We start from the raw sequence: 137899 nt of genomic DNA on the forward strand, positions 1-137899 counted from the left end.
ATTCATGACCCCCCACTCAAAAATTAAGTAAAAAAATTACAAGGCTTGGATTCCCGGAAGAATTTTTAAGATCACACAAACTCAACAGAACCGCAAGTTTCACATGTAGCAAACTGAATAAAGCTTATGAAGAAGACAAGATGTTGATCCTATTCTTACAGCACAACAAGAAGTTGTCGACTTACAGAAAGTTTACAAGTACTTGTCTAAAAGCAGAGAAGGAAGCCTCACCTATGTCTTTGGGTTTGTATGGTCGGAATTTTTCAGCTTTCAAAGATTCTTCAGTTTCACCTGTCTGAAAATCTTCACATGGTGTTTCTGATTCAAGATTTGATCTGATCTGATGATATATCTAGGGCGGTCCTTTTTTCCTTTTTAATTTTTATTATTTAAATGGGGTCATAACAGGTTATGGCGTGCTCATGTTACCCGGGGGTCACTTTTCCTTTTATTTTTTGCCACATCCGAGGCACGCTGTTAGGGTTAATCCGCCCATCCGACTGCTGGTCTTTTTCTTCTTGAGCACAGGGAAGGGCCCAAAGCCATTTCATGATGGAGTCTGTCAAAGAAACCCAGAGCCAATCTCTAGACTAGCCCAGTGCAGAAAAAGCTCAGCCCTTTTTTTATCACTGGGCATCAGTTCCTGCCTTCCTGGTATTATCATCTTTAGTAGCGTTTGGAAAAGCGGTTAAAATCATGTTTTTAAAAAATTAATTTTTTTTATTAAAATTTAATATGGTTTGTATTTTTTGGATCGTTTTGATATGCTGATGTCAAAAATAATTTTTAAAAAAATAAAAAAAAATCATTACATGTATTTCGGCACAAAAAATTATTCGAAAAGCAATCGCTACTACACTGCCAAACATACTCTTAATCTAGTTGATCTCAAGATAATCACAACGGGAAGGAAGAGAAGAGGTTGGAGACTAACTTCAACTGCATATATAATGTATCCATCATATATGCCTTTATCTCCACATGATCGCACCATATTGTTTCATTTTTCTCAAGGTTCGTCCCTGCATTGATGCTTTTGTTGGGTTCTTGTTCACATATCCAGGCCTTGTTGGTTTATGCTTTTTGGGGAGGGCTGCCATAGGTTATCTCCCATTATATTACTGTTTTTCACCGATCTTTTCGCTTGGTGCTTGTGAATTAATTATCTTGGTTTAAAATAAAACAGCCACTCTTCAAAAGATATGGCAACCAGACAGATTATGAGGCAACCTTCAGATTTGACAGATCCAGTGCCTCTTGGCAACCTTCAGCGGCCATCACAAAGTTTTATAATGGATGAGTCAATGTGTTCTTCTGAATTATAACAGCATAAATGAGCAGAATTCCATTTTATTATATCAATAATTCTTCAAAAAAAAAAAATCTTCCTTCCACTTAAACTAATAGTATTCTATTGGTTACTTTTTAAGTTCACCTCGAAAAAAATTTATAAAAAAAAAAAAAAAAAAACGCAACAAAATTTATGATACCAGAAAAGGATAAGAAAAACATTTGCAACATTTATTTATTTGGTTTTCCGTGAACAGTTGCCAATATCTTAAAGGTTGGATTTGGTATTTTATACTATTTGCAGGTTTAACTTTCTATTTGACCAGATGCTTTTGCAGTTGAGATCTTAACAAGTGCTTTGACGCGAAGTAAAAAATAAATAATAGCTATATATTTAGATTCTTTTTGAACAAGCACTTTCAGCAGCATCCGCAAAAAATAAACCACAAATCAAAATCCCAGGCATTTCTGCATGCCTTCCAAGGCAACTGGAGCTCTTATCTTTTGTGGGAAATTTCAGTGATGATCTTATTAGAATTACGTAAAAAGTTGGCTCTCTTATGTGATATTGATGCAAGCGGAAGTTATGTAGGTCAGTAACAACATGAAAATCGCAAGAAAAAAACATATAAAATTTAATGAGAAAAAAAAAGTTATAGATATAAACTTTGAATTTATAATTTTTTCTTTTGAAAAATAAAATTTATGGTGGATGACTTTTTAATTTATGACGGATAACTTTGTAAAAAATTTACAAATTTTTTAATAAATCAGAAAACTCTATTTATACTAGAAAACAACTAGGAATAAAAAAAAAAAAAAAAAAAAAAAATCTGAATTAAAACATAAAATCTAAAAAACTTGAAAAAATAACAAAAACTACCATAGCAGGAACATCAGTTCTCAAAACAAGAATTTGAAAAATCTTGCAATTCATTCAGTGATATAATGGCTATCATAGAAAAAATTACTTGTAAAATTTAAGTTTGATTTAATAATCGGATTTTTTATTATAATAGTTTTTAAAAAACTAACTTATCTTAATCATTTCCTTGAATCTAAATTTTTTTTATTAATTCATTAAAATATCTACTAAATTATTTACATAGTTTGTGTAGCTTGTCTAAACCAAATCTGGATCTAATAATATTAGACGATTAATCAAAAGCTTAGATCCGATCGTGTCGGCTACACCATATTCCAGAGGGGCCTGGCTTCCAAAAGAAGTAGTAATTCCATTTGATAATATAGGAGGAGACCATTATTTTTTATCCTGAAATGAGTAGCATAACCGAGTCTATCTGATCAGATCTGTAGGGGAGTCCATGGAGCTTAATTACAAAGACATAGTGATCCTCATAGGTTCTTCTGTTGGAAAATGAGATCATAGACCAAAGAATCCATCAATCAGCTTCCTTTGACGGCATTGCCACCGATCACCAGACCATGTCTATTATTGAGCTGTTATGCATCAGAATATTCCTTGTTGTCAATTTGATTCGACTCTCAAGATACTTTCTATCTCACCAAAAAAGATCTCTACTTTAGGAGGGACAATTCCAAAGCATCATCAAAATCCAAAAGATTTCCCAAATCTCCCAAAATCATACCCATTTTGTCAATTGGGATCCTCTGTGGCCAATCTTTGCCAATAAAAACCGAGACATCCAATGGACATCAGATCTTATCCAAAACTCCCCCACCGCCACTGTTGTTCTCCACCGTTTCTTGGATGATAGCCGTGTCCATATAGGAAACCCAGCAAATGTCCAACATATACTTAAAACTCAGTTTCACAACTATGCGAAAGGCGGCATAGCTCGGTGAATTCTCTTCGATTTTCTCGGAAACGGTATCTTTAACATTGATGGCGATTCTTGGAAGTTTCAAAGGAAACTTTCCAGCAATGAATTCAACACCAAATCACTGCGTAAATTCGTCGAGACCGTTGTCGATGCTGAACTCTCTCAACGCTTGATCCCGATTCTCTCCGCCGCTGCTGCTCACAATAGCAGTTCTTGATTTGCAAGACATACTTCAAAGATTCGCTTTTGACAACATATGCAATATCGCTTTCGGATTCGACCCTGCATACTTGCTGCCTGATCTCCCTGAAGCAGAATTTGCAAAAACTTTCGATGACGCTGCCAATATAAGCAGCCAGAGGTTCGATTCAGTGTTCCCCTATCTTTGGAAGATTAAAAGGTTCCTGAATATTGGATCAGAGAAACGCCTCAAAGAAGCATCCTCTCAACTACGTGAGTTCGCCAAAAACATCATCAAAGAAAAGAAGCAAGAACTCAGCAAAAAATCATCACTCGAATCAGTCGATCTATTATCCCGGTTCTTGAGCTCTGGTCATTCTGATGAAGACTTTGTCACTGATATAGTCATCAGTTTTATACTAGCTGGCCGGGACACGACTTCTGCTGCCTTAACATGGTATTTCTGGCTACTCTCTCAGAACCAAGAAGTGGAGAAGGAAGTGCTTAGGGAAATAAAAGAGAAATCGGAGAGTCCAGTTTATGAAGAAGTTAAGGACATGGTTTACACACATGCTTCTTTATGTGAGAGCATGAGGCTGTACCCTCCTGTCCCAATAGATGGCAAGGTTGCAAAGCACGACGATGTTTTGCCTGATGGGACTGTGGTTAAGAAGGGTATGAGAGTGTGTTACCATCCCTATGCAATGGGGAGGCTCGAGGTGTTGTGGGGTTCAGATTGGGAAAAGTTCAAGCCAGAGAGGTGGCTGGAGGGTGCTGCCGATGGAGCTAATTATAGGAATGGGAAGTGGAGTTTTGTGGGGAGGGACCCGTATACCTACCCTGTTTTTCAGGCTGGGCCAAGGATTTGTTTGGGTAAGGACATGGCTTTCTTGCAAATGAAGAGGGTGGTGGCCGGGATATTACGGAGGTTTAAGGTTGTACCAGTGGCAGAGGATGGTTTTGAGCCCGAGTTTGTTGCTTATTTGACGGGCAAGATGAAGGGTGGTTTTCCTGTGAGGTTCGAAGAGAGAGCTGATTAAAGGGTAAGAATTCCCTTGATTTTCAGCACCTTTGAAGGGATAAATTGGTAGCTTGTTCCTCTCTGTGTTAATCTGCTTATTTTGATTAATTTTATGAGTTTTAAAATTAATAATTATATAAATTTTTAGTAATTTTAAGAGTTAACTCCAACATGAACCCAAAATGTAATTAATTGAGCTATTCAGAGGATTCTTGTGCCTCTATAATTAATTATTGAAATGTTGGATATATGCATAATGCATGGATGTTTAGCTGTTTGATATAAATAATTAGCATAATTCTATCATATATGTATTTTAAGTGAATTTGTTGGATTTGTTTTATTCAATTGTTGGTATTAATGATAAATAAATAAATATAACATATAGTTTGTTAATATATACACACGCACATTGAATAATACCCCACGACAATATTAAAATTTTGTACCTAATAAATATGTATGATTGTTGATTTTGATTTTGGTTATCATCCCACACGCAGTGCACATAACTTTCGCCATCCTTAAAATGTCCTTTTAGCTCAAATCAAATTATTCTGGCTAGATACAGGTCAGATTAGATTTTTTTATAAACATAAAATAAAAAATATTCAAGTATTTTTCCCAACAAAAAAATTTTTAGATTATGTATTGGTTAACCTGACGTTACTCCATCAACTTTATAAATCTAAAAATAATTTGAATAACTAATAAAAACATAATTTAACTAAAATATTAAATTTAAAATAATATATTTTTTTAATATTAAAACAACAACATAATGAGTCAACTCGAGTTAACCTTTTAAATTTATAATTTTTCTTATAAGACTATGACAACTTCTAGAAAGCAAATCGGAAAAAAAAAAAAATAATGATCTTAGTTTTTAATTAGGTCAATGATAAAAGATAAAATAAAAAAAATCAATTAAAAAAAGTTAAAAAACAACTAAAATTAACTCGAGTTAACTTGTCAAATTCACAACTCAAATCTAATAAAAAAAAAATAAACATGGTTTATTCCACTAATTTCAAAGAGGTCGTGCTTCATGAGTTTAAGAAACGGAGGACCTTCAATGGAGACCAAAGGAGAGTTAAGGATGGTGGAACTTAATATCTCTGCTACTGTTCACGGTGGGGTCCTTCAATACTGAGGTTCGTGGCCTGTCGGTCCTGGCAAGAAATTCTCTTTTTTGCATTCTAGGTTTGAATTTTAGTATATATATTTGTTACTCTCACGGTATCATAGTGATACACGTAAACTCTGAACATCTCGGATTATCAATAAAAAAAGAAAAAGGACCTTCAATGGAGACCAAAGGAGAGTTAAGGATGTCGGGACTTAATATCTCTGCTACTGTTCACGGTGGGGTCAAAGCGCTGCTGCTCATGGTTTGAACTAAACGGCCACCCATGGGTGAAGATAAAACTGTTTTTCACGGCTGAAAACTTCAGCTGCTGCTCACAACCGACATCGGTGCTGTGGCTGTTCTTCAATGGAGAAAACTAGAGAAACGAGGCTGTTGAATCTTGGACTGCTGCTGCTGGCAGAAGGCTGCTGCACAGATTTGTTGCCAAACAAAGCTAGGTCATGTCCTAAACTGGCAATCAAAAATCCTCTCCAGGGAAATATATATCTTGCTCCGAGGATCTTACTCACTAAATATTTATTTATTCGACTGTTAATTTCCATCCTAGCTTGCCAATAAGTGCCATATTGAAGCAATGTAAGTTACGAAGACCCATACCACCGTTGTCTTTTCTTCGACAAGGTCTATCCTATCCTTGTCACATGATGCCTTGTCCATTTTTTCCATTATTGCCCCACCAATAATTGTTCATCATTCTTTGCACCTCCTCGCATAAAGTAAAGGGCAGTAGAAAAACACCCATACTACAAGGTAGAAAGAGCTCGAGCGAAAGATATAATCATCTTTGTTTTCCCTGCTTTTGATAGCATGCGATTTCTCCATATCCTATCTCGAATGGAAGCAAACACTCTTTTTTTATTATTAATATTAATATGAGTATTTATATCAATTTGTATGCATCTTAACTAATCCTCACGAACTCTAAAATTAATAATCATATAAGCTTCTAGTAGTTTTAAGATTTATAAGACTTGAACTGATGACCTCTAAAAAATAAACTTAAAATTTAATCAGTTAAGCTATTCCTCTTCAAATTAAACACTGCACTTTTATTCCTATACCTGTAAGTGACAGGAAGCCTTTGATATCTTTCCCAGAGATGCAACAGGGAGAGGACTTCTATAATATCCAAAGTATAAAATCTACATTAGGCTTGACATTATTACTAAAGAAAATACAAAATTTATGAAAATTAAAGACATGACGGGAAGCAACTCATATTAAAAACTTGTTCGAAAATTGTGGTTGTTATTGTTTTTTAAAGTATATTTTTATTTAAAAATATATCAAAATAATATTTTTATTATTTTTTAAAAATTATTTTTAATATCAGCACATTAAAATAATCTAAAAACACTAAAATATATCTAAAAAAATAAAATAAAAAATTAAATTTTTTTAAATACATTTTCAAGATATAAAAACATACAACAACTAAGACGCAGAAACTACTATCGTGAGCATTCGCTCTGGAAAAAGAAATGTTAGTCAGCAACCAGTTAATTATAAAATAATATAAAATTTCTCGAAGTGGCATAGTGGATTTAAAAGCTGCGTACATCCATGACGGCTACAGCAAGAAGAAGAGAACACATTTGCAACGTTTATTTTTCTTTTCGGTGCAGCAGTTGCCACTATCTTGAAGAGTCGATTTGTGTATCTGTAATGTTTCCATTCCTACATGTGCTTTTGAAGTACCTGTCAGTGGGGTCCACACCTTTATTAATTTAATGATTCCAAGCTCACACATGTCACATGAAAAACGTGGCGCAGAAAAAAAGCTTCTTTCCATGAAGTGGTAGTGCACTAGTCACGTAGCTCCTGGGGTTTTAAATTAATTTATAATATCATAGAAAAAACCGCTAGAATGATGGATTTGTTCTTCGATATTATGACTTTTTTTAATTCAAAAATCAGAAGATATTATGTACACTGAAAAAGGTTGGAAAGAATGGTAAAAATTATTTTTTAAAATATATTAAAATAATATATATTTTTTTAAAAAAAAATTATTTTTTACATCAGCACATTAAAATAATTTAAAAACATTAAAAATATATTAATTTAAAGTAAAAAAAATTAATTTTTTTCAATAGTGCTTTCCGATCGCAGTGCTAAACACTGCATTAATAAAATAAATTAAAAAATATATGAACTGATAAAATAAAATAAAAAGCTAATTAAATACTAGAATGAAAAACTTCTATTAAAATATAAATATACATGCAAATATTTCACTATGGCTATCCTTTTTATTTCATATATTTTATTTTAGAGGTTAGCTATGGTAGCCAAGAACAAAAAAAAAATTATTTTTACAAATACATGATGAAAATATAATTTATTTATATAAAATATATATATAAAAAAATTAAAAATAGGTTACAAGTGTTATAAAATTAAAAAAATAAAAAGGTGAACAGAAAATTTAAAAAATTAGAGAGTATTAGTTAAAATTTCAATAAAAAATAATCAAAGGTAAAAAATAAATAAAAAGGAGGGAGGTTATTAATTAATTTTTTTTTTTTATCAAAAGTTGAAAGAAAGAGGTTGGGTTTTGTTGGGCTAGGCTTGTTTTGTTTTTTAGAGAGAGGACCACACGTCAAGCATCTTGTCGCTTGTTGACCTATTTTACAATCATTTCTAGTGATTAAAAAATTAGGGTATGAGTTTTTAGATTTTAAAATTTATTTTTTAACTTGTTTTTATATGAAAATACCTAAAAAAACATCATAAAAATCTTGATAAACTCATTATTAATCACAAAACAACCTCTAATCACTCCAAAACAAATACAAAAAAAGATAAATGGATCATGCTCTATTTTTGCTGGCATGGTTATTGAGAAGAAAAACACCTTTATTAAACTTCTATAAAAAAGATGAAGCTATTGACGAATCAATCTTTTTTATAGTTGGAATGTAATTACCGATATTTTTAAATAACTTCTTATTTTATCATTTCTCAACATCCAATAATCAAAACTTGAAGAAGTAAAGTTTGATGTGTATATAAAACATGAATTGCTAGAACAACATGGATAAAACCAAAACTTGAAGAAAGTAAAGTTTGATATTATATAAAACATGAATTTCTAGAACATCATGGATCAGGTGTTACAAAATTCAAAATCCCAAAATCAAATTAAATTTTTTCATGTCGAATCTAATGGAGCATGTTTTGTTGAACGAGGACCAATTTTAATAAAGAATAAAAACTTTAAATAAAGCTTGTTATTTATTAAAGTTGATTCTCATAGTTTTTTTTTTATTTTTAACCCCAATTAAATTATGATTTCTCATAATCAAAACCCGAATCATTTTTAAAAACCTTGATGAAATTGTAAGGAATAAAAATTCAATCATCGACAAAAAATGACAAAAAAAACAGAGAGCATGTTTCGTATGAATAATAAAAGCGTTTGTGAGGTGTGTTCCATTGACTTCCCCCACATCTTTTAGATATTTCTGTAATAATTTCTTCATAAAAAGCTTTTATAAATAATTTAACAATAACACTACTAAGAAGAAGAAGAAGAATTATTATTAAAGTCAACCGCACATCCTTTTACCTAGAGTAGGCGAAGCAAGATTCAAAACTGCCCGCAGGCGTATATAAAATAAAAAAGCTGCCGGTCCCATGTATATGTGAGGATAAGGCTTCGTTGTTTGTGCGGTGCACCGGGCACCAAAAAAAAAAAAAAAAGAGTAAAAAGTAAAAAGTAAAGTTGAGTTTTGAGTATGGAATTTTTTTTAAAAAAAAATTAATAAAAATAATTTTTAATTTTGTGTATAATTGAATTATACGTAACCATAACCTCAGCCACAAAAAAAAATTAAAAGGAATATCCTTGCCAGCTTGATGACATAAGTAATGACATCATTATTATTTTTTCTTTCGCAAGTCCATCGAGCTTATAAATAGCAGCTCAAATTTCACGTAGATGTATCGACACACACACACATTCCTAGGGTACCAGAAGACACCACTCGTTAGTACCATTTACCAGACCAAAGCATGTCTTTTACCGAGCTCTTAGCATCGATTTCCCTTTTACTGCTCCCAATCTTCTTCTATCTCACCAAAAGTTCCAAGTCCAAAGCATCATCAATATCAAATCCCAATGCCCCGAAATCATACCCGCTAGTTGGATCCTCTTTAGCCATCTTTGCCAATAGAAACCGACGCATCCAATGGATATCAGATCTTATCCAAAACTCCCCCTCCGCCACTGTTGTTCTCCACCGTTTCTTCTTGGACGATAGCCATATTCTTACAGGAAACCCAGCAAATGTCCAGCATATGCTTAAGACCCAGTTTCACAACTATGAGAAAGGTAGCAAAACTCGTCGGATTCTCTTCGATTTTCTTGGAAACGGTATCTTTAACATTAATGGCGATTCTTGGAAGTTTCAAAGGAAACTTTCCAGCAATGAATTCAACACCAAATCACTGCGTAAATTCGTCGAGACCGTTGTCGATGCTGAACTCTCTCAACGCTTGATCCCGATTCTCTCCGCCGCTGCTGCTGATAATGCAGTTCTTGATTTGCAAGACATACTTCAAAGATTCGCTTTTGACAACATATGCCAGATCGCTTTCGGATACGACCCTGCATACTTGCTGCCTGATCTCCCTGAAGCAGAATTTGCAAAAACTTTCGATGACGCTGTCAACATAAGCAGCCAGAGGTTCAATTCTGTGTTCCCCTATCTTTGGAAGATTAAAAAGTTCTTGAATATTGGATCAGAGAAACGCCTCAAAGAAGCATCCTCTCAAATACGTGAGTTCGCCAAAAACATCATCAAAGAAAAGAAGCAAGAACTCAGCAAAAAATCATCACTCGAATCAGTCGATCTCTTATCCCGGTTCTTGAGCTCTGGCCATTCTGATGAAGACTTTGTCACTGATATTATCATCAGTTTTATACTAGCAGGCCGGGACACGACTTCTGCTGCCTTAACATGGTATTTCTGGCTACTCTCTCAGAACCAAGAAGTGGAGAAGGAAGTGCTTAGGGAAATAAAAGAGAAATCGGAGAGTCCAGTTTATGAAGAAGTTAAGGACATGGTTTACACACATGCTTCTTTGTGTGAGAGCATGAGGCTGTACCCTCCTGTCCCAATAGATAGCAAGGTTGCAAAGCACGACGATGTTTTGCCTGATGGGACTGTGGTTAAGAAAGGTTCGAGAGTGTGTTACCATCCCTACGCAATGGGGAGGCTCGAGGTGTTGTGGGGTTCAGATTGGGAAATGTTCAAGCCAGAGAGATGGCTGGAGAGTGCTGCCGATGGAGCTAATAAGAATGGGAAGTGGAGTTTTGTCGGTAGGGACCCGTTTACCTACCCTGTTTTTCAGGCTGGGCCAAGGATTTGTTTGGGTAAGGACATGGCTTTCTTGCAAATGAAGAGGGTGGTGGCCGGGATCTTACGGAGGTTTAAGGTCGTACCAGTGGCAGAGGATGGTTCTGAGCCCGTGTTTATTGCTGATTTGACGAGCAAGATGAAGGGTGGTTTTCCCGTGAGGTTCAAAGAGAGAGCTGATTAAAGAGCAAGAATTCCCTTGATTTTCATCACCTTTGTAGGGATAAATTGATAGCTTGTGCCTCTATAATTTATTGTTGATATAATGGATTTTATGCATGTATGCATGGATTTATAGATGTTTAGCCGTTTGATTATTGATATAATTAAAAGGTATGATTATTGATTTCGATTTTGGGACATCATCAATCCCACACAAAACGCATAAAATCACAGAGCATGCTACAAACAACCTGCATACCATGCCAGGAGGACCTCTCCCTCTTCCCAAGATGGACCCCATGCCTGCCCCCATATAACCAGACAGAGGTATAGTGCTCGGATTCCATCAACGCACGATCACTATTACGCCAGGCAATTGTCATTTTATTTATTCATGGCCAAGTGGTCATCTCCACGATGCGGTGGTGTCGCTGTCGAATATTTGCTAGATTCGATTTGAAAATTGCTTCGATTATTAAATAAGTCATAGTCAATCATTAATCATTAGATTAACTTTTTTTACTAAAATAAGTAAGGTTTAGTTTCTTTAACAAGATTTAAGTTACGATGTCAGAGATTTATGCCTTTCTATCCGCTCAAGTCAAGATAATCAGGGCAACTTCTCTTCTGATAATTATATGATTGAAGAGACCGAGACTTCCCTTTTTTTAGCTGGTGAAAAGTGTTTTCTTGAAAATTAATTTTTTTAACTTCTATTGTTTAACTATCTTATGAAAACGATTCAACGAGAATTCTTTTTTTATTTGTTAATCAACTCCTAGTAAGTTTCAAATTTTTCCGTCTTGTTTTTCTTATTCATATGACAAGCCACCAATAAATATACTTTTTTTTTTTTTTTTGTAAAATTAAAATTTTCATCACCATTCCTGCTAAAATAGATTTGTTCATACCAGTGACATTCAAATTTGCAATGTACATGCCACTGACTCTTGAAACACTTAATCTTAGATTTGTTCACTGACTTTGACTTGTAAGAAGTTGAAGATCATTGCCATATTCTTTTCCTCTTTTTTGATATTAAAAAAGTGATTTATCTTTAAATTTCTAACATGGTAAAAATCTACTGTTATTGTTATAGGTGCTGCTTTCTCCTCCTTGTCCATCTCTTTATGAGGTAGAAAGGTAATTATTAAATAAAACCCGTAAAGCTTGCTCCTCATTGTCTTGTTGATTCAACTTTTACTTATTAATTATCAAGGAACTTTGTGATTCATCAATGGAAAGTTTATCAATATCCTTAGCTTCCTCTATTGAACATGCAATAAAATTGAGTTTTGTGTTAATGATCGAAAAATTCTCTCAATGATGGTTATATCCACCGTTTTAGCATCATGAATTTGCATCTTACTAATGATTGTCATCATTCATTAAAAATAGTACATGACTAACTCTTTCATATTCATTACAAGCAATTAAAATTTTATTCTAAGTGTTTGAAGTTGCTACTTCTTTGCTTTAGTTGTTCTTTGGTACTTATTTCTCTTTGAATCCCAAATATCTTTGGAGATTTCCTTACAAAGAATGGTTTCTAAGATTAATCGGTCAATTTATTGGAAAAGATAATTCTTTGCGTTGAATTCTTTCAATCATTGCGTTTTTATCTCTATTCTTTTCACATTCGATTTTGTTGACCTGTATGGTATTTCAATTCAATTATTCATTGAGAAACGATTTATCAATACTTTTTTTATCTTAAAAAATTCTTCATTGACATGATTCAGTTATCACAATGACCATCAAAGCAAGGAATGGGCAGTTGAACAAAATTATCAGAAGCCAAGAAAAAAATAATTTTTTAAATTCTAGTTGCTTGAAACGTTGTGAGGCTGCTACTAGGAGGACTGTTGAACATTACTGTTGTGAGTGCTGTTGCACGTCTCGATGCTATGTGAAGGATAAACATTGATGGTTTAAATAACAAATCAAAGCTGCTACTTTGGAGGTTTTGTTGCTGCTGCAACTTTGTCTTCAAGGGAGAAAAGGGCTTCTAGTTCGTTTACGATTGCCAAAAACATTGTTGTGTTTTTTTTATTATCAAAGGGAGATAAAGGCTGTTGCGTTAACCTAAGCTCTGACACCAATTATTAAAAGTATAACACACATGTATTTGGATAAACCTCCCAAGCTTTATCGATAAATCACTCTTATCAACACACTCTTCCACATGAGTATTATTATGAGTACATAGCGGAGATTATTAATCCTCTAACTATCATAATCTAATAAAGATTTTAACTAACCAATTAAACAAGAATTTTAATAAACTAGTCTAACACAAATCCTTTTTCATAAAGATGCCTACATTAACTAGGATTTTTTATCTAACAAAAAAGTAAGACAATAAAATAAAAATAATTATGTTAAAAAATAATAAAGATAGTGTCCCAATATGTCAATCTCAAAGTAGAAAACTCTCCCTGCCTCTCGCCTATATATACAGTTCCATTTCCTCCCCTTCCCATCGCACCGGAAGAGAAAGGAAAGATGGCAGATGACTTTTGCACCGGTAAGCCACATAAAGCAGTACTCGGGAAACTTTCTGTTTAGAAATAAATTCGAGACAATTTATATTCCTCATCATTTACCATTTAGCTATGCAAATTTAATTTGGTGTGTTTATGTACACTAGAGCGCGAAAACTTTGCCAATATAATATACATGATCATATAAATATGCAGTTCTTTCTCCATGATAATTAATTGAGTATGTTTGGAAGTCTTTGCATAGTAGTTTTGCGTGATTAAAGCATCGAAAACTATTTTAAAATCTCTATTTAGCAACTTGAACTTTTACTGATAACTTTTTAAAGCCTACGTCTTCTATTCTTTGAATGATTAACCTTTTATATATTTTATCAATATCACTTGACCTTTCTTCTTACACTTGCCAAGGGTTGGGGCCATCCCATGCTGCCACACATTCAGCGTCGTCGCTTATAATTAATGGAGGAATAGCTTGAAGACAAAATGCCATGCAAGTAGCATAACACCTGTAGAGATTATGGGCGTAGCAAGATTGCAAAGGAGGACACCTCCGCCTGTAACGGTGTCTCAATTTAAACACTACGTACAAAATTGAACACGTCTGCAACGAGCAAAAATGCAAAAAAAAAAAAAAAAATAGAAAAAATCTTATTAAAAATAAATGCATCAAAGTCAAACAAAAACTGTATACAGAGGCCCTTTTTTAAGAACAAAAGCCAATGCATTAAATATTGGAGCATAAATAGGGCAAAGTCAATATATATGTTAACATTCAAAGATACCGGCTCAGATCTTGCTTTGAAAAGCAACCTAGCTAGCTATTGTATGTGTATATAATCTTCATCAAGGGGGCAACAACTCACTCAATTCTCAACACAATCAGCAGCCGGGCGAAGGGTGAGCAATGGCGTCTCGGTGTCCAGGTAAGGCTAAGGAAATTATGCACGCCCTTTTGTTTTCCTCTATGAGTTTGAAGTGTTATACATTGTGATAGCAAATATCATTATGATGGAAACTTTCAGGTAAGAGTTCGTGGCCAAAGCTGGTTAGGGCATATGGGGAGGCCGCGGCGGCTACCATTGAGAGAGAGAACAGAAATGTTGATGCAATTGTCTTGCGAGAAGGAACTCCAGTGACCAAGGATTTTAGGTGCAACAGGGTTTGGGTTTGGGTCAATGAACAAGGGGTTGTGACTCGAGTTCCTCAGATTGGCTAGGATATAGCACACTTATTAGTAGTCCACCGTTTTGGAGGGACATCACGAAAATTATCAAACAAAATCGGTAGCCATAATCATGAATAAATCGAGTTTTCATTTTCCTCTCTAAGCACATGTACATGTATTATGCTGTAATAAAGTTGATATCTTGGCCTGTTTGAATAAAACGTGTTCATTACTTTTTTGGTTAATGCTTTATATCATTCTTGAATTATAAATGTTGGAAACTTTGGGTTAAATTTAATTCACCTAACTGCTTCCCCTCCAAGGGGTGACTTTGCACTGCTTGCTATGTATGCTAATCTACTTTTCTCAAAACAAGAATGAAGGAGTCCGAATGTTGAAACTGGAATTTGATTCCCAGCTGGTGTATCAGTTTATATCGAGTAGCTAAAGGGACGAGGAGGTTGTCTGGTATAATCGTTGGGCAAAAACTAGAAATTTGCTCGGCAAAAACTGGGCGGTTAAACTTCTCATGTGGGCGGCGACTCGGTGTCGATGAGGCGAACTTTTAGGTGGATGGCTCCCGAATTTTGCAGTGGGCGCCCTTGATCATGACACTATGTTTTCCTAGAGGTCTCTCCTTTTCTTTTTAAATGATCATCGATCTATTTAGGGATTGGAGAGGAACACGAAAGAGACTGCTTATGTGTCTGGCCACTTTGGCCCTCCTGCAAACAAAAAGGTCATTCGTGTGTGGGGGGAGCTAGCTAGTTAGAACACCCGCTTGATGAATGAGGAGAAGCAACGGCTTGAAGAAGAAAGTAAACTAAAGGCAGATTGATATGATGCAATACAATCTGCGTGTATAGTTGAACAATTATATAAGGAGGTGACCATGAAAATGTAAAGTCTTCAATTTTTCGGATCCATTCTATTTGTTTCTCAAAATAAATATTAAAATTTTATTTTATATGATAACTTTTTAAAATATTATTGTATTATATAAAAATATTTAACTAGTAACAATTTCCTTTTGTTTTGGCATGATACAATATCATTAAAGCTTTTTATTAAAAATCCACATATAACTTGGAGAACCATCAAAAAAGGATGCAGTAGCTTGTAGATATTTGAGCTTAGAAGTTTATGGTAAGTTAAAATCTCAATGTTTTTAAGTTATTATTATTATTATATATATATATATATAATTTTTTTTTTGATTTATTTTCTTATTTTCTTAGAAAATATATAATACTTCATGTATAAAAGATATAGAGACAATTCTTTAACCCATCCAGAACTTAATTTATATTTATTGTTGGAGGCTGGATCCATTGGATCCGATAAAAATTAGATTTTTAATATCTTCAACACTTAACTGAGAATTATAAATGAGCTATAATGTCTTGACTGTTAAGACCTTACAATTGAGATCGAGCTAATAATCATCAGTTATTAAGATGATTTTACGAGAACATGTTCAAATTAAAAGGAACTAATTTAGTGCCAAGATGGCCCAACTAAAAGGTAAATTGTATCTATGCCGCCCTCGTCGTTCTCATGGTTTCCGCAAAAATCTATCTGTGTCTTCTCCTCCTGCTTCTATTTACTATTTAATTGTATTTAATAATATCTTTTAAATTATTAATTAAAATTTTCTTTGTTTCGTCCAGCTTTGTTTCATGGCATGGCCAGGCCGTTCGAATATTGATTAGCGTAATCGCTTATGAAAATCACATGGGACCCGCCCCTTATTACTGCAAAAGAAATCATGATCATTTTCTTAATTAATTATGCCTTAAGCACGCCATTCCCAATAAATGGGACTTAATTTTGAGCAGTTTCGAGGCATGATCAGACAGAGACTATATATATTGCAAATTGCAAAAGAACTTTCCACGTGAAGTTAGTAGTGGCCCAGACATATGATTTCCAGACATATTCCCTTTTTTTCTCTTTTTTAGTTTTTTTTTTCTCTAAAACTTTTTTTTTTTGTTATTTTAATTCTTATTATTTATTGTCCCTCATCAAAAACTCTCCCATTGCATGCCCGTAAAGATGTGGACTGTAGCGTTACTAATTTCTGAATAAGCACTTCAGGGTTGTCCTGAAGCAATTCATGGATTCTCGCCTTGTTAATCAAGACACGGAACAGTATCATACGTGTGCAGAATGTTTACAAGAACCGTTAAGCTTACCATTCCAGTTCATCTTCTGTGCGTAGAAAAAAGGCTTTATTAATGTTAATTAGTTCTCATCAGTCATCTTGATCTACTGAAGAATCGAAATTGCGTCCATGAGGGGGCTTGATGTGAGATCAAAAGCACAAGAAAGTGTTCTCCCTCTCACTGAATGTGTGTGAGGGAGTGCATGCATGCATGCTCGCAAATATATGGATGTTTCTATTTGGAACAGGCTTTTCTAGGTTATCATGTTTCAGCTAGCAATTGTAGGAGCAGTTAGAACAATAACATGCACACATGGAAGCAAAAGGAAATGTTACAATGAATATACTAACCTCATAACGAAGAATAGAAACTCAAGGAACAGATTGGTCACTATTTCTCATCCCCATTTCCCGCTATTTTTGCAGATGATGAGCTATTTCTTGAACAAACTGCAGTCCCTCTTTTCCAGATTGAAGAGAATTGAAAGCATGCTCCAGAAGATTCCTGTCAAATTCAAGTGCTTCCAATCTTCCATTAAGGTCTGGGATTCCCTTTTCAAGAACAACCAAATCAATCTCGTTATGTTGCTCGGAGGATTTCTGTCCATTGAAAACTGGATGATCACTTTCGTTACAAACATCTTTATCTTTGGCAATTAAAGCGCTGGACGTTTCCTGGGCAGGGAGGCTTCCATTAGATACAGGTGAATCCTTTTGCATTGACAAAGTATCCTCCTTTGTCTGATTATTTGATCGACTCCCCTCATAGTCAAGAGATTCTCCCTCATTGAGAGCTCCATGAGCTTCCTCGGAATAATCACCATTAGACACGAATTGTGAAGCCCCATGAGATGCAAATTGGTGAAGTTTCCTCTCCAAACCCTTCAAACGTTGTGAAATGAGCAACTGTTCATCGTCATATTCTGACAACAAAGATTTGACAGTAGCAGGTTTTTCACTGTCATTCAAGACCTCCGTAAACGATGAGCTACAAGGAACATTGGTATTATCATCGCCTTTGGAAGTTGACGTAGCGTAAGCTTTGAAGAAAACAGATCACCGTCTGTTTTGAAAGAAAGTAATCGTTCGAGTCCACGAACACTAGTAATGCTCGATTCCACGAGCCAGAGAATGGAATTCTCTAAGAGAAAATTTATTAATTCTGAATTAAAAGTTGTCTTACAATGAAACTAAGCAGCCCTTATATAAGCTGCACATCCTAATTCAACTAGGACTAAACTACTAGGAAAGAAATAACTGAAGTGGAAAAAACATACTAGAGTTCTGACGTTAATTAACTTCTAATATTAAAGCATAAAATGAGAGTCCTAAGATAGATTGGAAAAGCCAGCTGCTGCTCCTGATTTCTCTCTGCCACGAGCTGTTTGTTGCTGGTTCAACTATAGCTAGCTTTCTCTTTGGCAATCAGTGATGCAGGCTGCAACGTGTTCTACATCAGAAGTATACTCTAAAATCATATTTTTCTCCTTCAGGTCGTAACTTTTCACATGTATTGTCTCCGCCATTGGTTCATCGGGGGTGTTTAATTGCAAAAAATCTATCTCTGCTTCCAAGTCCTGTATTTGTTTCTCCCTCTCAGCCAGAAGATCATTAGCTTTCTCAAGAGCCTCTACGTCATGCTCTGCTTGCTCCTCCATCATTCTTACGTACTGCAGGGCCTCCATATGAAGTGCTGCCTTCTCCTCTTGCAGCCTATTGATCATGGCCATTGCCTGATTTGCAGCAATCGCAGAAGCACTTCTTTCTTCTTCTAATTCCTCATACAAGGCGCTTATGCGTCTTTTATCATGCTCCACCTGTCGCTTTAACCGATCAACAATACTTTCACCTTCAATGTCACTAGCAAAGCTTCCATCGAGAGATTCAAGACCAGATGATTCAGCTCTTTCAGTCTGGAGCGTCTGAACTCCATTAGGCCCCAAAGCATCATTCATCTCCAATTCATCCCCACTACCTTCCACCCCATTGATTTTATTATTCAGTGATAAATCAGGCACTTCGGCGAAAACATTTTCTGTTGGCAACTCCAAATTTTCATCAACTCTTTCATGTTCATTCGCAGTCCCTTTTTCTGCCATAAAAGTGTGTGCTTCTCCTTCCTCGCTATTCGCAGTGGGCTTCCACACATCAATCAGATCCACATTACATGAATTTATGGAAGGTACTTCAGTAGCAACCTGATCACCTCCTCTGATTGACGTAGTTAATTTGGAAATTTCCTTGTGCTTGTTGATGGATATATATCGCCCGTCACCTGTTCCAGTGTAGTCTGCTGCTAGAAACAATTCCAGGATGGAAATAAGTTGCTTATAAAACAGTTATCCTCACACAAGCACACAGAAAAGACAAGTAGAAAGATATGGAGAACTTACAATTCCTTTCTGATGCTTCCAGAGGACCTTCAACAGCACTAAATGATGAGGGAACTACGAGTGACATGAGGTCAGAGAGTGCAGAAAGACTGTAGTTCTGAAAGAAAGGAAATTTGAGCTCACTTCTCACTGATGACACTCCAGGAGGAGCCTCCATTACAATGGATGAAGGACAATCATCTAAAGAAATAAGCTCAGGTAGTGCAGAAGGATAGTTTTCATGATCAGCTTGCTGCCCGTTCAGATCAACATCAGAACCCAAGCTTCTCAAGGAATGATGCGTCATCTTCTCTGAGCTTATACCATCAGTCAGTGTTTTGGGTGGAACTGTGGACTCTTCCTTCAGCTCTTTCATTTTGTTACCAATACTACTGCCTTCATCATCATCAAAAAATGGAAATTCAGAACCAGAATCAAAAGTGAACTTGAGCTCAGCGTATCCTACATGAGAGCGGGGATTGTAATCACACCTTACAAGACGGTGAGATGTTACACACCCAGGAAATTTCTCTCTCTTTTTCCTCATATTTTCACGGCGGGTCAGATGACGGGGCAAAGGAATATTGAGCTTAGTCATCCCACTCCTTGGTGATTTCAGTTGGGCTTTTCTGTTTGAAGTTTGTCTTGATCTCTTGCAACATGAGCACATCCTCGTAACAACAGAACCAGAAACAAGCTCCATGTTCTGCAATGAGTTCTGGAAACCAGGAGCACCAATATCAAACCCAAACTTACCCATCAACAGCCTGTTTATGTCTGGGCTTGGTACACTCTTCATAGTGGATGACAATAGGCATTCCTCACACATACCGTAGCCATCAGCAAGCTTCCCATGAATGTGACAAGAAATCCAGGTTGATATTTCAGATCTATGGTTGCTGCAAATTAAATTTTTATAAAATCCAGGTTTTTCATTTCCCAGAAAATGATCGAGCCTGGAACAAAACATGCAAGGTATTTGCAATCCGCAATGACTTGCAAATTTTGTTAGCAGATACGACAGTATAGCATCAATAAGCAGCCAACAGAGCAAAAACCATTCACAAGCTGCAGATTGTAGAACTGTTGTGAACCTCTGCAGATTCCTCTGTACTTTAATAAATGAAGTGCCAGTTGCAGCCATTCCCACCAGAAACACACTAACACTTCATGAATTTCTGAATTCACTGAATAGAAAAAAAGGCTATTATTCACCAAAATACTGAATTCACCAATCATCCAAATGCATATTGTCTAAATTCAAAGCAGCAAGTTGCCACAACCCCCAGAAACCAGAAACAATTAAGTCTCAGAAATACCTAAATTACAAATAAATCTGCAGCGATGCTTTTGAAAAATTAATAAAGTAGAAATATCTTAGAAATAAAAGGATACTCAACTCTACTGTCCACTCTTACACATGTTTTAATGATAAATAAGGCACAAATAAAAGGATCGTGAACTGGGAAAAACCCTCATAAGAATGGACAGTTGGAACAAATTCTTCAATAACCTTCAAAGAGATGGAAACCTGGCTCTGAATTCAAAAGAAAAACAGTACAGATTTAGCCCTAGCCAGTTGCACAATGCAGTAATGAAATCAACCGGCAACCAACAAGAAGAATACTAATCACCATAAAGAAAAAGATCCTCCACCGAACCCAACTGCACAACATAATACTAGAATCAGCTAACAACCACCATAATGATGACAAACATCAAATTAAATGTGCAAACCAAACCGATTAATGCTAAGAGGCCAAAACCAGATTCACTTTTGAGATTGCCTTCATACTTAGTCCCTCCCAAAAATTAAAAACAAAAAACAACAGATTATTACTTCTGAATTTCTCATAATCATGAATTAACTAACATTTCTGCATGCATGATCTGCACCTTTTCAACGTTAACAACACAAATGCCGACGGGTTAAGAACGGGCTAAACCAAACATTATACATGCAAAGCAAGAGGGTCAATGAGAAATACACTGTACAAGGCAACTACAACACAGAATATTTTTTTTTTTAAAATTGCACTTTAGAACAAGCGTTTCGATGACAGGCAACAAAATGAAAACCTGAGAAGGAATAAAATGTACCTGGGACACGATGGAATTTATAGAGGAAGAGAATAGAAGAACACAGGCTACACAGCCATATTAAAAGATTACAAATTTGAGAACAAAATTAGAAAAGAGAGAAAAGAAAGTACTGATAAGAGGGAGATTTATAAGGTGGTTGATTATTACTGAGAAAAATGAGTGACCGTGTCTTTGGTACTTATATGGTTCCCAAATAAAGGGAAAGCTTTAGAATTTAAGTAATGGTTTGGTGATTGCCAAAATAGAAATACAAATGCCATCTGCCAACTCTCTGGACAGGTGTTTAACCTTAATTGTTGCATTCTTTTTCCAGGCTTAGAGATATCATTAGATTTAACATATTTAGTGTAATCAAAGACATTCTTAAACATAAATTACTTATAAATTACATACATTTTAATGTTAAGTTCTGAATTCAATAGGATAAAAGGAAAGATCTAAACTTTCTAACCGAAATGTTCATGAAGTTATACTTATAACTTGTTTTTATTACCATCTTGTTCAAGGAAGGCCCTCGGCTTGGAATCGAGCTTATATCGAAGGATAAATTACTTGTTATAGATAAAAATAATCATGATTAATATCTTATGCTTCAATGCCTAAAATCATCATGCAAAGCAAAGAAAGAAAATGGACCTCAACTACTAACGCACAGCTTTCTTTTTTGTTCAGAAAATGGATCCCCGCGACTTACATCTAGCCATCTTCATAGTGGATAGTTGAAAGCAGCAATGGAACATTTCAAAGAGTTCTAATTAGCTCTGTTTCTTTTCCGGCTTGAAGAATCTTTCAGATTTCAATAATCGATTCTGACAAATCATTTGGGTTTAAAAAATGGGTCGGAAGATCAGCATAATCTTCGAACATTGCAAACCTATCATTAGAGGTTGCTACAAATGCCGATTTGTTCAAATTCAATGGTGTTCATCACATTAATACTACCATCATAGACATTTAATACTTCAATCATGATTTTTTTTGGATATATATAAATTTAGTATTTTTTTTTCAAAGTTATCAAACTAGTAGCTGATTAAAGGATTGAATTACACTGCTCACAAGTTAAGTGGATTAACCAAGTTAATCCAAATTAATTTTAAAATAATATTGCTTTTAAAAATTTTAAAAATAAAAAAGTAAATCAGATTGAGATTTTTAATTTATGAAACCGTTAATTTAAAATGATATTTTATGGGAAAAAAAGAGTTAAATTAAGATTTTTATTTGGTATTGTAAATTAATTAATTAACTTACAAAGTTAACTGAGTTAATTTTATTCTAGTTTAATATAAAACCTAATTTAAACTAAATTCTAGAATTAATAATCACCAAGTTAATTTTTCGAGTCCAACCAAGTTTGCTTTTTTATATTTGTAACGGAGGTTTTTACAAGAAACTTTCGATGTCACTGTCACCCCTCTCTAAAAAACCCAAACCAATTAACAGAATAATATCACGTTCAAGGCCCATCATTTTCAAAAATTAGTATTAATTGGACAAGGGCTGGGCGAACACAGGCCTAGGCCTGAGCGAACCGCCAACCTACTACACGGGCCTTTTATAGCACAATGACCCAGTCCAGGTAAGTAAATCCCTTGGCCCAGCTTTATATTCCCTCCTTCATCTCCACTCTTGAGCAAGGTTGGATTGATGAAGGGATTCTTGGGACCTTTACGTGTAAGTTTAAGTCTTGTGTTTTGTATTTGATTTCTTACTTTTTTGGTTTTCATAATTTGATGGAGATGATGATGATGAGGTGGGTTTGTATTGCAGAGGCTTGGAGGTATTAGAGGCTACTCAGGGACGTTTAAGAGATCACAGTTGCGGCTTGAAGGGGTTAAGGATGTTATTGCTGTTGCTTCTGGTAAAGGTGGCGTTGGAAAATCCACCACTGCTGGTATTTGTTTTTGGTTTCCATCTCTTTTTTTCATGTTTTTCCTACTTTCTAGGCTCGGGGGACTTGAGTTGAAAGGGTTTGTTTCATTTGGAGCTTTTAAGCAAGCTTTTTTTTCATGATTCTTGTTAAAAAGAAGAGTCTTTTTTAGTGTTATCAGACTAATATGGAGAAGATACGTGTTGGGATTTGGGGCAGGTGATAGATGTTAGCATGAAGGAGAATTTTCCTTTCTTTTTGTCAGTTTTGCTGAGCTGATGAGGCAATTAGGTGGTTGCATAATTTTCCAACTTCTGGGTCAATGATCGTGCTAATTTTTGTGAAATGACTACTTCATTAGTTTTCATTTTGAAATATTTGTTTTTTATGTGATGTTGTAAAAAGTAGTGGAAGGTGGAAACTAACTTCAAATTGTAAGTTATGCGACTAGAGATCGGTTTCTTTGAATTTAAATGCGATTACCGTGTTATGTGCCTTGTCTTTATACATATGGTTAAATGCTGATTGATTGGATTCATTTAAGCATACTGTTGGATCTGCAGTTAATTTGGCTGTTGCACTTGCAAAGAATTGCCAACTAAAGGTGGGCCTGCTTGATGCTGATGTTTATGGACCATCTGTTCCTATGATGATGAAGATTGACAGGAAGCCAGATATTACTGAAGGTAATGCTTTAATTTTCTAATATTTTCAAGAAGGTACGTTGTCAATTTATGGTAGCAGTTTAAATGGATATCAATAAGTTGATCTTGTAAGTGTAATAGCAAGGGGTTTGAGATAGTAAGAAGTTGTTCCTGAGCTATTTTAAGGTTGTTTCCTAACTTTAGTCGATTTCATACTTCAGCGTTCTCATTTCTCATTTTCACTATTGAATTATGTATTGTGTTTTGTACCTTGCTTAATGTGTATTTTGAAAACATACTGAAATACACGAGCAAGTGAATTTATCCTGTAAGTCATCTTTGATCCTCCCCCCTCTCACCCTCGTTCTTCATGCATGGCAGATGCAAATGCCAGAGAATGAGTTCTTGTTCTTTTAATTTCTTTTACATCAGTATTCTTCAACATGGCTAGAAGTTGTGTGAATTTAATATCTAGTGGGAACTTGAGGTCATACAAGATCACACCCAAACACATGTAAGAGAGGAACATAACTTCCCTCTCGCTCACTCTTGCAGATAAAAAGATGATTCCAATTGAGAACTATGGAGTTAAGTGCATGTCAATGGGATTTCTTGTTGAGAAGGATGCCCCTATTGTATGGAGAGGTCCCATGGTACGTTAGTCTGTTATATATTTCCTTCATTAGGTTAATTCATCTTTCAGATGGGATGCGATCTACATTAAGTGGTCTTTTATGAGCAACTTAAACAAAATTTCAACAATTTGTTGTTAATTAATGTAAAGATGATATTTTCCCTTTTCTTTTAGTGCAGGTGATGAGTGCTCTTGCCAAAATGACTAGGGGAGTTGATTGGGGAAATCTTGACATTCTTGTGGTGGATATGCCCCCTGGCACTGGCGATGCACAACTAACCATGACTCAAAATCTGCAGCTCTCTGGTGAGCAAAGCTTTTTTCAATTAGCCAAGGGAAAAAAGAAGCAATGCTCTCCATTTCCAGTTTAGGTTTCTTTGAAGTTTTGCTGATTTAATTATCTAATTGATGACTGCCATTATGCTGACACTGTGACCATTATATTGAAAATGATTTAGCTGAATATTTCATTTGGCTTTTTTTCTCATTATATTGTTGTGGATATATATTGGTTTCTTTCCAACCATTCCATAAGCAGTAAAACCTTTGCCTTGATAATTAAGTGGAAAAATTGTGATGATCTCCAGGTGCTTTTGTTGATTCATTCAGCCTGTTTTCCACATGTTATATAACACCCTATATCCAAGTAGGGGCCAAAAAAGAAAGCTTTTCTTATTTTATTGTCAACAAGTGACTCTGATTCGGTAACATATATTCTGCTTGTACAGGTGCATTGATTGTTTCAACTCCACAAGATATTGCTTTGATGGATGCTCGTCGAGGAGCTAATATGTTCTCTAAAGTTGATGTTCCTGTATGATCATTTCTTTTGCTAAAATCTGAAGATGTCATTTCATTCAGTAACTAGTGAAAAAAATCAGTAATTTGGCTTAGATAATGGAGAATTATTGGATCTTGCATAAAAGCTTATTATGATCGGTGCCATGAGATTTTTGGTTATAAGTCACAATGGTTACAACAGACAATGCATTTATAAGTTTTGGGGCTCAATATGCATGTGAAACATGCTAGCATCCGTTGGTGGATGGATATGTTTCTCTTGCATGCATGTGCTGTCCCTAAACTGAAATCAAGTGCATCTGCTACTTGCCATGGAGGGATATGGGATTTATATTCTATTGTTTGTCATCTTCTATAGTAAAGGAAATAAAACCTGCTTTAAATAATCTATTTATAAGTATTCTAATGACGTTTACAGATTTTGGGATTTGTAGAGAACATGAGTTTCTTCAAATGCCCACATTGTGGTGAGCCTTCATTCATTTTTGGGAAAGAAGGAACTAGAAATGCAGCTGCTTCAATGGGTTACAAATTAATCGGTGAGGTATGCCAATTTTTTTTTTTTTTTTAAAAAAAAAACAGCTTAAAGTGTCCTTGAGGTGCTGGACCTTGGTTCGGTATTTTTGGAAAACGAGGAATTCTGATATTCTTCTTGTCTTAGTCTTCTTGTTGCATCTTCGGCACATTCCAAGCTGTCTTATGTTTTGATTTACGTTGGACATGATGAACGCTTCCTTTTGATGAATCTACTTGATTTGTAACTAGCAATTAACTTTCATTGACATTATGATTTTTCAGATACCATTGGAAGTAGACATTAGAAAAGGTTCCGATGAAGGTGTCCCTGTTGTAATTTCAGCACCTGATTCTGTGATCTCCAAAGCATATGGTGATACAGCACAGAATGTTGTCAGCAAACTTGAGGAATTGGCAAAGGAACAATCTCTCCACCCAGAGATTAATCTGTAAAAACTTTGCTAGACGAACAGTTTTCCTCCCCTCCCTTGACCAAGATCTTGTACCCATCGACTACTTGTTCACGATTTTCCAATTTCCTTAGCTGCTATAGCATGCCAATTTTAACATCTCTTGTCCTTTTCGTTGTTTGAATATGTTAATGTATTTTAGGATTAGGGCATATGAAAAGTTGAGAGCAATTTGCTCCAGCTGATCTCAGCCAGTGATTCTGTTCTCTCTCGAGATTATTTGACTAAACTGCAAGTGTGTGGAACAATGGGGGTATGTATGTGTTGGTCTTTCCTGACATCATATCCAGTCTAGCCACCATATGGACATTGATTTTAATTTTTCTTGAAGTTATAGCACTAATATAAGATTTCATTTATTCTTGAATTGTCTCAAAAAGGGAATCCTGCTGTTACAGTGACTTACTGGTGACTTCATTTTTAGGTTACAGATAAGTATTTGAAACACTTTTGTTCACATAACTCAATTAATTCTTACCGAAGTCATCATAGGAGGAAAAACCTTTTAAAAATTGCAAAAGCCCACATAGGTTTTGAAGGAAAAACTTGTAGGTCAAGGCATCATACTGGTAGCCTGGTAGTCTTTCTGCAATTAGGATGAGCATATCATGTGTGTCCTTTCCGTGTTTGTACCTTTGCTTACAAGAGATTGATTCGTGGTGCTGAGCTTGTTGCAACTCAGGATTGTTTTGGAATATCTCTTGGGGATTTGCAACTTGGTCTTTGCTACTTTAGAATCACCTTTTAACAGCATGTATTCTCATCCACAGAGAGGAAACTAGAATGTGAATCCAGCGTGTCAGCTTCAAAGTGGATGTATTCTTCTTCTCCTCTCTTTTTTTATCCAGAGATTCGGAGGGTTCTTTCCTGTGAGGCAAGTGTATCTCATTTAATTACAAATTACAATTTACAATATAATATAGTGAGTAAGATAGGTTTAAAAATGAAAATTCGCCCACAATAATTAAATCATGAGATTCCAATGCAATTACTATACAAGACTTTTTGACTGTCAATATGACCTAATTCACCTATTGGAATTCATTGGATATATTTTGTTATTTGGGATCCAGTAATCGATCGCATCCACACTTCTACTTTGTTCTTTTCGTTTCTTCACAATCTTCTTGGCCAGGCTACTAGCAAATCATCCATGACCATGGCATTCACAGAATTTTCTTTTTCTTACAGCCTCTTTTTTATTCAGATACGAGATGATATATAGTATGAAAATTATAAATCTAAGTTAACAAGGAAAAACCCCGAAATATGAAGAGTTTTATCCCAATTTTGAGTGTTGGGATATTCAAAAGGAATAAAAAAATATATTTTTATTCGTGTTTACAATATTAAAATATATTATTAAAAACAATAAAGCTTCTATCATGCATGCACATGAAGGATCAATAGAGCTATCTTTTCTCTAATTTCTCCTTATTAATGAATTCGAAATATTAAAAATGGAACCTTGCAAGAGAAAGGAAATTAAGGAAAGAAAACCAAAGAACGAAAAGCTGATCGTCAAAGATTCCTAGACAACAACAAGAGGAGATCAAAAAAACAAACAACATCGTTAAATATTAACACATTCCTCTCAATTTCCTTCCATTCTTCTTCTTTCCTCTCAATCTCCCACCCCTGAATGCATCACTGCACTGTAACCCTCGAATCTCCACTCCCTTATCATGCACCCTCTTCTCACCCGATCTTCTCTCCCCCTCTTCACCCTAGACATTTTATCCTCCCGTTTTCCCCTCCAAAAACTGGAGGACTCCATCGCCGCCACCACTCCGTTTTCACCTGCAAAGGAATCCAACTTTCCGTCCCCAGTCATGGCTCGGCCTCGCTTGTCCCTTCAAACGGTAACGGTGCTGCTATTCATGACTGGAAATTAAGGAGTGTTGGTCTAAAAAGTATTGATGTTGCCACTCTGGGAAATCTGTGTGTTGATATTGTTCTTAATGTTCCAAAATTGCCCCCTCGTTCTCGTGAGGCTCGTTTTGCTTATACGCAAGAGCTGTCCAAGTCTCCACCTGATAGGGTACCGTTTGCTCTTCTTTTAGCTAATTTTAATTACTTAATTTTTGGATTCAGTCAGTGCCCAGTATATATTCCATTGGAAAACATAAAGTTTGAGTATCGTATTAGTAGCTTTTAATTTGTTACCTTGTTGATTAATATGGTTTTTGCAGAATATATTTTGATTATTATATGCTGAAAGGAATGAGGTTTAGTTCCTTTTATCTATATTAGCTTTTCATTTGTTTTTTGATTGATTCTTATGTGATTTTTGCAAGTTGAGGTAATGATGTTAGTATTTAATATGAGGAAATGATTTGCATCCAAATAATAACAACAAGGAAAAGAAATAAAGTTTGAGTCTTTCATTAAGTAACCCATTTGTTTATGTTTGCTGTTGATTTGGTTTAGGGTTGATTAATGTTATTTTTGGAAAAATAAATTAGCATTTAACTCGTTATCTTAAGAATGACATGGGAAAGCAATTGCATTAGTGACCCATTTGTCTATATTGGTTGTAGTTTGTTCCTAAAAGTGATTTCTTTCGCAAGTAGAAATACTGGGAAGCTGGCGGTAACTGCAATATGGCTATAGCAGCTGCAAGATTGGGACTTCATTGCTCCACGATTGGTCATGTGGGTGATGAAATATATGGGCAGTTTTTGCTAGATGTGCTTCACGAGGAGAGGATTAGCATGGTTGGGATGAGTGAAGATGATGATATTGTTGATAGTTCTAGTGCCTCTTATGAGACCCTTTTGTGCTGGGTTCTTGTTGACCCTTTGCAAAGACATGGATTTTGTAGGTAAAAGCTTTCCTGGCTGTGCATAATTAGATTGCTATTTTCATTCAAAAAAAGAATAGATTGCTATCATCCTTTTGTGCTCAAAAGGATATCTTTGTGTCGCTTTTGTTGTTTTCAGTCGAGCAGATTTCTCTAAGGAGCCTGCTTTTAGCTGGATGAGTAAATTATCAGGAGAAGTAAAGGTGGCTATTAAACAGTCAAAGATCCTGTTCTGCAATGGTTTTGGCTTTGATGAGCTCTCCCCAGGTCTGATAATGTTAGCTCTAGATTATGCCGTTGACGTTGGGACATCTATTTTCTTTGATCCCGGACCCCGTGGAAAGAGTCTTGTGACTGGTTCACCTGAAGAACGACAAGCACTTCGCCATATCTTGAAGATGAGCGATGTTCTTCTTCTAACATCCGATGAGGTTTGACCAAGAATCTTCTTAATTTGAATGTCTCAATATTAGTTTCAGTTCTCAGCAAAACACAATCACTTTAATCTTCTATCGCAAGGTCAAAACTAATCCAATATTGAAAACAATTCCAAAATTCAGATTATCCAAAGTAAAAATATTAATAATAATAATAATAACAATAACATAAGATCAGATTTGCTTGTGAGGTTGTTTATGTCCCATATATTGGCACATGTGTATACCTAGAGTCTTACAAAATAATAGAAAAGTTTGAGCATGCATGGAATGGTTGGTAAAACAAATTTTTAGAATCCTCTATTTGATGTAAAACATATAACTAAATTTGAAAAGTTGTATGGAGAGTTGTGGATGAGCTAGTCTGGATCATGCAATGAAACTAACGTCAATATGTAAATTATTATTTCTCAAAAAATAAGAATTTTCATAGTGCAAACTGATTGTTAAATGAACTAGTTCTATTAAGCACTTTCCAATAAGAATCTTCCCTAGAAGTGTTTGAACGTCTATATATATATATATGCTAACATAGAACCTTACTGCAAGATTTTCATCTATAACTGTTGCCTTGTTCTTTGGATATGATGTCGACTGCAGATTGTTGCATACTTCTATGGAATCAATAAGTACTGAAATCGTACATGGCTCAGGAATGCTTGTTCATGGATACACAGCATGACTAAAATGCTCAAAACTCATCCAACCTAAGAGCATCCTTTGTGTGTTTTAGCCACGAATTATTAGAATATCAGTTTTAGATTTCTCCTTAACCATTATACGCTTGAGTTCTTTCCTTTTTGGTTAATCTTGGAGCTTTTTATGACTGTTGCAGGTAGTTTTGTACGCCTTTGCCTTTAGACCATTTAACTCCTCTTCCATTTGTGCTTTGAGCTTGCATTCTTTAAGCAGTGTATATACTTGCTGCAGTTCTGATTTAGTTCAGTTACATTAATTATATGCCAGGCTGAGTCATTGACTGGCATAGGAAACCCAATACTAGCAGGGAAAGAATTGCTTAAAAACGGGATACGCACGAAATGGGTGATTGTTAAGATGGGTTCAAGGGGCTCAATTCTAGTCACCACGTCCAGTATATCCTGTGCACCTGCATTCAAGGTATGATATTTCTTTGATTTTCAGAGTCGTTTGACGCTGCAATCTTATTGTATATCCTTGAAACCTTGCATCTTATTCTCCCACAGAATGCCTTAGTTTTAGGATGTTTTTATTACATCTTGTTTGAATGTGTTCATCGTTAATTTAAGCCATGCACTGCCTCATTAACTGGACATTGCTGAATCCTTATAGCTGTCAAAACCTGAGAGGATGCAAAAACCAAGAGCATGCCATGTAGTGAACATTCTTTTATACTAATCATCTTTAACCATGTGAGTTTTTCTTTTCTACACCCATATAGCTTGAAAAGTGGAAAGTAAAATCTTGATCTATATCTTGAGTGGATAGTCCAATATTTCATGTTAGTGTAACTCTTATTTCCATTGCATGTCCTGAAAAATGGAAAGTAAGATTTTGATTAGTTTTCTAAATGTGATCAGGTGAATGTCATTGACACTGTTGGATGTGGAGATAGTTTTGTAGCTGCTATTGCATTTGGTTATATCCATAATATGCCCTTGGTACATACATTGGCGATCGCAAACGCGGTAGGTGCTGCAACTGCCATGGGCTGTGGTGCTGGTCGTAATGTGGCTACCTTGGATAAAGTAACTGAACTCATGAGAGCATCAGACATGAAAGAGGATGATGAATTCTGGAGTGAACTGGTAAAAGATTTGGACACTGAGGAAATCACGTTTCTGTCAAAAATGGTCATAAATGGAAGGAACATTCAAGTAAACCACATCGCTCTACAAAAAGTGGTTTCTGAACTGCTGCCTAAGCTTGAAAATAGGTGGCTAGAGGGAAAAGTGGTTTCTTGATGGATGCAATAGAACGCATGCAGCTGCTTAGAATCAATTTGGTTTTTGAGGAACTAATTCATCCCCTCGATTTCATTGGGAGTTCTCCTTGCCATGAAATTGATTGCAATAAGTAATGCAGCAGACTTCATATTTTCTGTTCATAACTTTTCTTGCATCCCTATGCGCAAGTGTAGATGCTTCAATTCTTTGCTAATTTGCAACATGGTTAAATTGGGTTTTGATTTGATACCGGGTTGTCTCATCATGTCATACTGGATCAATTCGTGAGTCACCTAGTTAACGGATTTCTGCAACCGTTTTGGATTGACTACCGTACTAGTCAAAAAGAATATTTATTATTATTGAATCAAGAAAGAAGGAGAAAAAAACCCCTAAGTGGGACCGGCCGACCGACCGACCAACATTAGTTACATGATTTGTGTCCGGCACTAACGGATGCAGACACTCTCGCACAACTGTTACCAGACGAGTGACTGTACTGTAAACAGTACACGTACTTTTTCTATCAAAAGGAGCAAGAAGCGAAGAAGAGTCGTCTAAGAGAGGAGAATGACCTAATACCCTCAAGATAGGATAGCCTAACGAGTCCACTGCACAGAACTGCTCCTTTGTACACCCTCTAATAGTCTAATCTATTAATGATTCCCTGTCTTCTCCTTCACTACCCTTCCCCTTTGCGCGAATTCCTTCTCGCCTACCCGCCTAAAAAAATATATTTTCCGTTTCATTCAACTCTTAAATTACTCTTAATCACCTACTAATCCCATTACCCCCCCACTTAATTAGTGCCTCGTCTGCTTTAAAGCTTTGATTTTGCTGCTTCTGCCAGACCTTGCATACTGCAGAACACTACAGGGTTTTTTACGTGAGTTTTTTTTTTTCCTAATCTCTGTTTGGTTGCTGAAAAGAATTTGAGGAAAGTTGGGGTTGGGCATGTTTCGTGTTGTTCTGGGTTTAAAAGTTCCAGAAAAGAAAAGGGATTATTTATTTGCTTTGAAAAACATGTTTTTTTTTTATGCTGTACCCTGTTTGGCTGCTGAGAATGTGTAAGCTGAGGTAAAGATTATTTCTCTCCACAAGGTTATGTTTTTAACTCTGTTAAACAAGCCAAGTGTTTAATGTGGCTTTTTTGCGGCCAATTCTCTCTGTTCTTGTTTTTCTTGATGGGAAACCAAACTTCGTATTTGAGTTAATTTGAACTTTTTTTTAGTTTCGACAAAGTTCATATGGTTAGTTTTATGTCGTGTAATTGTTGTTTGGTTGATTCAGATGGGGTGTTTTAGATGATATAGAGGGGTTTCAATTCCAGCTGTCTCCTGGGAGTCAGCAAATTCTAGATAAAATTATTGCAGACTTTAGGTAAGCATTTGTTCTTACGAATTTCTGATGAATTTGGTATCGTTTAGCTCTAAAAAGTAACATAAAAGAATGCTGATTTGCAAATGGATTTTGGGCTCAGGTACTTCTTTTATAGGAGCTTTCTTTAGGTATATATTTGAGTCATGGAGAGCAATGATTTGATGATTGAGCATAATCGGGATTTAATGCTGAGGCCCAATGAGTATTTGAAACCGGGGAGTAGTGTCGATTCAGTTTTGGATCAATGTTTGGGAGACATTGATGATTATAGTTTGAATGTTCAGGACTTGGGTTCGAGTCATATTGATGATCACAGACTAGCTGTTAATCAGAGCAATCAATACAACATGTTTCTGCGTCATGGAGATGTTCAGAATTATGAAGAGAATGGGTTGGATTTTGATAGTGATGTGAAGCTGGATGCTGATCAAGGACATAACGATGTTGATGACCAAGAAAATCAGTTGACCCCTATCTCTCAGGGAAGAAGGTTAGGTTTAATGGAAAAACATGAATTGGCTATTCAAAAACACTCTGTTTCTCACGAAAATTCAAGTTCAGATGTGAAACAAAATCAGGATACGACCCTTGTAATTGATACTCCTGTTATTCAGTCTCGTGTCCATGATCCTGTTCCCAATCATCAGCTGACTGTTGGCCAGCAGTTCCCTGATGTGCACAGCTGTCGGAGAGCACTCAGAGATGCAGCCATTGCTAATCACTTTGAGATGAAGACAATTAAATCTGACAAGACTCGTTTCGTGGCTAAATGTGCTAGTGAGGGATGCCCTTGGCGAATTCATGCTGCAAAGCTTCCAGATGTTCCTACATTCACAATTAGGACCTTGCCTAATGAACATACTTGTGATGGAATTACACATCTTGGTCACCAACAAGCCTCGGTCCAGTGGATTGCAGACTCCATTGAAAGGAGCCTCAGGGAAAACCCTCATTACAAACCGAAGGAGATACTGGAAGAAATTCATCAGGTTCATGGCATCTCATTATCATACAAGCAAGCCTGGAGAGCAAAGGAGCGGATCATGGCTGCTGTTAACGAGTCATTTGAGGAAGAATTCCATCTCCTTCCATGGTATTGTCACCAGATTGGAAGGACAAACCCAGGAAGTATAGCTGTGGTTTATGGGAATTCTGTTGATAGAAGTTTTGAACGCCTATTTGTTTCATTCAAAGCTTCAATTTATGGATTTTTGAATGCTTGTTGTCCTCTTATCGCTCTTGATGAAATGCTTTTGAAAGGCAAGTACCATGGAACCTTGCTTTTGGCCACTGGTTTTGATGGAGAGGGTGCTGTATTTCCTTTGGCATTTGCAGTGGTTGATGATGAAAGCAAAGGTGAGTGGATGTGGTTCCTCTCAGAGCTGCATAACTTGCTTGAAGCTAACATAGTAAACATGCCAAAGCTTACAATTCTATCAAATAGACAGAAAAGCATCATAGATGGAATAGAAGTACACTTCCCAAGTGCTTTTCATGGATTATGCGTTCATCATCTCATCGACAATTTCAGCAAGGAGTTCAACAATACCATACTAGCCAACCTTCTCTGGGAAGCTGCTTTTGCTCTCACTGCAATTGAATTTGAACAGAAAATCACACTGATTGAAGAACTGTCAGAGGATGCAGCTCATTGGATTAGAAGAATTGACCCTCACCAGTGGGCGTCAGCATATTTTGAGGGAAAAAGACTTGGACACCTGACAGCTGACATAGTTGAATCATTAGGTTCTTTGATACTGGAAGCATCTGGACTTCCAATAATTCAAATGATGGAGTGTATCCGTAGACAGCTGATGATGTGGTTCAATGAGCGTCGTGAAACTAGTTCGCAGTGGACAAGCATACTTGTTCCTCCTGCTGAGAGGCAAGTGTCTGTGGCCATTGAGCACGCACACACTCATCAGGTTCTCAAAGTAGATGATGCTGAATTTGAAGTTATTTCTGCTGAAGGTTCTCATATAGTAAATATCTGTAGCCGCAACTGTTCGTGCCGCAGATGGCAGCTATGTGGGCTGCCCTGTGCTCATGCTGTGGCAGCTCTTCTCTCTTGCAGGCAGAATGTTTCTCGGTTTGCTGAAAGCTGTTTCACTGTGGCAAATTATCGCAAGGCATATTCACAAACCATACACCCAATACCAGATAAAGCCCTCTGGAGGGAACTATCAGTAGGATTAGACGATGCAGGCTACAGTTCTGTCGAACTCGTTATAAAACCTCCGAAGTCTCTTCAACCACCAGCAGCTAAACCAAGAAAAAAGCGAGTTTGTACAGAAGTTTCGGGGCACATGAAACAGACTGTGCATTGCAGCCGCTGCCATCAGACTGGACATTTTAGAACAACATGTACTGTCCCTCTATAGATGCTGGAATCAATTCCGCTGAAAAGTTTGTGAATATTTTTGCTAGATTACATAGAGCTTTGACAACGAATTTGCTTCCAGTGCCCAGATTTATTCCTTTTGTTTATAATGTTGGGCAAAAATTATGGGCAATATTTTGGAATACTCACAATTGTTCTCAGGTTTATTGATCAGCTCTGTGTTATTTCCCATCCTGGCTCCCTACTTGTCCATTTACACAAGCTACTTGATCTTCCGTACGATCTCCATGGAAGACAATGACAAGCTATTTAGAGGGTGTGTGATGAGGGTTTAAAATATTTTTTATTAAAAAATGTAATTTTTAAAAATTATTTTTGATACATCAAAAACGATTTAAAAGTATTAAAAAAAATTGTTTTGAAAAAGAAAATAAAATTTAAAGGAAGATGGTTTTTAGTTCGCAATGGAAATCGTTCCTATACGGCTGCAAAGCTAATCCATTTTTCAATCTGATCAGTTTGTTCTTAGAAGGCAACAAGTTTTTATCGTACAATTGGGGATGATTGTTAATGCATCTTCTTCACTTGTACCAATAAATATAAGAACCAGAAAAGTAACTGGTCATGCAAGAGGCTGCTCAAATCAATAGTCCCTTTTATTTTTTTTTTCTTTTGCCGGATTTTCTTTATTATTATTTGTAAGTTTTTATTTAATGGGCTTAAGCTTGGACTTTTCGTCTTCTCAGGTGAGTCTTTATTTCGGTCCAGAAAGCTAGGGAACTATACCTAGGTGTGCCCTTCGGGCCGAGCTATTACCACGGGCTTTCCAAACCTTCAGGTCTAGCCATGGAGCCCACGGCACATAGACCGACTGAAAATGTAAATCCAGAAGCGAAGTTCGAAGTCGAACACCTGGCCTTAGTCAAGGAAACTCCCAGCTTCAGAAGGGTTTAGTCTTATTTTCATTTTGTTTACCTGGAAAAATAAAATGTAAAGGCACGTGGATTAAAGAAGAACAATGCATACATCTAACTTGGGTAAATTAGACAGGTTTTAAGTTTATTTTTTAATATTCATAGTTTAAGGTTTTTTAAGGTCTGAATGCTTATATAGCCTTTAATTTTAAAACTTGTAGGATTAGTCAAGACACATTCAAACTAATCAAATATTTATATTAAAAAAAAAAAAAAAAACAATGCAGACATCTTTGAACCCTCCTAGCCAGCATGAAAAACTGTGCGCTATTTCACAAGAATCATATCTTGTTAAGGAAACATCAAAGTCAAATAACTCGAGCTAGCTACTTGTTGGCAGCTGCAGGCATAATTGTAACTAGCAATAATTCTTATGTTATAGACTTCAGGGCCTGTCTCTCGGTTCGAGACAAGACCTTTCCAAAATGCTCAAAGTCTAAGACCAGATTATTTGTCCTGTTCCTATGATATACATACATACATATACATATACATATATATATATATATATAGTTAAAAGTTAAATGAGTGTGAATATGTTAGAATGTCTACATATTACCTGTCCAATACGTATGGCGTAAAGAAAAAAAATAGCTGCTGCTTTCCGCTGGGCATATTGGAAAATGGAAACGGTGGCAAGTATTCAAAGCAACTTCAGCGCTGGATTCATATATCTTGAAAATCTTATACATAGAATGATATACAAAAAGCCATACTTTACACAACTCAATGCTTTCAGTTCGTTAATTACATTTGTTGACAAACTGATGGAGTAATAATAGTCGCTAAGAAGTTGGATTTTCTATCACATTGAAAAACAAAAGGAGATGTTTTGAATTTTGACTTGCCAATTGGGCTTTCTGGTGTCTTTTGGAAAAAGAAGAAGAAGAAGAAGAAGAAGAATAGGCTTTGTTTTGACCGGGGCCGTGATTTGTTTTTGATCGGTACTGGTGTTTGGTTGCTGTGTCAGTGATAAAAGAAAGGGAAATGGTTAAAATAGAGAGGATATAAAAGTATACATATTCATTTTAAAAATATATATTTATTTTATATTTTTATGTGTTTTTATCTCTTCAATCAAAATTTTTTCTTTCTTTTTATTGTTCATCTGTTTTCTTATGGGACACTTAATCAAACGCAATCCTAAATATGGTTTGTTGATCTCGAATAGCTCCATCAAAATTTGAAGATCATGATCTGCGATCAACAAACAAAATCATGACCCTTACTCCAATTAATTCCTTGATGAAACAATACATTCTGAACTGTCACTTCTGCAACAATTGGCTTTTTTAAGCTAAAGTGAAACTCAATTACTCAAGATCTTTGTAGGTTGGAGGCAACAAACATGAACCTATCGGCGCAGAGGGACATACTCGGGAATTATTTCTTAATAATTATTGCTGGCCTAAGTATGAGATACCCTACCAATTGCTACAAGTGAAAGGAGCCTACTCTGTTTTCAAGAGGCTCGGTTGCAGAAACGTTCTCAATTATGAACCTTCCCTGCCCAAGAATTATACGACACCATACTGTTTGAGAACATGTATGCTTGGAAAGTAGAAACAGAATGCTATCACCAAATGGGGCTCTGACTTTTCATGTAATTAATCTGTACAGAGGTAGTGATTCCATTTGCTTTTTGGTAGTTCTCACTCTAATTGCTGTAGGTAATATAGATTTATCAATCAATTGTCGTTTAAAGATACATTATTATAAACTTTATTAATATTCCGTCATCACTTCCAACCACAAGGGGCCCCAAAAGGCCTGGTTTGACTCCACATTTTTTTCCATCTAAAACTATTTGTTTTTACGTCTGTTTTTCTTCATGATAGATAGATTCATGGGCCATGAATCGTTTGGCTGTGCTTAGGAGGTGTCTCTTACTGAAGCTGAATTCTATGGTGGAACGACACAAGGACTCCCGTCCACAGGAATGCAATAATGATCTCCAGCTAGCTAGCTAGCTAGCAGCATGCAATCTACTCTAACATGGGGATCGAACATGAGATACAGTGGTTTTAGGATGCTTTGACTTTGAACTGGACATGCTATCTACCAAATTGTAATGAACCGCAAAATAGAGATGCCAATTGAAAAAAGAAAAAAAAAAAACATTTTGTATCCATCTTAGAGCAGCAATGGATTTTGTGTATGGACACAAATTGGCTTGCCATCATCTGCTTTAAGGATTAGCATTGGCCATTCACAAGCTGCCAGCATCATAAGGCTGATTGAATGAATTCAGCTTTTGGAATAAAGGAAGATTCGCAGAAAAGAATTGCTTAATTTGATATCTATAGTCCCAGAAACAAGATCTGAGAGGGTTTGTCCAGCATTTTCATTTCTCAAACTGAGATTGTACCATGGTCACATGTAAGTAGATGCTCAGTTCCTTGTCGTAAAAGGAAGTGTTATATACCATATGATCAGAGCTTCGCACCTCTTTGAACTAATAATACCTCAGGCTTCTCAAACTCAACTCTCTACATCACTCAAGTTCAGTTAATGCATCTATCAGCGTCTAAATCATTTTAGAGAAGACAATACAAATTAATTTCTGAAGAATGATAGGTTAATAATTATTGCAAATTAAAGTTTAAGTGAATCAGTTACCGATCAATGAAGCTTCAACGCCGAGTTCGACAAACTATTTTTACGCAGAATTAAGTTATATTTTACCAATATTGATCAGTACTTGATGTTCTAAGAATATTTTTTGGTTCCTTTGCACATGTATATCGATCGTAGGTAGATGATGATCATGGAGAAATATATTATATTCTCCCAGATCTAGCTATATGCTTCGGAAGTTCAAGTATTCGAAGTAATATGCTAAATCGTCTACTTTATTTGGCAACAAAATTCAAGCCGTCGGTTGAAACAATATATAATCTTTTCTCACTTTACAAAAGCAACTTTACCTGCAGCTACCTTTGGAGGATTTCAAACGTGCTAGTCTTTTACATATTCATGGATTATTTAGTTCTTAATTATTAGTCATGAGCGTAGTCAATTAATTCTGGAATTATCAGCTCTCGCTGATCGAGGAAATTGTATGATGAATTAAACTAGCCCCTTGTGCAATTAATTAGTGACTTGCATGGTTTTCCACCGATCTTTTGTCCATTTCTCTTTCTTCTTTTATATATATATTTTTTTATGCTGACTATATATTACGTCTTTAAGTAGTTCAGGCCAATCTGTGTTAAGCTTGGGAATTAAGCTTGGAATCGTACATGCTGCATATATATGTCATCGATCAATGGTGAAGGTTCTTCCACCCCCCACCCTCCCTTTACCGTAGTGGCAAGCAAAGGACATATCCTTTACTTGAAATGAACACAAGGGTCAAGGTCTTGCAAGCAAGACCATCTAAGAGTGGTCAGCTCCACTAATCACGGATATCTAATTAAAATTAGGTTTTTTATTATTATTTATTAACATAGGTATCTGAACCAGCTTGCGTACACCTCGATTAATCTTACGAATCCTGAAATTAACGACTGTATAAACCTCCAGTAATCATCATATTAGCAACTACATGGTTCGAACCTAAAATCACAGGAGAAACAAACCCCTTAGTCTCGAGCAATTACCATTAAGACATCTACTAAATGGTTTAAAATTAGGTTTTGTTTTAGCTATACATGATTGCAATCTACAGTTCAATTATCAACATTGAGTAGCAAATGTTTGCCTTGTAAAGAAAATCTCGAGAGCTTAGCAATTAGTGCGATCCCCGAAGGTTGCGAGTTTAACATGTTAACCATGACTGACTTGAGTCTTTTTTGTTTTTATTTTATTAATTTTTTATTTTATCTTTCAAGATTGAGTTGGTTGAAAAATGAACTTCCTAATTTTTTTATATTTACTTTCTATGGATTATCCTAATATTATGACCTAGATTGTGGGTTTAATAGGTTAACCATGTTGATTTAGGTAGGTTTTATGCCTTTTTATTTAATATTTTTAAAAAAATTATGTCCTTCAACATTTTAAATTGATTAAGAATTGGTCTTCATAGTTTATTTTGATTATATTTCTATATGGTTATCACGATTTCATGATTTGAGTCACAAATTTAACAAGGTTAACCCGAGTCGATCCAATATATCACAATCTTAATATTTTAAAAAAATAAAATATCATCCAATATATCTTTGTATCAATATTTAAAAAATATATTATCTAATATGCATCATGATTAAAAATCTTTTATTATAAAAACACCTTAATAATGCTTAAATATTTTTTTATATTAAGAAAAATAATCTAGTTTAATTAAGTTAATTAATTATTTGTGGGATTAGTTGAAATGCGTAAATTACCCGAAACACCCACATTAATCAAAAAAAAACTTCTAGTTTAAAACTAAATGGGTTTGAAAGGAAGATGTTTAATATTATTCTGCCCGAAAAAACATTTCTCATTCGGATGTTAATTACCTATGTGCGAAAAGCATGGTAGGAGACTTGGAGTGTAGAAAGTGGATTCCAACTCCATTTCATGTGACTCAAGCTAGAATTTCTTTATCATCCCTACGTATATATAAGGACCCCATGAAAGAAATAATTAATGCATGGCCATATCAAAACCTCCATAATTTGTCTCCCTCTCCCTCTCCCCCCCCTCTCCTCTCTCTCATGTATTAGCTGTTGAGGGGATTGCTGTCTGGTTCGATGTCATTCATGTGAAGCTTTAACATTAATGTAGTCTTGAGTGATTTCGGACCAGGCTTCATTCCCCCCAACTATATTTGTTTAGCATTCGGACGGTGTATTGAGACTTTTGTTGTCGTATACTTGTGATTTTGATCAATTTGCTTCTCTGGTGAAGATAACACACCCCATTGATACATGATTCAGCTATCAGAGGTCGCAGTACTAATTAACTGGTATGATTTCATCTTTTCCGGTCTCCTTTTCATATGTGATGTCTCCAATACACATAACTATATCTTAGACAAAATTAAGTATATAGTTATAACTTATAATCTTCCTTGTGTTTTTGGTAAATTTAGCTTGTATGGTTTCGGTTGAAGAGATTAACCGATAAAATGAGTATATTTGCTTGATCGCTTGCTTGCGCTATATCCAGGAACCAGGAGAGCAAGAAAGGAGCCTGTCTTGAGGTTTACAAGGTTTGGCTTTCTGAGCTTTTGTGCCTCTTTTAGTTTGATATGATCTTCAGGGATATCACCATAATTTCTCATTTGTAGCAGGTGGCTCAGATATTAACTCTTGCAGGTCAACTTTAAATAAATAAATAAAACCAGAACTACCATAACAGGGATCAGATTTACATTTGTTACCATAACAGGGAACAGTAGCTCCGTAGCTGCTTTAACTTGATATTAGGAGGATTGTTAGTCAAAATAATCAAATCGTGTACAAGCAGTTGTAAATTGTAATTGCACATGATATCACTACGTTAATTAATGAGTTCACCTCGTTCGTATCCATGTTCTCTTCTTCTTAGGCTCTCATGTTGGAGGCTCTCCTTCACTAAAAAAAAAGAAGAAAAAAAAAACATGATGTGACGACAATATCAACATTTGTTAGTGTAGAAATACTACCATCTTTTGTGGGGATTCTCATGTTGAAAGTAATAAAAAAAAAAATTGAAAGATTCGAATCGAAGTGCTGCTTGGTGCGATGTGAAAGGGATGAAGATGGAAGATCAAAGGGGCCGGAAAAAAGTTCAAACCTCTAGAGAATCTGGTCTGCTTATGTGTTACGTGCCCACATTTTGATGTAACTACTTTTCCATGCATCAATATTGAAGAGCTGCTGCTTGCTTAAAATCTAGGGTTAGGGTTACCAAAGAACTAAAATCTCTCTCTTTACTAGCTTTGTTTTATTTTTATTTTTTTGGCCCATTGTCAATTTAAAATCCCTTTTCCAACAACTGTAGTTATTTATATGCTTTAATTAATTCACTCAGCTTATTATAGCCTTAGAAATGCTAGCTATTTAATTTTATTTGCTGTTACATGTTTGTGTATTTGTCGTTCGGCTTTAGAAATGCTACATATTGTTAATATTTTGCTTATAAAAATAATATCGGTCAAACACTCGATATATCCCTTGTTTTTTCATCAAAACATTCGAGTCCCTGGCTAACGGGTTCCTATTAATTATAATTTGTTTTTTATGGAGATGCCATCATATAGCTTAAAAAGACAAGTTAAATTTGAAAGTTAGAGAATTGTATTTAAAAAAAAAAGGATTGGAGAAATTTTTTATTTTTTGAAGAGTTAAATTTAAAACAAGTATATATGAAAGAATTAAAAATTTAAGGATGAAAATTATGAGAGGTGAAAGTATTGAGTTCACAGCCTGCTTTTATTAGTAATGATAGTACTAGCATCAATAAATAAATAAGCAGCGCGCAGCAGGTGTATTTACATAGTGATTTTCTATGTAATGATATGAGAAATTCAATTTTCATATATATGTATGTTAATTTTGAAATTATATATGGAATATTTTTACTTCATGTTATTATTTGTATTTTTACTTCATGTTATTATTTGTATATATAATATTTTTACCTTTAGAATTGTTAAAAAAAATGAAAATCCCTGATCATTGCATGTCCATAATAAAGGCAAAGATGGGATGAGTTGAGAAATTAGGATAAAGCATTTTTTAAATGAGAGGCAAGCATCGATGGAGAGAAATTTAAGATACGGATGCATTGACGATAATATTGCACATGCATAGTTTTGAAACATGACAGGTCGACTTGGAATCTGATTTATCCACTGCTAAAATCGAACTAGATTGAAGAAAAATTAAAATAAAAAAAAAATTAATCTGATCCAGCTAATCCAGCGAAATTGACCTGGTAAAATTCAGTTACAACTCGTTGACTTTTTTTTTAACTAAAATAACATCGTTTTGATTTATTTTTTTAAATTAACCCGATCAAAACTTGGAACTCAAGCCTTGAATCGAATCGGGTCTAAAAACTATGCCTCAATGTCTTTAGACTGCCCCAACTTTTTTTATTAAAATAAAAAAAGAACAACAATAAAAATTGGCTTTGCTTCTGACTTTTCTTTTAGGCTTATTCACGTCTTTATTGGATTTATTTACGTGATTACCTTAGATTCGAATTATTTCAAGAAATGTAGCGCCCTAAAATTTGTGTGGATGGCAAACAATGGAACATTTAGCTTCAAGAAATAGTTTAAAATAAAAATATTCTCATATCATCGGGAAAAGAAAATGGAATATGATAGTTTGACTTAATCATAGCAAAATCTTTAAATTTGAATTAGATTAATTTTCATAAAGATGCAATATCATATTTCTTGCTTATTAAAAGCAAAGTTATCAAATCAAGTTTTGATTATGTAATTTCAAAATGATATTATTTCAAGTTTTAAATTTAAAAAAAAAATCATGTTTAAATTTTGATTAATTAAATTATGAGTTAATTCATGAATTGATTAAATCAATTATATTTTTAATTTTGTTTTAGAACTCAACTCGGGTTCAAATAAGGACTAAATAACTAAGTAACATAACACGACAAATTTAATAAATCTACTTAAAAAGTGATAGACATACTGCAACAAGATTCTTGTACTCTTTTTCTTAACTTGGGCGCTTAAAAAAGCATTCATCAACAACCAACATAAAAATCCATTCAAAAGAGGGACTCTTTTTATAAGAAAAGATAAGGCTTTGGAGGGTAGAAAGTTATTAGATTTATAGATTGTGATTGTTTTTAAATAATTTTTCATGTTAAAATTTATATTAATAATATTTTATTATTTTTAAAAAATTATTTTTAACATCAGCATATCATGAAAATGATTTGAAAACACTAAAAACATATTAATTTGAAGTAAATTAAAAAAAAAAAAATTTCAAATTTTTTAAAAGTTTTTGAAATACAAAAATAAACATCGTTTAGAACTTTAGACAATCGTGCAGCTTTAACCCAACAATCATTTTACGTCCATTAGAAGATCTATTGTCAAAAAACCATCTCAATCCAACAATTTAAGTTTTTAGATGAGATCTCAGGATATGATTTATATTATTCTCTAACACATCCTTCAAGTAAAAGCCTGATAAACCTGAAACTTGAACAGATTCACATTACTTTGTATTTAATTTTTATTAAATATATGGAGATTGTGAAATTTGAACTTGTGATTATTAGATTATTAAGACTCTGATATTATATTAAAAAATTATTTTCATTCTATAGCTTTTTATTTTTAGATGAAGTTTAGGAATATAATTTATATTATTTTATAATTTCAATGCAACTGCACCCTTGTAAATATAATCAAGTAATAATTATGAAAGACTTGTCTCCACGTGTTACAAGCATTGTTTAATTTTGTCAAAAGGTGGGCAATCAGGCCGAAAAACCTTAAGGGCCCATGGGATTGCTTTTGTCACGTTCGTGTTGGGCATGCAACTTCGTCAGGTAAATAGAGACAAAAGGTCCAATCTAAGGTAATTAGGCACCAAGGGGCTGTTTAGGAACATTGTTGTTAAAATATAATATTTTTCTTTCCATAAAACTTCTTTTTTTTTTTCAAATTTATACAGAGTTTCAAAAATGCATTTTAAAGGTTTTTCAATACAAGCTTTTCAAATTAAAAAAAAAAAAAAACATGAATAATACATTCCCTTTTCTTTCATATAAAAGCACTTTTTAATTAGCAATGTAAGATATTAAAATTATTTTTTATATATTTTTTCATACTTAGTTATTGTCATAAATTTAATTTTTATTATAAACATAATATAAAAAAATTAGTTTAAAATATAATTTTTTTCATTGTATTTTTAATTGAATGAAATAAAATTAATATTCTACAATCTAAAATGATTATTATAAATTATTGCAATTTTTTTTATTTTTTCGGTGAAAAAAACCCATCTTAGTTTTTCAACAAATGAACAAGTTTTCCAAATTTTCAATGAAATAAAAAAAACCTTAGAAAAGAAAAGGGGAAAGCTCTTTTTTTTTATTATTAATGAACACACCCTAAAGGTTAGCAATCATCTACCAGCAAAAAATTGACATTTTATGAGGAAAAAAAAAAGTAAAAATCCCTTGTCATCCCGGTACAATAGTGAGAAAAAGAAATTGAGGAAGGGGACGATTCTAAATAATCCTCTTATCAACTTAACGGCAAATCTTGTGATCTAATTCCGTCGGCTTAAAATTCTAAGCCGTATTCCAAAAGCTGATTTGGGTCCAAAATTCATTGGATGGAGAATGGGAAACGGAGGAAGGGGCAGGAATTAAGATTATAGTTGTTTTTTAAAATGTTTTTTATTTAAAAAAATATTAAAATAATTTTTTTTTAAAAATATCAAAATAATATTAATTTAAAAAAATAAATTTTTTTAAAAAAATACTTTTAAAATAAAAAAACAAATAAAAAGATAACATTTAGACAGTTAGGCGAAGCAGGCTAGGGTAATATTCTTTTGAAGATTTTGCCTATCCCTTTTCGTTGCCAAATTCCATCCCGTCAGAAGTGAAAGAAGACTGTTATCTTCTCATGTGAGCTTATAAATCTAACATGTGTGAACACCATCTTCTTCTTTTCGTTGTCCATCTCTTTTGGATTGGAATAGATTCCAAATTTCACTTCATTGTTCTTCCCCTGCTTGTTGCTTTCCAAACCAAAAAGGGAAAACTGAATAATTTTCAAACAGTTTTTACCTTTTGCAGTACTCACCGTATGCTGCAAGCAAGTCGCACTCAAATAAACATAATTCTAGGTGATTCGGCTATTGTTTTTCATAAACAAAATCTTAAATTCGAGCACTATATACAGAGCATGTTATCCTTGGGAGAACTTTGTCTTTTAATGACTGACCTGACTCGACCGAATTAGTCGAGATCCAGTAAGTTTCGAATACAGGGTTTAAACAAAAATAAATAAACATAATTCTGAAACCGAATCCAAAAAACTGTGATTCCCTGTGAATGGTGGTGCGTCGTTCAAAAAAGAGAGAGAGAGAGAAAAGTAGAAGAGAGGACACCATCGAGCATCAACTTTAGCTTTCCTTGTAGCCAATTTGATCACACCGCTCGTTCAAACTGTCCCGTTTGATGTATGGGGAGTTGACATCCAAAAAGATCAAGAAGGAGAGACCCTAAGATCCAGGCGGTCGATTTTCTTCACACGATTCAAGAATTCCAGGAAAAGACTCTTCATGCAAATCTAAGAATTCAAAGACGTGTTCGTAAGCTAAATCCAGGAGATACTGCCTTGAAACCAAGCAAATACCTTAAACTATATAGGGTTTTGATGAATATAATGTGAGTGCCATGTAGGTGTGTTCATCATCCTCTTTTACTGTTCCCTGTTACCTCCTCCACCAAAGGAAAAATCAATTGATGCTCCAATAACTTTTAGAAAACTTTATCCAGATTCTCATTAAGTGAGTATGTCAGAGCCAATGCCCTCTAACAGTCAAATCTAAAATAAAACTCTCGGCATGCAGAAATCACTGTCTTACAGAAGTGTAATGTGGGACTTTTGTAACTACCTAGAATAATTTAAAAAACAAAAGCAAGCAATTCGCAATAATCCAACTACCATTAGATCCACTTAATAATGTCAGGTGATTAAGATACATGTTTCAAATGGGAAAAACAATAAATGATAAATCATGTCTTTTTTTACTCCTTGGTGTTTTCAGTGCGCTTTGTCTGAATGCTCCAAAAATTCTCAAAATGCCACGCCTTCATTTCACTTGTTCCGGCCCATGATGATCCAGATCTGGCTAGCCTGTGATACTCTGAAATAAGCTCTAAGCATTGCTCATCCAAACAATTTCTATCAGGTTACAATTACATATTTTGATTTTGGAGAACCTCACCAGGACTCCAACTAGTCATGCGACTTCTCTCAGATATTGGATCAATCAGCATAGCTATTTCCTATTTTCTAGAGACTTACCGTTGATCAATTTCTTTTTTAACTGCTGCCATAAAAAGGTCTGTAGACTAATGTTTACAATAGAGTTTCTATCCAAACCATCAGTTGCTTTAGTCTATTACTTGTGCATGAGGGCTCTACAATATGCACCTCTGTCTTAAACAAGCCTGGTTACATGATTGAATTTGACAATTGCACTTAACACCAGGCTCTCATATTTCCTCAATTACAATTATAGATGTAAATATTTGCAACTATGCGAGAGATGCAAGCACAAGTCTCACTTGATTAGAAATGATAGCATCCAAAGGCAGTTCTTGTATCCTCTACTACAACACTGCTCAACAGACTTCACAGTCATCTGGTTCTCCCTGTGAAGTTACATTTTCTCATCCAGCTTCCCAATATGGTTAAACTTTCAAGTTTCAAATATATTATGCTCTATGGATAGAGAGATTACGACTTCCAAAACATATTTTCACTTGCAGTTTTACTTGAATCGAATTACCAAAATTGATGACATTAAAGACACGGTGATTCACTGCCTTTCTTGTGAATTTTTATCAAATTTGAATTGGATATCTAAACTATCAAGCCAGTGGCCAAACATAAGTTCCAGTGATCAGATTCAATTAAAAAAACAGTTATAAATAGATTTGTATGCCATGGCTATTAAAAGAGCATATCCAACAACAGTTCTGAAAATTAATTTAGGGTAGATTGGCAATATATTCCACAAGACGATACAAAGGACATGCATACCTGTACACAGAAAGATACAGTGGTTGGCAATATATTCAAGACGTGCTTGATGTCACAGATCTTAAGAGATACAGTGGTTGTTAGCATCCCCTTACGTCTGTTCCTGTTGTCAAGCAATAATTTTCAGTAAGGTGGTAAAAGAAATGATTTTCAGTAGCATTATCAGGTTATTACAATTCAGAAGTGATTATCATTTGAAGGTCTGTGACCTACCTCAAACTAGCAGGATATTTGCTCCATCAACAATTCTGGTCCACCATACCCATGCTACAACTTCTGTTATGAATAAACATATAGATTCAAGGAATCCAGTTGTAGTCAATGACGTAAATCAGAACCTGATGCCACACCTCAACAGTTCAAACTACCCTCTGATGAACTTGAACAGATTTACCCCATCATTGAAGCTGTCACTAATAACTTCAATCAAATGGAAGGACAACAGCAGGCCATAGTTCTGTGCACCTTCTGGTTGAAAGTTGAACTCTGGGAAAGTTCTAATAAAGTTTTCTTCAGCCAAATCACACAAATGACTGGCATTCATCATGTCAACTTTTCTGTTCGCTTTTGAGTAGGAAATTCAGGAAGCAGTTTTATGCATTCATGGTAGTTTTCATCCTTCGAGAGTAATTCTATCACTATCAAGACAGCGGATACATCTGGTGACAGTTTTCTTGCTTTCATCTAATGAAGAAATTCGACTACCTTTTGTGTCTCATTATTTTGTAAGAAACTAAGCATGGGTGTGTTAAATGTAATTTGGAGCACAACCTTTGTCCTCCATTTCCAATAACAGATCATTTGCCTTTTCCATTTGGCTTCTTTACAAAGTCCATGTATCATGATAGAATATGTCACAACAGTTGGCTTTAAACCTTCATTAGACATTCTGTAGAATAGGTCCCAAGCAGTTTCGAGCTTCCCTGTTTCGCACAAGCCATCAATAAGGCAGTTAGAGATTTCAACACTAAATTCAAACTTACAATTTTCTAAACTGTGAAACAAGTCCTACTGCCTCTGAAACACAATTGTTCTTGCAAAGCACATCCAGACAAACATTATATTTCGTCAAATTAGGTTCCAGGTCATGAAGTTGCATCTCAACAAACAGCTTCGAGTATTTCAAACCTTGCCTGCCTGGAAAGAGCCACCCGGGTAAATATTGTATATAATAATTGTTGTCTAGTCCCTTCATCAAGCATTTCCCTGTAAAGGCGCATAGCTTGATCTACCTTCTGATTTTTGCAATACCCATTAATCAAAGCATTATGGCTAACAATATTATGTTTACACCCCTTATTCACCATAGACACAGAGCTCCCTCCCATCACCAATCATCCAGACAAACAGTATCCATCTATCAAAGTGGAATAAGTAAAACCATCAGGTTCTATACCTCTCTGAGCCATAAGCTCAAACAATTCACTTGACTCTTTCATCTTCCAGGACTGGCAAAGCATATCTACCAGCAAATTGAATGTTACAACGTTAGGCTGCATACCTTGATCCATGATCCGTCATCTCAATAAACAAACCTTTAGCCTCCTCCCACTCATCCATAGAGCACAAACCATGCATTAGGGGGCTATACACAACCACATCAGGACAAATACCTCTACCCTTCATTTCCAGAAAAAGCTCTTTCGCCTTCTCCACCAACCCATCCTTACAAAGACCATCAATAATACTTCCATAACAAACCAAATTAGGCTTGCAATAAATACCAAATTTACCATTTCCACTAAGCATTTCTTCATGAAACTTCACAGCGACACTTATTCCCAGTTCGACACAACCCATTAATCAGAATACCATAAGTAAACCACATTTGGCCAACAACCAAACAAACCCATTTTCTTAAACAATCCGACAACCTAACCAGTTTTATCCTCCGAAATAAACCCTTAATCATAGAACTAAAAGTCGCAGTATTTGGCATAAAACCTCACCTTAAAATCCTCCCAAAAACCACAAGACTATCACAGACCCTCTTCGCATTACAAAAACAATTAAGCAAAATATTCAAAGTGATAAAATCCATCAATAACCCAGCTGATTCTTTCTTTTACACAATAAAATAACATCAAAGTAAAGCTTTTTCTTAGCAAGTGAACCTAATAAAAGATTGAATGGTGCAATTGGAGGGGTGGGGTTCATGTTAATCATGTGATCAAAGAAGTGAGTTGCTTCATTGAGAGTGGAATTACCTGACTTGCAGTTTCTCTTGAGGAATTCTTGAAGTGGCGTTTGGTTTTGAGCGTTAAAGTTTGTGACTTCTGGGAAAGTTTTGGAGTTTGAAGTGAGCTCTTCGTTTGAAGTTTTGGGATTTGAAGAAGTGGGTTTTTGTGGGTTGCTGAAGAAGGAGGAGGAGATTTTGCCTATAGAAGAAGCAGTTGTTCTTGATGATAATACATGAGCAACAGAAGAAGGAGGAGAAGAAGAGTAAGGTAAGGTTTTAAGAACCCTTTGGAGTTTGGAGGGGTTTTTGCTTGTTTAATTGGAGACTGTAGAGCCGGGAAAATTGAACCGAGGATTTAGGATCCGAGAACCCAAACGGGTAAAATCCAGGGGATTGCAGATGCTTCTCTTTCCGGGTCAACCCGGCCTAGCTTGCTTAATATAATATAAATGGACCTTGAGCCTGGCCCAAAAAGTTCAAAGATTTACTTTGATTTATAGAATTATTATTGGATAATACTCCTGCGTATTTAATTTTTTCGTTCACTTAAAATGTGGAATCTATTATGTATTTATGGTCTTATTTTCATGTCAGCAAAGAAGAAATATGTTCTCATAATTCTGTATACTGTTTTTAAATGAATGTTGTATTCATTCTCGAAATTAAAATGTCATGCATTTTTTATTAAATAAATATAGACATTTTAATCTTAAAGGTTCTGATGAAAAAAATATGTTTCCTTTATTAATCTTCTAGGTTTAAATTTTGGGATTATACATAAAAATTAACTAAAAAATTTTAAATATGCTTGGTTCATTAACATGAAGAGTGTGTTTTTAAAATTGTTTCATAATATAATTTAATATTAATAGATGCTCAAACTAAATATACGATAAAAGTATATCTTTAAAATTATCAAATAAAAAAATTAAACATTTTTATAAAAATTTAATAATTATCCAAATTGAAATATGATAGCTTTATGATTTATAGTCATGGCCATAATTTAAACTTACGTGGGGTTTTTATTATAAAAAAATCATATTGTTTTTTTTTAATTTAATTCTCTTTGTTTCTCTTTAATTTTTTTAATTATCAAATATTATTAAGGAGATATAAAATTGAAACAAACATGATTAAAGTATAAAACAGTGAGAAATTAGATGGCGGTTTATAAAATGAGGTGAGAAGTTTATTTTTGTCATTTTACTTTATAAATTTATAACTTTTGGTTCCTTAATGTTTCAAAAATTTAATTGTTATACAAAATCTTATTTTTTAGTCTCTAATTTAAAAAAAAAAAAACAGAGAGATAGGTTGGATTCTAATAGTAAATAAAGAAAATCAAGGTTAACACTGGTTATGCCCATGAAAAATATCAATTTTGATGTCAATAAATTTTTTTCGAAGAAAAAAAGTTTTACCTAAGTGTTTTTTTTTAGTTTTTAAGCTTTTTCTGATTGTTTGATGCCAATATGGTGTTTTTAGGTTTCTTAAGTCAATAACAAAATTAAAATCAAGTTAGCAAATAAAACACATCTTTCTAGCAACCATTTAATTGCTTAAAACTAGGCTAGTAAGCAACGCGTTTTCTATTTATTTTTAAAAAATAATAAGGAGCTAACAACAAGTTATCCGTTTCTTAGGTCAGCCTAATCGTATAGAATTGGGCTTTTTTTTAAGCCCATACATGTTGGGCCACCTAGACTAGGCCTTGTGCATCCAAGCTTTTTTTGTCTTTTTTTTCTTTTAAATTTCAACAAATTTTTATGATATTTTTTAATAAATATAATTTATCTTTTACTTAGTTTACTAGTTTTAGCCTTTTTTAATTTTATTCAATAGCTTTTCTACATGTGTTTTTTATTATTATTATATTAAGTAAAACATCAATTTAAAAAAATTATTAAATAAAATCCAGTTCATAGCATGTATTTTGAGATTAAAAATCTACTTCATGTTTATCTCATAACTTTTTAATTTAATATTTTTATTAAATATTATCTAGTTTCTACTCTACGAAGAGATAACTACTGGGAATGTACATGTCAAAACCAATACACGTGGCACCACTTGATTTTATTTTGATGTAAAAAACCAGGAGTGTCCCTTTTGTCGCTTTTATCGGTGTCTCCAAACAAAACTAACGATTAAGATGCAACTACAAAGCAAAGGCAATGGCAGATAATGTTGTTTCCTGTCGTCACAAAATGACATCAAACAGAAAATCTTCTTCCCTGGAATTCTAAAACATGCCGAAAGGTAAGTCTTAGAGGAAAAAATCTGGTCGTCTTCTCATCTCTAGCAACATTGATAACAATCGCAAGAAACGTTTCTTTACTCCTGTCTCGATATTATTCATCAGGTTACACCAGCAAACAAACCTATCTTATCATGGTGGCCTCTTCAATAGGCTTGATCATAGCAGCTGTACATTATCGTCTCTGGAAGTTGAGGGATCGAAAGATCATCCTACGCCTAAGACCATTAGAGGCAGGCCATGCCGAAAAGCTTGAGAGATTTCCCCATTATGTAGGTAATTATTACGAGATCCAACGATAAAAATATACATTAAATCCAATTTCCCCCCTAGAAATTGAATCATTTCAGTCTTTTCAATCATTGTAATATGTCTCCCTCCTTCATTCATGAGAGCAGCACGGCAAATGGGGTTTGCAGATAGGAGAGAATGCCCGCATCTATGTAGGTTGGCCGCCGTATACGTCCGAGATTGTGATGGATGTGAGGAGGACATTTATGCATTCTTTTCTCAAGAACCTGACGCCGATTCACTCTATGTAAAGCTGGTAGAGGAGTTTGAGAGGTGCATTCTTAGTTATTTTGCATTTCACTGGAGCCACGCTGATCTTTTGATTAGTCAGGTAAACGAGATCTGTTAGACCTGCTGCATGTATCGTCTCCTGTGTTTCATTATTGTTGCTTTCTTACCATCTAATTTTAGGTGTTGAATTCTGATCCGGAGCCCAAAAGGAAGCTCAAACAAATCGTCATGGCAGCAACTAGGTGAGCAAAACTTCCCTTGGGAAAATTCATGCATCAATGTAGTTGATGTTAAAACACAAGTCAGCAAGAGAATCGCAGAACAGATAAGAAATCGAACACAACAAGAAATATCAACTTGAATTACACAAGTACATTCACTTGAATCGCTTCGAATCAGAACAAACCCAATTTCATAGGATGTAGATGCATATCTAACAGCTATCTTAACCATCAAAACCGACATAATCTTTCTGGCTTCAGATATATTTTTACGGACACAACTGCCTAACGATCAATCAAATTAAAAGGCCTCAACACATGTATGAATACTATCCACAAGAGAAATAACCGGATCTCCTTCTCTTTCTGGTTTAGGGAACGGACTTTTGAGAGGGTAGCAAAAGATCTAAAGGTTGCTAGGGTGTTCAGTACATTGGTGGAGGAAATGAAAGCAATGGGACTTGCATCAAATGATGACTCACAATGTACAGAGGTGATGGCTCCAGTAGCTCACAGTAATAGAAGTCCAGTCCTCCTCTTCATGGGTGGTGGTATGGGAGCTGGGAAGAGCACAGTGCTCAAGGACATTCTCAATGAGTAAGAGCATACTTCTTTTATTATTATCGCTCATGGTATAGGATAAAGTTATTTTTGTAACTTAATATACGCATTCAACACAGCACCGAGAAAGATCAACTTGAATAATATTTAGGCAATCTAAACACTTCAAAAATAAATATTAGCATCACGAAAAGGCAAAGAAAGATTGAAGAATTAGCTCAAATGAAATGTCAGGATTCCCTCCAAGCAACAATGGCACAGAAGAATAGGTGCTCCTTTTCTTTTATTTCTTAGCCAACACACCATAGTGCTGTCTTTTCCAGTAGCTCTCAATAATTAGAATTTTTAGGGAGAAATAAAACAAGCTAACATATATATTTTCAATGAATCGTGAACAGGCCATTCTGGGCAGGAGCAGCAGGGAATGCAGTGGTTATTGAGGCCGATGCCTTCAAAGAATCAGATGTCATCTATAGAGCCCTAAGCTCTCGAGGACATGTTGACATGATCCATACGGCTGAACTGGTGAGATACTTACACTGTGTTATGATGGAAGGATGATGAGGGAGGGTAGGGTTAGTCAGGGTAAGAAAAGGAAGGGAATGGTTGGTTATATTTCAACCTTTTCTTTTATTTGGTTAAGGGAATAGCAGGGAAAGGAAGGCAATGGAAGGATTCAAATAAAAAAGTAAGATTAACTATTAAATTATAAAAATAACATTAATTAATAAAAAGAAGCTAATTGTTAATTTTTAGTAGAAGTTATTTCTGTCATTTAAATACAAATCAGCCTAAATGACGACAATAGACAGCAAAAAGATGTTGAAGCATAGGAAAAGAAAAACAAGAAAATGACTGAGGATAGAGGAGAAAGAAAGATCTGGGAACCCACCATCAGAACAATTCCAGATCTCAGACAGCTCTAAGCTAATGCTTAATATTATTCAAACATGGTAAAATTACAACAGCATGAATACCCTGTTTCCAAGGGCAAAATATCTGCCACAAAATTGTCCAGGCCCTCCCATTTATGCCAAACCCTTCTATAACTAAAACTCTTCTTAATCATAAGCATACCTTGTATCCACTGTAATGCCCAGTAATTTTCTGTTCTATTCAAACTAATCTCACAGTCTCGCTGGTCCTGTTCTATTTCTTGGGGTCTTTAAACTTAGGACAGATGCACTCTGTTCTTAGAACTGTTCCAAGTGTACAGTAATCATATAAGCTATCAGTTCTTATATACTGTCAGCCCAATGACCACAACTGAGATAGCACAATGGCACAAAAGTTTATAAATCAAGAGTCAAGCATGTGTTTGTGAAGTCAACTTTCAACCTGGACTTTTATAGTGCCAGTACTAAATAGTATTCGAATATACTGTAGCTTCATATTAGGAATGAAATTTCTTCTTCAAACAGGTGCACCAGTCGTCTACAGATGCAGCATCTTCTCTCTTGGTGACAGCATTGAATGAAGGGCGGGATGTAATCATGGATGGCACTCTCTCCTGGGTACCATTCGTTGTACAGACAATAACAATGGCCCGAAATGTCCATCGTCGTCGTTATCGCATGGGAGCAGGTTATAAAGTAGGTACTGGTGGAGCTGTAACTGAGGAGTACTGGGAGAAGATTGACGAAGAAGAACAATCACTGCAAGAAGGATCCAAAAAAAGAAAACCATACAGGATAGAGCTGGTTGGGGTCGTTTGTGATGCTTATTTAGCTGTTGTCAGAGGCATAAGGTATGTAGCAAATTATTACAGTAAAATGGTCTTACGCTTCCGGTTTTTACAACATAAAGAGCACAAGAATTTTTCTTCCTGGGGTGACATATGACGGTGGGACATTTTGACTGTTTTCAGGAGAGCTATAATGTGTAGAAGAGCTGTTAGGGTGAAATCACAACTGAAATCCCACAAGAGATTTGCAAATGCATTTCTGACATACTGCCATCTGGTTGACAATGCCAGGCTTTATTGCACCAATGCCTTGGAAGGTCCACCTAAGGTACACAGACTGTCTCTCTGGCTTCATTCTCCTCTGGTTTCTTTAAGCTCTTAACAAGGCCACAGGACGTAGTACATAGGGATAATCCAAACACCAAATATAAATAAACTGCAGAGGCCTGAGTCTGAGGTAGGAATTAGGGACTTGAATTGAAAGTTTCTTGTCAAAGTAAATGTACTGGCTGCTCACGGGTGTATGCCATATTTGACAACTACCACACAACTGAACTGAGGTTAACGGAAAACCTGAAACTATCAAACCGCCAATAGCCAGACCTGATTACAGCTCAATATCAACATGAAGAAGACATATACTTCAGCTATTTCAGGTGCCAAAAGAAACATGCATTGAAGATATAGATTATGGCTGTCGGGTTTAGACCTTAACAAAAAAATGTTGAACTAGCAGTAGGTCAAATAGAGTTCCATGGGAGAAAAAAAATACTAACTCGTCAATCTTTGTGAAGTTGATAGGATGGAAAGACAGGGACAAGACTCTACTGGTTGATCCAGATGAAATAGACTGTTTAAAAAGAGTGGGCTGCTTGAACGAGGAAGCGGAGTCCATTTATGAACTATACAAGTACCCTAATCCAGCTTGTGAAGATGGTTCAATTTGGAAAGACATTGTATTATCACCATCAAGGTTAAACATTCAAAGGGAGTTGAAGTATTCCATCCAGAAAGTTGAAAGATCAAATGACGTGTTCAGAGTAGAGGGAAGATGAAGTTCCAAGCCTCTTAAAAAACTCAAGCCCCAAAAGATTGAAGCTGAAGAAAGTGTCTAATTCCTTGCTATGTTTACAGCCGACGAAAATATAACATAGGGTTGTTAAAATATGATTGAGCTAATGTGTAAAAATCCCCCCTCCCTCCCTCCCTCTTGTTTTTTTTGGCTAAGCTACGTGTAGAGTTTTATTTACTAGCAAAGCACAGGTCAAAATACAGAAATATTTTTTGCTGGTAGTTAGAACTGCTCGAGTGAATTTAAAAAAAAAAAAAAACAAGTCATGCCATAAACACAAGCCGTTTCCAAGGCTTTTCTTCCATTATAATCATATAAATTCAAAAGACAAGAACATGAATACTGAAACTTGAAGCAAGATACATACCAAATAATAACGTTAAGACTTGAGGCTTTTGGATTTGAAAGTTTAATATAATTGAATCAAACTTGCATCCTCAAATGTATAATTCCTCAGATGTGTATTTGACAAGCTAATTGCTAGCATTGTGCAATTGAGAGGAAGCAACTTCAGTCTTCTCATCATCCTATCTGCCCAGGAAGTGAAGAACAACTTCCTCAGAAATGCCAACTTTCAGTGATCAAGAAAACAATGACGCTTGTGTGACTCTTGAATTACCTTCCCACCAACAACAGAAAAGATAATTTCATGAGGATATTTTGAAGCATTAGATCACTCAAACAATACTTGTTTGGAGAAATCAAACGATACTTCTTAAATCTAACTCGTACACTGTGTATGTTTACCAACAAAATCATGATGGATTGACATCCCTTCATTTTATTACCTAGGAAAACAGAGCACCTACAATATTTCAAATATGGAAGAGATTTCTAAATTTTTTAGATCACAAACTGCAGTGATTTGTATTGTACAATCCATTGCCTGTCGTCCTTTAACATCAACAAATATTTGTGATACCATTCTTCAAATTTTGCTCCGCTCCCAATTTCTGTCACACATTTCCAGCAAACTATCTTCTTGCTCCCCTTTTCAGAAGCCGGTCCTTGCCAATTTCCATATGCATGATCGACATTTGGACATAAGAAGTGTCAGGCAGGGAAAATCCATATGATTTTACTTGTTAATAGAAAGGAGATGAAATGAACTGGATTTAGGCATGAGTGCAATTCATAACCAGAGTATATACAAGTATACATTCTAGAAAGGTGTGAAGCCATAAATGGGACATTAGCAACCCAAAACTAAGTACAAAATCACCAATTGTACCTGCTGTATATCAAATAAGAAACTGTTATCACGATGGAGGTACTAGTTTTGTTTTTTAAAAGATTATTAGTTTGAATCTTGTAAATTTTGGGGTCATTAAAAATTTATATATTATTAATTTTAAAAATTATAAAATTAATTAAAAATACATGGAAGCTAAATAAATATCTATATTAATAAATAAATAAATAAAAAGAAGAAACTGTTAATGGAGTTTATCATTTTAAGTGGTGGTCAGACACAGAAAGTGTAGTCTGACTGGCAAAAGGAAATAAAAAGTAATAGAAAATAAATTAGAGGGAGCAGAAGCGAATTAATCGAGGGAAAGTGAAAAGCAGGTGAAAAACTACAGTGACAGAAAATTGGCAGAGGACAAATAAATGGGACGATCCAAGTTTCTTTATTTACCTCACAGGTACAGGGAAAAATTTTCGCCCACTTGGAGAATCACTGCTATTACATGGTAGGAAGTCACATTCCAGTTATGGAACCACCAGACAAAATGACTTTGCAAGTCGGGACTGTCAGATAAGCAACATAAAGTCGTCAGCAAGTGAGATTTTTTTTTAAGCGAGTAAAGTAGATAAAGGCCGACAGGTTCATAATGTCAGCAACATGAGTAGTAAGAAGTATTTCTTTGAGAATGCTTGATTGATTCTTTGCAGCCTTCTTAGCTATCTATATCCACAATCATGGCTGGCCAATGAGCCTGGTTCATCTGTTCCAGAGGCGTTCACGCTCTGAGATCATCAGAGAAGAACCACCATGAGAGGTGATGCACTCGTGACCATTTGCAAAACAAGCTGGCAAATAAAAATCCAACAAGAGATGGAAGCTCCATGGTAATCTTTTATAAAACCAGTCAAAAGCATACACACACTCTAATGGGGTTAATATAGACTGGCAATTTGTCTTGGGCAACCATTTCGTCTCACCTCCTCTAGCCACACATGGCAGCCACGATGCAGAGAGAGGAACGAAAGGCGAATGCTTGCGGCTACTAACCTGTTAAAAATTCAATTACGCAAATGGCGTGCGATTTACGCTTCCTGCCCCCTCTTCTCTCCAATTTCAATTACCAAAGATGAACCCTAAGCCCGAGCATTTGGCTCCAGATTTTTCCCCGTTCCAATGAAGGTTTTCACGGGAACGTCAGAGGACAGGCGTTACACGTGAGAGAGCAAGAGGCTCTAAATTTTATACCATAAAATTATTTCTTCGAAAATTACATCTAGTACTGTTTCAAATCCCTAAGAAACAACTCCACGCAGTGCACAAAAAAAAAAAAAAAAAAAAGCCTAACATCCGATGCCATTTGCTTTTCTTATCAAGTGGGCATTCCGAGTAACACAAATTACAAACCCACCCCTCAACGACCACCGAATTTACAGAACTACCCCTACAAGCACTACTCCCTATAACTTCCCAGAATATCATTTCTCACTTCTTTCCTTTCTTCGCTGTTGCTTTCTTCGTCGGAGTCTTGACACTCTTCAGCTTTACGGTCTTAGCTGGGGCCTTTTTCGGGGTTGCAGCCTTCTTCGGCGTGACTTTGGTTGCTGCCGCTTTCTTCCCAGGAGATGTTCTCGTTGAAGTCCTCGAAGCTTTAGCCGGTCTCTCCTTAGCCTTAGGCTTAGCCGGAGCTGCCTTGGGCTTTGCAACAGAGGTCTTAGCCTTAGCTGGAGCAGCCTTTGGTTTGGACTTAGCGGTAACTTTTGGCTTGGCAGCTGCAGCCTTTGGCTTAGCCTTCGGCTTGGCAGCTGCTTTAGACTTTGCTGGTGACTTAGCAGTCGACTTGGCAGGCTTAGTTTCCTTCGCCTTGGAATAAGCTGGCTTGGATTTAGCCTTTGGCTTGGCGGCAGTTACCGTCTTCTTTTTAGCCGGAGAAGCAGCAGCTGGTTTGGCTGGTGCTGATGACTTTGCCGATGGAAGCTTGAAGGATCCTTTTACTTTAACAATCTTATCAGAAATCACAAGCTTCTTCAAATGAAACAGCAAGAGTTTCTTAAAATTCGAGGGGAGTTGCTTGTGTTTCTCCTCGAGAAACTTAGTAATCGCGTACTGGCTTGAACCTGTCTTCTCCTTCAATGTCACTATAGCATCCTTAATCATCTACAAAATAAAATAAAATAAAATAGAATCAGATCTAAAAATCAAAAACAAAAGTATTAAAATAAAAATTGGATCGTATGTATGAAGTATTACCTCTTCGTAAGGAGGGTGAGATGAGGGGGTACGATGACGGGATTTTTTTGGGGCAGGTGCCTTCTTGGCTTTGGGCTCTTTAGTTTTCTTGGCTCTGCTGGGCTTGGTGGCTGGCTTATCATCAGCCGGTTCAGCGGATGTTGGTTCGGTGCTGCCATCGACGGCGACGGTGGGTTCATCAGATGACATTTTTACAGAATTTTGATTGAAATTCTAGGGCTGGGGTTTGAGGGAAGAAAGGGAATCGAATCAGAGGAGAAGAGAAGATTAGATCGGATCTGGTGGTCCTGTGTAAGCTGGCGATTCTTAAATTTTTTTTTTTGTTTGTGTGGAGAAGATGACGGAAATTATGGGATTTAAATAGTCAAGTAAGAGGAGGCTGGTATCCGAAAGTTGGGTTCTGATTGGTGGAGAGGGTTAAGACGCGGATCGCTCCCTTTGTTCAAGTTTGAATATGAGCCATTGGATTTCGATTTATCTACGGTTGACTGTTGGGAATTTATGGGAGGTGTGGATGAGAGGACTAGGAGGAGATGGTGAGATTTTGTAGGTTCGGGTGTGCTTTTAAGCTCAATTAAATTGAGCATAACTTGAGCTACAGTTAATGAAATTTTCTGAAATTTTTTTCATTGTGCAGGTAATTATATGAGGTTTCCAGTGAGAGGTGGAACGTTTTTCGAGGATGAGCCGTTTGAGAGGAATTTGAGTTTGAAGCCGTGATGGTCAAAAGTAGGGTTTAGTTGGATGTCATTGTGGTTTAAGGGGAATTTAGAAGAATGCTAGGGCTTAATTATGGTTTTTTCTGTTTCAATTTATAGTAGGGTAGTAAAGAAACGTACCGGTCCAAGAACCATGAAAATCTATTGAGATTTAGGTGGGAAACAGTTGACCGGAAAGACAACGAGGTTGAACACATCCTATGAGGGTGTTCCGAGTGCACAACAGCATTGTGTGTGGTGTATGCATCTGCTGGAGAAATGAATTGATTCGTTGTTTTCAGTTTCCGAAGGCGTTGCTTTTGATCAATTGGAGTATAAATGTGTTCGAGTACAGCGCAATTGAATCTGTGATTCACTCGAGATCATTTAGCCTATCATATTTCAACATCGTGTAGAAATTTCTTCGGTGCATAGTCATATGGAACCCCAGTATGCTACTGCATCACACTAGCGTATACTGTCCTCCCTTTTGTCAAACTCAATGCCTAATTATCATCCTTTCATGTGTATATCGCAGCTCCATGTGAGAATTTGTCGTGTTAAAATTTACTGTGCATGGTCTCCATTCTCCGAAGGCAGTACTCCTAGACACCAGCAAGACTCCATGGACGCTGTAAATGTACTTGCATCTGTATAGTTCACTGAGTTGTTATCAGAAACAAATCATAGACCTTTCTGCTAAACCTAGCCAGGATTTACCATTGCACGAATGTTCATACACATAGGGTGTTGATGGATGTTCATTGGATTAACACACTTGCAAGCAGTTCTTGTTCTGTATTTACGATTAAGATTGTAGAGGGTCATTGTCGCGGCTGTGCATAGCATATCTCTTAACATGATCATAATAGTTTATGGGAATCAACCATGATCCATAACACTCTATGATCTTGTATTTATTTAATTATTCAACATTTTATATGTTAAATCTTCTAATTATTAACATGTTAGCTCAACATATATCCCGAATTGAGATTCATGGTGAATTTAATTATCGAGCTAACTATGATATCTCGATCGGTTCTTCAAACACGTTTACTGTCCAAGCTAATAATGTTTCGACATATTCAAGGCGTACAAAATCTTGTTTAAGCTCCTCAATGGCAATACAAACTCAAATTAGGTGTTTTACATGAAATGCCGAGGATGCAATGGTACTTTATGATCCATTTGTTAGCAAGAACATGGGAATATATATACAGCCTCCCTAACATGGTTGGGACACAGAGTTCTTTAAACGGCATGAAGATCTGCGTTGAAGGTATATGTATCAACAATTAAGAGTTAAAATGAACCAATTAGATTTCCCCTTTCACGTGGTGAGAAGCACAAGGCATTAAGCATCACCATGGAAATTAAGCAGGTGTAAGATGTCGAGCCAAAAAGGTATGGGAAGAACAAATACTGAAAGAAAAATCTCGATGCATGCAACTCACCGAGTTCTCGCACCATTTTCCCTGTTACTTAACCTCACTGTTTTCTTTCGAATTCATCTAGAGGTCCATCTACCGACTAATGGACTGCACACGAGGGTGACACTCGAATTTAAGCTAAGAATTGACAGGTGCAAATTTAGACAATTGATTGTCTCCTCGATAACACCTCTCAAGTCTCGTAATGTTCTCAGTTGATCAAGGTTTGTACAAAACACAAGCAATCTTAAGAAACGATTAGAATAATGAAGATTGATCTTACAGGAATAGTCATTGACTGTAGAGCTGATCAAGTTCAGGACCAGCCTAGGCATTGACATTATGTCGAGGCTCGACATGGAAAACCAAGATTAAGCCCAGGCCAGAGCATAATGTCCAGGCATGTAAAAATTATTGTAACTTCGCCAGGTCAATCCTCACGAGCACGTTAGCTCGAATTGGAATTTGAGATGGCGGTGTTCAATCGAATTGAATTCGAAACTTGCACGAGGGAGTTTCTATTTTAAATAGGTCTTATTGGTGCAGGTAATATTAATTCCAAATTTGTTTGTTATTCTAATATATATTACTTTTTAAAATTATATTTTACTTGAAAATATATTAAAATAATTTTTTTTTATTTTAAATATATATTTTTTAACATCAACACATTAAAATTATTTAAAAATACTTGGAAAAAAAAAAAACATTGATATAATACAACACACTTTTAAAACACTGTTTCAAGTGGAATCAACAGCTATATCATGGTATTGTAGAATATGTTCATCATTTGTTCTTTGGATGTGCTACCACTAGGAGCTATGGTGTATTTTTTATTGATGATGGTTTCATCGGGTCTCTCTTGATTCTCGATCGCCTTTCTTTGACCAGTGAGGGATTTTTTTTTTTCGGTGTAAAGGAAGGTTCAAAAGAAGTTTTCGTTTTTTGTCAATCTGGCAAGCGGGGAGTGACTTCCGTGATAAAGGATTTATTTTTATGTTTTAAAAATACATTTTAAAAAAATTAATTATTTTATTTTAAATTCATATTTTTATATATTTTATATTTGTATTAATATTAAAATAATTTTAAAAACTAAAAATATATTATTTTTATATTTTTTAAATAAAAAAATACTTTAAAAATAATCATAACCAAACATCTAAACATACTCAAAATAATAGTTGATTTAGGATGAGGTATTCTCTCTTGTTCTTTTTAGAACTGCTACATAGACTAAGGTTGTACGCGACAACTCTTGCTTTTGTTGGCTGTTTTTATGGTCAATCTGACAGTTCGTGTAAGAGGTGTTCTTGAAAGTTGCAATGTTGATCTTTTAGTATGTTCTGTCGGTGTTATTGACTCGTTTGAACTCCGAGCAGTTCACAAGTGTTTGCCAACTATTCCTAGTAGGTTGAATTTTCATTTGGTTTGATCAAAATCGAGGGCGGGTGAAAGATTCACCCAGCAGTGCCTCAATCCAATTTTGACTTGGATTGTCTGCTATTTTAAAAAAAAAAATTAACTTGGATTTCTTAAAATATTATAATTTTCTATGTAATGCATGGAATTTTATTTTTTTTGCTTGCAATAAATTTAAATAATTTTATTTATGAATTTGGAGTTTCTTATATTTTATATAGTTTTATGATTCATAAACTTTATATTTGAAAGAATTACTTTAAAAGGATCACATTAGGCACCCAGGGATGAAAAATTTTATCCATCCAATTTGATGGGGTTAAGATGAGAGTTGGGTAATATTGTTGAAATTAAGCAAAAATAAAATCGACCTTATTATGATTGAATGTCATTATTGGTTCAAATTCAGTTCCTTTGATGAAACAATCGGATTTCATCACCTGTAAAGGAAGTCAAATTACTTTTATAGTGTAATGATGTTTTTTTTCCTTCGTAATAAAAGCTAAAAGTATAAATTAAGGGTAAAATATTATTTTTATTATTTTTTAAAATAGGGTTTGATATTGCGGTAGCTGTTGTGGTTGTGGTTTGAAAAAAATTGTTTTATAAAAAGTACTTTTAATTGAGGTTGGTTTGAAAAAATAGGTGTTTGGTTAAAACTGTGGTTAAAACTGAGGTTGAGTAAAAAGTAGTTTAATGTGTTTGGTTCATAATGCTTTTGAAATTGAGGTTATAGAATAATTTTAAAAAATTATTATTAATATTGATAGTTTTTAATTTAAATATTATAGATTTAACTATGTTATTACATTATGAAATAAATAATATTTTATATAAAATATTTTTTATTATTCCATTAAATTATCTACAATTCCACCATGTATAAAATACATTTGACAAGGATTATAGTTTTTTTTGTTTCTTGAGCACGTAGTAACATCAGGTAAAATATAATCATGAAAAAAATTGAAATTGCGATTAAATTCTGCAAATGTTACGTCATCAAGCGATCTTTGTTTAATTTATATAGTGTCATTGAATAATGTTAAACACTGGTTTTTTGAATAAAACACAATTAAAAAATAAAAAATAAAACATAATTTTTATTTTTTATTTTACTGAGTCGGACATGGTTCAATGTATTTTGATCTTGGGACCGGTCCAGCCGGAACTGGTCGGACCAGAACATTGTAGCTGGCTACATTGTTCCTTTTAATTGTAATAAAAAATATTTATAAGAGTGATCTTTCGTTTCTTTTCTGAACAAATAAGAGAATCTAATGGATTAATTAGCAAGAACAGTGGATAGTCAAGCTCCAATTAGCATGAACAGTGGAGCATGACTATCCACTATTCATGCTAATTAGCATGAAGAGTCCGTTTGTTTGCGTGGTTGCTTCTGCGTTTGAAGCAACCACAACAAACATAACGTTTGGTTAAGTTAAAAACGCAATTTAATTTCGGTGGGGCCCATACAAATTCATGTTCTGCACGCGAATTTCACGCAGCAGCTCCTGGCTGCTTTTTCGAAATTTAACATTTGCGTGCACAGTGCAATTCACTTGCACTGTTCGCGTGAACAGTTTTTTTTTTTTTTTAGTGTTTTTATTTTTTGTATATATATTTTTATATATAAAAAAAAACTAGTTTAGAGTGAATTAAATTTACTTGCATTGTCGTAAACAATATTTTTTTTTTCTCGAAAAACCAGTGTAGAGTGAATTAAATTCACTTGCTATGTAATATCAAATCAATTTTATTCCTGATAATATTTTATCTAATTTTATATAAAGTATTATTTATTTTATGAAATAACAACAATAATTAAATCTACAACATTTAAATTAAAAACCATCAATATTAATATATATATTTTAAAATTATTTTATAACTTTAATTTTAAAAACATTCTTAACCAAACACATTAAATTACTTTTTATTCAACCTCAATTTCAACCACAGTTTTTAACCAAAACACCTATTTTTTCAAACCAACCTCAATTAAAAGTACTTTTTATAAAACAATTTTTTTTCAAACCACAACCACAACAGCTACCGCAATGCCAAACACACTCGAAGTGCGCAGGAGCGAATTCGTCTGCTTTTCTTTACCCGGCATTTGGAACGCAAAAATAGTGTAGGATCCATGAATAATAAATTGCTTTTTTTATTTATCAAACGAGTTACATCTGCATTTTATTTAAAATGAAAACACAACCTCATTACCAAACGCCCACACGAAAGACGTTTGGAGGAGCTTTCATATTGCTGATGCAAAAGGAAATTGGCAGCCATTAAGAGGACGGCACACCACAGAGAAAGGAAAGGAAAAGAAAAGTCTCCCAGGAACATGAGAAATCAATTGGAAAAAATAACTTTTTATGAAAAAATTAAATCCTAGGGACAATATCAGCAACACGACTGGACTCCTTTGTTTCGCAGGTAACTAAATACGTGTTATGGTGTCGCTGTGAACCGAGTTAATTTTTTTAATATAGAAAAAGTTATTTTAATAATAATAAACTAGATCAATTTAAAATAATTTAATTAATATATCATTCCGGTATAAAATTATAGTAGCTTTATAAATTAAAAAAAAATCATAAAGTTCAACGATCAATAAACTAATGTTAAATAATAATAAAAAATTTAAAAATAAAAAAACATTAACAAAAAAAATCAATCAACCAAGTTAACTTGACTAACCCGCTACATGCTAAATGAGATTGGATAAAAAAAAATTATTACAAAAAAACATAGAAAAAAAAATTAAAGTTAAATAAAAAAACACTTAAAAAACCCTCAAGTCTACATAAGTTAATTTAGTTAACCTAAACTCGAAATATCCCCATAAACAAAGTGAAAAAATCACAAAGCTCATGGACCAATAAATAATTTATTGCAAGGGATGGGAATGAAAAAATAAATCATTTGTTTTTAAAAAATACAGAGACAAAAAAACCCAAGTCAACATTGGTTAACTCGACCATCCCACTACCTGAATATGAGATCAAAATAACTCCACAAAAAAAAAAGCAGAATAAATCATGAAGTTCAAGCCCTAAAAACTTAGTGTCGAATAATAAAATAAATAAATAAATCAACTTGTAAAAAAATAACTTATAAAAAAACTAAACTTAGATCAAGCTAAAATTTGAAACTAGTGACCCAGGTTATGATGGCCGGGATTAACACGTTGAAGATAGATACAAAAAAACAATGAAGCAAAATTCTCAATCATGAAAAAATAATAAAAAAAGTAGATATCAATAAAAACAATAAGGACCAAACTTGATTAAAAAAATAAATAAAAGAAAGTAATTAAGGATTAAATTGAAAAACTAAATAAATTAAGAAAATGATAAAAAAAAAATAGCAATTAAAAGAATGAGCATCAAATTAAATAAGAAGATTAAATGAAAAAAATATTAAAGAATAAAAAAAATAGTAAAAAAAATAATGACATGTTGAGAACGAAATAAAACAAAATACACAAGGATGGGATTGAATTTTTTTCTTTCAAAAAGCATAAAAATCAGCACAATGATAGCCATAATTGAAATAAATAAAAATAAAAGAACATAGTTGAAGTTTGAAAGGTCAGACACAAATCCATAGGGAAGGAAAAGAAAAAAAAGGGTGAAAAATAGCTTGTCACCGTATAATAAATTGCGCATGCTCACCTCATCGGTTGCGTTGCGACATGACTTTTTAGGTAATACGATGCTTCACTATTTATTTTTTTTAGTAGATTTGACAGCATGGTAGTAATTATTTTTTAAATAATATTTTATATTAAAATACATATTAATAATTTTTTTTATTTTTTAAAAATTATTTTTAATATTAACATATCAAAACGATCAAAAACATACAAATTATATTAAATTTTAATAAAAAATAAATATTTAAATTTTTAAAAAACACGGTTTGTACCTTGTTCTCAAACAGTACATAGCAAGCAAGCAAACTTTTATATATATATTTATATATTTATGATTTGTTAAAAGACTAATAAGTAAACAAAGAATAGCAAAAGAAAACATGATAAAAAGATCGCTAATGACATGTTCAATATATTTTTTTTCTTTTAAGTTTATCCTAGTCCTCTAACTGTTATAAAAAAAAACAAAAAGACCATGAAGCTCCTGTTTTTTATTACAGGGGTAAATGAGTAATTCTATCGTACAACAAAGAATGTGAAGGGATTGAGGATGGATAACGGTGGCTATCGTGTCACTAATGTTTAGATAAACCGCCCTACAAAGATGCCTTTGCTGATAGATAATTAGCAAAAAAAACTCCATTATATAAGGTAATATTTGACATTGTGATCAGAAAATATTAAAAAAAAAATGATTTTTTAAAACTTTTATTTTGAATTAATATATTTTTTATAATTTTAATTTTTTTTGATGTATTGATGTCAAAATTTATTTTTTAAAAATAAAAAAATATATTATTTTAATGTGCTCTAGAATGAAAAAATTTTCAAAAGTAATTGTCACTACCCTCTCAAATACCTTCTAAATCTACTAAAGACTTTAAAATTTAAACTCCGAGGATATAGCTTAACTGGTAAGGTTTAGGTTTGTTTTCTATAAATCACCAATTCGAGTTTTATAAATCTAATGACCACTAGATATTTACATGGTCGTTAATTTGAGGAACCGTGAAATTAGTCAAGGTACACACAGAATGACATGAACTCTTATTATTTTCAAGATTTTATCACAAGTTTGAAGTTTAAATTTTTATTGGTAGTTCGAGGCAATTTATCTTGCCAATAAAAACATTAAAAAAAAAAAAAAGGAGAAGAAGGGTAGGGTGTCCTATTGAGGGGTAAAGAACACATAGAAATACCACGGAAAGGTGGGTTATTATACACCATCAAGCGCCCCCTAGTATCAATTATGCTTTGTTTTTAAAAAATCGCTGACATAAATAATAAGTTTAACAAATAACATTGCATGGTCTAGTAGTTATATACGAGTACATATAACGGTGCTACCTTGTAAAAAGAATTAAAATATATATATATAAAGAATTAAATTATAAGAAATTATTTAATATTATTTTTAAACTCAAACTAACATCTTAAAATCTCTTAATCTAATTTATTATTTAATTTAAATTTATAATTAAATTATATAAAAAATTATTTTAATATAACTAAATCGATATAAAAAGTTAAAAAAACAATTTGAATAACTAAAGAAAGTGAATTGTAGTTTAGTAAGATAAGGGATTGAATTGTAGTTTAGTAAGATAAATAGGACTATCAATAAGATCATTAAAAAGTCCAGGGGGTCGTTTCAATCAAGTCTTGTCCACGGGCTTTTTTGGTGCCCTATAAATTGACCATCATAACGACGAAACCCTAGCCACCCCTCAACACTCTCCACTCTAACCCGCAGACGAGCAAGGCTTTTTCCGTCTCTGCAATCTACAGGTTTAGTCATGGTAAGATCTCAAATCCAGCCCTGGCCTTCAATCTCCGCCACGACTAGATGTTCTCCCGGGAAAATGATCGAAACGCGCTGGAACTCCTAAAAACTATCGATCATTATCCCGGGAACCAAACAAAGGCTTCGAACTGTCATCGAGTTTTTCTCTAATTGATTTATTTTCCTTCTTTGTTTTTGCTATGCTGATGAATTTTAGGCGGACGTTGAGACCGATGTCGCTGCAGCAGGACAACCAAAGAAGAGAACGTTCAAGAAGTTCAGTTTTAGAGGAGTTGATTTGGATGCTCTGCTGGACATGTCTACAGATGAGCTTGTCAAGCTCTTTCCTGCGCGTGCTCGCAGGAGGTGAGCGAGAGGGAAATTTAACTCTTTTTTTTTTTTTTTCATGCCCAAATGATTTATTTTTTTAGTTGTCGTATTTTTGGTTTGATGTCAGGTTTCAGAGGGGCTTGAAGAGGAAGCCAATGGCACTTATCAAGAAACTGCGCAAGGCTGTACGTTTCTTCAATCCTTGTAGTTTGCTGCTTGGTTTAATTTGATTTCAGTTCTTAAGTTTGCTGCTCGGTTCAAATTTGTTTTCATTTATATTTGGAATTGTTCTCACTGGTTTTTCCTTATAAAATTAATCAAAATAATATTCCACTTGCCTTTAATCTTTTTGCACCACAATAGAGTACTTTAGTTCCTTTTATTAAGGTACGGATGTTGATTGCATCACATCGCTCAGATTCCTTAGTCTAAGTATGACGGTGTCAATTTAGACTCGGAATCACAGTTCTTCTTTTATTAGGAGAGTACACTGGTCAAAAAATGATCTAGCCACAGGACGTTACCACCTGATCAATGGCTGAACCAAATCAAGCATCTGGGTGGGAGGGTGTTAAAGACAGGAGAACCATAATTATCTGGACATTAGGGGCACTTTGGTGGGAATCTGTTTTCATATATCATGGATGAAAGTATTGTCAGTGGATTAGATGTGTCATAAGAATAACAATAGCATTTGGAAGGTGGTGTTGCCTCTTGCCATGTGATGTCTATGGGAGTAATTTCTTCACAGAATAGGCAGTTGGTCTGTTCTGAAGTTATGGTCACTATAGATTCCTGTTTTGCCTCAATTGTAGGCATCGTTCAGTGGATATTGTCCTTTGGGATTACTGCATGATTGAGCATGAGCAGACTGTAAATATTTTTTTTGGTGATGCTTCTCTTACAATCTGTTTGGGAATGTAATTTTCTCCTGGCTGGAATGTCAAGGAAAAGAAGGAGAATGGGCCTACATTTCCTTTGTCTTCAAACCTAAGGAGAGAGTAGAGAGACATTACTAGACAGCATATAAACCTTAATGTGATTTTACATATATACCCTCAGATGAATGTTTATGTGCAATATGTTCAAGGTTGTATAATTAATTCATCTATCAATGAGATTTCGTCTATCCATTTTTCCAATAAATTAAATCACTCACCCAATATTTTCTTTCCATTCATGTTCATTCGATCCAAATATGAGGAAAGAAATTACTGTCTATCTATTTTCTTCATTCCCTCTACGTTCTAGTCTCCTACTTTCTACCCTCCCAGATATATTGTCAGTGCTTATTTTGCCAATTTCGATGCTCATCGAGTGTAGCATCATCAATGGTGGTAAGCTTTGGAACTGTTTCGCATTGATGTCTGTGGTATGACTTTTTGGTTGAAAGGCCTTCTGTAGAACAAAGAACTCACTCTTTGGTTTTCCTTGTCATGCAACCAGCTGTTGTAGTTTGTACGCTTCTATCTTCTTTGGTCACTATTTTATGCTAAATGATCTAATGATGTCTGTGCTACTTTTTTCTAATATATTAGCTTTGTTGACATGCTAAATGAAATGGATGCTTTTTAAAACCTTTTTTGGTGATATCCTGAACAGAAAAGGGAGGCACCACCCGGTGAGAAACCAGAACCAGTTAGGACTCACCTTCGCAACATGATTATAGTACCTGAAATGATCGGCAGTATCATTGGTGTTTATAATGGCAAGACCTTTAATCAAGTTGAAATCAAGCCTGAAATGATAAGCCATTATTTAGCTGAGTTCTCGATCTCCTACAAGCCCGTTAAGCATGGAAGACCTGGTATTGGTGCCACCCATTCTTCCAGGTTTATTCCCCTCAAGTGAAGATTTTGCTTATGCAGTAGCTGTTGTTTCTTTCATGGACTTGCCTTTTGTTTACCGGTTCTTAATTTAGTATTTTTAAATTTTTGAGCTTGTCTTTAAAAGTGGAACAAGAAGTTGTCTGGTTTTATTTCAACTTATATTGTGCTTAAGATACTGAAATTCTAGTTGTCATCATGATGTTTGCTTGTATTTCTATTAAAAGTAAAATGCCCTGGCTAGGTGCTCACCCTTGACAAGGAGAGAACCATTATAGTACCTGCGGAGAGTTCAACCTGGTGTGTTTTTTTAAAATAGAAAGGTTGATGATTCTCTCTGTAGAGCTGCCCCTCCCCTCTTGGCATCTCCACTTTTTTAAAAAAAAAAACAGTAAAGTTTTTTTTTTTTTTTTGTCCAAGGAGAGTCATTTGATCAATCAAATGCTGTTAGTTTAAGCAATTTGAGAACTATAATTTAATCTGCATCTAGCAGTTTGGTCGGGGCCAAGAGAAGAGACTTCGGGAAGGGGAAGCAGCTTTCGTTCTTTCCTTTCCCGGTGATTGGTGGCTTGTGATATACGCATAATAAAATTCAAGGAAAGCTTCTTTCACCTGGAAAAGTGTGGGTGTGAAGCTGGTGTTTGCTACTGTGCTGTAAGTGTGGTTAAAAGTATTTATTATTTGAAAATATATTAAAATGGTTTTTTTAAAAAAATATATGTTTTTGCTATAATATGAAAAATATTTTTGCTATAATAAAAGGTAAATATTTTGTGTTTTTTAAAATAACAGTTTACATGTATAATATGAAAAATATATTAAATTATATGATGATTTACAATATAAATTGCTATATGTAGAGTAAATGTAAAAATAATTAAACTATAGAACAATTAGAGTAAATATTATTTTTGCATTATGGAACTGTTAATCATAAACGTTATTATTATATCATTCTAGAGCATCATTCCAACTCCTCTTTCTTACCAAATGTTGATTTATATTTACTTCATTTTTCATCCAAATGATTTTTTTGCAAACTATCAAACACTCAGCTTATTGTTTCAATTTAAATTCCAATAATTTGAATTTCAACAATCACAATCCTTTCTTAGATAACTTTTAATTGACTTTATTGATTATTAGATTGAGATGAAGCGGTTCCCTGTACTTCTTGTAGTCTCTAATGTGGCTAACAAACGAACAATGCTCGGCCCAGATGACCTAATTTGAGAGGTTTTTTGCCTGGATTTTTTGATGAAGTTGAAACAGAGAAGTGGCCACCTGCGAGGAATAACAAATAAATCAATCTTCGAAATCAGAAAGAAGGATCATACCAGCAGACTGGGCTTGCGTGAAGCCCAGTAATATCCAGGCCGATCACACCAAGAGATCCATAATCTAGTGATTTGATTTGTTCTTGTTCCTGCCATGAGAGTCAACTGAGTTTAGGGAATTCAGGAATGAAATTCTCATCTGCGTGGAAAAGGAAATGACGTGAGGTTCCACGATACATAATCAACTCTTTAACATAACTGGGACATACACTATATCTGAATTTTCTGTATTTATTCGTTCAAAAACTCAGTTATCGTCTGCTGATACAAGAAAAATAAAACAAAAATTTACAAAAGAAATAAAAAAAACTCCTGCCATTTAGACAACTACATGCCCAAACAGCTGGAAATTTCAGCCTAACAAAACAAAAATTTACAAGAAAAATAAAAAAATCCTTGCCATTTTAGCAACTATATGCCCAAACAGCTGGATCAATTATACTCGACATGTGTCATTCTTACAGTGAAATTTAATCCTGTGAAGTATAACTCAATTGCTCATACTCTGGGCTTGCTCCCCGGAAATAATCAATTCGTGTACATGTCCAAACAGCTAGATCAATTCTACCCGACATGTGTCATTTTTATATTGAAATTTAATCTTAAGATGTGTAACTCAACTAGTCATGTCCTGGGTTTGCTCTTCAAAAATCACCAACTCGTGTACATGTTCAAATAGCTGGATCAATTCTATCGAAAATGCTATTTTATGCAATTTTTGGGTTCAACTTTTATATCTTTTTGATAGAGCAACATCAATATTTTTCACCAATATCATAAATGACATAATATATCAATCAAGAGTCGCTATGACCAGCCGAACTAACATTTTCAACAATGATGCAATATCTTTCCCATGAAAAAATTCCAAGGCTTTGATGTATAAAAAGACACATGATTACAATGCAAGGGGCAATTCTAATCGGCCATATTGTCATATAAGGCCAAAACACGAACAACAATTTCTAGCAAGAAAAATCACCCAAAATCATAAAAGTCAAGTGAAAATCATGGAAAGCTAGACCAATCAGGCTAGTTTGACACTGTTTAGTAATGTGAAAACAATTAATTTTTAAAGTATTTTTATTTTAAAATAATAATAAATTTTTTTAAAAAAATTAATTTCAATACCAACATACCAAAAAAAAATATAAAAATTTAAAACTCAAAAATAAACCATATCTTTTAAATTATTTAAATACAAGACATGCACTGTGAAACTCACTTTGTTTTTTCCCTTTTTTTATATATATTATTTTTTTTAATCTAAATACACATGTTTATTTGAGTATAAAAAATATCTCTAACAGGGAATTTATTTTGTCCGCACCTGTCAAACTCACAAATCAAAACATAAAAATTCTAATTTCCATGTAATGTTTTTACATGATTTCAACTTTCTTACCGTTATTTTCTCGTAAAGGAGTGAGGTAACTTGGAGCCGTACAAGGATTTACCAAGGCAAAAAAACAAAAAAAAAAAAAAACTCAAAAGGAAAAGCTTTTTTTTTTCCAACGATACAGAGGGCTTGACATGTCTGCTCCCAAACAAGATTAGATTAGGCACTGGTGAGCTATCATTGTCGATGCCTATGCCTATGCCTATGCCTATGCCTGTGCCTTTGGAGGGCTATTGTCATGACATCAAAAATATCCGAGCTAGGCTTTCCACCCCTCTTATTAAATGCTGTCAGCTTACGTCGGCCCCACAAATTGTAGGTTTGGCGGGTAGTCAAACCAAACTGCCTCTGTACTGCTCCACATGCAACCTTGGCAATCCATTAATTTCCCGCTTTTTTAAAACATTTATTTGTTTTTATTTTAAATTACCTTTTTACCATTTTTATATCTTTCAATTGCGCTGGTATTTTAAAAAAAGTTAAAAATTAATTTGATATATTTTTAAATAAAAAAAATATTTTAACAAACAATTATCATCACATCAATCACTAATAAACTCTAAATTTTAAGTTTGTCTATGTGTATCCACCTAGGTTTTTTATTATTACATTCAGCCGATTGGATTAATGAATTAATGATAAAAAATTCTTTTTTTTTTATCTTGATAGTTAATAAAATGTAATTTAATTAAATTTTTAGGGATTAAATTTAAAATCAAAACAAAATTTCTGGCCTTTTTTTTTTTCATGGTAAGAATTGAAGTGGAGAATTGGCTTGAGCATGAAAGATGCCATCACGATGTGGTGGTCTGCGCGGCTTCATCTAGGATCCAACAATGGCCTTCCTCCGATAGCATCCTCACAAGGCGGTGTATGGCAATGATGTGGTTCCCTGTAGCTCCGTTGACCCATTCTTCTCTCATAGTTTTCTATGCTTGGCCCTCTCCGCAATAGAAAAGTGGCAAGCAATTTTTTATGGCAGATTTAAATTTTATTTGTTTTTATGATTGAAAAATATTTTCAAAAAAAAATAAAAAATATATATTTTTTAATTAATATTTTTTGAGTTTTTTCAAATTATTTTATTATGATGATGTCAAAAATAATTATATATATATATATATATATTATACATTTTCAAGTGAAAAACACTTTGAAAAACAATTGATGTCACACTCTCAAACACGTCTTTAATCATTATTTTTTTTTATTGTTGTTTATTTTTTAATCAATTTTTTAAAATTTTATCATTTAATAGTGGAATGATTATGAATTATATTTTATAATTTTTTTGTATTTACTCTGTACAGGACAATCTCAATCTCACGACGCGTGACTAAAGGATTTTAGATACAAATCTAAAATTTATTTTTAAAGAACATATAAAAAGAGTTCTAAAAGAAGAACAAAAAAATAAAGAATAACATCAGGCCTAACACGTTGCCCAGGATGACAGGGAGGATGACATGTCCCATGCACGAATTTAATTTGAAAAAAAAAAACAACGCGTCCTCTACTGCACCCAGATTCCGGTCATTGTAGTGGTTGAAAAATCAGGTTGCCCTCTATTGTATCCAGATTTCAATCATTATGGTGGTTAAAAAATCAGGTTGCTTTCTTTTTGTCATCTAAAAATTATTTTTCAACCCAAATACCTACAAAACATCATTATAACCTTTTGCAACCCATCCTTGACACCTCTAAAAGCATAAAAAAAAAAAAAAAAAAAACAATCCAAAACCAATAATCAACCTGGAATCCTTTTTTTTTTAGATTTATTTTTCGAGGCATTTTCAAGCTAACAAATTACCTAATTCAAACTTTTATTATCACATGGAACTATAGTTTTGAAACCCGACCCAGGACTCAGGGCTGAAATCGGGCCTTGTTGAAGAAAAAACAAGAAAAGAAAAAACTAGGTGTGACCCAACTACCTGGTTGCAACCCTTTGACTTTTTTTTTTTTTTTAACTAAAAATATGTCATTTTAATTTTTTTTTAAAGTTGACCTGAACAACCCTGTCAAAACCCAAAAATCGGGCCTTGAACCGGGCTGGATCTAAAAACTATGTATGGAACCATTTGAAACAAAATTTCATTTTTTTTACGGTCAGAATCGTTGAAACGTATCTTTCTCTCTCTATGCCGGATTCCAACTATAACCTCTAAATGTATGGAACCATTTGAAACAAAAAATCATTTTTTTTACGCTCAGAATCGTTGAAATGTATCTTTCTCTCTTTATACCGGATTCCAACTATAACCTCTAACTCTTCTCACCTAATAAGAATTGAAGATAATGCAATTAAAGTTTAGTATCGAAATTAATATTTAAAAAATGCAAAAAATCAATAACATTACAGCAAAAAAATATGAAATAAAAAAATATACTTCAATAACAAATTCAAACACACTATTCATATTATACATGCACTTTAATCACTTGTCATGTAATTTAACCATCACAAAAAAAAAACCATGTAACTAAGCTCTAAATTGAGCTTAACTGTGAAAAAAAATTAAAATTAAATTGAAAATTTTTAAAAATTTTACTATTATAATCCACCATAGTAAAATACGTAGGGTGAACAGTGATGATCACGGCATTTTAGCCAATGAATTGGAACCGTAAGAACTTCGCCCTTAAATGAAAGGAAAAATTAGAAATCTCCCGTGAGGTCTTAAACCAGATGGTTAGAACCTAGAAGAACATGGCTCCATTAAGCTGTACCTAGCTACATTTAATCATGTAGATACATTTAACCTCAAATGGACCGTTCTCTTTAGCCTAACCTAGCCTAGAAGTATCAGAAGAGGAAGGGGGTGTAGCTGTACCTAGCTAGCGGAGGCTTACAGATCCCATTAAGCTGGTCAAGGAGCAAGAAAAGGAAAGAGGAGAAGCTGCCATTGCACACAAATTTCAGTGGCGACACAGACAGCAGAGGTAGCACAGCACGCACCTACCAGAGCTAGCTCGTGTTCATGGCAATCTTCTCCACAGCCAATAATTAATGACCTATTGTTTATTGAACGCAGCAGGTCATAAATTATTTCCCTGCCTTTGCTGGAGTCCAGATGTTAGTAACTGTAGTTTTCCTCTTCTACTGCTACGCAACGAGCAAGTTCAACATCTGTTGATGAAGAAACAAACTAGAAGATTCGTGCGTGTCTGTAACTCTTATATTTAAAAATATATTTTATCTGAAAAATATTATAATAATGTTGTTTTAGTGGTTATTTTTTTTATGATTTTGATGTTTTTTATATAAAAAATATATGTATTTTTTGATGTATTTTTAATATCCATAACAATTACAAATATAAATTCATGTACACGTGAGAATAACACGAGGGAGAGCAGGGAGTATTTCTTCAATTCTTCCCATGGACAAAATAAAAAACCCAAATGCCTAGTTAATTAAAATAAAATAAAAAATTCAAAAACACTAATTACTTCACAATAAATAAATAGATAAATAAATAAAGCAAATCTCAAGCTGTCGGGGTTAACCAAGACTGTCCCCTCCCCTATATACATTGTCCACACAAACCTTAAAAGACCCCTAACCTTTAACCTTTACACTTTCTCTTCTACTCGAACAAAAACCACATTATATATCCTATACCCTCACGTTGTACGGTTCTCTAACAACAATGACGGTGGACGCGTGGCGCCGCCGTAACGACACTGTCACAACAACCCTCTCCCTTGCGGGACCTCCAGCTCCCCCCACACCTGCGGTGGAGAACGAACCCCAACGCCATTTCAGAGGCGTGAGGAAGAGGCCGTGGGGTCGATTTGCTGCTGAGATTCGGGATCCATGGAAGAAGACGCGTCGTTGGCTTGGAACTTTTGACACGGCCGAGGAAGCGGCACTTGCTTATGACGAGGCAGCTCGGTCTCTCCGTGGACCCAAGGCAAGGACGAACTTCTTCCACCGCGACCATCTTGCTCCTCTGCCGTTTTTGCAAACAACGGTGGTTGGTGCCGGTGGTTTAAAGATATGGTGCTCGCCGGTTTTTCTTTCTGATGAGGTGTCAAGAATGGCTGCGCCAACTGCGGTGGCTCCGGTGAGGTCAGAGTATCAGGGGTACAAGATCGAGAATGTGAATGAAAACGTGGGTTTGGTTTTAAATGAAGAGAAGCGAAGGCCGCTGTTGTTTGACCTGAACTTGCCCGCACCACTCTTTTGAGTGGCTTGAGATGGTGATCTGTGGTTGTTGGGCGAAGGAAGTTGTTGATTGACTGGTCATGTTTAGTTTGCAGAATCCTTGTTAGGTTATGCGTCCAGTCATGTACAGTTTTGGGTTATTAGTCTGTACTAACGTGGCATTGATGACGGTGGTTTATGTACAAGTTTTTTTTTTTTTTTTCCTGGTTGAAGTTTATGTACAAGTTGAGGGGACTGTTGTTAATGTTACCGCCATCATCATTATTTGTGGCTAAAACTAGCATGTCAGCTGAGGCATGTTTGCAGGATTCTGAAATCTTGAATTGTTTTCATTTTATTGCAAGTTCATCGGTGTGTTTATGCTTCGTTATTAGTAGCAGTTTCTGGTTTGCTGTTTATTTTGTTCTGTTTTGGGTGCAGTGAAGAGGAAACTCAACTCGTTTGGCTACAAACCAAACCTGACCTGGTCAGGTATCGGGTATCCGGTATCCGTCGTTATCCATGGATACCTGGCATCTATATCCACAAAGACATTATACTAACATAATAAGTTAATAACCCAGAAGAATACCTTCCCCAAAGCAAACCTAAATTAAACACAAGGACTGCAATAAATAACTAGCAGATATTACGAATTCAAGTAAACAGCACAGAGACTGTAAAATTAAAAACTCCATTACTGGAAAGTTGCACAGCCATAGGTCTTGAAAGAAATTAGCAAATTACAGCTACGTATTTTGAAGTCAAAAGGTGCCCCACGGTCATCGTGAGTGAAGTTTGCTGGTGGGAATACATGTCCACCATGGGAAAACCAAGATTTGTTCGCTTGCAACACTCACTGGCTTCTGTCTTGAAAACTTGGCTCTTTGGAGAGAAAAATCTCTAGAGAGTTACTTCCTGTTTAGACGAAAGGGTTAGTTCAAGCTGCCTGCTTGTGTTGTTGTCGGCGTCTACTGCTGGCCGGAGATGTGAAGATTGGAGAAGAGAGTAGAGGAAGAGAGCAAAATGGGTGAGAGGTGACGGCTGGATTAGATGGAGAAACCTAATTTTTCAACACAGCTTGTTACAAAATGTAAATTTTTCAAATTTTAAGGTTTGTTTACGTAGTTGAGGTAGTGTTTTGGGTCGGACTGAGAAATTTTCATAATTTACCTGAATCTGACTTTTTTTACTTCATGTATTATTTTACTCCAACTGAGGCAAAAATCACTTACTTGAGGATGGAGGGGTTTGTTTTTAATTTCATGACTGAGCTAGTTATTAATATGTTGATTGTTAAAGATTTATATAATTATTAATTTTAGAGTTTATATAATTAATTAAGATGTATATAAAATGACTCGAATACTTATATTAATAATATTAAACAAATCACTTGAGTTAATTGAGGTTGGTATTCACTTGCTGGAGTGAAATTATCATTCTTAAATTTCCTAGAAAATGCAACTTTTGAATTAGAAAATAGTATTTTTATTCTTTGGTTTGATTTTTAACATTCAATTCAAATAAAATTCATATGTGTTTAATTATAAATAATTTTTAATTTAAATAAAAAAAATCAATAAAAAATTAAACCAAAATTTGTATTTAACAAAAAATAATTTCTTTTAATTTGACCTGTAAATTATAACTTATACTTTATACTATATTTAAAAATAATAATTTGAATCACTTTTTTTTTATCAGCTGTATTCTTAAACTCTAATTATAGCTTAATTCTTGTAGCTTAGTAAAAATAGTTAATTAATATTCGTGGTTTTAGAAGATATATATTTAGTACTTATATTTTAAAATTCATCTATTATTTGTTTCTTTTTTTCGAATCTTGTTTTAAAAAAGGTTAAATAAAAAAAATAAAAAGTAGATGGGATGAAAAGAATGGCCATAGAATAAAGAATAAACTCTCCTTTTGTTTTTACACTATTAAATTAAGTATAGTCAATACTAATTAGATTATTTTTTTATATATATTACAGGGATCAACTGATATATTCTGATAAATCATGATGAATAAGTTACAATAAACTCCTTTTATCATGACTATTTATGAAAAATAATTTTTAAATTATAAATCAAGATTAAATTTCATGTAATATTATAATTTACATATATCTTGATTAAATTTATAATTCCTAAAATTAATAACCATAAAAATCTCAAATAACTCTAAAATTTATAAAATTCAATCCCATACATCTGAAAAGGCAAATACAAGATTTAAGTAGTTTCCTACGCCCCTAAAGGTTAAAATAGATTCCTTTCTTTGTTATCACGTGTGACAACTAAGACATGCCACGTCTTTCTTGTTTGTGCTGGATTATCTTTCCAGGCAAGTACCAGAAAAAGTTAATCCACTGCCAAATTGAAAATGCTTTTGGTTTGGCAACGTCCCCTCCTGATTCTAACGGTGTGGATTTTCCCCGAAAGCTGTAGGCTGTTTTTTAAAGATATTTTTTTCATTAAAAAATATCTAAAATTATTAATTTAATATTTTATTAAATAAAAAACATTTGAAAAAACATAAACCGTACAAATAAGGTAGCGACAAACAAGTTCTCTGCCTGGTTATATTAATTTATATTTTAATTGAGATTAAGTCTTTTTTTCTTGACAGCGTATTTTCTAAATTAAGAATTTAATAGGTTTTTATTATCTACTCCTCTGAAAAGACTAAGGTAAACCCCAGCTCCTTTACATTCCAAATGAACAGTGATGTTCACATGATCAATGAAGGAACTGACTCATTTTCTTTACATTTCTTGTTTCTTTTAAAATTTATTTTTCAATTTTTGATGGATGAATCAAATTTTAGTTTTTTTTTCTTCAATTTTATCCCATGTTGATTTTTATCTTTTTTTTTTTTTTAGTTTATTTTTTATGAGGTTATCGTGGTCTCTAACAAATATCCTGCTATTGAATTTATGCTTAGTTTTATGAGTTTTTATTTTTGTTATCGTACCATTAAATGAAAAATAATTAAAATGTGTTGTCGTTTTGGTATTGATAAAAGATGTCGGCTTTAAATGTTTCTTAATTCAAGACATGTCTTTTACTAGTTGTTCAGGTTTTTTTTAATCTATCAAGTCAATCGGATCACATTTAGGTAACTTCTATGCAGGTTAATTTTAAACCAAAATTAAATGATGAGGTTGGTTGAGAGGTTTCAATGCCTTTTTTCTTTCATTTTCCCTTTTTTGGTTAAATTTCATCTTTTTTTTTTATTTAATCCTTTTTTCCTTTTTTTTTTATTCTTTCAGTTTTAACATTTGAGTTTTGGTTAATTTTAAATTGATCTTCCTAATTTGTCTTAGTTTTTTTTTTAAGTTTACCAAGTCTCAAATAAATATCATAATATTTAATTGGTGTTTAATTTTACGAGTGTCTATTTATGTTATCATATCATCAGGTAAAAAATCACTTTAAAAAAAAAAACTCAATATAGTCTATGATCTAGATTGAAGGTTTATTAGATTAGACTGTGAAATTCGGGTTAATCTAATATATTATCATCTAAACATTATAATAAAAAGATATCATCTTGAATTATTTCAAAGATAAACTATTTTTTTAAAACCAATTATTTAAATTGTTTCTGACCTGTTAATTTGATGAGGTCATGTTAAGAAAACTATAATGCTTACTAATTTGATGAGCCATGTTAAGAAAAAATTTTATGATTAATCTATTGAGTTAGTTTTAATAAAGTGTTAAATAGTTCATTTTGGTTTGATTTTTTTTTTTTCACGTTCAAACAAATTATGACCTGAAATGAAGGGTTGCACGGGCCCATTAAATTAGTATATATTTTTTAACAAAGGAAAAAAAACACATTTTTTTTGCACAGCATACCAACTAGTTAAAGGTTTTCAGGCCAAGAATTTACCAGGCATACAATACATAGCGTCGTGCATGTATTATGGCTCTATTTTATTTATTTCATGGAAGGTGATTTTCTAAAAGAAACTTTCCAAGTTTTTTTATATTTATTTATTATTTTAAAAAAATAATCAATAAAAAAACTTTCCAAGTTAAATAAAAATTTAGCTAGGATTTCATGAAATTTTTTTTTATTTTATTTTTATCGGAATACACTTTTCAATAATTGAATAAGAAATTAAAAATATCATGTTATTTGTTTATCATATTAAATTAATCATCAATTTTTTATTTGTCATATATTTAATCGTATCAAATTGGTCATCGATTTTTTATTTGTTATGTATTTTTATTTTAGTTTTGTCTATTAAGATTTGATTTTTATATTAGCTTTAATTCTATTTTTTTTATTGTTTCTTATATCATCATCTTAATTTGAATTTTTTTTTTTTATCTTTAAGATTTAGTTCTCAATTTTTTTATTGCCACTTGTTTTATGTGAAATAATTCATAAAATAAGATTTTTTTTAACATCATCCTTTAATTTTTTATCTCTTGTATTCGACTCTTATTATTTTAATAAACTTGAAAAAATAAAATTATTTTTTAACTTATTTTTTATGATAAAAAAATACTGAAAAATATTTTTTAATTTATTTATTATGATACTATTAAACAAAAAAAAATCACCTGCCAAAAAAATTACTTTCCAGCTGTTATTTATCGAGCATTTTCACCGGAAAGAAAGGGAGTGATATATTAAATGGAAGATTTGACCAGAGGGGCCCGGGTCGGAATGATAAAGCATGGGCATAGGCCCATTCATCACTCCGTATCAGAAGATGCTGCAACTCGAGACAAACCTGCAATGGTAGCATGGGCACAAGCCCCACGATTCAAATCTTGACTTCATCGTTTTTTCTAAAATTATTTAAACAATTTAATTAATTATGTACTCATTATTGTTGATATTTTGATTTGGCATGGATACAAACTATGCTTTAAATAGATTAATGATAGACTTCGCTCAGTATAATAAGACTTGGATCTATAATAAAGCCCAGTATAATAAGCCCAGGGGCCGAGGGATGCATTCTGCTCAGGATTCGACAACGAAGAACAGTGGCATCTATAATAAAGCTTCTAGTCTAATTGGTACTGGATTGCCGTAAAAAGTTGAATTTTGGGTGAAAATTTTGGTAGCATGTTTGATATATACTGTTTTTTTTTTAGCTCTTGATAGCATGTTTGATATAAAATAATAAAAATAATGATTTTTATTCATTTTTTATATTTTTTATTCTTAATTTTTTATTTTTAATATTTATTTAATTTTAAATTTATCATTATAAATAGTTTCATTTCGTTTTTTATAAAATTATTTAGTCTTAAATAATAATCTTAACTTTTAGTTTGTGCTTGGTTTATTTTTAATTTTATGAATATTTATTTTTATTATTGTATAATTAAATAAAAATATAGAAATATTAAATCTAGTAGAATCAAATCTTAAGTTTGATAAGTTAAGAGGATCGTATTAAAACAACTCTATGCCATTTAATTTTAAATATAATTAGATAAAAAATCAGATTAAAAAATTTAAAATTAACTAATTGTATCATATTTAATAACATTATGAAGATCTCAACGCATACGGATTATTTCATTTTGTTTTTTTTTTTTTTTAAATTGACTTTGAGTCGTTGCGTAACGCCACACTAGTCTAGTCTATAGGCTATTAGTCTAACCTGAGGATCCTATTTTAAGTCATAATTGTCACAGGCTGGCTAGGTGTACATATGCACAGAGTTTTTCCTATCTAGCTTCGAGCTCCCCTGTCTTCAAAAAGATACTCTCAACGTACAGATACAACTAACCTGTTTGAATTTTTATTTTTGTATTTTAAAAATATTTTAATTTTATTTTTAAATATTTTTTTGATTATTTTAATAAATTGATATTAAAATTTAAATTTAAAAAATAAAAAATATATAATTTCAATATATTTTTAAATAAAAATACTTTATAAAACAACATTCCTTAAAAATAAATCATCCAATTGATTTCTTCGGGAAGAAAAAGGCAGAACAAAGGTTTTATTCTCACCAAAATTAGAAAAGAAAGGAAGAGAATATATATAGTCAAACTGGAAAAGGACAGCATAATCAAATTCATCACAAGTTGAAGATTTTGTTCATAGTTGGGAGACGATCTTCGTGCCAATAAGGATCAAGAAAGACTACTTCTTGCTAATCCACCATTTAATTTGCTTTCAGGATATTTCCCTGATAGGGCATTTCTCAACTAAAACAGACCAATGCCAGCAGCTGGTCAAGATCTCATCTACTTCCGTTCCAAGGTTGAAAAAACCTTCGCATTATGCTCCGGCGACCATAATATGTATTGTCTTGAAACATGAGTCTAACCTTACGCAACCCAGTTGATAATCATGACGACGAGGACTTGTAGAAGCAATTGATTGACTGGTATCCTTGACGCCCCACCACTACAGAACCTCAACTCTCTCAATCATAGACTCTCAACCAATCGAATCCTTAAATATATTTTTCCCTGTTAATGTAGTTAGCTTGTGTATGGGTCCATGTTTGCTGATAAGGTTGCATACAGTACAGTGTTTACCTACTTAGGCCAGCAGGTGGTCAGACAGAATGTTTTGCTCTGTAACTTTCAAGATTTGGAATTTGTTGTTCTAGGACAACATAAATGCCAGTGGAGGTCCAGTGATATAGCGATGGATCTGTAGCAGGATAACCCATGTTGGTCCTTTGCATGTCACATGCTTTGTTGCAAAATCCTCCCTCGAGCAATTTGTATAGCTTGAAAAATTCATTCACAGCAGGGAAGGAGAGGTAATCCAGTAACTGGTGCACTGTTTTCGGGATTAATTGGTAGGATAGATGAAAGTGCAGACGCAGATTCTGAAGATGGATGATCTTTAGGCTCAAGCCACCAGAACCAGGTCCAAGATTGCACAAACAAGAAACAAAAACAAGCTAGTCAAATGCCGAAGACTTTGGTGTTGTCGAGCCAGAATACGCGTTTTCATGATTATTGGCTGCGAGTCTTTGATTAAATGTCATTTCATACAGCCCGTTTTTCACTTTCAAACACCGAACTAGATAAGAAAAAAATAAAATGATACAACTAATAATTCAAGAACCTGGAACAAGATTGAATTACACGAACATTCAGTAACACTGTTAGTTCCTTGCATGCATGTCTAATGTATCTTGCAAGAGACATGATGACCATTGCTCGTGGCAAATACAGGATGTCATGCTGGGTCCACGCAAACAAAAGCATCATCTGCCTTCGAACCCCACAAGCACTGTAAACCAACCACCAATCATTCAAATTAATGCAATGAAAAGTCTATCAGAAATTAAAGTCAAATCGGAAAGAAAATTACACCAATTGAGCCATTTCAATTTTCAACAACCCAAGAAAAAGGAAACACTTCTTTTGAACTGTTTAAAGCCATTGTGGTTGCCATCAAAGAGTTCTTACAATCCGAGACCCCAATTTAAAATTTTTTTAGATCAGTGCCAGACCTGACTGCCAAATTGCTAAAAAAGCTTTGAAAAGCCAACTTCTCAAAGCCCAAAAAAGAACCTGCTCCGACTATATCCCAGGATTGAACCATGCTAAGTATGTACAGGAGCCAATCACGACAAGTTTTCATTAAACAGTGAGAACCTTGAAAGTATTGCATGAGGCTTTTATGTGTTTGCAGATTGTGCTGGAACCCTCGGGTGGTTATGTTCACCTTCATAGGTAACAATAAGCATGGACGGATCTTCCAAGCACCTCTCCACATGCTTCCTTGCAGGACAACCTCTCATACTGCTACACTTGTAATATCCCCTGCACAAGTTTAAGACTCCGTTTGAACGAGTTCCTCAAAGAGGCGAACGTGAAATATTAAACAAGATGAACTTAGTTCTGTTTAACCGGAGACCACTTCACATATCCCATAACCAAAAGGTTGCAATGAGCACAACATACACAATCAGCTGACCAATCAATATGCATCACATTGTTTAATCCGTATGGGAAACATATATTTAGATCATACATGCACACTAAGTAATCATGTACAGAGTGAGTGTCAGCAAATTAGCTTCATTCAACAGGAAGTTAAAGAAATTACTGAATCACAATTCCGTTCAAAGAGAACTTGTATATATTGCTTGCACTAAAACCATGTTTGAGAAGAAGTATAAGCGAGCATACCTGGGATGAGGAGAGCCCTTGATGGGCTTCTGTCCATACTTTCTCCAGGAATAATCATCGGGGGGGATATCAGCAAGCTTGTTGCTAATAGCAGGTACCTTGATCGACCTCTTCACCCTATGTTTCCTGCCATCACAACACAAACAATGAAACAAAAGTGTTAAAACAAGCCTAAGGTCAACATAAGAGAAAACAGGCACGATTTTGAACAATTAATTTCTAACAGCGGAATAATTAAATAGACACAAATAAATCAAACAGATCTAACCTCTTCTTTGAGCAATGACATCTACCACTGCTTCCACATTTCACACTTCCATCTTCTCCTCTCCCGGAACATTTCCTCTTGTGTTGCTGTGAGCTCTGATCCGAGGAGCGAGCCGGCCCCATTAAATGGAATGCACTTCCTTCCAAATTAGCCACACTACCATCTATACTCAAGGAAGATATAAAAGATCTGGTGGATGACATTGTAGGTGTGCAGCTAGAACTATCAAAATTCAAGCTAATTCCACTAATGCTTTTTCTAAACATCATCTCAGCTTGCTGCTGCTGCTGAAGCTGTAGCATGTGCAGCTGCTGCTGTTGAAGCTGAAGGAACTGAAACTTTGCTGCTGAAGTGGGTTGCCCAAGCTGAAGAGGGTTTTTCCCGGTTGAACTCAATTCCAAAGATGGGGTTCCCAGAGATAGACAATTCTTAGCACTTGAGCCCAATTCTTGAATCGGATGGCTTTCCTGGTAACTGCTAGACTGGAGAAACTGAGGTGTTTTGGATGAGTGGCCTGTTCTATTCAGTGAGTTATCTAAAAGGATGCTTTGGGATAAAGGGGTCGGTAACTTCTTAAGTTTCCGAACTCTTGCATGACCTAAACCAGTATTTAAAAGAGAAACAACTTTCTTGAACCTAAACACAGCCTCGCCAGTTTCCACCATTAAATTCCTATATTGAACCTGATCTTGAGGTTGAGACAACAAACTTATAACTCTATGGCAGCTCTCCACAGCTGCTCTGTTAGCTTCTTCAACCCCCTCCATGTTAAAAACAACCAAAAACTCCAGCAATCTTAATCAGTCAAAACCCCAAAGCACCAGAACATATAAACTCCAAGAATCTAAAAAACCTAGCTCAATATTAGATCTCCAGGGAATAAAAAATCAAAGACCCAAATGGTCATTCTCTAGTAAAGAGTAAAGACCACAAAAGGGATAAGCTTTAAGCATGTAAATTCCAAGAAACTAAACTTCTCAAAGGCTTAATCTTTCAGATTCAACAGACTTGACTGGAAAGAAGGAAAGAAACCCAAAATAAGGAGCAAATTTGTTGTTTCTTTAGAGCGACAAATGATCAAGATTTGGAGTGAAAGAAAGCACCAAGGAAACAGACCTTGCTGTGGTGTTCAGCCCTATATTCTGCCTCCATGGCTTTGAGATTGAAAGGTGTGAACGAGAAGACTTTGCTTTGCCTTTGTTGCTTTAGAATTCACACACAACCCATAAGAATACAAAGCTCCCGTCTTTAATCACTCCTAGTTTCGTTTTTCTCCTCCCTTTTTAAATTCTTTTAATCTTTTTCTACGTAGTGAGAGAAAATAAGCGAGAAATGATAGAGGCATTTAAATAAGAAAGTGCAAACAGTGAGAGGGGGGCTTGGGAAATGAAACTGCTGTCTCTGTCACAGATTTGAAGGTGGGTCCCATACCAGGACCTTGGTTTTATTCCCTTTTCTTCTCTTCAATTCAATTCAAGACCATACATTATACTATACAGTTTCAGCTTCAGTTTTACTACTTCCAGACATGGTATGCTGTGTGTGCTTGCTGGGAGCTCTTGCAAAAATAGGCCTTGCCATGTATGGGTGTGCTAGGATTTAAAGTTCAGAACGTTCATTAATACTACCAATTTATTATCAAATTCAAAATGTTTTGGCATTGTGGAGCACATGCTGTGAATTTATCAAGATATCAGGTTAACAAATCAACATATTTCAAAATGTTTTTAAAATTATTTTTTATTTAAAAAATTATTAAATTAATATTTTCTAAGCCTTTTTAATAATTTTAATATATTGATATAAAAACTATAATTTAAATGTTTTTAATTATAAAATATTTTTATAAAAATATCATGGGTTTGCTTTTTCTGTGTTTTCAGGTTCAATCCATGTAGTTGTTAATGTTGATGGTCACTGAAAATTTATTTAGTAATTAACTTTAGAATTCGTAAAATTAATTGAAGTATACACAAATTAACCCAAATATACATATTAATTTTTAAAAAATAAAATACTTTATATTTCATTTCAATACAACTATGATTTTAAAAAGCAAAATCAAAATCTATCTAATAAATTAACAAGTCAAGGACTGCTGGTGAATAATGACATGAGCAGGTAAAAAATCGTCCTCGATTGAATTTATTCATTGAAAAGCATCTCAAAGGACATGGGTTTTTTCGCCGAACGTGAGATTATTTCAAATCTATATTTAAGATGTTAGCAAGTGTATAATTTAGCGAGTAATGCTAAATATTTAAAGAATATGGTAATGATATTTTTAAAAAAATACGCACAAGACGTTATTTCTTGATAAGTCGAATGTATTTGTAGATTCGTGTTATAGGAGTTTTCTCTGTTTTTTTTTTTTTTAATATCTGGCGCCACTCTAGATTTCTTAGCTGGCAATTTTCACCAACTTTTGTATTCTCACTAGTACCACTATGATTAGACGGTCCTTTTCGATATTATCCATGTATAAAACTCGTATATATTTTTGGATTTTTGTTAACTTTTTTATCAAAAGCTACAATGTGTTGCACCCTTTTGTATCTTCACATTCTTTTTTTATTATTATTAAAAAAATCGCTAATTTAGTGACATAAAAGATAAAACAAAGTTAAAAAGATTCATGAGGTCACTTCTTCGGACCTACCACTCTATATGCAAGCAAGACTTAAGTCAAAATGTGCGTTATTTTTTAATAGAGGATGCTTCGTATAGTGTTTATGATGATATTTTGAGTATTTTTTTAAATATATTAAAATAATATATTTTTTTTATTTTTTAAATTTATTTTTAATATTAACATGTCAAAATAATATAAAAAATTAATTTTTTAAAAAATATTTTTAATATAAAAAACGAACAGGCTAGAAGTAAATTTACTGGGGATAGCAAAGACTAATCCAAAATCAACTTTTTAATAAAAACAATTTTTTGGCGTAAGAAAAGGGACGAAAACAGTATATATTACATTACATTATATAAAAAAGCGTTGGGTAAAGTAATGTAACTTTTCTTATATTTTATTGTAGATTTCTTATCCAAAATCAACTTTTCAGTAAAAACGAACAGGCTAGTGTGTTTTTTTTTTTTAAAAAAAAATTTATCTTCTTCAATTTTATTTTTTTAATATTAAAATGGTTAAAAATTAAATTTTATAATTTTTTTTTATTTGAAATACTATGAACTGCTGCAATATCTCATAACATAGTTTTTTTTTTTAAATAAAAATTTGTGGGGAAAGCACTGTAACTTTCCTCATATTTTACTATGAATTGCTAGAGTGCTTTCCTTTCCTTTTTGTTTTGTTATTTTATAAAATTATCTTTGTTGATTTTATTTTTGTAATATTATGCTGATTAAAAATTTAGCTCTATAATTTTTTTTATTTAAAACACTGTGAATTGCTATTGTGTTTTCCCACATAGTTTTTTTTATGATGATTTTTTGTCAATTTTATTTTTTAAATATTGAGCTGGTTGAGAATTATAATTGTGGTTTTTCTCACAAAACACTGCGGATTACTACAGTGTTTCTCAACCTGTTTTTTTTTTTATGATTATTTTTCAAAATTGTACTTGTCGATTTTATTTTCCTAATATTGAGATGATTAAGAATTTAACTTTGTAATTTTTCTTTAAAACATTATGGGTTGTTATGGTGTTTCCCCGCATAGTTTTTTTTTTATGTGTTTCTTTATTGTATAAATTTTTTTAAAATTATATTTGTCGATTTTATTTTTTTAATATCAAGGTGGTTAGAATTTAGCTTTGTCATTATTTATTTATTTAAAACACTGTGGATTGCTATAGTGTTTCCTCGCATGGTTTTTTTTTTGTTATGAATTTTTTTTAAAAATTATCTTTATCTATTTTATTTTTTTTAATACTGAGTTGGTTCAGAGTTACAACTACAATAAAACTAAATCACGTGGAACCACTGTAGCTTTCCTCATAATACATTGTGCATTGCTATAATATTTTCTATCATGAGCTTTTTAAAAAAAATTATATTTTTTGATTTTTTTTTAATATCAAGCCGGTAGAAAATCTAACTTTTGTAATTTTTTTTCTTTTTATCAACAACAAAGCTAAATCATGTAAGACAAAACTAAATTATATGGGGAAATCACTGTATTTTTTCTCATAAAATATTGTGAATTGCTACAAATTATTCTATTCAATCTTTAAATTTTTGATCACCAACATAATTTTTTTTCGATCATAAAATATTAGTTTTATCATATCTTTAATTTTTATTATTTACTTAACAATAATTTATATTTATAATTCCATCAAACAGACTTGTTTCGTAGTCTGCGGCAATAGACGGTCATGCCATCTCGTATACATGAAAGAAAGAAAAAGCTAAGAGACCGTTTGTCTCCGTGTTTGCACCTGTGTTTGGTGCAAATTTGAATTTTTTTTTTTTTGTTAAATTTGAGTTTGGTTTGTACTTTTTAGATCGTTTTGATGTGCTGATGTCAAAAATAATTTTTTAAAAATAAAAAAATATTATTGATATGTATTTCAGCATGAAAAGCTATTTGAAAAGCAGCCGCTACCATACTGCCAAACACGCTCTGAAAACCCAACACAAGCCATGCCAGCAAGGCGAGTGACTGAGTGACTGCTGACTGACTTGCTAACCAAAGGCCAAAGGCCAAAACCCAACCAGCTACTCGTTTTTTACTTCGCTTTCAACTATTTTTTCACTCCTCTATCTGCTCGGCTTATCGATATGTCCGCCAATTGTGGGGCCCTGAAACAACCTCCACTCAGGCTCCAAGACGGAAAGAGCATCCTATACAGCCGTTGTAAGAAAATGTTTAGCCAACTGGGTCTTGACACGTCTGTGAGTCTATCCCTAAAACTCTGACACGTACCCCGAGGTGTCCTCTTGACTGCCCGAAAAAAAAAAAACTCCCATGGCTGCATCGCCTTTTCTTGCTGCTATTCTGCGCCGGGGGGACACGAATCAGGGGTGCTCTGTTCGGTGACTGACAGGAGTGGGGCCCGCTGGGACCCATTTCCGTTGACTTTGTACTGCATGCTTCTCTTTCTTCGTTTTTTCTTCCCCTCTTTGGACCGTTAATATTAATTACATTGATTTAACGTGGAGCCATCTTCATCATTTTTTTTAATTAACAGATAGATAGCGATTCTAATTGAGTTTTGTAAGAATAGATCATAAAATTATTCGTCCCGTTTTGTTAGTGATAAAACCAAATTTAACAGGGGTAGTGGATATATATTTTTATATATTGTTTTTTTTTTTAATCTTTTATTTTAGAATCATTTTTATAATTTATTGTTGATTTTATATTCAATTACACGTAAGGTTTATAATAAAACCTAACATTTATATATTCTCCATAAATAATAATAATAAAATATAAAAAAAATAAATTTTTTAAACTTATATATATATATATATCTTATATTATTTTCTAACACATCTTATTAAGTAAAATATATAATATTTTATACCAATTAAATTTTAATAAGGAAAAAATTAAAATGATAAGGTTTGAATTCAAAATTATTTGATTATCAAATATTATAATACTATATCAAATATCTGTTTCAATCCAAAAATTAATATTATTAAATAAAATTATAAAATATAATTTATATTATTAGAAAAACAGTAACCAATACAAAACTCTTCTATTCATCAATTTTGTTTTACCGGTGTAATGTTGCCATTGCCATGCCTCCTTCTAACGAGGCTGCCCCGGGATCACAAAGCCAAGACGGAGGCGAAACAACTTTTGCTCCCCCTGAACTCAGATAAATGCCCATGTTGCCCTCATCACAAAACGACACGGTCCTAGACTCGACTGCCGATGAAACTTGTTCGCCAGTTGCTTTTTCGGGTTTTTATTCGGCTGTAAAGGGTTTTCTGAGGTCATACAAACATCGTTTTTGGAATTAAATGAAACAGCAAAAGCAGGATGACCAATGACCTCATACGTATCTTGGAATTATTATTTTTTAGATTATGAGAAGAGATTCATATTCCAGACCTCTTCATAAAACCATAATATTATCATCAATTGAACAAAAAATTCATTTACATTTTTAAGAGATGGATCGAAGTGTAATCTTTTCTACCCAGCAACATTCCACCCTCGAGTTGTTTATTATTTACTGTCCAAGAGGAAGCATAAGAGGGAATAAAAGCAGAATGGAACTCTATGCTCTCTCGACTAGGGTTGCTGAAGAACTATGTTGAGACAACTGGGGTATATAGGCATTAATGCAGAATTATGCAATTTGGATTCGAGGAATTTATACTTTATCAGCAGTTTATTTCCAGAACGAAACGAGAGAGAGCTTCATCTTTATTCCAAAAGGCAAGGCTATGAAAGCATGGGATCTTTTGTAGCATTTTTCCACACACAAACGTATGAATGTCCGGAGCTGATCATGATTCTATCATCGTGGTCCCCTTTTGTAGTGCTTCTGAATTGTGAATTTGCTCGCCTTTTACTCACACTAAATGTAAATAGGCAGCATATTCTTGCTCCAACTCTCCTCTTTATCTCGTCTTAGCAAACAGCTGGAAATCTGCTTTAGAGGCTCGAAAGCAGACATGCTAGTAATATAATATAACAGCATTTTCCCCTTGTTGCTCTTGCTATTATTGACAGCATAGTTCAGGAATCCCTGGAAGGGCATTTCTTTTGATTCTTTCTCTCGAAACATTCCAAATCAAGAATGATGAAGTCATGGAAATTTCGAACACAACTTCATCTTAAGTTTTTGAAGTGATTTGACTTGACCATCGGTTAAGAGATTGACGATATGACTTGGCTTAAGTGACCCGGCCACTACTTAAAACGGGATCACAGGTCTAGTGAGTTTCAATGGAGTGACTCCATCTTTACTCGCAAAGAAAAGTCCTATATCGATGGAGGGAATCTTAAGACACCGAAGTCAGTAAGTATGGAAGGAGAAGAGTATGTAAGGCATGGGAGTGATGTGAGGGGCTGGAAAAAATGCGCGAGGAGAGCAGAGCAGGGAAAGAGTGATGACTCCATGGCCTGTGTGGTCTGCTCTCAGTAGAGTTCTGCACTGAATAGATCGGTGAAAGATGTTCCAAATGTCATGTTTACCTCTTAAATTTTATGTATTTGCTGGGGCTAGGAGCAAATAAAAGTAAAACATTGCATTGGGGGCACTTGAGGTCTTGGCCTGGTGGTGGAAGAAGCTTATTTCCTTTCTTTGCACTTGGATTCAAATTTTATTGTGTATACCTGTCATCCTTGCGGTGCCTTACATACTCACGAGGTTTGCAGAATGTTCAGTGGGTTGTGTGATTAGTCATAATATGCGTAAGCTGGCCCGAACATCTATATAAATAAATAAATAAATAAATAAATTGGGATATGAAGATATAGGGGAGACTTTAAACTTGCTGGGGTACGGCCATCATGCATGGTGGCCCCTGGGTCTTTTCCTTTCTTCTTATGATGGTGTTGCGATTGGAAGGAGTTCTACAAAAATATTAAAACCCTGGATTTTGTTTAATAGTAAAGACTGAGAGATCTCACATGGCCGAAAAGTGAAAGGGAAAAAATCATCTCCCACTCGATAATACATGCTCGGCCCTGTCCTATACATTGCGGCAGGTCAAACACGACGAGGGTGTTTGAAAATGCTTTTTAAAAAATACTTATAAAAAAATTTGAATTTTTTTTTTTTGCTTTGAATTAATATGTTTTTGAATTATTTTTAATATGCTGATATTAAAAAAAAAAAATTTTAAAAAATATTATTGGCATGCTTTTCTAAGTGAAAAATACTTTAAAAAACAACAACAACCACATTTTCAAACACGCTATTCTGCACTTCAAAAATGGTGGTCCTCACCTCACCCGCTTCCTTATGTACCATTTTCAACTGTGGACATGACACCGGGAATTCATGCACGGGCTAAGCGAGCAATAGCCGAAGAAGTATCGATAATTCAGAATGCACGCTACCGTAAACAGACTCTAAGCCTTTAAATCCAACATGTATTCGACGGCAGATGATGATACAGAAGCATCAATGACAGCATTTTGATTTGAGTCCTGCCTTGTTGTGAACAACAAGAAGAAACATCCAAAGGGTTGCAACTTATGCCCGTTGCTGCTAGTGTCCTAATATGCACTCGTGCCTTGAATAACATGGGGTGCGTGTGCGTGATGGGCAACGACAATGCTGGTTTTTTATATTTGCTCTACAACCAGGCACTCACTGATTGACCGCCTGATCATAATCTGCTTATAATAGTTGTGTTCAATAAATATACCAGGCTTACTTTGTCACGGACCGCCATCAACAAGCATTGATGGAGTTTAGTATCATCTTTTTTCAAAGATGCAGAAGAAATTGATTGAGGGGAGCATAATCAAACAAATATCAATTGGAAAGAGGAAAACAACGCACCCGTAATCAGTAGCTTTGAAATATCAAGAAACCTGGACTTTGAGAAAAATCATTGCCAGGATAAATAGAATCAAAGCGAACAGCAATTTTCCCAGTTATCCACCTGTACGAGTAAAGAGGCACATAGCTCCAAAAATTCGATTAATTCATCGACAAGTTATGTAAAATATGTCCAAGTCCTATTTGTTTAGCAATAGCTAGGTTATTGTTTCCTTCCCCTCCCTTTCTTCCCTGGCTGTGCTTCTGTCTGTTCTTTCCCTGTAACTTCTGACAGATCCGCTGCATCAAGAGAAAAAACATCAGAAACGAGCACAACTTGGACACATCAAGACCCATTAGATTATATAAAAAAAGAACTGGATTTTAAACTTTAATATAATACAAATCACAGTGGAAGTTGGAAACAAAAGACATCCAGAGATTGATTGTACCTTCAGGGCCCCGAGACATCAAAGTAAAAAATAGGTTGTTTAGCTTCTCCATCTTCTTAGCTTCCTGTGCCTGGTCTGTCTTGAACTTAAGACACTGGCAAAATAGCACAAACATGAACATAGAGGCATTACTGAAAAGAATAAAAAGAATTCAAATATCATGGCATATGAATAGCGAAAGCTGCTTGTTATCAACTTGTTTCCAAGAGCTATAAATTGTGCATAAAGGCAACAAACGTTTGGAGTTGATTTTCAACAGGACACAAGCATTCGAATTCAGGAAATAAACATTCCGAGGAAATGAGAAGCTAATACGCAGAAGCATTGCTAAATTCCTTATCATCTTTTGTTCATCCTCCCACCCACCATCCTCCTCTGTCTCTCTCTCCCTAACTCATTCACTAACGTGCTCATGCACACATGCGCCCACATACACTGTTGAGGTTTGGGGAAGGCCAGAAGGGGAGTCAGAGTAGTGGGGAAAGGATGCCGAATGTGAATAAGAATGCACGTGCATCAAAGGAGAAGGAATGTTAGACAAACATGAAATCCCATGGTTTCTGGTTAACTTTCTGCAGGGCATGCTGGTTGTGTAAGTGACTGCCATATTTGTACAATAATTTCTTCTACATGTAATCAGTGAGTAACTGTTTCGTAGCAAAACAGCTATATGCACATCAAAATCATAGAAAAGGCTGCAAAGTCAAACAGACTACTATTTAATTTATGGTAAAACAGATAGGAACCCTATTGCATTATCCATTCTCACAAGAGAATTCTTGATCCAAACATTTGACAAAGCAAACCAGTCATCATCAAGGAAGCCATGAACCCACCTCAATTAAATCTCAATCTCAAACTAACTGGGGGCAACCTAATCCAACAAACATAGTAACAACCTCCGAAATCCAATCTGATTCATTAAACAATATAACATCAAAACCATATTCGACATTAAACAGCAGAAAGCACCCATTGTTCTGACACAACTTAGACCAATATCCCTCTAGTTTCACAAAATTGCATTCTAAACCATACACAACTCCTCGCAAAACAATAAGAATCTGATTTTTATATAACCTAAACTCAAATGCACAGCATTCATGACAGAATAATAAACATGGCAGCATTATATATATAATCTATGGCAACCCATATAAAATCTAAGCACAGATTCAATCACATGAGTCTAACGAAACAGAAAGGGCTTAAAATGAAATCGATCGTTACCTCTTTGTTGTCAGTGACCTTGAGAACCAACTTGCCATCACAGTGTCTGTACTTCATGACATACCGAGTCTACAACCCCACCCAGTTCAATTGCACAAGATAAACCAATAAAAAAATAATTAGCAATATAAAATAGCACGACGAAAAAATAAATTCGGTATAAAATAGAAAAGAAGAAAGTAGAATCAATCATTCGATCATAGGGTTCACTTTGATCGGAAAATTCAAAAACAAAAGTGTCTCCCTCGAATTATACCCGTGATGTGTTTCAAGCCAAAGAGAAAACATGAAATAAGAATCCGAATTCGATTCTCTTTACTTTTAATTGTCCAGGCAACCAAACAGCAGCAAATCAGCCAAAAAAAATAAACGAAGGGAAAAATGTAGCATACAGAATCAGGATCGGCACGGAACAACTGTACGGATCGATCAACGAACTCGTCCCATGAAGCCATGTAAACCATTGCGTTGAGAAGGTAAGAAACCGAGAGAGAAATACTTGATTTTCAACGGATCGGGAACTGCCCGTCAACAAAGCTTAGGTGAAGCAGAGGGCAGGGAGATTTTGCTGGGTTTTTAGGGATGGGGCTTTTTTCACTTACAATCGTATTATTTTAAGGTCCGGCTTACGAGCCAATTGGATTTTGCCATGCGAGCGGAAAGAAAATAGATGGCACCGGACCCCTTCAAGTGAAAACGAGGTCGTTTTTGTAAGGCGGCAACCCGTTCGGTTAAGTGGAAAAGAAAGGCGTAGTGATCGCACTACATCATCAGGATCTTCATGTTTCTTGCTTCCCATACAAAGTAGATAAGAGCACGCCGAGCTCGCTGAAGCTTCACGAACATGTTAGTATGTTACCCGTGTAGAGTAGGTGCTCCTCCCTCTCTCCAATCTTCCCCATAAGGCCCACCAGCTACTTTAGTGGCACTGGATGTCCTTGTTAAGGCCGGAGATGGAAGTGCAGTCATTGTTTTTGAAATGTTTTTTTTATTTAAAAATATATTAAAATAATATTTTTTATAAATATATTAAAACGATTTTAAAATATAATTTAAAATAAAAATTTTATAAAATATAGTTTTATCTGTGTTTCTAAATCGTTATTTAAACGCAGACTCGCACATATTCTAACCCTCTTGCCAAGGAAAAGAAATTCCTCTCTCTGTCTCCAAATCCTTATTCTCCTTTTGGTCTGCAAGCTATTAACTTATAATTTTTATTTTTATTTTTTTATTATTATTGTTATTATTAAATCTCTCATGATTCGATTTTTCTCTTTAATGTTAGATAAGCATTATGCCTTTTGTATCAAATTGTAAAATTCGGGACTATTTTTGCACTGTTGCTTTATTTTTATTTTTTTATAAAAAACTATTTGCAAAATCGTCACTTGCCATCAAGGTTGTCAAAAATATTTTTTTGATACGACACGAAATATATAATATAAACTCAAATCGTAAAATCACAAGAAAAATATTTTAACTAATTATATATTGACAATTTCAGTGAAGTAGTAAATAATAATATAATACAATTAAAATAAAAGTAAAATAAACAATACAAATATCCAAATACCTTAATATACATAATTCAAATAAAAATTTATACATGATTTAAATAACTTAAAAAATACAAAAAAAAAAAAATAAGATTGAACAACTATGTTTAATTGATAGAGTTTCAGAACATTTTCTAGAAAACAGGTCTTGAAACACACTGCAGGTAACTAGTGAGATGATACAACATTCTAAAGTATATCACTAATTTTAAAAAAAAAAATTAACAGAGATCAATACGACGAACTCATGACAACGAGAACAAAAACATACAAAATAACATCAATTTAATCTCATGCCATCTAACCTTCCACCTTTTTTATATTAGTAACAAGTTCTAAAAACAATGTCCAAATATCTCACTAAGCAAGACATGTATTTCAAGTTCTCTTTGTAGTTAACAAATGGTTAGTCCAAAACACAATATTTCTCTCTATAGAAGTATTCATATCTTTTATTTTACTCATTTGATTCATCACTATCTACCTCTGTTTTTCTATGATTTCGATCCTCCGATCATGCCTTCTTGGCCTAAAATACAGTGTAAGGCTTTCTCATACCTAAGATCCTCTAATGCTAGTGTTAGTATACTAAGATTGAAAATTTAAGATTTAGGCAACGGGGGAAGGGGAGACTAGGGAGTGGGGATTATTTAGTGGAGTGTCGGGGAACTTGGACAGAGAGGTAATAAATTTTTTAACTTTTAAGGGTTAAAATTCGAAATCCATCAAACTCGATAAAAAACGGTCAAACTCGAAAAATTGGTTTGATTTTAACCGAGTTTGACTAATTTTGACCGAGTTTGATCGAGTTTGACCAATTTCAAGTTTTAACCCGATTTGACATGTTATATACATGTTGACTCATAAAATCGTAAGATTTTAAGAGTCAACTCGCGATTTTAACAATCTTGCTTGCCATGATAAATTTTATTTTTTATTTTTATGTCCCAGCTGTTACTTTATTATACCATTATTTTCTATTTCTTAAAAACTGTTTTCAAATTAAGAAAAATAAAAGACAATATGCGATGCTTAACGTGACAACTTGGACATTAATTATTCAGTCGAGTCTCTCTCTCTAAATGTCTATAACATTATTGGCCCCAATTTACACCCTCATCATTCCTTGCCGGCCTACCCGTTTCTCTCCCCTCCACAACTCGCAAAAGAAGCGAAACGGCGTCGTCTTCACAAGCCTCTGCTCTTAGCGCTCTGGGCTCTTCCCCGACAAATATCTAGCCACTAAAAAAGGAAATGCCTTCTTTATAGAGATCCACAAAACCGCCACTCACTCTGTAACAGCGAACCGATCTCTCCTCTCGTCTTTCTCAGTGACTTTTCCACCTCCAGCTTCGTACGGTTCCCTCCCAACCACCGCACCCCGTCGACCATCCTCACAAGCGCCACCAATATGACATCCACCATCTTCGCCACTCGCCGCCCATGGCGCGAAATAATTGAATTCTCCTCCTTCGCGTGCCCATCCTCCCTCGGCGATACCACAATCCGCATAAAACGGAACCTCTCCTACTTTCGCGTTAATTACACAATGATAATCCTCTCTATCCTCTTCTTAAGCCTGTTATGGCACCCTCTCTCAATGATTGTCTTCTTAATCGTCTTCGTCGCCTGGTTTTACCTTTACTTCTTTCGTGACCAGCCATTGGTGATTTTACACGGCACGGTTGATGATCGTGTGGTGCTTGGATTGCTCGGTGTCGCTACTATTGTTGCTTTGATTTTCACACACGTGTGGTTAAATGTCTTGGTTTCGCTTTTGATTGGAGCTGCTGTTGTTCTCTTGCACGCTGCGTTTAGAAGAACTGATGACTTGTATTTGGACGAGCAAGATTTGCCATCGCCTATCGCTCAACACGCAACAGCAACTACGGCTTCCCGCTCTCCGGATTTGGAAGCCCACTATCGGTTTCGGCCGGAGTTGGATTCCGAGATGGATGGTTAAAAATGTATTAAAATAATATTTTTAATATTAATATGTTATAATAAAATAAAATTTAAAATAAAATAATTTATATTATATTTTCAAATAAATGCTCTACATGATTATATTTTTTATTTTATTGTATTGTGATTTATTTATATGAATATAAATTTAAGTGAATTTTCAATTGTTTTACCATTTTTATTTTTATTTTATTTATTATTGATTATAAAATAATTTTAAAAATTAATATATATTGCACTATATTTAAAAAATTCATAAATAAAAATGAATTGCTAATTAGAAATAATTCACAAATCATCTCCAAATGTTGTAAATTAATCTGTTGCGGGTTGCAGATCATATGAAACGTGTGCATATGCTGTTAGATCAGCAACAATTTTTTTTTTTTGATATTGATTCATTACCAGCGAAAAATCCATTTCATTTCAAATAAATCAATAATTATATATCTAATTTTTTTTATTCTGTTATGATTTTTAAAATATATTTGGTATTATTGTAGTTTTTATAGTTATGATTTGAAAAAAAATTATTTTATAAAAAATACTTTTCATTGAGGCTGGTTTAGTATTTATATATGTTTGGTTAAAATTATGGTTGAAATTGAGATTGAATAAAAAATAGTTTAATGTGTTTGGTTAAGAATGCTTTTAAATTAAGGTTATAAAATAATTTTTTTTAAATATATTAATATTTGTGGTTTTTAATTTAAATATTATAGATTTAACTACTACTATTACATCATGAAATGAATAATACTTAATATAAAATATTTTTTACTGTTCTATTAAACTATCTACAACTTCATCACGTATGAAATACATTCGACAAGGACTACAGTTCATTGGTTTCTTAAGCGCGCAACAACATCAGGTAAAATATTATCAGAAATAAAATTGGGACTAGTTTTTCGAATAAAACATAATTAAAAATAAAAAATAAAATAAAATTTTTATTTTATTTTACTGGGTCGAACTCGGTTCGATGCATTTAAGTATTTAACTTTGGATCGGACTCGGTTCAGCCGGAATAGTAGAGACAGTCTCTACTGTTCATGTGAACAGGGTTTAAAAGATTTCACGGTAGTGATTCATGTGGATTACCGTTAAAGGTCAAATATTTGAATGACTTGTAGTTTACGACAATTCAACCTTGAAGCAAATATTCAGAGCAAAAAAAGAACATCTGATCTTCAAGTAATATTTGTATAAACTCTAAACAACTTTAGAACTGTCTAACTGGATTCTTGACACTCCAAGAAACCTTTAAAAGTATTGTTTATGTTGCGCGTATGTATTTTGGGAAACCCAACATAAGGATGAACTTGTTAAAAAAAACCTTACGAACCAAACTGTAAAAGGCCAAAGCATTTCACTATCATTGCTATAGTGAAATGTCAAGGCCTTAAAATAGATTATAAAATCCAATACCCATGAAACCCAATGTTAAAGGATGAAATTGTCAAAAAAATATTAAGGCCAAAGCATTTCACTATCATTGCTATAGTGAAATGTCAAGGCCTTAAAATAGATTATAAAATCCAATACCCATGAAACCCAATGTTAAAGGATGAAATTGTCAAAAAAATATTAAGGACTAAATTGTAAAAGGCCAAAGCATTTCAATATTCATTGCTACAATGAAATGTTAAGGTCTCAAAATAAATTATAAAGTCCAATACTTATTAAACCTTAAAAATAAAACTGCCAAACCTTGAAGAACAAATTATAAAAAGGACATGAAAAAACTCATGAGTCAACCCGAGATGACCGACCAAACTTGTGACTCGAGTCATGAGGATGAGATAACCTCATGAAAAGAAAACTAGAATAAATTATGAAGTTTAATCATGAATCAATTCAATATTAAGAGATAAAACCGAAAAAAAGAACAAATTAAAAAAGGATAAAAACCCCTAAGGCAACCGGGATAACCCGCGACCCGAGTCATGAGACCAAAATAACCTCATAAAAATCAATTAAAAAAATTATAAAGCGCAATTATCAATTAATTCAATATTGAAGGATCAAATTGAAAAAAAATCAATTAAAAAAAAAAAAGATATCCCGAGACAACCTAAGCTAACTTACCAAATTCAGGCCATGAGATTGAGATAACTCCATAGAAAGAAAAAAAAAATTATGAAGTCAACTTCTTAATTAACCTAATGTTAAAGGATGAAATTAAAAAAAAAATCAATTAAAAATGACCCAAAAAACCCAAGCCAACTTGGCTAATCTATAGAACTCATGACTTGGGTCATGAGACAGTGATAACCTCACAGAAAAAAAATATGAAGTCGGATTCTCAATTAATCCAATGTTAAACGATAAAATTAAAAAAAAAATGGGAAAAGGAGTCAACATGGGTTAATCTACTAAACTCGAGTTATATGACTATGATAACTCCATAGAAAATAAATTGAAATAAAATATAAAGTCCAATACCCATTAAACCTAACATTTGAGGTGTTAGTATAGATACCTTGTAGCCAATCACTTAGTTACACGTGACATTAACTTTATTCATGCAAATATTTTAATTTATTATTAAAAGTTTATTTATCTTTAATATTCATCAAATATTTTATTAATAAATATAATATTTGATTAATGAATCTATAGTAAAGATAAAGTTATTGAGACAAAAATATTTTGCAAAGAAAATTAGAAAGTTGTTATGATTATGAGATTTTTGTTGCATCATAACATTTTTCCTGAATATTACTAGTTAATGCTCTATTAAGACTGGACTTTAATTAGAGTTGTTAAGACTAATGCATATTATGTTTTTTTTTATTATTATTATTATGAAATGAAACGATTGTTCTCATAATTTGAGGTATGATAGATACCTAAAACTAATATGTATGTATTTGTCAGATGACATGTATACTGAACTTGCCCATATAAAAATTCCTTACAAAGAGATCACATGTGTCCATATAAAGGTTAACATAATAGCCGTGTAAGTGATCCTTAGACTTAAGATTACTAAGTTATCTTATACATTGAGTATTATGTTTTGAATCCGTTATATATTATTCTAAGCAATGGTAATAAATGGGTAGATATTTGATATAACATGAATTATATGAAGGTATTAAAGTAATCAAGAGAGAATTCATCACTCAATATGAATTTGGAAAAATATTCAACTTGTTCTCAAATAGTATTGATTGTGAATCCTTACACGATCGTTGTGTAGATTAAATTTCTTGTGCAGTTAAAATAGAAAAGGAAGATTCGGGCATGATAAAGCTCACTTTCTCCAATTATTTTATATGGAAAACAATGATGGAGGATCACTTATATTGCAATGATTTGGCTTTGCCGATTGAATGTAAAGGAATAAAGCCTGATGAAATGGATGATGCAAAATGAAATGAGCTTAATAGAAAGGCTACCGCTAATGTTAGAAAATGAGTATCTTCTAAGTCCATTAATCATATTTCTCAAGAACATGACTGCTATATAGTTTAGAAGATGTTGGAAGAAACCTTTGCTAAGGAGAGTGCACAAAACAAGGCTTTTGTAATTAGAGACCTTGTGAATTTGAAGTATAGAGATGGTGAAAATGCTTCAGTGCATATAAATGAATTCCAAGGGTTATTGAATCAGTTGTTATTGATGAATCTTGAGTTAGCTGATGAAATACAAGCACTAATCGTATTGAGTTCATTCCCGGATAGTTGGGAGACTTTGGTGGTGTCATTTAGTAATTCCACTCCGAATGGAAAGATCACTTTGAAAACAATGAAGGATTGTATCCTCAACGAAGAGAAGAGGAGGAAAGGGACAAGCACTTCCGAGTCTCATGCACTTATTACAGAAAGTTGATGGAGAAGTCAAAGCAAGTTCTTTTACGGCAAGCAAGATAGAGAATCCAGCAAAAAAAAAGGCAAATGGAAGCCAAGAGGAAGATCTCAGTCAAGGAAGGGTTTTAAGTGTTATTATTGTGACAAACCTGGACATATTAAAAAAGATTATAGAAAGTATAAAAGAGATAAAATGGGTAAAGATAAAGACAAGAATGAAGAGAATGGTACAACTGCAATTGTATTTGATGTTGATGTTGCCATTGTTTGTGATGATGGTTGTGTTAATCTTGCATGTCAGGATACCACCTGGGTTGCAGATTCAACAGCTTCTTACCATGTTACACCCCGACGTGATTTCTACACATCCTACATTGCTGGTGACTTTGGTCAAGCTAGGATGGGAAATCAAGGGATTGCTAGTGTTGTGGGCATTGGAGATATTTGGTTGGAAACCAATACTAGGTGCAAGTTGCTACTCAAAGATGTTAGGCATGTGCCTGATATGCACCTATACCTGATCTCTACATGTAATCTTGATGAAGAAGGCTATCATAATTACTTTGGAGATGGTAAATGGAAGCTCTCCAGAAATTCTTTAATTGTTGCTAAAGGGAAGAAGATGGATTTTTACTTGTCATAAGCCAAGGTGATTAAAGGGGAGGTGAATGCAATTGAAGACCGCTCTACTGATTTATGGCATAAACGACTTGGACATTTAAGTGAGAAAGGCCTTGGCATCCTTGCCAAGAAGAACTGCCTTCCATTAAAAAGTATGAACTTGAACACATGTACTCATTGTTTAGTTGGTAAACAACATAGAGTTGCATTTCCAAGATCACCTTCATATAGAAGATCATATGTTCTTGATTTAGTTCATACTGATGTTTGCTCTATGATTGATAAGTCTTTTGGAGGTGCATTGCACTTTGTTAGTTTTATTGATGATCATTTCAGGAAAATTTGGGACACTTGTTTGAAATCCAAAGATCAGGTGCTTGATGTCTTTAAGTATTTCCATGCCAGAGTTGAAAGAGAAACTGGTAAAAAGCTAAAATGTATTCGAGCTGATAATGGTGGTGAATACAAGGGTCATTTTGAGAAGTATTGCAGGGAACATGGTATCAAATTGTAGAAGACAGTTCCTAAGACTCCACAGCAGAATGGAGTGGCTGAGAGAATAAACAGAACCATTGTTGAAAGAATTAGATGTATGCTCTCTCATGCAAAGCTACCCAAGTCCTTTTAGGATGAGGCAATAAAGACTGTAATTGCTATGATCAACCTTTCTCCATCAGTTCCTCTTGATTTTGATGTTCCAAATAGAGTTTGGATGTCTCTTATGCACACTTGAGAGTGTTTGGATGCAAAACATTTGTACATGTTCCCAGGGATGAAAGGTTTAAGCTTGACAGCAAGACAAACCAATGTATTTTCTTGGGATATGAAGATATGAGTTTGGCTATAGGTTATGGGATCCAAAGGAGAAGAAAATTGTTAGAAGCATAGATGTTATCTTCTTTGAAGATCAAACCATAGAAGACTTTGAACAGAAGGAGAAAACAGAGTCTACTACTTTTATTCCATCTAATTCAAATCCAAGACCTACTTCACAGTTATCTTTAATGCCTGCTAATCACCGGGGAGATTTGCAAAATGATGATAATGGTGGTTTTCTTAATGAGCCATTAGTTGGTGATCTTGAATCAGCTAATGATGATATTAATGTTATTCCTGAATAAGTTATGCAAGAAGCTCCAGATGAGCCACAATTGAGGAGGTCAACTAGACCTCGCCAACCTTCCACCAAATACTCTCCTTATGAGTATGTGTTGGTTACTGATGGGGGAGGGCCAGAATGCTTTGATGAAGCTATGTCATATGAGAAGAAAAGTGAGTGGTTGAAAGCAATGCAAGAAAAGATGAAATCCTTACATGAAAACCATACTTTTGAGTTAGTGAAGCTTCCTAAAGGTAAGAGAGCACTCAAGAACAAATGGGTGTTTAGGTTGAAAATTGATGAACATTACTTGTAGCCAAGGTATAAGGCAAGATTGGTTGTGAATGGTTTCAGTCAGAAGAAGGATATTGATTTTGAAGAAATTTTTTCACCAATGGTCAAGATGTCTTCAATCCAAGTCGTGCTTGGCTTAGCTACTAGTTTGAATCTTGAAGTTGAATAACTTGATGTGAAAACTGCCTTTCTCCATGGTGATTTAGATGAGGAGATCTACATGAAGCAGCCTGAAGGGTTTGAAGCAAAAGGTAAAGAGCAGTTAGTTTGCAAGTTGAAAAGGAGTTTATATGGGTTAAAGCAAGCTTCAAGGCAGTGGTATAAGAATTTTGATTCTTTTATGGTGGATCATGGTTATGACAGGACCACTTCTGATCATTGTGTATTTATGAAAATGTTGCCATATGGAAAATTTATTATTCTCTTGTTGTATGTGGATGATATGTTGATTGTTGGTCGTGATGTTAAGAAGATTCAGATGTTGAAGGAAGAGTTAAGGAAGTATTTTACAATGAAAGACTTAGGACCGCCAAAAAAAATTCTTGGCATGAAAATCACACGTGACAAGAAGAAGGAGAAAATTTGGCTATCTCAGGAGAGATATGTTCAAAAGGTACTTGAGAGATTCAACATGAGCAATTTCATACGTGTTTGTTCTCCACTTGTAAGCCACTTTAAACTAAGTTCTAAGCAGTGTCCTTCAAGAGATGAGATGAAAAAGGTTCCTTATGCATCTGCAGTTGGTAGCTTGATGTATGTCGTGGTTTGCACAAGGTCGGATATAGCTCATGCAGTTAGTGTGGTTAGTCGGTTCCTCTCCAATCCTGGTAAAGAACACTGGTCAACAGTGAAATGGATACTCAGGTATCTCAAAGGTACTTCTAGTTTCAGCTTATATTTTGGTAATAATAAACCTGTGTTGGATGGATACACAGATGTAGATATGGTTGGTGATGTTGATTCTAGAAAGTCTACATCAGGATACTTGATGAAGTTTGCAGGGGAAGCAGTCTTATGGCAATCAAGGTTGCAAAAATGTGTTGCATTATCCACTATAAAGGCTGAATATATTACTCTTACTAAAGGGGGTAAAGAGTTGTTATGGATGAAGAAGTTCTTACATGAACTTGACCTAGTTCAAGAGAACTTTGTGTTGCACTGTGATAGTCAAAGTGCAATCCATCTTAGTAAGCATCCTACTTTTCACTCTCGATCAAAGCATATTGAGGTTAGATATCAATGGATTCAAGATGCTATGGAGATGAAGTTATTTGTTATTAAGAAGATCCATACTGATGACAACGTGTCAGACATGATGACCAAACCTTTACCGAGAGAGAAGTTTGAGTTTTGCAGAAGGGAAGCAGGCTTGTCAGAGCCTCCTAAATTGAAACTTACATATTGATCACCAGTATGACAAATTCCTCACATGGTACGTGAGGGAGAGATTTGTTGTGTGTGGTCCCACACCATGTGATGGTGGGACCACCACATTAATTAGCAAGTTGTCTCTTTAAATTAAATGGGTCTGCCACTGTGGATTAAGAGTGTGTTTGGTATTGCGGTAGCTGTTGTGGTTGTGGTTTGAAAAAAATTGTTTTATAAAAAGTACTTTTAGTTGAGGTTGGTTTGAAAAAATAGATGTTTGGTTAAAATTGTGGTTGAAATTGAGGTTGAAGAAAAAATAATTTAATATGTTTGGTTAAAATAATACTTTTCAAATTGAGGCTATAAAATAATTAATATATATTAATATTGATGGTTTTTAATTTAAATATTATAGATTTAACTACTGTTATTACATCATGAAATAAATAATATTGATATCAAATATTTTTTTATTATTTCATGAAACCATGTATAATTTCATAACGTATGAAATCTATCAAATAAAGACTATATTTTCCAAGATTTTTTAAGCACGCAATATGAGGTAAAATGTCATCAAGAACAAAATTGAGGTTGTGATCAAATTATGCAAATGCTATATTATCAAACGATTTTCTTCTAATTTTTTAAATAAAACACAATTAAAAAAAATAAATCTTTTTTTAATGTCGGAGCCGATTCAATACATTTATTTTCAGACCCGGCCAGCTGAAACAGTGGAATTCAACTCCACTGTTCATGTGAGCAGTGGAGTTGAACTCCACTGTCAACTTAATTAAGTGAACAATGGAGAGCTTGCTGTTAACTGTATAAGAACACAACAAGAAAAATCATGAAAAAATTGCTTCAGCTTAACCTACAGTGAAACCTCAATTTTTATGGGCCCCATGAGCCAAACCACAACCACAACCACAACCACAACTTATAACAAAACACTGAATTATTAAAAAAAAGTAGTAGCTGCCGCATAGCCAAACGAACTCTAAGTTGCATTTTTTGAACAGAAGAGAGAAGAGAAAAAGGGAGAAAGAAAGGAAGAAGAGGCAACAGAGCAGTCCTTCTCATTTCTTTGATTTCCAGCTCGTTCACCGTTGGATCGGGTTGAGATTTTGACAGCAGCTTCTAGACACATTACTCTTCATTCTGGATGGTTGGATCGAAGATTGATTGTATGGAAGCTGGCTGTTTTGACAGAAAACAGGGCTGTTAGTGTTATGAGTTTTTCTCAAACACTTCTCTCTTTAATCTTGTTGTATTCCAAGAATAGATTGTTCTTGATGATATGTATGTTGTAGCCCTTAGTTAAATCTAAGAAAGAATAGTTGTGAACCTATTATTTATTGATAGTGGAAGTTTTTAAATGGACTACAGTCCCGTAGTTTTTCCCGCATCGAGTTTTCCACGTAAAAATCTTGGTGTTGATTTGTGTGATTGTTTGCATTATCTTGTTCATTGTTTGATTCTGATTTTGATTGTGTGGAAGCTGGCTGTTTTGACAGAAAACAGGGCTGTTAGTGTTATGAGTTTTTCTCAAACACTTCTCTCTTTAATCTTGTTGTATTCCAAGAATAGATTGTTCTTGATGATATGTATGTTGTAACCCTTAGTTAAATCTAAGAAAGAATAGTTGTGAACCTATTATTTATTGATAATGAAAGTTTTTAAGTGGACTACAGTCCTGTGGTTTTTCCCGCATCGAGTTTTCCACGTAAAAATCTTGGTGTTGATTTATGTGATTGTTTGCATTATCTTATTCATTGTTTGATTCTGATTTTGATTGCACAAAGAAGGAAAAGAATTGAAACTTGTATTCCGCTATATTAATCTGGAAAGATTAGTATCCGGTTATTTGTTCCTAGTTTTCCCAACAGTTTCTTATGATGTGAACTTGGTTACAATGCACAAACATCCTGATATAGCATGGTGCAAGGTTGGTGTTCTAAGTCTGGGATCTGAATTTGGAAATGCAAGTGACACTACTAGTTTTTTTTTTCTGTATTTTTTTTTGAAAGGTGGACTAACACTGAATTTCCCTGTTCCTGGTCTTAAAAGTGGCATAAGTGCGTGAAGGTCTCCTTCCGACTTCTGTTTTTCACGAACAGAGATGATCCAGATTGTTGCTTGCCATATGCTTAAAAGTACGAATCTTTCTTTATTTGCAATCATGTTGAGTCTCTTGAATATCAACTAAAATACTGCGGAAGATTTTTCATTTAAAGGTGGATCTAATGCATCGGCTCCATTTGAGGAGCTTGCAAGTGAAAAACTGACAAAGGAAAGTTAATTAGCAATATTGATGCCACCGGCCATGCAAAGTTAGTGGCTTGCCTGTTGTCACAATCCTTGTTTTGGTGACTTTAAAAGCTAGTTTCACTATGGGTCTCCCTTTCCCCTCTAGTTTTTGGAAGAGTTTTTGGTTCCTAGCTTGTTTTGTGCCTGATTGGTGGAGTGTTTCCAAAAGTCTCTCTTCTTACTGGGTCTGCGGAACGTGTAAGATAATTTTCTTTGATGATTCAGTGGTGATCTCTTGGAGTAGTGTAACCATAATATCTGATTATGCTTATGGTCTTTTCACGAATATTCTCTCATGTTGTTATGCCTTGGTAGCGTTCATTCGAGGAAAGTGATGGATTAGTGATTCATTTCTTTCCATTGTATGTTTCATACTGACAAGGTTCTGTATATCATTTCTGTCTTTTTAGCGTGTGAAGGTAGATTATTTGGCCTTTTTACTAAATCCTATTCTATGAAATTGATTACTTTAATTACAACACATCTGGCGTTTGCCTCGTGACTTTGTGTTGAGTAAAACCCATAGAGGTTACCACTTACAATAGAGGTTATCAGACCCATAATTTTCCTTTTGCTTTTGCAAGGCGGCAACCCGTTCTGTTAACTAGAAAATGGGGCCAGAACTCCAAATATCATCATGGAGTCTATTGATTGCGTCTTCGTGGAGATGGGATGGGAGGAATGTTCAAATGCATTGCATGTTCCGTAAAAAAATAATGGGATTTCTAGTTTTTGCTTTCTTCACCATCTGTTTATCTGATTCTTGAAGGATTCTGGGGTTACTGATATATTGCTTTTTTTTTTCAGCAGGTGGCTTCTTTGGGCAATAACATGGCCATTCAAATTGCTGCATTCCTTTCCTCTGCAGGCTGTTTACAAGCATTATCACAAGGAATGTACGCTGACATTACAGCACTTCATTATCTTCTTTGGAGCCTCTGAACTCTCCTCTCGCAGCTCATTGCTATCCACTCTTTTAAGATGGGTGAATGCAGTGAGCACGTTCAGCTCGATGTGAAATTATATAATGGTATACCGTTTGACAAATCTGCAAGTTTATCGTCTTAATTTCTCTCATCAAGATCATCATTTCAGCGAGTCAAGCAGTTCATATACACAATCGGTGGTTATCAATCTATTTCTTATCCATGGATAACAGAGATTTTCTTCATTTAATGAAAGGGAAATTAACTCAGTAGGTGTTGGCCCTGCTATAAGAGCTTTTACATAATGCAATCAACAAAATGTTAGTAATGAATGCTATCTGCATGCCAGCAAGAGAAGTTCCATCTGTGCACGGCGAAGAACCTCGTATCAGTTGCTCTGAGCCTTTACTCGCACCGCCTAAGTGATCGCACCGCCGAGCTCGCTGAAGGTTCACGAACATGTTGCTCGTGTAGAGTAGGTGCTCCTCCCTCTCTCCAATCTTCCCCGTACGGCACCCCAGTTGCAGTGGATGACCCTGAACGCAAACTCGCTGGCAAGAAAGAAAAAAGATACTTTCAATCTCACACCACATCCTTAATTAATATACTCAGTTGTTCGAACAGTTTATATATTTTTTAATTAATTTTATAAATTTTAAAATTAATAATTATATAAACTTTTAATTTTCTTAAAATTTATATAACTCCAAACGGGTGATTTTTGAAAAATAAAAAATCTAATAAGCTAACATCGGTGTTGCTTTTTCTACTTTTGATTTACAAGCTATTAGCTTATAATTTTATTTTTGTTTTGTCAATCTTTCATGAGTAGATTTTTTTTTTTTTTTTTTTTTTTTTTTTTAGATTTTTCTCCTTAGTTGTAGCAATGCACTGTGCCTTCTGTACCAAAATCGTAAGATTTGGGCCAATTTTGTATTGTTACTTTATTTTTAATTTTTTATATACAAACTATTTGCAAATTTTCACTAGCCATGCTGATTTTTTTATGTCCCGGTTTTTAGTTTTTTATATACAATTATGCGTTGCCCATAAACGTGACAACTTGGACATTGATTATCCTGTCAAGGCTCTCTCTCTCAAATTTTATAACATATTTTCATAATTAGACTGCATTTACTCCCCATTCCTTGCTGGCCTCCCCCCCCCCCCACCCCCCAACGCCAGCTGGCTAAAGAAGCCGAAACGACACCACATCCTCTTTAAAATGCCTAACACGGCGTCGTCTTCACAAGCCTCTGCCCTCTGTGCTCTTCCCCGACAAATATCTAGCCTTTAGAAAAGGAAATGCCTTCTTTATAGAGATCCAAAAAACCGCCACTCCCTCTGTAACAACGAACCGATCTCTCTTCTCTCGTTTTCTCAATGACTTCTCCATCTCCAGCTTCGTACGGTTCCTTCCAACCCACCGCACCCTCGTCCACCTTCCTCACACGCGCCACCAATACTACATCCACCATCTTCGCCACTCGCCGCCCATGGCGCGAATTAATTGAATTCTCCTCCTTCGCGCGCCCATTCTCCCTCGGCGATACCACAATCCGCATAAAACGGAACCTCTCCTACTTTCGCGTTAATTACACAATGATAATCCTCTCTATCCTCTTCTTAAGCCTCTTATGGCACCCTCTCTCAATGATTGTCTTCTTAATCGTCTTCGTCGCCTGGTTTTTCCTTTACTTCTTTCGTGACCAGCCATTGGTGATTTTCCACCGCACGATTGATGATCGTGTGGTGCTTGGTTTGCTCGGTGTCGCTACTATTGTTGCTTTGATTTTCACACACGTGTGGTTAAATGTCTTGGTTTCGCTTTTGATTGGAGCTGCTCTTGTTGTCTTGCACTCTGCGTTTAGAAGAACTGATGATTTGTATTCGGATGAGCAAGATGTGGCTGATGGAAGTTTGCTTTCTTTTGTGGGGAGTCCTACGAGAGCTGGCCACAATCGCTTTTAAAAGTAAGATTCTTAGCTTTGGATCTCATATTTTTCTGCTGGAATTTAATTTCATACGCACAAGTCTGCTAAAACATACATAATTTCGGCAGGAGCAGCGGTTTTTTCTCTGCTTAGATGATCAGTCTTGACCTGATTCGATTTTTTTTCTCTTGTTTATTTTTTTTTAGGTTTTTGCTTAATAGGGTAGTGTTAATTTTTTGTGGGATGAATGTGTTGTAAATGTGGTTATGATTGAAGAACCAGTGAAGAAACAGCTAGTTATTGACGGTGTTTTGTACCTTCTTTAGTGTTGTTAAAGGAAGTAGTACTTCTTATGGTGGGAATAAATGACTTCTTTGGATTTTAATGCAGAAATGTGTTCACTTCTTTTTATTGTAGTCCTTTTCTCTATTGCTGTTGATGTTATATGTTGTTGGTTTTCTTCGTACACTTAAATTTGTATGAGTTTTGTTAGGTTTAAACTGAAGTTACTTTAGCATGAATTCGTAGTAAAAATGGTGTTTTTTGAGATGAAAATTGTGTGTTTACTGATCCGGGACTTGAGCCCAAATCCTAGCTCTCATGGTGTAAGAGAGCGCCGATGAGTTACCAGCCCGTTGGTGTAAATAGATTGGTGCTGTTGCATGTGTTGTTTCTTTTGATGTGAACTTGTTTACAGTACACAAACATCCGGATATAGCAGGGTACAAGGTTGATGTTCTAGTGGAAGTCTGGGATCCGAACTTAGAAATGCAAGCGAAGGATACTACTAGTCTTTTTTTTTTTTTTGTAAAATTTTTTGAAAGGTGGGACTGACTTGAATTTCCCTTTTCTTGGGCTTAAAGGTGGCATAAGTGCGTGATGGTCTCCTTTTGGTTTCCTTTTTTCACGAACAGAGATGGTCCAGATGGTTGCCAATAAGTTTCGAAGTACGGGTCTTTCTTTATACGCAATAACGTTGAGTCTGAATTGCAATGAAAATATTGCTGAAGAATTTTCATTTAAAGGTGGATTGGCTCCATTTGAGGAACTTGCAAGTGAAGAATTGACAAAGGAAAGTTAGCAATATTGCTGTCACTGGCCATGCAAAGTTAGTGGCTTTCCCGTTGTCACAATCCATGTTTTGGTGACTTTAAAAGCTTCTTTCACCATGGGTCTCCCTTTCCCCGCTAGTTTTTTGGAAGAGTTCTTGGTTCCTAGCTTGTTTTGTGCCTGATTGGAGGAGTAGTTCCGGAAGTGATCCCTTTTTTTAACTGTGTCTATGGAATGTGCAAGATTATTTTCTTTGGCAAATAATGATGATTCAGTGGTGAACTGGTGATCACTTTAAGTACTATGACCATAATATCTGTTTATGCTTATGGTCATTTCACGAATTCTCTCATGCATTTTCAGTTCATGTTGTTATACCTTAGTAGCGTTCATTAGAGGAATGTGATGAATTAGTGATTTATTTTTCCAATTGTATGTTTGATAATGATAAGGTCATGTATATCATATCTAGCTTTTTAGCATTTGAAGGTAGAATATTCGGCTGTTTTACTAGATCCTATCCCATGAATCTGATTTTTTTAGTACAATACATCTGAAGTTGCCTCGTGATTTTGTGTTAGTGTAAAATCCATGGTGGCATCTCTGAAGCTCGAGTCATTCATTTTCCCCCAATTTCCATGTTATGAAGGTCAAGTTATGCAACTTGAATTTACCATAGAGGTTATCAAAAACCCATACTTTTCACAGCTTTATCCGTAGAGTTTCCTATTATCCATCCCATCATATATATATATATATATATATATATATATATATATTTATATTTTTTTTTTTTTTTTTTTTTTTTTTTATTAATGTGAGTGTCCGGACTAGTTTGCATGTACTTCGACTAATCCCACGGGTTCTAAAGTTAATGATCATGTAAGCCTTTAATGATCATCATATTAACAACTACAAAGCTCGAATATAAAACTATAAAAGGAGTACATTCTTTGATTTCAAGTTCTTATCATTTCATCATATTGAGTATATTGCTAATGGTTTTGCGGATGGTTTAGATAGCCGCCAGAAGCCCGTGGTTTCTAAAGATAATCTTGTTGAAATCTCACTCTTACTAAGATGAAATTTGAAATTTAAAGGTTTAATATTGTTTTTTGATTTTATTCGTTGCAAAATTTGAATAAAAAACATTATTAAAATAGAATAAGAGAACATGAAATGATAAAAAAGAGAGAAGAGGACAACTCTTGCTTTTGCCAAAAAAGAAAAGAAGAGCGACAAACTACAGTGCACCTAGCAAGTGAATTATTATAGAACACTTAGCCAAAGTATCAGGAATTTTGCAAGTCTTGTAAAACTAAAAATGCGATTCCTGATCACAAAGTATCCTTTTTCGCTGATCTTTTCCTCTTTCTTGTAGTCTAGACGGGCCGAGATAACGAACTGACCCAGAGGGCATGAAGACCGGGCGGCCCATCTACTCGATGCTTTTATATAACGACGACGCCCGGACAGTTCTTAAAGGGGACGTTTTGCTCTTGAGAGAGCCACCGCCAGTACTCTGCAAGTTAGTGCAAAAAATCACGTGAGACGATCCCCTTGGGTGTATTTACTTGGTTACTTCCCTTAGCACGTGGATGGTACTAAATTTTTTTTCAACATGAAGTTTTTAATATTATTATTAAACAAGTTAAACTTAAACTTGAAGAAATTCTATTTTTAACTTTTTGTATGTTTTGAAAAATAATTAATAATGCATAAAAAAAGCATGAGTTTAAGTAGGATCGTAAGTTTGAGTTCAAATTGATATATTTATATTAGTCTTGAACAATATAAAATTTCATTAACTACATAACTCTCTTCTTCTTCTTTTTGCCACAGATAAAAAAAGTATTGCTGATAAAAAAAAAAAATTAATTAAGAATTTTTGTATGAGACATACCATGCGAATGAATATAACAAAAATTGTGAATGTACTAAATAAAATGTAGAAAATCCGAGTTTGAGTTCAAATTGATAACTTGTACTAGTTATAATTAGTATAAAATTTTATTAACTATAAATAACTATTTTCTCTATCATACATAAAGTACTTGTTAATAGTTAAATAAACCCTAATATCCTAGGCATAATAACTGTGGTAAATCTGAAATCTCAAAGCAGACGAAAAAAAGGCTCGAAAAAGAAAACTCTCTATCGTGGAGGGCAGCCAACGAAGCAGGTCCATCTCTGCCTACAATGAATAGTCAACCATAGAAAATAATGGGAGCGTAAGTCTGATTAAACAAATAGCACATCATCTAGCACGCAAATCGTGAAACATGCAGCCAAGAAAAATGTGTTGGTCTCCGTGGAAAGTCTTGCGCTAGGTGGTGTGTAATCATACAGTATCTGGAAGAACACCGGTGAACTTGCACCTCATCACTGTAGGCTAACCAGCTTGTGCAGATTGCCTGCATTTATATGATCATGAATCAAAGAATTCCTTTTCACCCTCTGTTTCCCTGCGGCAGCCTGGTGTGGATAAACCAAAGACACCACAGATATTGTGGAGGAACTAGTCAAGAAAGACATGCTCAAAATATACAAGCCGAGGAGAAAATCTCACTTTGTTACCCCGGGGTTCAAAGAAGCATATGGATTATTGATCATGTGGTGGAAAAACAAATTGGAGAAAAGCATTGTTATTGGTTCGGGACCTTTCGAGCATAGGCAAGCACCATCACATAATCCTTTGCCGAGAAACCTGCAGTTACTGGTACTTGCTCAGTCTTCGGCACCGTTTGTAGCCACTGATCAACTAAATTATACAATAGTAATGTAGGGATCACTGGTCTTCCCATGCATCTGATCTCAACCTGAAAGAATACAGACCAGAGTTACAAGAATGAGAACTAGACAAGCTTCTTTCTATACTAAAACTGCTATCGAATGCCAGGCGAGTCAAAATGATAATGTATTTGCTATAGTTTCTACTGCCTAATTGAAAATGCTTCCTTTTGATTTAAATAAATACTTTGTTCAACCTTTACTAATGGCAGAATACATCCAAAATATTTGTTTTCCTAAGAAAGAAACAATTTCCGATTCATGATAATTCTGCTCACATTATTGCAGTAGCAAATGCAACAGGAAATCAGACTTTAAGAGGGGACAGGACTAATGAGATTGGTTCATGAGTAATGTACGCTAATGAAAAATGCAGGGCTCAAAAAAAGAAAAGGAAGAGAGCAGCACATGCATTGTCAAAGACAAAACTTGATGATCTTAGTGCTTAATTGAGATCTCTTGTACTTCAATCTTTTTAACATGACAAGAACTTGTACCTAAGAACACAATAGCATGCTCAACTTGGAGTTGATAGGGTATGGAAATCCAAGGTCCAAGACTGTTTTGTAATTGCATTAAAAAAAACACCTAATTGACACTGAAAATCATCTGAATGTAAAGCTTGTCAACGACATCTCACCTCAGCTTCACTAGCGAGGTCTAGCTTCTTCATCAAGTACTTCTGGATGAAAGAAACAGGTACATTTCCATCCCTGGCATAGGGTGAAATAAGTGAAACATCTCCAGGAATTAGTTGATTGCTTTACTCTATTCACCAAAAAAGCTTATTTTCTTATTTCAAATTTTAATTACTGAAAAGTAGCCAAAAGAAATGCTGAAAAATGACGGCAAAATAATAGGTAACAGACATAAATTAGCACAACAACAGTGCACAGAACTACATTAATTTACAAATTAAGATTCCAGAGTGTGTTTATGAGGACTATTGAATAGTTTGAATGTAGAAAACTTGTCAAACAATTCAATAAAGATAAAAGCAACACGTTAAGTGGCCTATTACAATATCTAAAATGAGCCTTAAGTTTTGGAGAATTAGAGGTTTTTCAGGTTGTCAGCAGCACCTTCCATCAGGTGGGACTGAAAGCGGACCAGCATAGTTTTAATGACTGGTTCAGCTGTAAGTTACAGACCGAAACTATCTACATATATGCTGAGAAGTGCATGGAATCTATTAAATAGTTAGTAAATAGTTAGTCAATTTAGATAACCTGTCCCTTTTCAGGATTGGTAACATACATCTCGAGATACATTCTGAAATCGATAGGTCAACTGGCTGTCCCACCTGCGCTTTCCATACTGCAACCGCCAGACCTCTAGAAGGAATGAGTTGTGTAGCAGAGGAAGGATGACTTTAGATTAATAAGATGCTTCAATGAAAATAAATTTCATTGTTTTCACAAATATGTGCTACCATGTTTTCTAACAATTCTTACCACCTCAACCACATCCTTGGATGCCTTCCCTTCATCTATACATCTCTAAGCCTCTAACCTAAGCATGATTAAAGGTTAAGCTTACTCTCTCAGGCAGTGACTGTTGTTCTAGCATCTACCAGCATAACGCAAGCAAATTTTTTCATTGTACTCCCAGCTACCTAGTACCAAAAACTTGGAATAATATCTTCACAGTAAAAAAGCCAGGGAGGAATCTTCATAAATCATAACAAAACAAAAGGTAAAGTATCCAGCAAATGCGATGAAGAGTTCATACAATATTGTAGTGAAGACAAAAGAAACTCACTTTAGCCTTAAGTAACTTGAAGGAATTTGAGGCAAGGGTGCTTCTCCTTCCCTGAAAAAAAGAAGTGAAATAAATATATGAACACAGTGAAAGTACATTTAAATAAGCAAACATGCTCCACTATTCTAGACTCCTAGTACAGAAAGTTTCATCTAGTTAAAGAGCTGGAGTTGCTTCTCACCGTTCAGAAGCCAATAATGAAAACCAAACAGGACCACTTCTTCTTTCTTGCTTTGCAGCAGCAGTGTCCAGCACTGCCGGTGATGAAATGCCTGAAATGTTATTAAAAGCTGCCCTTTTTTGGCGTAATCTGCGCAACCTTTTTGGTTCCACTGGTCCCTCAGAGACATTATCGATATTATTCCTTTCATCCTTTACTTTTGATTTGTCTTTGTTTCCCTTAAATTTGGTTTTAAGCGCTCGAGGTTCATTGTCATTGACAGGTCGAGATTCTGATTTAGCATCATTAAGTTGTGGACTAGACTTGAATGACTTGGTTCTGTTCGCAACTTCCACCAGAAAATTTAAAGGTTGCCAGAGATCTGATTTCCCATCCCTTGGTTCAGTCCCATTCTCTGCTTCATCAGGATCCGGTTGGCTGGGTTCAGTACAGTGAGAATTCTGCACTTGTTAAACATGCAGTTCTTAGACTTTTTAGAAAATTGGACTGCTTCTCAAGATACTAGAAATGAAAGTGGACGTTTATCTTAACAGCAAATTAGAATGTTATTAGGCATCCACACAAAGTAGATATAATGGTTAATATTTACCTGCTTTATGTTCTGATTGGTTTTTTTCAGAGTTTCGGGTGAACTTGAGCTCTCTGGACTATCTTCAACAGGAACATGTTCCTTGTTATTGGGTTTTTCAATGGAAAAATTGGTACCTCGTAAAGCAGCAGCCTTTCTTGGAAAAGGTTTTGTTCTTCTTCCTGTTGTAGTAGTATGTGTGGAAACTTTAGGAGTGCTGACCACCAATGATGAGAGCGACCTTTCCTTTCTTCTAGTAACTGGTAATGCAACTGACTCTGCAACTTCAGGTGCCTCTACCTTTCTTTTTTTGTATGGGAAAATCTTGGACCTCACATCTTGCAAATTGTGGTCTGGCCTGTTTACCATTTACCAATACATGCACATTGAACGATTTAAACACAAAAACCTTAATTTTTTTACCAAAATTTGCAGGTCCTCTACAACTTATAATCTACATTCTGCATGTATATGTATGATAAATGAGCAGAATTATATTGTTGCCTCAACAGATTGACCAAATAGCAATTGCATTCTATGGCAGTATAAACAACAACCCAACTAAGCATTTTGGAAATCCATCCACTCAAATCTCACCCAAACAAAAACAGCTAATATCTGACCTTAATTTTTCCAAAGGAACACAGCCCAGATTGATGTTGCATATTGGGCAGCTATCTAATCCTTCATTTGATATCCTCCGATATATACACTTCCTGCAAACTGGATGAAATACAAAAAATCAAATATTTTTTCATTTACTGACTTGATAAACTTAAAAATATCAGCATTCAGCAACATTTAACCCGCATGAATAATACAAAGTTCATCGTCATAGTAGCACACAATACTATTGGAAGATGAAACCTGGAATACAGTTCTACACAAAAAAAAATAACTCAAAAGGTAGCAGCTAGCTAGATATATGGTCTAAGATAAATAAAAATTATACTAAAAGAGAGCTAAAAGACTTCCCAATTGGCTAAAATATGTTACTGTTGGCCCAACATGCAAACAGTAATTTCATCAAGCAAAGAATCTAGCTAGAAAGAGATCGATATCATCAAAGATCCTGGTGCAGAAGAAAGTGCTAAATGCCCACATTCTTTAAACACAATTACACAAGTACCGAGTCAAAGCAAGACAAAAGGGAAGAAGAAGCAGGCCAACAAATCCAGGAAAAAAAAAAACCACCGATGACCCAGATTAGATCATGAACAAGGCAAAACATAATCAAGGATTTGGAAGCGAAATGAATTGAGAAGGAGAGACTGACACGTATGCAGACATTCAGATATGGTGGTGGCATCTCTAAGTAACTTGTTGCAGAGAAGACATGTCATGCATGCTGCAATCGTTTCCCTCCTCACTTTCACCACCTGATGATGACGCTGATGATTCTGATTTCCCATCAAAACTTTCTCAATTCCTTCCTAACCCATCCCTCCCTTCACGTCCACATCCTGCTGCTGCATGCTTTATTTTACCAGCTACAACACACGATTGATTCACGTTCATCTCTCTTTCTATATCTGCATTAAACTGAAGAATAACAATAATGCATAGAGAGGATAGCTACCGATTCTAACTGCATGAGATTATTACTATTTTGTGTATAGCTTTGATCGGTGGAGACGGGTGTTTTCTTTCTTTCTGTTTTTTTTTTTTTTTTTTTTTTTAATTTGAGGGAATATTAAGTATAAATCAGAAGAAAGGGTGAGATATCATTACAGTTGGGTTACAATGTTGATTTGTGGGGTTTCGGTGAATGGATTCTGGACTCAACAAGGGGGAAAAAAAGTTTATATATATATATATATATATATATAAAATATATTTACAGTAATGGAAAGCATAATTATCTATTTATTTGTTTGTTTGTTTACGAAACAAAATAGCATGTGAACTATTTATTTATTTATTTTTAGGGGAAAAAAAAGAATGGGAAAGAGCATGAATCTTGTGTATTTTAAAATTAATTTATTTATGTTATTTTCTTATAAAATCTTATTTATTTTGTTTTATTGTAAGTTTTAATGAAATTAAATAATAATGATAACAGTAATTTCTTTAATTTAAATATTAGGCCACGTAAGTTCAACTAGACAGTTTGTTTTTACCATGCGCCCTTAGACAAGTTCAACAGCTAGTTTTGAGATAGGGAGCGCGGATAAAGTGCGCTGGGAGTGCGTTGGAGAGGAAGGTGTGCACTGGGCTTGGGTTCCGTGTAGGCGACGGCGAGTATTGCGAGGGTGTTTGTGGTATTGTGTGCATAAGTGCATGTTAGCAAGCCTGCAAGTTGGATCCCTATCCATCATTCAACGTGGCAAGAACGGTTGGAATCGATTTAATTTCCCATCTCTATTCGTTAATAAATTAAATAATACCAGTGTGACAGGAAGACCAATTCACAATAATGATGACAACGACAACGTTTTCAGTGGGAGGGCTTCAAGATTTTTTTTATTGTTATTATTTTCATCGTTGGTACAGGTCAGTTTGGACGTATCTCAATTAATATCATATATTTTAAATTTAATAATTATATAAATTTTTAATAATTATAAAATTTATGAGACTTGAATTGATATTCTTTAAAAAACAAATTTAAAATCTCATTAGTCAAACTATATTTTTAATTTTAAAATTCTATTAGTTCAAGAGTGTGCTAAAAATAGAATAAAATCCGACGCACCCCCAAATAAAAAGTTCTATTAGGAGAAAAATGGTTGGTCCTGAGTTATTTTAACCAGTTTTATTATACTCATCACCATAAATTTAATAGATTAAACATTCTAATTAATTTAAAATAATATAATTTTAATATTAAAAAGTAAATAAAATGCCATCATTAATTTTTTTTCTTAAAAAAGAGAAATTGTATCAAATTAATCAAGTTGCAAGCAACTCTATCAAGCTTAATTAAGTAAACTCCCGCCTAGTTCAATATGAATCATGACATGAGCTACATTCGGTCATGGATCGACAACTGAGCCGGATAATTTTAATAACACTGCTTTTAACACTCAAATAAATAAATAAATAAAAAGAATTATTGTTTAAATGCACGACGTGCTGGTTAAGAAAAGGTAATAATATCTTTGACATAATAGCAGTGGTTATTTTTTAAATAATTTTTTATACCAAAATATATGTCAATAATATTTTTTTATTTTTAAAATCAGCACATCAAAACGATTCAAAACATACAAACCATATTAAATTTTAACAAAAAAAATTAAATTTTTTTAAAATATGATTTGCACTGCATTCCCAAATAATGTTATATGTAAAGGGACAAGTACAAAGGGAAACGAATAACTTTGAATTTTTTCTTCCCGACAAGGATTTTTTTTTCTTAGGTTAATGTATGTATTTAAGTTGGTTTGTGTGTATTTTAATTAATTTTATAAATTTTAAAATTAATAATTATATAAACTTTTAATGGCTCTAAAATTTATTAAATTCAAACTAAATTTTTAAAAATTAAATTTAAAAACTAATCAATTAAGATATACTTCCCTAATCACCGGAATTCTCACTAAAGTCAATCAATTATTTGATGCACCCTTGCCTATTTTTTTAAGAAGCCAGTCCGCTTGCCTCTTTGACTTTTCAGCCTCGAAAAAAAAAAAACTTATTTTCTTAGTTCAGAATCTTAGGATCTAAAGACACCAAATTAATACAAAAAAAAAAAACATTTTAAAGATCATTTAAATAAAAAACATAGACTGGCTTCTTAAAAAATAGGCAAAGGTGCATCAAATAATTAATCGGCTTCAGCGAGAATTCCGGAGCCCAGCTAGAAACCAGTTTCGGACCATATTGATTTCTGCATCACTCGGCTTCAGCATAGCAGCCCCCTTCTACTATTCTTCCCTGGACATTTCAAATATTTGTTCCAGTCAAAGTAGGATTTTGCGGCCTGCCGACTCCTCTTGTTATTTAAATGGCAAACCATCTTGTTTTTTAAATTAACTCCTTTATTTTTCCTTGTAGTAGGTGGCAACACGAAGACCCGGTTTTATCATTTTTAAATTATGTTGTCTAGGTGGCTAGCATGTGTGTTTGCAGTTTTTTTTTTTTTTCTTTTTTTTTTTTAATAAATATTGCAGTGACATTGGTAGGACCTAACGTGTATTTCTTAAGGGTTTAGCTCGTAGCATCATGCCAGTTTACTTTTATACTAGAGGAAGTGAGGATGATTAAGTAGCTTCACCATTCAATTTTTTTTTAAGAAAGAAAAACAGTGAAGCCGCTCTTTCTTGAAAAAAATTTCAGTTTTTTTTTTATTTTCATTTTCATTTTCTATTTTCCTTTTCTATTTTTTCTTTATATTTTTTTAAAAAAAATTCATTCAAGTTATCTTTAAATTAACCAGATCGATCAAATCACATTGAAATAACTCTCACGTGATTTAATTTTAAATTCGAGATAGACAAAAAATCAAATCAAAATGTCTTTTTCCTATCAATCTTGTCTTTTTTTTTTTTTAATTTCACCCTTAAAGTTTATTTTTATCTGTTAATAAGGTTGTCTTTAAACGTGTCAAGTCAACTAGGTCATGTCAAAATAACTTTCATATGATTTAATTTTAAACATAAATTAGACAACAAGTTAAGTCGAGAGGTTTTTTATATCAATACTTTCATTCTTAATTTTTTTACGAGTCGATTATGATTTTTTGAATTGATCAAATTAACTTTATCATGTCTTGTATGTAATCTTACACTAAGGCTAAACAAGAATTCAGATGAAAAAATTTTAAAATTGATTCATTATAATGAATTTATAAAAATATCAAATATTCTCTAGTAGCTCAGATATTTTTATTATATATATATATTTTTTTAATTTAATGCGCGGCGTTGTATAAACTAGGTAGTTGCTGGCTGCATAAATTCCATAATGCGGGACTTGGCTATGGAGCAAGCCCAAATCCAAATCCAGATAACTTGTCAGGATTCGAATCCGTGGCATATATTTTTGAGCGATTAAGATAGATATTATTTTAAGCGAGAAACTAATACAGAACTAATCTGTTCTCGCTAACTAACAAATTGCACGTGAAAAGAAATGCTCCCTCTTAAATTTATTTCTTGCACAAGTAAGAAAATTCTCTTTGCAATTTATTTTATTTATGGGATTCGAGTGATGAAATCATCTATGTTTAATTACATGATCACACAGATACTAAACCCATAATCATGTGAGGTAACAGTAGATCCAAAAACTTCTGCGTAAAAGCATTAAATTAACATGTTTTTTAATAAATTTAATATACCAATATTAAAAATAAAAAATAAAACTTGAAAAAGTTATTTTAATATGTTTTTTAAAAAAATATATTAAAAAAAAATACCAAAAATACATATCACGTGACAATTGCAACCGCACCATCCTTGTCCAAGCCAAAATCCTGAACCCACCAAGCAATAATGTGAAAAACTTTGCTACACTGATTGTGGGTGCATAAAATTTGCTGGACAGAAAATGTTGAAATGAGATAGCATGCAGCAGCAGCAGCAATAATTAGTAGTCGCGTGCACCAATAATTAGTAGCCGCGTGCACCCTTTTCAAAGAGTGGGTTGCTGTGACAGGTCCAAGAAGGTAATTCAAGAAATCCTTTTAGATGGGCCCCAGTAGTCTGCCACGCTGGTCTTGCTTGTGTCAAATGTGGTCGGACACATCATAGATTGAACCCAGTTTCTTGTCCTGAACTGGAGGTAGTTCGGCCGAAATCACGAAACCCATTTTCTTGCTAAACAGAAGAGGTCCCGTGATCCAATGTAAGAAAAATTTAAAGATCTTGAGGAAAATCCCTTCGTTTAGTTGATTTCTCCTTTCTTTCCTTTTTTTGCCAATGAACGAAGGTAATTCATTCCAGATATTGCAGCCACCCAAGAACATACGAAGGGACACAGACAAATAGTCCCAGAGCATAGAACGAGCCCCAGTTGTTGCTGTTGCATGATGGAATCCAATCAATGCTATGCAAATGAAGTTGTTCTAGTTATAATTCATCGGAAGAAGCCATGTCAAAACAGCTAAAAATAATAAAGAAGCAATCTAAAAATGAAGTATCCTACACGCTCCCCTATGCCAGTAACCTTACAATAAGAACAAATGTTAATCTGTAAGAGTAAGGTTCATACCACTGCCAACATGCTCCATCAATCTACATAACAAGCCTGTGTTGTGAAAGAGAAGCAGGACATGAACTGGGAGCACCAGAGCCACTGACAGGTGAAGGTCATGGGCCAGATAACTTTCTTGATACGTGAAGGTCTGCCATATGATTATTGTAAACAATAAGGTATCCAAGTTCATCCTATCTGGAGACCATAACGATTTCTGACAGTAAATCTACACGCCCAGGTATAGAAAATGGACTTATTGGACTGCGTGCTGCGATTTAATCCTACACAATAGACAACTTTGTGCTCTAATCAGCATTGCCTGCCTGCTTACATCTAAATTGTGAAAATTCAGAAACTTGGATTTATATAATTACAATTACAACAATGATAAAGAGCAAAAGAAATGTTAATTTCATACTGTCAATTTGTAGTCGGAATGAAAAGACTCCTAATTCCTAATCTCGTACAACTTTCCATCACTAATTAACGCCGGTGCCTCTCCATGCGTGCAGGAGAACCAAACAATCTTGATTTGCAGTTTTTCTTTCACTTCCTTTTTAGTTTTTTGCTTCTGCTTTTTCTTGTCTTCTTTGGGTGTCATAATACTCAATGTAAGGCTTCTGTATCTTGAAAATGAGATACGTGATCTTCACATGTATGCATATATATCATATGTGTCTAGAGGGAAACAAAAAATAAAAGCCTCGAGGAGGTGCACAGCCTATTAAAAAAGCCCTGAAGTGACAGCGGAGAGTTCATATCACTGCATTTGGGCAGATAGAAGCTAGCTTTAAGCAGTTTAGTTAGCTTCAATGGAACATCTTTAGACAAAGGAATTTAATGCTCTGATAAGGAATCACAGGTGAGGTAACGTAGTCATGAAACTGTTATGGGTTATACCGGCGATCCAATTGACAACTGCATAATGTAAAGCAAGTCTTTTACCAGCAAACAGAAAAGAATGAAGAAACCAGAAGCCCTGTTTTTGCTAACTCTATTTGGTAGAAGCTACCGAGCAATATCTCAGGTGATTATTCCAAGACTTGAGATATTCACCACTCAATATCAATTCTACAAAAACAGGGTCTTCCTACGAAATGTGATAAAATACTGAAGAAATTCAAAGAAGAGAAAAATCCTGCGTCGAAGGCTAAGTAAAAGTAGATGAAATGTTTGCTTCTCCAAGCCAAATCTTGACTAATTCTAGCTGTAATTAATTAGTCCAAAAATGGTCACAGAAGAAGGGCATCCTAATCATTGAGACCCAAAGAACTAATACAAGCACATCGAAGTTCGCTATCCAAAGCAGATGTGCAGCAGTCTCCAAGATTCTCCTATGTGCATCTCGTAAACTTAAAATAGCCTCTAGTGTCTGTAAACCATAGGAACTCCACAAATTGGAACAGAGAACTAGTAAAGGGATGACCCAGACCACAGAAAGAAGACCCAGTAGTAAGGAAAAAAAAAAAATTAAATAAAAGAACGAATCATGTAAAACTAATGAAATTACCGGATAAACGTGTAATTATGGAGAAGAATAGGGCTTTCCGAAGAATTAGACACAAATTGTCGTTGGAGTTATATGCAATGCTCTTAAAAAAAAGGTCAGGTGACGAGGCGGTGAAAGTCAAATATCATGAGAGAGAGAGAGAGAGAGAGGAGAGATTCAGCAAGTTTTTGCACTTGTTCCTAGATAATTAGCATGACCAAATAACATGTTTCCACTACTTCAAAGGTAGCTCATATTAAATTTGCGTCAACTCTTCTATGCCAGTTTGAAGTGCTAATTAATTTTGAAGTATGTAGTTTTATTAATTAGTTTTTAAGTTTGAGTTTTTAGAAATTATCAATTCAAGTGTTATAAATTTTAGAGTTATTAAAGATTTATATAAATATTAATTTAAAAATTCATGAAATTAATCAAAATACACATAAATTCATTTAAACATCTATATTAATAATAAAAAATATAATTTGAAGTACTAGCCTTTTAAACCTTGCTAAGGGCTACTACTTCAATAATAATGATTCATTCAAATCAATATAAACCATTATTATTGTGTTCCGCCGTCGTAACCTCCACTTCTACCATCGTTGTCACCACCCCATCATTACTTTACATCCACTGCAACATTCACAATTTACAACCATTGCCACATTCATTATTGTGACTGCTCTATTATCATCATTATTACAGTTAGTATTTCTGTCACTCGCACTAGTATTGGATTCACTCCTACAACTATTATTGTGTCGGTGTATCAAAACCTTACCGCGTTATCATTATTTATTTACAATTTTTTTATAAAAAAAAATCATATAAATATTTCACGGAAAAAATTATATATATATATATAAAGCAATAAAATATTTTATGTAAAATAAACACCCTTGCAATATAAAAAAGGTTTTTTTTATTGTTTTTTGTTTTGTAAATAAAGGGGCTTGAAGTTCCGTGAATATAAAAACTATAATCTGCATATCACGTTCTACAGGTGAGGGATTAAAATGGTGAACTTCAAATTTAGCACGTATACAATCCTTGATTAGTCAGCAAGTTCGCACAAAGATTCCATTCTATGTAAAAAATGCGAGCATTCGTTTGATGATTACAAAATGCTGCGATGGTTGTCTAGTCTTCGACCACCGGCTTTTTTATTTTTTGAGATTTTCCTTTCTTTTATACTGTTCCCTTCGGATTCTGAAATAAATAGTTCTTTTTTTTCTCAACGCTTTCACTAGATTATGACACGTGATTATGATTATATTGCATGTGTTTACAAAAATTCAAAAAAAAAAAAAGAGGCAACGAATGCCTAGAGTGACAACGAATCTCTAAAAATAATAATAATGATAAGTTATGAGTTTTATAGATTATGTACCGTTGATAATAATCATAATATCAAAATATTTAAGGGATAAATCACCCGATGGTGAGTAGTTGGCTCCAGGGCATGTATGTTTGGTTCATGCTTGAGATTGCAGGGGCCGGGTTATAAGTGGCCTTGTACCAGGTTGTCTAAAACTTTGTGAGAGGCTTTCTCAAACTAAATTAAAAAATCTCATCAAATCATGCTCCATTATTTACAGAATTTGTTTCCATCTTTTGGCGAACTATATATATATTTCAAGTTCAATTTTTAGATTTTAATAAATGTTTGAAATTTAATTTCTATACTCTATGTAAAGTGATTTAAGTTAGCCTTTCACACTTGTTGTGACAGTTATTTTAATAGTTATTTTAATTCTCTATCGAGCGTGATAAAAAAAAAATGGATAAAAAATGGTGTAATTTGATTTGACTTGCCATAGTATATACAAACAAATGATAAAAAGCAAGTTAGGAATTTTTATTTTTTGTTGCAGAATTAGGAAATTATAAAATAAAATATCATAATTTTACTCGACATTAATTTTAAAATAAACAAAGTAACAAGTGACAACCAATAATTATAATTATGGAAAATAATGTTTTTTTTTAAAGAGAGAGAACCGATCTTATTGACCATTTAATTTTATATACTCAACCATCCTTACATAATGAATCTCATCATGACCTAAATCATAAACAAAATTCACTTAATAATTTGTCCATTATGCGTTGCTATCCCAATGCGAGAGAAAGTAGCGTGGACACAGTTAAAAAATAATAGATTTGTTATAAGTTAAAAAACTCTAGAATATTAAAAGCATCATAATTATGGAAAAACACCTAAATTATTTAATTTTTATTCATCATACTCTCATTTGTCAAAAAGTTATCTTTATCTAACAAAAATATAAAACCCCTGTACTGTCGGGTAAGAAAAATAAAATAGAAAGACTATTTTTCTTCAAATAGAAAAAAGATATAAAAATATAATAATATATAATGGAAAATTAAATAAAAAAAAATATTTATTTTCTAAAAAATAAATTAATTCGCCAATTTTCCCAAAATTGAGGGATCTCGTCATGGAATTCAAAGCTTAGTCATAAATTATCATCCACTATTAACATTCTTTTATGTTAAACAATCTGTTCTTTCATTCATGAGTTTCTAATACAACACCTTTAAGCAGAGTGCTTTATAGGGATCCCAACACCGGGATTTTCAATAACAATTGATTCAAAGGGGAACAATATACTTGTTTTTTAATGTTTTTTTTTTTTAGAGAACCTCCTCATTTCCTCACATAATCATATCTTATTTTGCGATTTTTTTTAACCATGATTATTTAACAACACACAACAACTAATTAATACAAATTGTCAAGCTCTGATATATATCGTTTGCAATCCCCAATAAAAAACTATTAGGAATTGTTAAACTATAATACCAACCGATGCAAATAAAATAAAAAATCATGAGATTTATCGCAAGTCAAAATACTAAAAAATTAATAACATCATGACTATAAAAAAAATACTCAAAATGCTTAATTTTTAATTAATGTTAGTCTCGCTTGCCAAAAAAAAATACTATAACCATCACATAGAAAAACTATAAAACCATTATAATATTAAATAGAAAAAACAAAACAGAAAAACTATTTTTTAAAATAAAAAAAATCAGAAAAATATAATTATACAGAACAAGAAAACAAACACGGAAAAAAAAATTAATTAAAAAATGTTTATTTTTTTTAAAAAAACCCGAAAAGGACACAACAAGACTTGTCTGCTGCATCATTGCAACTTCCCGGACTAAAGAGCAACACTAACAGATAACAAAGCCCCCCAAAAAAGATCAGGCTGTCCATCTCCAGCCACGTGGCCAGAAGATTCCCAATTCGATTTTAACTGTAATGGAGCAATCATTGCTTTGTCCATTGAAATCAATCACATTTAATTTTTTTTAAAATGCTTCCCACGCCTTAAATGTTAAAACAGGCAAAAGGGCCCAAAGAATCGAATTTGTGTTCATTTGACGAGTCTGTGAAATGTGCTTTTTGGAGAATGATTGATTTCAACTTAATAAAACCTAAAAATAGCGAGGATTTGTTTTTTTTTATTAAATATAAAATGAGAAAATTCCGACGGTGGCACAGGATTTTGACACTCTCTGTGTTCTATTTAACTGTGCTGGCTCCCGTCGTTATCTTTTCTGCAGGTAATTTTTTTTTCACTTCTCTGTTTCTGTTTGTTAAACATTCAAAACACGTTGATAAGGAAATGGAACTTTACTGAGGATAAAAAATTTACTGATCATTGAATCTCTTGTTATTTTCACTGAAGATTTCTTTGATGTTGCTATAATTGGTGATTTGATTGATTTTTTTTTTTTTTGTGGATTTGTTGTGGCAGGGCGGGTAGAATTGATTTCGGATTTGTCAAATTTGGTAAGAAGTTTCGCTTTTAACTTAATTTTCAGTTTTCATTCTGTTTGGTTGCTAAGAAATTTTTTTATGCTTGTGATTCAGGTATTTTGTAATATAAAGCAGTGTTTGATATTATAGTAGTATTGTTTTTAAAAGTAATTTTTGTTTAGATATATATTAAAATAATATTTTTTATTTTTTAAAATTTATTTTAACATCAATACATGAAAATATTTAAATTCAACAAAAAAATAATTTAAAAGAAAACAAATTCAATTTTTTTTATAAAATCGGCCGCACCGCATAAACAAACGGCTCCCTTTTAGATACAAACATGGTCGGCTGTTCTAATCGTCTGTCATATGTTCTGGTTTTGACTGCAGGGGCATCCAATTCAGAGATCCACAGACAAGAAGGTAAAGCAGATGAAAGATTACGTGCTTAGAGGGAAGACATATACTAGAGTATGTGGCCACCAGGCAGTAACTATCGCTTAGTAAAAGAGTTGAGACACCGAATAAAATAATCAGAAGGAGCTGTTAGTTCATCCAACAAGGACTCAGATTTAGCAAGGAGGTATCACATCATCGTTATACTTTGTAATTTGATGTTGATTTTTTCAATATGCAGGGCATTAATTTAAAGTTAACAAGGAATTCTAGAATGTGGTTCAGCAAATAAAATCTGATGATTGCTTGTGCATATTGTAGAAATTAAAAGATGTGTATAAATATACATATTTTTTTTTTGGAGAAGAATTGAATTGGTTTGAAATCCGAACATTAATACATTTACAGTGCACTTCAGAAAATGAGATCCTTGGAGGTTATGTTGTCAAAATTCAGTCGTGTTTTCCCAGACTGCTCTGCCATGGCTTCGAAGCTCCGCCCCATGACTTACAATGCTGAAGAAGAGGTTCGAGCACAGAAGAATCAAGCAACATATCTTGTTCAGCTTGCAGGAAGGACTACACCGAAAGGCCTACACTGCCTTTCTATGCGGTTGACTGCTGAAGATTTTGCCTTGCCAGCTGAGGAAAGACAGCTCCCTAACCAGCAAAGAGTGCAGGATCCAGATCTCCATCACTCTGCTGTTTTCACTGACAATGTTCTGGCCTGTGCAGTGGTTGTCAATTCTACTGTGTCCTCTGCCATGGTAAACTGCATCTGCCTTTCTTAATTGTTTTTTAGCCTGTGTATAGAGATTTCACCTCAGGCTTCTGATGAGGCTGTTATAACTTGCGTAGTTACAGAGAAAAATTATTTGGAATAAATATAAGCGGCAATTAAATCATCTCCAGCAAGTGGACAGGCTCCCATTAGTGGTTCCTATGTTAAGACTGACACCTTTTCTCTTTCCAAGAGAAAAAAAATTGTGCCTGCAAACAAACTTGTATCATATTTGCCAGAATATTATACATCCTGTCCGAGTCGAAACAATATTTTTTGTATGTCCTAGCAATCGTGTGAGCATTGCGCCGTTAAGAAAATTTTATGGAGAGGGAAAAGAAATTTAAGCGAGGAGAGCCTAGGTGGCAGGCCTTGGAGGTTTGTGAAAAAAACTCCTAAAAGATGCAATAGCATCGCATTGCCATGGATCACAAATAAGCTGACTTTGTAACAACATGATTTCTTCCCTTTTTTATTGTGGAGTAGGCTTGAAATTGGGTGAAATTTCTATATGGTTCAGGAAGCTAGCTGTGAAAATCAACATCTTAATGTTCTATTTCCTGCTTCTATTTTCTTGTTTTATGTGACTCTCTAGTTGTAGCCTTTCTACTACTTTTTTGGAATATGCCAGTCTTATTCTTGGCCTTGTACCATCAGAAATCATTAGCTATGGCAGGAATCTGGTACTGATGTCATTCTCCGTGCATGTGGTTGGCTTAGATACCTGGGAAAAAGCTTTTCAAATTGAATATTGTGCCATGGCTTACTTTGAGTTGAGGTGTGCAACAAAGCTGATGTTTTTTATTGCTTTGACTTCTGACAGGAGCCAGAGAAAATTGTTTTTCACGTTGTGACTGATACCCTCAATCTCCCAGCGATCTCAATGTGGTTCATATTGAATCGTACTGGCAAAGCTACAATTCAGATCCAGAGCATTGTCCATTTTGAAGGGTTCCCGCCAATTAATTACAATTCAACATTCAAGCAACAAAATTCCCGTTATTCAAGATATAATTCTGCACTGAACCATCTTCGTTTCTATCTACCAGATGTCTTCCCACAGATGATAAGATTGTGCTATTTGACCATGATGTGGTAGTGCAAAAGGATCCAGCTGGTCTTTGGAGTCTTAATATGAATAAAAAAGTAATTGGAGCAGTGGACACTTGCCGTCAAGGGGAAGCTTCATTTCGCCGGATGGAGATGTTCATCAATTTATCGGATCCATTTGTGATTTAGAGGTTTGATGTCAAGGCATGCGCATGGGCATTAGGAATGCATTTGTTTGATTGCAAGAGTGGAAGAGACATAATTTAATTGCTCTCTACAATAAATACTTGCAACTGGTACGTGAATATCTCTTGTTCACAATTGCTTATGCTTGCACATGCTGATATGCTTTCTGGATTTATGTTATCCCTGCTGTTCTGAAAAACATGTTTGCTGATTTAGCATTGTTCATCTTCAATAGATATTCACTCCACTCTCGATTATTCCATGTTTTGATTAACGTGCTCTTAATATCACACATATATATATAGATCATTTACGAGCATCAGCATGTATTAACCTCTCATGGGTAGCTCAGTTGGTAAGACCGGGAGTTCCCTCGTCTGATGTCAGGGGTTTGACTCCCATCTTGCCATGCTGAGATTATACTGTCAACTCGCCCTGTACACGGGTTTGGTGCAGTTCATGGTCTCAGGGGTTTGCAGCCTGCGGTGGTTTTGTTATTATGCTGTGATTAATTATTTGCTTTATGTAAAAAATAATTTTTAAAAATAAAAAAATATTATTTTAATATATTTTTAAATAAAAAAACATTTTAAAAAATCATTATTATCACATTTTCAAAAGAAAACATAAACAAGTATTTTTCTACTTAACATCAGAAAATGCCCCCATATATCTCGAGATCATTCACTGTGATTGAACCACGTCCCTACCAGCCAAAAGTGAGTCCCACAGCTTTTACTGGCAATAACGAATGAAACTTGAAGCCGGTTCGATGATCTCAGCTATGGAAAGATGCGGCTCCATGTCACTGACTCACCGCTTTATAATTACTTGGCCTCATAACTGGATTATGTCGCACGTGGAAGAAGGTGGTTGGACTCCTACGATAGCGGATATCAAATGTGGGGCTGCCCTACCTAGCCATGTTATGTGGTGCGCTGGACACACTTTATTTGGATACATGATATTATTTGTAAAATCTTGCGGTACCCTTCGCTTCTTCTTCTTCTTTGGTATCCTTTGTAGTTGCACTCAGTCCTGAAGCGAGTTTCTTCCAAATTGAAGAAATATGGCCACCATCACTGCTAGTACCGCTACATCATCAATCGTTCGTGCAGCCCTTGCACACAGGCCGTCTGTAGGAGTCTCTTCCTCACATGTTCTTCGTAAGGCCATCAGCTTCCTCTCAGCTTCTTCTTCCTATCAAAGTAGATACTGCATCTTTCTCAACAAAAAAACATGGATCTAATGACTGTAATAAGTGGATAGGATGAAGAATATGTTGACTTGATCAGAGTTATCGTCATTTGACTGGGCATTCTATTCTGTTCAATATCCTGCTTTATTCAACTTCATTAATGAATCCAGGCTTGCCCGCAATAGCAAAGAAGGGAAAAGTGAGCTGCTCCATGGAGGGAAAGCCAACTGTGGAGGAAAAAAGCAAGGGAATGAGTGCATCAATGATGGCAGCTGTGTGTGCTGCAACCATATCAAGTCCAGCCTTGGCTCTGGTGGATGAGAGATTGTCCACCGAAGGAACAGGACTTCCCTTTGGTTTGAGCAACAACCTTCTTGTTTGGGTCCTGTTGGGTGTGTTTGCTCTCATCTGGTCTCTCTACTTTGTCTACACATCCTCCCTCGAGGAGGATGAGGAATCAGGATTGTCCCTCTAAAGCCAAACTCATTTCAGTGTTGACAAGGAATGTAAAAATCTTGCAAAGAATTTGGCTTTTTTTTTTTCCCCATCTTGTAGCAGAACTTTCTTAAATTTATCTGTGCAATTTATGTATTGTCTTGCTTCTCAACTCCTCCTTCTCTCTTGTTTGACTCTCATAAATTGCTTTTGTTTGATGGATAGAAAAGCGTAAGAAGTGCAGCTAGGATTAGAGACGAACAGGGTAGCCATGAAACTGCACATCAAGCTGATAACGGTGAGGAATGTTTCAAGATACAAAAAGGTACTATGGGAGCATGCTCCTTTCACATCCAAATAACATAATACCCTAAGAAAATAAACAAATAAATAATCAAATTACCCGTAAACCACACGTAATCTTCGGCTTTTGTTGTTTGGAAATCTGGACACCAATCTGCCATCGTTTTCTGTTCTTGGAGGAGAAATTAGCCCGACTTCGTGGGATATGAATGGCCATTTTGAAACATCCGGAGGCTTTCCTGTTAGACAGCATAGAACTAAAATCACAAGACTTTCCTTCCTTTCCCTAGTAGAACTGTAGGAGCAGTAACCAGTAAAAAAAGAAAATGTGCCCATGCCTTTCGAAGTGTCTCTTTAAAACTATCTGCCTTTCTGTATCGGTGTCCACATCAATAAACCTTAAAAAAAAAAAAAACAGAAGATAGATAAAAGTGGCTTGCTGTGAAGGTGGGGCACATTTCCAAGATGGTGAAGCAATTCACCCAACCTCAAAACATTCAAGTTAAAGTTACCATCTGCTCATAACAGTCTATACAATTCTATCCTATAGGAAAATCTTGTGTGTTAAACGGGGAGTTGAAAAGATGTGGAAAAAGGTTAGTAATTGGACGTTTTCATTAAGTGTATGGCCTGTAAGAATTAAGTGCCAATTGCTCACGTCTGGTTTCATAAATTAGCAAAGCAAGGGAAACAGCAATTACTAATCTCAACAGCATCACGAACCCAAGATGATGTTGACTAAATTGGACTGCAGGTTTGCAACACATTGCAATCTAAAGACTATGTTGATATCTAACTTCCAGACTTAAATCTTCATTTTCATGTGCTTTTAATTCCATATTCTGGCACGGACAGCATCATGAGAGGATAATCCAATGTAAAGATACAAGGTTCAAAGTGACCCCGAAATTCTGTCTCATGCCAATAGAGGACATTCATAAAACAGATTTTGAAACACTGATTTGAACCACGTGAGAAAAGCTCTCAGAAGCAGAACTTAAGAGTGTAAAGTTGCCCTTAAGCATGAACAGCTCTCAACATTATTGCTACATGTCAGCCCTGTCAGACGTATAAAAACTAGGGAAAATAACACTAATGAAAAAAATCTGACATGAATACTCAGCGGCATACTCCACGACAAAATAGAGAAGGAAAATAGCCTAGCAAGAACATAACACTTACCATCTCTCATCAAACATTGAAAACAAGTACTAGCCTAGCAAGAACATAACCCTGAGCTTGTTTTTTAGAGGTCATTAATTTGAGTATCACAAATCTCAGGATCATTGAAGATTTAAATAGTCATTAATTTCAGGATCTTGGAGACTTAATCGAGGTGAATGTAAGCTGACCCAAACATCCATGATTACCAAAAAAGAAAAAGAAGAAGAAGAGCATAACATTTACCATTTCTCATCAAACATTGAAGACACATCCTTCCAAGCCCCATCTTCCAACAATAGATAATTTCCTTCAACTATGACCACTTTATGTGCCTGCAACGAGCATGAAAATAGGATTTATAGGCATGTTTAACCTTCCATTAAAAAAAAAACAGCTTACACTGAAAAAAAATTGTGCATGTTAATAAAGTATACAATTACTTACTGAAGGCTAACAAAGATATCCATCTTCTTCTGGATCTCCAACACCATGATCCAAAGACGATGCATAAACTGATCAGTGAAAAGTTTATCATTAATCAGAAACACGTACCATTTCCAGAGGCGTTGAAACCAGGTTCACAACACCAATGGTCATTCACCTCTTTCCTCAACTTCTCCAGACACCTAGGCAATAGGGTTGGGGCAAATGTCCATGAAGCTGATTCACCAACAAAAGAATCAAAACTTGAATACTGGGTTTAGATGTGAAAAAATAAAATCAAGCTCGCCTCCCCTTCTGGCATGGGCTTCCCCAGCAAGCTAAAATGCAAGAGTGATAGCTGACACTGGGATACATTTGAAAAAGTTTCAAAAACAAAAGCAAACGACCATGAAGCAAGCTTAGCCTCCATTTCATCAAGCTCGGAACAATACAGACGAAACCCATCCATGGAACTACAAATGATAAAGAAGCAAAAATAAATATAAATCATTCCTAATAATTTACAATAAAATTTTATTGTTTGTTCACTTAAAATTCAATCACAATATCAGATTAAAAACTAACTTCATGACCATGAATACACATACCCAGCCTCAACATTAGGAATCTTTCTCTTTTGACTGCCCAAAATCTGATACCACAGATAATAAAAATACAAATTAACATTATTAAATCATGATTTTTTAAGACTTTTCAGCAAAAATGTTAAAAACACAGAAGAGAAGAACAATAAAATATATTACAGAAGTAGAGAGCAGATAGAAATCGAACGCAGGCCATTTCTGGGGAAAAAATAAAACACGGAGAGAAGAACAATAAAATATAATAAAAAAGTAGAAAACAGATAGAAATCGAACGCAGGAAGACCGATTCTGAAAAGAAACGGATCAGCAGCTCTTTTTTCATGATTGCAACAGGGAGGAGACAGTGAGAGACCTGTCGAGGAACACGGATAGCTGGTCGAGGTTGTCGATAACGAAGAGACCTCAATAACTGCCACATGTCGCAAAACTGAACACGGATGATTGATAATATTGGAGTATAGAGTGAAGAAAACTACTCTGGTTTCTCAATGTTCCTGCTGCTCTGTCCCGCCGATAATAAGAAAGAACACGAGCGGTGAGAAATATAGCCGTACACGTGTCCATTGCTCATTGGTTAAAAAAATTGGTCCTTTTCCCTTTATTATATTTATAAAAAAACACGCGCGATCTTTGCTTATTTTCCCTTTTTTTTTTTTTTACCCAAACCCTATACAAAACGCGATTACAAAAAAAACCCCGCCTCCTCCTCCTCCTCCTCCTCCTCCTGCAACGCTCCTTTCTACGGCAAGGCTCTGATTTTAGCTCCTACTGATCGTGTTTCAGTTAACAAAGTAAGTGTTATCAGTGAATTAATATGAAGCAGACCATGTAGTATTTGCTGTTCAATTTAATCATCCGCTGCTTTTGGCTTTTTTCTCTGTTTTTCTTTTTCTGGTTTATGAAAACTATTTGGTAGGCAAATTCAGAAAGAAAAGAAAAGAAAAAAGAAAAAAAGATGTTCTATCTGAGCTTGATAGAGCACAAGATGCTATTGCCTCCTCGTCTTCTGAATCTTCCTCTCCAAGATGCTATCAAGGAAGAGCTTCAAAATATCTTCTTGGATAAGGTAGTTACTATTTCCCTTTGTATATTTCTTCCTTTCTGTCCTTGTATTTTCATGTTAAGCACTTTGAAATATTGAGTAAAAATGGAAATTATTGTTTGCAATGAAGGTTATATCAAAGCTGGGACTTTGTATTTCAATCTATGACATCAGAAAAATTGATGGTGGCTTTATATCGCCCGGTGAAGGTGCTTCAACGTATACGGTAAGCCATGGCTTTTCCTTTTTGTGCTTGTATTTCCCTTTTTTTTTTGTGCTAGCATTTTGAGTCTAATAGATGTGTTTTATGTGAATATTGTCTTAACCATATGGACAATTTATCCCCCCTGAATT

General features: G+C 34.3%; 19 protein-coding genes, 2 long non-coding RNA genes and 1 pseudogene across 45 annotated transcripts in view; 14 read left to right on the top strand and 8 right to left on the bottom strand.

Moving 5' to 3' along the window:
* LOC118049428 (transcription factor bHLH3) overlaps positions 1–383 on the bottom strand; it is a 2341-nt gene extending 1958 nt beyond the window's left edge. Inside the window, exon 1 of the mRNA XM_035059428.2 lies at positions 1–383. This exon is cut by the window's left edge and continues 1958 nt beyond it. The gene's annotated coding sequence lies outside the window, so the exon portion shown is untranslated.
* A 2353-nt stretch (positions 384–2736) lies between these two features.
* Positions 2737–4437, top strand: LOC118049429 (cytochrome P450 94A2-like; annotated as a pseudogene).
* A 4944-nt stretch (positions 4438–9381) lies between these two features.
* On the top strand, positions 9382–11161 carry LOC118049430 (cytochrome P450 94A2). Its single transcript, XM_035059429.2, has one exon. It carries the CDS (start codon positions 9464–9466, stop codon positions 10991–10993), a length of 1530 nt encoding a protein of 509 aa, XP_034915320.1. The 5' UTR covers positions 9382–9463; the 3' UTR covers positions 10994–11161.
* A 6057-nt stretch (positions 11162–17218) lies between these two features.
* On the bottom strand, positions 17219–20320 carry LOC118049262 (probable myosin-binding protein 4). Its single transcript, XM_035059211.1, has 3 exons — positions 19198–20320; positions 18216–19100; positions 17219–17844 (listed from the first exon to the last, which is right to left on the bottom strand). The coding sequence occupies exons 1-3, from the start codon at positions 20318–20320 to the stop codon at positions 17219–17221; spliced, it is 2634 nt and encodes an 877-aa protein (XP_034915102.1).
* Positions 20321–22841: 2521 nt separating this feature from the next.
* LOC118049433 (iron-sulfur protein required for NADH dehydrogenase, mitochondrial) lies at positions 22842–26547 on the top strand. 2 transcript variants are annotated; one of them, XM_035059434.2, is made up of 8 exons: positions 22842–22956; positions 23053–23176; positions 23716–23838; positions 24352–24449; positions 24610–24736; positions 25159–25244; positions 25650–25775; positions 26030–26547. In XM_035059434.2, exons 1-8 carry the CDS (start codon positions 22930–22932, stop codon positions 26198–26200), a joined length of 882 nt encoding a protein of 293 aa, XP_034915325.1. In that variant the 5' UTR covers positions 22842–22929; the 3' UTR covers positions 26201–26547. The 2 variants fall into 2 exon arrangements, with proteins under 2 accessions (XP_034915325.1, XP_034915326.1); XM_035059435.2 differs by having other exon boundaries at positions 25650–25770; positions 26030–26200.
* Positions 26548–27681: 1134 nt separating this feature from the next.
* LOC118049432 (fructokinase-1) lies at positions 27682–31631 on the top strand. 2 transcript variants are annotated; one of them, XM_035059432.2, is made up of 5 exons: positions 27682–28258; positions 28791–29041; positions 29160–29451; positions 30424–30576; positions 31017–31631. In XM_035059432.2, the coding sequence occupies exons 1-5, from the start codon at positions 27860–27862 to the stop codon at positions 31398–31400; spliced, it is 1479 nt and encodes a 492-aa protein (XP_034915323.1). In that variant the 5' UTR covers positions 27682–27859; the 3' UTR covers positions 31401–31631. The 2 variants fall into 2 exon arrangements, with proteins under 2 accessions (XP_034915323.1, XP_034915324.1); XM_035059433.2 differs by having other exon boundaries at positions 28128–28258; positions 28758–29041.
* Positions 31632–31765: 134 nt separating this feature from the next.
* Positions 31766–35334, top strand: LOC118049431 (uncharacterized). 2 transcript variants are annotated; one of them, XM_035059431.2, is made up of 3 exons: positions 31766–32459; positions 32673–32762; positions 32863–35334. In XM_035059431.2, exon 3 carries the CDS (start codon positions 32906–32908, stop codon positions 35141–35143), a length of 2238 nt encoding a protein of 745 aa, XP_034915322.1. In that variant the 5' UTR covers positions 31766–32459; positions 32673–32762; positions 32863–32905; the 3' UTR covers positions 35144–35334. The 2 variants fall into 2 exon arrangements, with proteins under 2 accessions (XP_034915322.1, XP_034915321.1); XM_035059430.2 differs by having other exon boundaries at positions 31766–32268.
* Positions 35335–40722: 5388 nt separating this feature from the next.
* On the top strand, positions 40723–42143 carry LOC118049420 (uncharacterized). Its single transcript, XR_004687679.2, has 2 exons — positions 40723–40977; positions 41181–42143. It is a non-coding gene; the product is annotated as an uncharacterized lncRNA (long non-coding RNA).
* Positions 42144–46552: 4409 nt separating this feature from the next.
* Positions 46553–50409, bottom strand: LOC118049380 (uncharacterized). The gene is made up of 2 exons (XR_004687673.2): positions 47989–50409; positions 46553–47878 (listed from the first exon to the last, which is right to left on the bottom strand). It is a non-coding gene; the product is annotated as an uncharacterized lncRNA (long non-coding RNA).
* A 1665-nt stretch (positions 50410–52074) lies between these two features.
* Positions 52075–56536, top strand: LOC118049379 (calmodulin calcium-dependent NAD kinase). 3 transcript variants are annotated; one of them, XM_035059369.2, is made up of 9 exons: positions 52075–52216; positions 52320–52490; positions 52613–52836; positions 52917–52978; positions 53333–53554; positions 53917–54043; positions 54940–55265; positions 55386–55530; positions 55997–56536. In XM_035059369.2, the coding sequence occupies exons 1-9, from the start codon at positions 52207–52209 to the stop codon at positions 56255–56257; spliced, it is 1548 nt and encodes a 515-aa protein (XP_034915260.1). In that variant the 5' UTR covers positions 52075–52206; the 3' UTR covers positions 56258–56536. The 3 variants fall into 3 exon arrangements, with proteins under 3 accessions (XP_034915260.1, XP_034915261.1, XP_073263673.1); XM_035059370.2 differs by having other exon boundaries at positions 52634–52836; XM_073407572.1 differs by having other exon boundaries at positions 52142–52486.
* Positions 56537–58691: 2155 nt separating this feature from the next.
* Positions 58692–60058, bottom strand: LOC118049279 (uncharacterized). Its single transcript, XM_035059226.2, has 2 exons — positions 59711–60058; positions 58692–59617 (listed from the first exon to the last, which is right to left on the bottom strand). Exons 1-2 carry the CDS (start codon positions 59897–59899, stop codon positions 58946–58948), a joined length of 861 nt encoding a protein of 286 aa, XP_034915117.1. The 5' UTR covers positions 59900–60058; the 3' UTR covers positions 58692–58945.
* An 8527-nt stretch (positions 60059–68585) lies between these two features.
* LOC118049280 (small ribosomal subunit protein uS19) lies at positions 68586–71068 on the top strand. The gene is made up of 4 exons (XM_035059227.2): positions 68586–68729; positions 68931–69079; positions 69171–69228; positions 70646–71068. Exons 1-4 carry the CDS (start codon positions 68727–68729, stop codon positions 70892–70894), a joined length of 459 nt encoding a protein of 152 aa, XP_034915118.1. The 5' UTR covers positions 68586–68726; the 3' UTR covers positions 70895–71068.
* A 6063-nt stretch (positions 71069–77131) lies between these two features.
* LOC118049281 (ethylene-responsive transcription factor 9-like) lies at positions 77132–77976 on the top strand. Its single transcript, XM_035059228.2, has one exon. The coding sequence runs from the start codon at positions 77259–77261 to the stop codon at positions 77796–77798; it is 540 nt and encodes a 179-aa protein (XP_034915119.1). The 5' UTR covers positions 77132–77258; the 3' UTR covers positions 77799–77976.
* A 5712-nt stretch (positions 77977–83688) lies between these two features.
* Positions 83689–87491, bottom strand: LOC118049282 (probable WRKY transcription factor 21). Of its 2 annotated transcripts, XM_035059230.2 has the most exons (4): positions 86175–87491; positions 85907–86032; positions 85370–85537; positions 83689–85001 (listed from the first exon to the last, which is right to left on the bottom strand). In XM_035059230.2, the coding sequence occupies exons 1-3, from the start codon at positions 86939–86941 to the stop codon at positions 85393–85395; spliced, it is 1038 nt and encodes a 345-aa protein (XP_034915121.1). In that variant the 5' UTR covers positions 86942–87491; the 3' UTR covers positions 83689–85001; positions 85370–85392. The 2 variants fall into 2 exon arrangements, with proteins under 2 accessions (XP_034915121.1, XP_034915120.1); XM_035059229.2 differs by lacking the exon at positions 83689–85001 and having other exon boundaries at positions 85051–85537.
* A 7144-nt stretch (positions 87492–94635) lies between these two features.
* On the bottom strand, positions 94636–97108 carry LOC118049283 (signal recognition particle 9 kDa protein). Its single transcript, XM_035059231.2, has 4 exons — positions 96675–97108; positions 96283–96351; positions 95053–95146; positions 94636–94900 (listed from the first exon to the last, which is right to left on the bottom strand). The coding sequence occupies exons 1-4, from the start codon at positions 96744–96746 to the stop codon at positions 94824–94826; spliced, it is 312 nt and encodes a 103-aa protein (XP_034915122.1). The 5' UTR covers positions 96747–97108; the 3' UTR covers positions 94636–94823.
* A 2144-nt stretch (positions 97109–99252) lies between these two features.
* Positions 99253–99804, top strand: LOC118049284 (PRA1 family protein F2). The gene has a single exon (XM_035059232.2). The coding sequence runs from the start codon at positions 99253–99255 to the stop codon at positions 99802–99804; it is 552 nt and encodes a 183-aa protein (XP_034915123.1).
* Positions 99805–111467: 11663 nt separating this feature from the next.
* On the top strand, positions 111468–114801 carry LOC118049285 (PRA1 family protein F3). 3 transcript variants are annotated; one of them, XM_073407324.1, is made up of 2 exons: positions 111468–112218; positions 114611–114801. In XM_073407324.1, the coding sequence occupies exon 1, from the start codon at positions 111629–111631 to the stop codon at positions 112214–112216; it is 588 nt and encodes a 195-aa protein (XP_073263425.1). In that variant the 5' UTR covers positions 111468–111628; the 3' UTR covers positions 112217–112218; positions 114611–114801. The 3 variants fall into 3 exon arrangements, with proteins under 3 accessions (XP_073263425.1, XP_034915125.1, XP_034915124.1); XM_035059234.2 differs by lacking the exon at positions 114611–114801 and adding an exon at positions 112308–112572; XM_035059233.2 differs by lacking the exon at positions 114611–114801 and adding an exon at positions 113043–113797 and having other exon boundaries at positions 111473–112218.
* Positions 114802–115363: 562 nt separating this feature from the next.
* LOC118049287 (E3 ubiquitin protein ligase DRIP2) lies at positions 115364–120308 on the bottom strand. Of its 4 annotated transcripts, none has more exons than XR_004687642.2 (8): positions 119806–120306; positions 119153–119252; positions 118551–118887; positions 117962–118401; positions 117781–117831; positions 116660–116732; positions 115799–116048; positions 115364–115704 (listed from the first exon to the last, which is right to left on the bottom strand). XR_004687642.2 is itself a non-coding variant. In XM_035059235.2 (7 exons), exons 1-7 carry the CDS (start codon positions 119939–119941, stop codon positions 115875–115877), a joined length of 1311 nt encoding a protein of 436 aa, XP_034915126.1. In that variant the 5' UTR covers positions 119942–120305; the 3' UTR covers positions 115364–115874. The 4 variants fall into 4 exon arrangements, 2 of the variants coding, with proteins under 2 accessions (XP_034915126.1, XP_073263434.1); XR_004687643.2 differs by having other exon boundaries at positions 115364–115643; positions 119806–120305; XM_035059235.2 differs by having other exon boundaries at positions 115364–116048; positions 119806–120305.
* A 9253-nt stretch (positions 120309–129561) lies between these two features.
* On the top strand, positions 129562–133168 carry LOC118049288 (probable galacturonosyltransferase 6). Of its 6 annotated transcripts, none has more exons than XM_073407615.1 (6): positions 129562–129762; positions 129957–129991; positions 130354–130546; positions 130778–131125; positions 131963–132485; positions 133032–133168. In XM_073407615.1, the coding sequence occupies exons 4-5, from the start codon at positions 130781–130783 to the stop codon at positions 132236–132238; spliced, it is 621 nt and encodes a 206-aa protein (XP_073263716.1). In that variant the 5' UTR covers positions 129562–129762; positions 129957–129991; positions 130354–130546; positions 130778–130780; the 3' UTR covers positions 132239–132485; positions 133032–133168. The 6 variants fall into 6 exon arrangements, with proteins under 6 accessions (XP_073263716.1, XP_073263720.1, XP_073263719.1 ...); XM_073407619.1 differs by lacking the exon at positions 129957–129991 and having other exon boundaries at positions 130768–130822; positions 130854–131125; XM_073407618.1 differs by lacking the exon at positions 129957–129991 and having other exon boundaries at positions 130778–130822; positions 130854–131125.
* LOC118049290 (uncharacterized) lies at positions 132963–137060 on the bottom strand. 7 transcript variants are annotated; one of them, XM_073407623.1, is made up of 8 exons: positions 136856–137060; positions 136663–136701; positions 136507–136550; positions 136077–136371; positions 135920–135994; positions 135719–135807; positions 134412–134709; positions 132963–134285 (listed from the first exon to the last, which is right to left on the bottom strand). In XM_073407623.1, exons 1-4 carry the CDS (start codon positions 136919–136921, stop codon positions 136176–136178), a joined length of 345 nt encoding a protein of 114 aa, XP_073263724.1. In that variant the 5' UTR covers positions 136922–137060; the 3' UTR covers positions 132963–134285; positions 134412–134709; positions 135719–135807; positions 135920–135994; positions 136077–136175. The 7 variants fall into 7 exon arrangements, 5 of the variants coding, with proteins under 5 accessions (XP_073263724.1, XP_073263723.1, XP_073263725.1 ...); XM_073407622.1 differs by having other exon boundaries at positions 134412–134550; positions 134650–134709; positions 135920–136371; XM_073407624.1 differs by having other exon boundaries at positions 134412–134568; positions 134650–134709; positions 135920–136371.
* Positions 133400–134180, top strand: LOC140954148 (photosystem II reaction center W protein, chloroplastic-like). The gene is made up of 2 exons (XM_073407620.1): positions 133400–133541; positions 133744–134180. Exons 1-2 carry the CDS (start codon positions 133445–133447, stop codon positions 134046–134048), a joined length of 402 nt encoding a protein of 133 aa, XP_073263721.1. The 5' UTR covers positions 133400–133444; the 3' UTR covers positions 134049–134180.
* An 81-nt stretch (positions 137061–137141) lies between the features above and the next one.
* The window catches only part of LOC118049289 (uncharacterized), a 3419-nt gene continuing 2661 nt past the window's right edge, over positions 137142–137899 (top strand). Inside the window, exons 1-3 of one of the 3 annotated variants that reach the window (XR_012169230.1) lie at positions 137142–137294; positions 137420–137569; positions 137676–137771. Coding sequence is in view for 2 of the 3 variants with exons in the window: in XM_035059239.2 (XP_034915130.1) it covers positions 137459–137569; positions 137676–137771 (207 nt within the window). In the remaining variant the exon portion in view is untranslated. The remainder of the gene's footprint in view (positions 137295–137419; positions 137570–137675; positions 137772–137899) is intronic. The other 2 variants (XM_035059239.2, XM_035059238.2) reach the window with 2 other exon arrangements.

This window comes from Populus alba, chromosome 2, assembly GCF_005239225.2.
Source record: "Populus alba chromosome 2, ASM523922v2, whole genome shotgun sequence".
NCBI classification, from domain to species: Eukaryota; Viridiplantae; Streptophyta; class Magnoliopsida; order Malpighiales; family Salicaceae; genus Populus; species Populus alba.

Excerpts from the sequence above, each read along its gene's own strand:
- LOC118049430 (XM_035059429.2), top strand. The coding sequence starts at position 9,464 with ATGTCTTTTACCGAGCTCTTAGCATCGATTTCCCTTTTACTGCTCCCA.
- LOC118049262 (XM_035059211.1), bottom strand. The coding sequence starts at position 20,320 with ATGGCTGCAACTGGCACTTCATTTATTAAAGTACAGAGGAATCTGCAG. Across the intron at positions 19,101-19,197 it reads GGAAGCATCAGAAAGGAATT|CAGCAGACTACACTGGAACA; the intron begins GTAAGTTCTCCA and ends AATTGTTTCTAG. Across the intron at positions 17,845-18,215 it reads CACTGATTGCCAAAGAGAAA|CTTACGCTACGTCAACTTCC; the intron begins GCTAGCTATAGT and ends TTTTCTTCAAAG.
- LOC118049433 (XM_035059434.2), top strand. The coding sequence starts at position 22,930 with ATGAAGGGATTCTTGGGACCTTTACGT. Across the intron at positions 22,957-23,052 it reads GATTCTTGGGACCTTTACGT|AGGCTTGGAGGTATTAGAGG; the intron begins GTAAGTTTAAGT and ends TTTGTATTGCAG. Across the intron at positions 24,450-24,609 it reads TTGTATGGAGAGGTCCCATG|GTGATGAGTGCTCTTGCCAA; the intron begins GTACGTTAGTCT and ends CTTTTAGTGCAG.
- LOC118049432 (XM_035059432.2), top strand. The coding sequence starts at position 27,860 with ATGCATCACTGCACTGTAACCCTCGAATCTCCACTCCCTTATCATGCA. Across the intron at positions 28,259-28,790 it reads CCAAGTCTCCACCTGATAGG|AAATACTGGGAAGCTGGCGG; the intron begins GTACCGTTTGCT and ends TTTCGCAAGTAG. Across the intron at positions 30,577-31,016 it reads CCTGTGCACCTGCATTCAAG|GTGAATGTCATTGACACTGT; the intron begins GTATGATATTTC and ends AAATGTGATCAG.
- LOC118049431 (XM_035059431.2), top strand. The coding sequence starts at position 32,906 with ATGGAGAGCAATGATTTGATGATTGAGCATAATCGGGATTTAATGCTG.
- LOC118049379 (XM_035059369.2), top strand. Across the intron at positions 52,837-52,916 it reads CTGATCTTTTGATTAGTCAG|GTGTTGAATTCTGATCCGGA; the intron begins GTAAACGAGATC and ends ATCTAATTTTAG. Across the intron at positions 55,531-55,996 it reads CCTTGGAAGGTCCACCTAAG|TTGATAGGATGGAAAGACAG; the intron begins GTACACAGACTG and ends ATCTTTGTGAAG.
- LOC118049279 (XM_035059226.2), bottom strand. The coding sequence starts at position 59,899 with ATGTCATCTGATGAACCCACCGTCGCCGTCGATGGCAGCACCGAACCA. Across the intron at positions 59,618-59,710 it reads CTCACCCTCCTTACGAAGAG|ATGATTAAGGATGCTATAGT; the intron begins GTAATACTTCAT and ends TTTATTTTGTAG.
- LOC118049280 (XM_035059227.2), top strand. Across the intron at positions 69,080-69,170 it reads CCTGCGCGTGCTCGCAGGAG|GTTTCAGAGGGGCTTGAAGA; the intron begins GTGAGCGAGAGG and ends GTTTGATGTCAG. Across the intron at positions 69,229-70,645 it reads TCAAGAAACTGCGCAAGGCT|AAAAGGGAGGCACCACCCGG; the intron begins GTACGTTTCTTC and ends TATCCTGAACAG.
- LOC118049281 (XM_035059228.2), top strand. The coding sequence starts at position 77,259 with ATGACGGTGGACGCGTGGCGCCGCCGTAACGACACTGTCACAACAACC.
- LOC118049282 (XM_035059230.2), bottom strand. The coding sequence starts at position 86,941 with ATGGAGGGGGTTGAAGAAGCTAACAGAGCAGCTGTGGAGAGCTGCCAT. Across the intron at positions 86,033-86,174 it reads TGTCATTGCTCAAAGAAGAG|GAAACATAGGGTGAAGAGGT; the intron begins GTTAGATCTGTT and ends TTGTGATGGCAG. Across the intron at positions 85,538-85,906 it reads AAGGGCTCTCCTCATCCCAG|GGGATATTACAAGTGTAGCA; the intron begins GTATGCTCGCTT and ends AAACTTGTGCAG.
- LOC118049283 (XM_035059231.2), bottom strand. The coding sequence starts at position 96,746 with ATGGTTTACATGGCTTCATGGGACGAGTTCGTTGATCGATCCGTACAG. Across the intron at positions 96,352-96,674 it reads TCCGTGCCGATCCTGATTCT|ACTCGGTATGTCATGAAGTA; the intron begins GTATGCTACATT and ends GTGGGGTTGTAG. Across the intron at positions 95,147-96,282 it reads AGGTCACTGACAACAAAGAG|TGTCTTAAGTTCAAGACAGA; the intron begins GTAACGATCGAT and ends CTATTTTGCCAG.
- LOC118049284 (XM_035059232.2), top strand. The coding sequence starts at position 99,253 with ATGACATCCACCATCTTCGCCACTCGCCGCCCATGGCGCGAAATAATT.
- LOC118049285 (XM_073407324.1), top strand. The coding sequence starts at position 111,629 with ATGACTTCTCCATCTCCAGCTTCGTACGGTTCCTTCCAACCCACCGCA.
- LOC118049287 (XM_035059235.2), bottom strand. The coding sequence starts at position 119,941 with ATGGGAAATCAGAATCATCAGCGTCATCATCAGGTGGTGAAAGTGAGG. Across the intron at positions 119,253-119,805 it reads ATCTGAATGTCTGCATACGT|TTTGCAGGAAGTGTATATAT; the intron begins GTCAGTCTCTCC and ends TATTTCATCCAG. Across the intron at positions 118,888-119,152 it reads GTTCCTTTGGAAAAATTAAG|GCCAGACCACAATTTGCAAG; the intron begins GTCAGATATTAG and ends AATGGTAAACAG.
- LOC118049288 (XM_073407615.1), top strand. The coding sequence starts at position 130,781 with ATGAGATCCTTGGAGGTTATGTTGTCAAAATTCAGTCGTGTTTTCCCA. Across the intron at positions 131,126-131,962 it reads CTACTGTGTCCTCTGCCATG|GAGCCAGAGAAAATTGTTTT; the intron begins GTAAACTGCATC and ends GACTTCTGACAG.
- LOC140954148 (XM_073407620.1), top strand. The coding sequence starts at position 133,445 with ATGGCCACCATCACTGCTAGTACCGCTACATCATCAATCGTTCGTGCA. Across the intron at positions 133,542-133,743 it reads CTCTTCCTCACATGTTCTTC|GCTTGCCCGCAATAGCAAAG; the intron begins GTAAGGCCATCA and ends TAATGAATCCAG.
- LOC118049290 (XM_073407623.1), bottom strand. The coding sequence starts at position 136,921 with ATGTGGCAGTTATTGAGGTCTCTTCGTTATCGACAACCTCGACCAGCT. Across the intron at positions 136,702-136,855 it reads CTATCCGTGTTCCTCGACAG|AAATGGCCTGCGTTCGATTT; the intron begins GTCTCTCACTGT and ends TTTTTTCCCCAG. Across the intron at positions 136,372-136,506 it reads ATTCCTAATGTTGAGGCTGG|TTCCATGGATGGGTTTCGTC; the intron begins GTATGTGTATTC and ends TATCATTTGTAG.